Genomic DNA, 141,373 nt, shown 5'->3' with positions numbered 1-141,373 from the left:
AATGCAATATGGGCATGGTGCTGATGGGAGTGATGAACATTTAGATTTAATATATGTATTCAAGTCAACAGTTCCAGATGAAATTCACCCATAATTCATTGGTGAGAATTCATGCAGTAATCTGAGAACTTTTACAATGTATTTGAATACTTTCTGATATGCCATATATTTGAAAAACTGTGGAGGATTACAAGTTTCAAGCAAATTGGTCAGGCATACATGGAAACGAAAGATGGCTAATATATTTCAGCCAAACCCAATCTAATGTTCTTTTTCTTTTATGGGGCAACTAGCTTAGTAATCAAATATCAAATATATGTATTTTATTTGATTTTAACACACCTTTTAGATGAACTAATAGAAATTCACAAACAAATGCCGAAGAAATGCTCTAGGGCGAAATTACATATGGGTGCACAACTGGAAAAAAAATAAAAAAGTTGTTCTGGAAGAGTACTTATGAATGTTTCACATTCATACTTATATGACATTTCAAATAGTGTCCTGAAGTGGTCTGTTCTGATTAATTTTCTAGCCCATATTTTCATTAGTTATTTGAATCATAATCTAGCAATGGAGAGAACAAAGTTTGTACACAAGAATAATACATACCAGCTCTTATTAGACCAAAAATGCTGTTTTTATCCAGTATTCCCAGACCATCACGACTATAGCAAAATGTTGCATGGAAATGGGCTTATGGATTTTAAAACAAAACAGAGAAAGAGACTTCCAATCAATACTAATCCAAGTGAATTATTCCTGATGAGAGTAGAAAATGGCCTGCAGAATTAGCATCCACATTCGCAAGCCTTTTTCCAGATCCCTGGTCTGACATTTACAGTCAGCCACTAGAGATAGTCAGAGCAAAATTGGGAGCTAAAAAGAAAGAAAGAGATGTCCTTCCATGTTTCTGCTGAGACACATTCCTGGAGCAGTTAAGCCTTCATAAGTAACCTGAGAATGGATCAACAGACAGATGCTCAGGTAGATTATTATCTAGGTTACTGGGGAGAGAATGCATCTGTCCCTGTATGGGGATGCACAGCAGATCAATTAAATCACACTGCTGCATACTCTAAGGCAAGTGTCATGTACTTAGTGTGGTGGAGGTGACCACCAGGTGGTTAGAAACTTACCCAGTAACCTGTACCACTGCCCAAAACACTATCCTGGGCCTTGAAAAGCAAGTTCTGTGGTGGCACAGTACCCCAGAAAGAATCAAGTCAGGGAATGGTACTCATTTCCAAAAGAACCTCATTAAGTCCTGAGCCAAGGAACATGGCACTGATTAGGTGTATCACATTCTCTATGATATACCAGCCTCTGGGAAGATTGAACAATAAAATGGACTGATAGACTACACTGAAAGAGATGAGCGCTGAAACATACAAGCATTGGGATACAAATTTAGTAGCCAGAGGATCAGATAACCAACCTAGTCCTGCCCCCACACACCCCTCCCAAAACCTTTGTACTGTGGAAAGAGATAAGGTCCCCCTAGGACATGCAGAGAACTGACTGGGAAAGACAGCATGTGTCCCTCTTCCCTTGGGAAAAGGCAAACCCGTTAGCAGGATTGCTTTCACTCAAAGAACTGTGTGCACTTCATGGGTAATGTGGAAGGATGGGGAGCTCTGGTGTGTACCTCAAGATTAAACTTTGGGGGAAAATAGCACATGATTTGAGTTATGTATAATCAGAAGTACTACAGCAGGAATCACCTGAACCAGCAGAGAATGAGACTTGCAAGAAGCCAGGCAAGTGCAGCAGTGACCCAGCCTGACCTGGCTTTGGTGCCCAATAGTTCAACACAGCATGCCACTTCTCCTGTCCTGAGTGACCACCATATCAGATGGAGCCAAAGTCCTGGAATAAAAAATGTCAATGGACATTTAAAGAAAAATATACAAGTGTGGCCCTTAGATGGAATGATATTTGCATATTTATCAAAGGACTGGAAAGAGGGTGGTTGTTAAAGGGGAAGTACTGGATAGTGTGGGACCTAAGCATGATGTAGGTGGTGGTGAAGATTGTACTGTGTGTGGCTGGGGTGGAATTTTCTTCATAGCAGCCTGTATGCTGTTGTATTTTGGATTTGTGAGTAAAACGGTTGATAACACACCAGTGTTTTGGTTATTTCTGAGCAGTACTTGCAGAGCGTCAAGACTTCCTACTTTTTGCCACTCTGCCCTCTCATCAAGTAGGCTGGGGGTGTGGAAGTAGTTGGGAGGGGACATAACAAAAAGGATATTACATGCCATATGATGTCATACTCAGCTATAAAATCTGAGGGAAAGGATGTTTTGAGAAGACAGGCATTGCTCGGAGTCTGGCTGAGGATTGGTCTGCTTGGGGGAGGTGGACAGTGATTGACTGCCTTTGCATTGCTTGTGTGTTTTTTTTTCTTGTTTTGTTTTGTTGTTGTTCTTTCCTCCCCTTTCCTTTCTTTGCTTCCTAAACTATCTCCACCCATGATTTTTCTCACTTCTGTTCTTCCTATTCTCTCCCTTGTCCTTCTGCAGGGCACAGGGAGCAGCTGGGTGGTGCTTGGCTGCTGAACCAAGTCAATCCACCACACCTTGCCAAAGGCCTTGTAAGCTACGTTGACACTCTCCATCTTTGCCTTTGTCTTTTGACCATCACAGATATAATGTCAATACTACTGTCCAAAACTAAAAGAAACACTTCAGTTACACAGTGATACATGGGATTTTCAAAAGCACGCAAAATTTTAGTACACAGCTCTGCAGGGCAGGATCCTTGGAAACATGGGGATAGAAAACAGGAAAAAAAAATCCTTATCAGAAGTTGATCTTCTGGGATTAACAGGATACCTTTATAGAATGAGACGAAAAGCAACATTTTACAGCAGCACTTCTAATCTAGCAGCAAAGCATTTGTTATACCAATAAATGATTATTGTAATGGGAAGGCTATGTCCTAATCACTACAAGAGCTATAAGGTGGGGTAAAGTATTGACCAAAGGGAAGAAATCAGTGGAAGAACAACCCAGGCAAAGTAACATTTGAAAAACAGCTTCTCAAAGGTCTTGAGTCATTTATGCTTTCAAAAAACAAATGTTGAGGATATTCACTGATAACAAAATCAAGAGGCATTATCATCAATGTAAACTTTAATATAAGAAACTGAGAGCTTGAATTCTGAAATTACCACATTCTGAAAAATGTAATGCAGAGAAGAAAGCTCCAGAAGTGGTCTGAGCGAGCACTGTGGTGGGATTCACGTCTCATAATTTTACAAGGACCTGTCTAAACTAGTTACAGTAGCCTTTTTTTTTTTTTCAAGATCTGCAGAGAGATATAAGTACTCCCAGCCTGCTTAACTGAGCTGTCTATAGCAGGCTGAGGTGAATTTCACTCTAAGATGGCTGTTTCTTTTCACTGATTATAAAAAGCCCTAGGCAAGTGCGTTAGGGCAAGATATCAAGCTTTTACATGTTTGTGCTAGGACAGATGTGTTTTATCCTTTGACTATTTAGGAAAAAAAAGAAAAAAGAAAAAAAAAAAGCAACCACCACCACCAACAACAGCAAAACTTATCTTTATGGAGTCAAGAATGACTGACTGCAAAAGACTTGGGGCACTGCAGAAAGAAATAACTCTCTTTGGCTTGGGTCTTAAAAAGTTTGAACAAACAGGATATAGCAAATATCTATCAATAAAAAGATTGCATCAGAATTACTAACTTAATTTTTATTGAATAATTAACTTTCCCTCACTCATGTTTGCAACATCTCCAATTTTATTTGTGTATTTATTTACCATTGGCAGGGATCACAGGGTTTCTTTTTTCACTAGAGAAGAAATAAATATCTTTAGTATGAACCCAACATTGACTGACACATTTTGAAAGATAGTATTGAGAATAAATGTTTACTAAATGGAAAACAAGGAAATTAGATCTTAAGTACTAATTTCCTAAGATCTTGCATATTCTGCAAGGCGTTCAACCACCTCAGGAAATTTTGCCTGGCTGTTTCCCATTTTTACACCTCGTTATTTTTCCTGAAAAGCCTAACAGCTTTTGGGACTGAAAATTTAATTTACATCCCCAGAAAGCACATTTGAAGAGAAAGAAACTCCCACTCCCTCTTTTTCTCCCTGTTACAGATATGAAAGCAGGGAAGTAAAAACAATCAGTATTACGCTGATGATCAGTGATAGAATTGGATGTGTATTCACAGGTGTTTCCCACCACACAGGGCCTCCCATCAAATCAGTGGTGAAGAGAAATGATGCTATGAATGTGCTGGGCCTTGATCAAGATTTTGTAAAAAACACAAAGGAATCAAAGCACCAGATGTTGGGAAAATGTAATAGTATATCTAAGATTTAGCACTTAGGGGTGTTGGTGGGATAAAATCACATCCTGAAGTGTTCCCATTTCTAAGTACATATCCAACAAGATGGCAAACAACTGCTCCAACAAACTCTAAATGCCCTAAAAACTCTCTAAGTTAGTAAATCCTTATGGAAATGTGATTTGATGTATTTGAAACTCCTCCCACTACCACCCCTTGGTCTTTTTTTAAATTGTCTCCTAAGGAACAGTATCTTCTAACCTTAGCAGAATGCTATCAGGGACAATGTGATTTGTATGGAAAAGGGGGTAAACCAACATGCAGAGCACACAGGGGGAAAAAATAAATTAAAAAAAAATAATTCTAATAGCATGAGATTCAAGACTCTGGACAACATGTGTCATTAACCCAAACTAAGGATGGAAACTTCTGAAATAGTTTGGTTGATGTATTCCTGTGATCTTGTCCTGATTTGCTAAAGAGCTGTAGTTAAAAAATACCTTCAAAGCACTCTTTTCCTCCCAATTTTCTTTGCATTTCTGCTCCTAAATTACAGAACTGCTGGGAAAGTGATAGCTCTTTGGAAGAGATTATTGACAATGTTTGGAGAAGCAGTTCATAGAAACCAGATGAAATCTATTTTCATCATGTAGCGAGAAAAGAAGAGACACATTTCATACCTACATTCAGGCTGTATTTCTGAATGGACAGAATTTGACATGTGTTGAGTATGTTTCTAGACTTACTGCATAAAAGCAAACAAAATAAAAAGAAGCAAAACACAATGACTTTAAACATTTTAAAGACTAAAATTTCACTATTCATTGTAAGCACAGTATATTACTCCTTTTAGTTTTGAATAGAAACCCACTGTGCTTGAAGGACATTATTGCCACGATTTTTCAAGATGACCTGTACTCACAGTCTTGTTCTTTGAATCAGTTCAAGTGCTTCAGCAATTAGTGTGTAATCTTCCTTCTGAAGCTGAATCCTCTCTTCTAATGATGCTAGATAGTGCTGAGATCCTCTGCTATACTCATTCATCCTGGTAGCCTCCATTCCTATATGTCTTCCCACCAGAATCAGTGGCCAGCAGCAAATATAGTGATATGAAGTAGTTTTTCCAAAACACAATTTACATGTAAACTACATATATATATATTGCCTGTATAAATGTAAAATACAAATGTATAATAATATAAATACAGATGATTTTAAAGCAATAAATAGCCCAGATAATGGTCTCATATATGTAGCACACCCTGAAAGCTTAGAAAGGCCCTGTTACTTGAGTATACTCATTATATAAAGTCTGTGTCTACATGAATTTGTTTCTCACAAACTCCTTGATAATGTTTATCTCCACCTCTGAACTAGCTGTAAACAAGTTAGCTTCAGAACTGGAAGCAAATTAGCTTCATCAGTGCCTTTGGTAAATTAGTTCTGCTGAGAGTGTTTCCTGGCTGGAACTGATTCATTGTCTGTAAGTTTATCAAGTACATGAAGATTTATTTTGAATTGGCTTTATATATATATATATACATATATATGTATGTGTATATATATAAACACACGCACACGACTATTTTGCCTTCAGCTTTTTCTGTGACTTTTTCAGTTTTGAATTAAATCATTTAGGCACAACTCCTTTTTTTTGTTCCTTTTTAATTTATTTATATTTTTTGAGGATGTGAATTCTATGTAATTATGCTCTTTGTTCCTATGCAGTATCTTCACTTATTTTGGTCTTTATTCAACACAACTTTTTCTAGTGTATGATCAATATAATTTAGTGCACATTCTGATGGAAAACTGCCTTGTCTTGTTTTCTTGCTTTTAGAAGGGAAAGCTTAAACATAGAACAAGATACTTTACTGTTCATGCTGTCTGTTCTGTAACAGTAAAAAACAGTAAATTAGCCTTCAAAGTGACTGAAAAAATACCTTTTCTTTTTAGTTATTAATATTTTAAAGTCACGAGAGTAGGTTTGTTGTTAAATTTATTCTGAATGCTACTCATGGGGCTGAGCTGATCACTTAAGAATAAATTAAATGTTATAATCACAGATTTTGGGGTTGGTTTTTTGCACACTGAGACACTGAGCTAGCATGTTTCCGAAGGAATTTGGCCTGTAAGATACGTGGTTGGCACTGGTGAATGAATAAATTTTGACTTGGGTTCTGACTGAGTTTGCTCGTAAACTCAGAAGGTGTTCTGTGGGAGTTGCAGAGATGAGGCACTGAAAACCTATTGTTATGGACAAAACTGCACTTCACAACTTTCAGTTTTTATTTTCACAAAGAAAACCTAGCTAGTGTTTACCGTATTGTTTTCTCTTTTTCCCACTTGCTTAGTATGAGGAAAAGTAGTATGCATCTAACACAGTATTTTTCTGATTTGTCTGTTTGCACTTCAGAAGTGTCTGTTACAACTATAAGGGCACTGACCAAGGAGCAATGAGTGGCACAACCATTGTGCTGGAAGGTTGTTTTCTGTCCGGTGTAGTATGTTTGGCCAAAAGGACCAACCATACCCTGGGGTGCATTAGGCACAGTGCTGCCAGTTGGTCAAGGGAAGGGATTGTCCTGCTCTGCCCTGTGATGGTGCAGCCTCACCATGAGCACTGTGTGCGGTTTTGGACACCACAGTATAAGGATATAAAACTGTTAGAGAGTGTCCAAAGGAGGCTTACAAAAATAGTGAAGAGTCTATGGGGCAAGACGTATGAGGAGCAGCTGAGGTCCCTGGGTTTGCTCAGCCCAGAGCAGAGCAGGCTGAGGGGAGGCCTCATGGCGGCCTGCAGCTCCCTCACGAGGGGAGCGGAGGGGCAGGCGCTGAGCTCTGCTCTCTGGGGACAGCGACAGGACCCGAGGGAACGGCATGGAGCTGGGACAGGGGAGGGTCAGGGTGGGTGTTAGGGAAAGGTTCTGCACCCAGAGGGTGGTCGGGCACTGGGACAGGCTGCCCAGGGCAGTGGTCACAGCACCGAGCTGCTGGAGTTCAAGGAGCATTTCGACAGTGCCCTCAGACAGATGGCCTGACTTTTGGGTGGTCTTGTGTTGAGCCAGGAGTTGGACTTGATGATCCATCCCTATGGGTCCCTTCCAAATCAGGATATTATATGGTTCTATGATGCTATGACATTAACCAGATGAGACTGATTCCAAGACCATCCTGGACACCTGCCTGGGAAACCTGCTACTCAGCTTCCACAACTTCAGTTATTTACTTGTCTAGGACCTCTCATTTGTGTTCAGTATGGTCCTCTTGATGAAGGAACCACCATCCCTGCACTTTGTGCCATGTTTTGCTCCACCATCTTTCTAGAGGCTTCACTGAATGTCCCGGGCTCGTGTACATGGTCGTCCAATGTGCTTCTTTTAAGGAAGAATCATTCTGCCTTGTGCTCTTGGCAAACATTCTTTGCTGGCAACAATACATAGTGGGAAAAAAAGAAAAAAAAAAGAAAAAAAAGAAAGAAAGAAAGCTCATAAACTTTCCAGTTTACTGCATATTATTCTCAGTGACCAAAAAGACAATAGTATCATTCTTTAAGAGACACTTCCTCTGATCTACTGTCATGCGACTCTGGCACAGAACCAGAACACCAACCTTACATCATATATAGACCTAATTCACCATTTAACAACTTTCTGTCTCCCTAAAATCAAATCATAGAATCACAGAACTGTTTGGGTCGGAAGGGATCTTTAAAGATCACCCAGTCCAACCTCCCTGCCATGGGCACAGACATCTCTCACTAGATCATGCCACCCAAAGCCTGATCCAACCTGACTTTGAAAAACTCAGATGGGGCATCCGCTTTTCTGGGCAACTTATTCCAGTGCCTCACCACTCTCAGAGTGAAGAATTTGTTTCTTAAATCAACTCTAAATCTATGCTCTTTCAGTTTAAAACCATTCCCCCTTGTCCTATCACTACACTCCCTTCTAACATGTCTCTCTCCATCTTTCTTATAAGCCCCCTTTAAGTACTGAAAAGCTGCAGTGTGTCTCCCTGTAGCCTTCTCTTCTCTAGGCTAAACCCCAGCTTTCTCAGCCTTTCTTCAAAGGTGAAGTCTGTTTTCCTGCCTTTCCTGCTTCATTTCTTACACATGGGAATTGAGAGCTCTTGCACTCTATGAAAAGTGTCCTTAAAGAGCTGCCTATGAAGAAAATATGATTTCCATGTTTATGTTTGTTGAATGATGGCCAAGTAGTTTGTGCTGTATGAACCCTCCTTCATCAAGAGGACCAAAATCTTTAAGCTAGAGAGGATCTGCATGGGCAAATCTTTTTATCAGAACAGATGCTCCCAAAGTCTGGTCAAGTATGTGTGCATACCAGAGTGGCTAACTGCCATGCGTGGTCTAATGGTCTGCTGGAGTTTTTAGTACAGATGTTTCAGACTTCTCCCCACTCAATGGTATACATTCCTCATGTCATAAAGTGACAGAGCCCGTGCTAGAGCAAATATGAATTTGTAAACCTCTTCAGAGCATGAGGTGCTAATAATACTCTCCTAGATTACACAACACGTTTGGCAACTAGTTTCAAAATATGTTTGTGAAAGTAGTTCATATTTTTTTTCAGCAGACAATCTGAGCTAGAAAAATTCAGGTGCCACCTGATTAAAAACTATCCTATGCTTTTGATCTTTATCATTTTGGAGGATGTATTTTGTTTTAAAATTAATGGCATGATATGATTCCCAGAAAAGAGCTTTCTTTTTTCGAAGGCTGCATGTTTCAGCTCATACAGAATGCAAAATAAGCAGGAAAAAAAGTCTGCCTAGATTGGCACTGTTGACTATAAAATACGGCTTTGTTTGCAGGGGGCTTTCCTTCACGACAGCAAAATCTACTTGATGTGGTCTTCCATCAACTAAAATTTGAGTCACATTGAGCATTGTACTATAATGATATGTGTTGGGAAGCAATATGAGAAGGGAAAATATTTAAATCATTTCATCAGTTGTTTGCTAGCTTAACAGCTCTTTGTTGTTTAATTATTTCAAGTGATGACAGCTAACTGGAAGTGGTATAATTATACTTTCTGCAATTGATGTTGTCTGTGCGTTGATGACATGCTAATGTCATCAGCCATGCTGACTTTTGTCTGAGATGACTGATCAGTTTGTGTTACTGTTGAGGAAAGAACTTAATCAGGCAAAACCATTGACTATTATCTTTGCTTTATACTCAGGACAATGTTCAACTTCCACTTCCTTGGAAGAACAGAAGAAGAATTATCGCAAAGAAGAGTACTACATTCATTCTGGGAAAATATAAAATTGAATCAAGATAGTTTGTAAAAAATGTGTGTAAGAAATTTTAACTGATCAATGTCACTGAGTAAAATTTCTTGGAGTAATCATCCTTAAATGATCATTCCTAAACTTAATCTCGTTTTTTTCATTTTACAGTCACTAATAACTTTTGCAGTTTGTCTTGTTCCATAGAAGATATTTTTTGTTCCATTTTATTAATATGCTTTAAAATACGTAAGATTTATTTTTCTCCATTAAATTTAACCTTGTGAGAAAATAAATATTGGTGTTTTTTTGTTTGTTTCAGTATTCCCAAGAGCTATTTTATTGATCAACCTTCTATTATATTACCTACATGCTCTCCACATTCATGCCACGGGAATCTAATTCTATTTTCTCTTCTTAGTACAGATTTTTGGAATTCTTTATTAGATCTTCTCCTGCCTTGGCTCCAAACTTGAAATTAATAATTTATTCTCCAAAAATGGTGTATGTTTTTCCTAAACATCCACATGCAAAATCACATAAAAAAAAAATCTTACAATGCTTAATTATGTGTAAAGTTTTGACTTCGTAATACTTCTGAGTTTTGAAGTATATCTTCTCCTCCAATAATCTTATGTACTTGTCATTATAAAGTTTATCAAACTGCTAGATGAGCTCATCCAAAGTATTCTCATTGACAGGCATATATTTTAGCTAATCTTCAGTACTGTTTTTCTCATCCCTTCCTTCATTTTTCAGTCAACCTTTGTGTCTTTTCCTGTGACCAGGATTTATCAACAATAAAATCAGAGCAGTCATTTAAGTTTATACAGTCCTGAGAATATTTCCTTCTCATAGCCACACCAAAGACAGGTTTATCTTAATCAAGATTTTACTTCCTAATCTTTCACTAATTTTGGACAATAAACACACAGACATGTTTACTCAGGGATTCTTGGTAATCCAGACACTCTCTCAAAAAAAAAAAAATCTATGAAATCTAGTAGCAAAACAAAGCACACAAGTACTCCCATCTCCCCATGCAGTAGCAACAAACTAGAATTAAAGTAAAATTGACTTGTGCAGTTTGGGGGCCTTCTGAAGATATTTTTTTTCTTTTTTTTTTCACTCTTTCAGTGGGAGCTCTCTCAGTACCTAGTAAGCACTGTACAAGCTTAGCTTGGTGGAGTGTCTCCTGTGCAAACAGGAGGCTGAGTGCCTTGCTGGTAGTCAACGTGGTCACATTGCATGCCCTAAGTCAGGCAGTTCCAGTGAAAGGGAACAGGCTTGTGAAGCAAGACACTGCTTGGAGGAGAGAGTAAGATACTAGCACACACATCATATCATCAGCCTCATTCAGCACGGCGAAGAATCTTTCTGCTAACAAAGTTGATTAAATTTCAGGCTGAAACTGCAGCAGTGGGAGAAGGCTGCAGACACAACCTTCCACCGGGGTGGGATGGAGACTGGCTCTGCTCTCATCTTCACAGCCGTGTCTGCATAGATTCACAGATTGTTTTCAGTGTTATCACTGGGACTACCCGAAGAAGTAATGGAGTGTTAGCAAAAAGTCATCCGTGGAGTAATTTTTAAAATGGCTAATTCTACTGAGATGAAAAGTGACCAAATGTAAATTCTGTTATACCCACAGAACTAGTCTGCATGAATTAACAAGTGTTTACTTTAACTTAGCTAAACAAAGTGTTTGCAACTTAGTAGTTTACAAGAAGTTTCACTGAATTTGGAAGTAATCCCCCTAACATGTTATAAGATAGGCAACATGAGATTTTCTGTGCTATGTTGCAAGTGTTTTTTATTGCAAGAAAACTGTTTATTGTGGGATACAAGTGCAGTTACATAACAAGAAAGCATATTTGTATCAGTGTTATTTAATCAGCTGTGCAGGAAAACATATATTTCAATGGAAACATATATTTCCAAGAAAACATATTTCAATAATCAAAGACTGAAATCCAGATGTAAAAACTCACCATAGAATTACAGGATTCTCTCTGCATCCAGTAATGTATTTATTAATATAATAAAGCAAAAGTACATAAGAGAAAAATATTAATAATTGTTTAACCATTAATATTTTCTTTTAAAACAGACCAAATACAGAAATCAGAAATCAGGTCCTGAGTTGCACTGAACCATATTTTAAGGCTCTTCCAATTTGCATCATTTGAAAATGAATCAGTATTGAAATCAGCCTGAAAGATCAGGGAGTACTAATCATGAGGTTTGGTTAGCACCCACCCATTCTCCCTTATTCTGAAATAATTACTTATTTCAAGTTCAAAGCAAACTGTAAATTAATATTGTAGGGCCATGCTGGTTTTGTGGAAAGAGTCGGAATTCTTCTTAATTATGCCTAACAGCATACATGAAAACCACAGAAAAATGATATTACTTTGTTATTAGAAGTAATTCTGAGCCTGTACTTGAGATCTTAAGATGTTTTAAGAGTTTCTTTTTCCCTGCATGTGCATTTCACATCTTCAGCAGTCATTCACTGAAAGCCTATCCGTGTCATCCTTTGAAGCCAACAGGAGCTCCGAGTACACAGTGGTGCCAGCACCTAATAAATAACAAATCTGTTCATCAGTTATAGTGCAGAACTAGGGGACATTCACATCCCCTCCAGAATTCATTATGATGGAGGGAAAGAAAGAAGCTGTGGCAATTCCCCACAAAAATAACTGTGTAAGAAAAGCTGTAGGAGCAGGAGCTAGGACGTTTGAAATATGCTGTTTAATCGGACACCATCTCTTGAAAAGTTCTGCAGAAGCCTCTTGGTCCTTGTGATGTGTTTTCATTGAGTCCTCAGCAGTATTCTGCAGGCTTCCAGCCACCTCGGCCACGCGTAGCCGAGTCTCCAGGCTCCAGGGTCAACGGACGCTCACAAAAGTACATCAGCAGTAGGCAAGGCTTCTCCAACAAGTAATTTCAACATAAGTTTGGAGGCGGGTCTACAGCATGTCTGCTAGTACCTCTGTGCAGCAGAGATGAAGCAGGAATGAACTACTGCTCCTTTACCTGAAGGAGAGTGCATACACTAGGTCTTGCAGTATTGGTAAGAGTGACACATAGAAACTTGCTCAGGTAGCCAGGCTAAATTTTCAGCAGCAGCCAAAGCCAACAACAGATGGACAACTTAATTTTGGAATGATGGAATTTTGGAATTTGGAATAGATGGCTCCCCTCCCCCCCCTAATTTCTAACCTGCAACATTTTTTGCTCTTAGTTTAGTTTTATTCTGATTCAAAACAAAGGTAAGTTTTGATATTAACTTCTCATGTGAACTGGAAACACACGGCCTTGGCCAGCTCTACTGTTCCGCTCCAATGACCTACTTGCCTGGAGGATCTGCTTAGGCCAAGGAATTCAGATCACCAGATCTAGTGGGTGTAAATTAGGACAGAAGGGACACAAAGCATACTTAACATACCAGAAAACAGAAATGCCTTTTGTGTCTTATAAATCAATAGTATCAATTTTCATATGAAAGATTTCATTAGCCATGTATTTCCAATTTCCAAGAAAATATGAAGAAGGAGATATAATACAACTCCAAAAACATATAAAGTGTGGCACCCTGGAATTCCTTATTGAAATTACTTATGGAGAGACATTAATCACTGTGTCCTCCAACTTGGCTTCAGGTCACGACCTTTACTCTTAATCTTTGCAAAGATTAACATCCAGCCAACTTACATATATAGCTCTGTAAAAGATTTACAGACTGAGATTGAAGGAATGAGCTCTAGACATCCCCGCAAGCTTCCCCTCCTTCTGGTTCTTGCAAATTAAATTCTGGATTATGTTCTCTTTCTCCTCACCCCCCACAAAATTTTCATCCAGCCGTAGTGGAATAATTAAATAAATAAATGAATAAATAAATAGTAAGACTTATTCAGAACAGGATCCTTTCTTTTTTTCTAAAGCATGTCCTGAATGATTATTACGTTACCTATGAACAGGCAGAAGGAAACACTTTGGAAGAAAAGATTGTATTTGTGTATGCTGATAGGTAGCAAAATACCAGCCGCTCTGGGCTCCAAAGGGCTGCATTCTTACAAAGCAAACTAAACAGCAGCAGCTTAAATTAAGTTCTTGGCCAACTGTTGGATACACTTTAAACAAATTGTCCACATTTCAATGAAATTAACCCTTTCTTCCCTTTCCTGTTATGTCACATGGCAACTTTCACAGAAAACAAACAAAAACCCCAACTTACTATCACCGATAAATTTCCCTTATTTTCTGAAAAACGTATGTCCTACCTGCGTCAACAGTTTAAAATCCCATTATAACATGCCTATTTGTTCAGTACACAAAAGTACTTCTGGAAAACTAGAACGACATTCCCAACTCTTGCACTCAAGGCCAGCCTGACACTGTACCAGCCACTCACACTCACTATATCCAGTCCCTGGAGGGGGACAATACACCTCCCATGTTCTCACCTCAGTCTTCTCTACCAAGGTTGGCACAGCTCGAGGCTGGCTCATCCCACACATGGGATGTCAGCCCCAGTTGTCAGTGCCAAATAGCCAAATTCCTCTTGCCTGCCCACAGCTGTGGGCAGTGGTCCCAGTCAGGAGGAGGGACAGTAGCCTGAACTAAGGTTTACGAAACCAGATCTATCTCCTCTTGCTGCTGAGGCTGAGACAGTTTCCAGTGGATATTTCTGCTGTGTGGGTTAACAGCATCCACGTCCCATTTCATTTAGGGTCCTCACGCTCTGGAAGCAGACTGACAGCAAGCACCGTTAACCCACTGCAGCCAGATGTGCTACGGGTGGCGATGACAGCTGTCCCTTACAGGATATATACGCAGTGTGCGTATGCAGACACACACACCCATTTCCCAAGGTATTCTAAAAAACGATAACGGGGGGTTAATGAGACTTTCTGTCAGATTCTGGAAAACTCTCTCCTGGCTAATCAAGCAGTCTGTAAATTCTTCTGTCACAAGGTCCAATGCCTCCACATTCCTCCGCGAAGTGTCAGGGTGATCTAACAACAGGAAGGCTGCAGCTGCTGGTTGCAGAGCAACCAAGGAGAGAAGCGCTGCATTACACCGATTTGGTCTTCAGCCAGACTCAAGTTTGTGTTGCTGGGGCTGGGGAATAGCTGAGCACAGCTGGGTGAGGAGACTGAAAGCAGTCCTCAGCTTTGCAGTTCCCTCCCTAGGCCAGTTCCCTAGAGCGGGCTCCTCAAAGGCAATCAAAAGGCTCTAAGACTTAGAAAAGAAAAAAAAAGAAAAAAAAAAAACAGCTAGATAAGACATTCATAAAATTGATTTTTATACGTATCTCCCTCTCTGACTCAGTCCTTTATTCTGGGCTTGGTTCAGACATCTTTGTGGCTTCCTGTCAGCAGGAAATTTTGCACGGACCGCAGTGATCTGGAGAGGCTTCCCTCAGGCCCCGCAGGGCCGGCTCTGTTCCTCGCAGCCCTTTCTGTCCCTGAGCTGCAGGTTCCCAACCCTGTGCCCTGCTCCCCCACTACTTGCTCTCAAACTTTCCTCATCCTGATGCACTCTTGCTCTGGAGCAATTTTCCCCACCTTTCCTTCTTTCCAGTTGGCTGCAGCTGCCCTAGTTTCTATCTAAAGAAACAGCATGGAAACACCGCTACCAACAAATCAGACCTCAGATCTGCCTGGCTCACGGCTTCTCAACAGGGCTGGCCAAATGGCTTTTTGGTGGCCAGTGCTCAGGATGAGATTGTCTGGACACTGCTGCTCAGCCTCGGAGGGAAAAGGAACCGTACTGGGAATGGCCGCAGCCCACTTAAAAGTCACTAACCCTGTTAATATCTTCCTCACCCTTCTCCTCTCTTGAGAGGCCAAATAGCAAAGCCAGCTCTGAAGACAGAGCTCTGGCTCTGGCCGGGGTCTGCTCTGGCTCTGCAGGACCTGAGGCACAGGGCAGCCTGCGGCCAGGACAAGACACACCAGCCTGGGACACGGGTCGTGTGGAGCCTGACCACGCAGGCAGAAGCACAGGCCTCCCCGTGCCCATGCATACAGGGAGGTAACACACTTCGGCTCCATTCCCTGCAGCCAAACTCCTAAAAGGCTGATATTTTACCCAAAATAAAATCCCAAATCTGAAGTGCACCCCCAAACTTTTGAGAAGGCCAGCTGCAGACCTGCAGAGCTGGTCATGGGCAGACCTAATCATTGCAAAACAACATTCTTCTTACACCCGTGCCCTCTGTTACCGATACTGAGAGCAGTGCAACAATAAATGTAACGATTAGGCATTAATGTCCTCACCTGATGTGAGTTAACATTGGCTAATCCCTGCAGCTGAGCCAACTTCTTACCGGTAGTGAGCACTGTGTCGCAAACACTGGCTGTTGCAAACACAGGCATCGTGGTGAGCTATAGCTGAATACAACTGAATACATACAGTGTGTTCTTAGGTGAATTTCAGAAATCTGCACAAAGGATTGTCTACTTTCCTACTCATTTATTTTTTTTTTCAACTAATTTTGCATTACCCTTTTTTTTAAAAAAAATTTTTTGCCAAGGATGCTTTTCACAGTGAATGTCTGTTGCTTGCTGTAGCATGGTTTGACAGACACTTCTTACAGTAAACAGCAAGCAAACAGGCTGTCCATACATTGTGGTAAATCTGTATTTTATAGCAGGTATGTGCTGTACTCTTAATTTAAGCATGTACAAAGTTCTTAGGTGCAACACAGTAACTCAAAGGGTAATTTTTAATACCCAAACTTTCTCATAAGCTCTACTATTGTGAAGATCACTGGAATTTGAATGCCAATAAATGTCTGAACCTTCATAAAACATTTTTAGGTTTCACAAGGAATCAAACCCTCTGGGTCTTTTGTCTCTAATACAGATAAAAAATATCCTATTTATCTTCATTCATTCCTCAGATAATGAAAAATAAAAAGTAGCATCATGCTTCTGAGGTTCTGATGTTCATCAGTTTGAAGGTTTATTTCCTACTCAAAGGCTGTCTGAAAGAGGACAGATTTCTCCTGCAGGAATAGTAAGAGATTAAATGGGGCTCACTTCTTCCACTTGCAAATTTTAGAAATCATCAGAATAAAAAGATTGTTTATAGAGATTCTCCTCATTTTTTGTTCAGCTCATACACAATTAAAAAGTCAGAACTGTTTCTCTCCTCTCAGCAAGTTGTAAGGAACCAATGCGCTTTAGATATCTGAGGATTTGGCGCTGTTACAAGTAATTACTGGAATATTATTATTTTTAAAATAATCCTTATCCTGCTAAATTATTATATTACAGTCAGGCCTACAAGACTCAAACTGAAACTGTGGACATATTGCACCAAGGGTATAATGTCTAGTTTCCCTCTAACTTGGAAACTTGCCTTTATCTTGAAAATAAAGGGGAAAAAAATGCAATAACACAACCAAAACAACATTAAAAGTTTCTTTTTCCTGACTTCAGTGAAACAAAACTTACATTACCACTACACTAAGTGAGGGGAAAATGAGGACAGCTGTCAAGAGTCTAAGTACAATTTAATCTACAGTTTAATCTGAAGTAAAAATGTCTCCTTCACCAATTTATTTTAAAATAATGCTGTTTCACTGGCACAAAATAAATAATTGTTCAGATACTTTACCTGAAAAAGTGGATGTTCAGCTTTCCAAAGAAGCATAGAATACCTTGCAGCTGCACAGCATCATTTACTAGTTTCTCAAGGCACATCTCAGTGATTCTCTCTTTTACTGAAGCAGAAATCATGGCACATGGAGAGGAAGGTGTGAATTTTTCTAAAGCAGACTGTCATTCGGAATGCCTCCATGTTAGTGGCTAGTCTCCAAAAAAGTTAATTTCCAGTCTGAATCTGAAAGTTTAGGTTCAGTTGTCATAATGTTCAGCTGCATTGTCAATTGCTTGTATTAACCTGGTGTTTGAGAACCTTTAGCTTAGTTCTTCGTCTAAATTCCAACTGCAGGTATTACAAAATTGTGTCCAAAAATTGAGACTGACTGTTTTGCACTGAGTGACATATTGTAGATTATTGGTAGACTAAATGTCAGTCAGAAAAAAATGGATTTCTCCAGTTCCAACCTCTAGGTAATTTTGCCTCCCTACTCCAAGCCTTCCTGATGTGCCCACAACCTTCTGCTTCTTAGAATTATATTTAGGAGCTTAGTATTTTAAGATCTAAAGAGAACTAAGGGGGAATTATCTCAAGTGTCTGCTTCATGTCAAGTAGACTTGAAAAACAATATGAGATAGTAATGAAAAGGAATGAACATAAAACCACACTGGTAAATGAACATGTGTCAGTGACACCTACCTCCATGGTGGACCAAACATTGCATTTGCAGTACAGATTTCTGCAATATTCCAGCAACGGGAATGAGATCACAGTTCCTAATATAACCTCATTATGTGTCCTGCTATATAAACTGAAGTTATTCAAGGCAGAGTATAAAATTATACGGAAGGCTTTGAGGGGCAGCAAGTTCTCTTGTTTACTCCTGAAGCTGCCTTAGAAAAGGGTTGTGGCAGGCTTATAGAGTAAGTACCAGACAAATGCAAGGGCTGGGTGGGAGAAAGCAAGGAATGATAAATCTTAGAGCTGAAATGTCTGACTGTCAAACTCTCTCCACTGGTCTGCAGCTGCTGAATGAGAGAAGAACTGAAAATGATTTGGCTAACAGGGCTGACAAGCACTTCATCTTTGCCAGCAGGTTCAAAAACCAGAAGTCACACTGCAATCTGACAGTCCCTACGTTGTTTGCTAAAAAATGACCGAATCTCACTGACTTTCTTGTTCTCCTCAGGGTGAAGGCTATACTGGAAGAGATATGACAGAAATACTCTTCAAGAATAATTGGTTTATCGAAGTGGCACACTTCTAGCAATAGACTGAATTAAAGTTTTAAAAGTTCAAGCTTCACTTATGGAGCTACTTAACCAGTTACTTGCTTTGTAATTGACTCAAATGCTGTCATTTGCATTTGAAGTTAAAACCAAACCCTTTTGTGTGTTTTTGTTTGTTTGGGTTTTGTTTGTTTTCACATCATATTGCAGCAGCAATTTTTATTTACTAGAGACGCACGAGATGAGATTTGAAACAACACATTTTTTTCTTTATCATTCATCTTCTCTATCATTTAATAATCCTCCCTTTCCCTGAAGTATGTGAAAGCCTAAAAAAATAAGCCATTTGATACACGGGCACTATTGCCCTCTTTGGTGCTACATGCATGACTGAGCCAAAGGCAATGGAACAAGTTATACCCATAACACAAAAATGACAAAAGTAAAAACGTCTCTCCCTCTCCCTTTCTGTGGTGAGGGGTCTAACATCCCCGTGACCAGATCTAACTCCGACTGGGAACATAAGGGGTTTGCCTTCAAACACAGAAGGTCTGCAGTCCTGTCATTCAGCCATGTGTTTTGCAACCTCTTACTCAGTCTACTCTGCAATGGGCTACGCCAGATTTCTAAGATAAAGCCAAATCTGAAGCCTACAGAAGGAGTTGGAAAAATTCCTGTTCTTTCCAATGCCTTTGAAGACTTGTTTCTATCCAATGCTGCCCCTTAAATACAGATATTGCAGGGCATCTGCTGGAAGATGTGTATTATCCCTGGACAGTGTAACCAACGTGCTGAGCTGGGGGAAAGGGGCACCGTGCTGGGCTGGCACATCCCCTGTCCTCACAGAAACAAGGAATGCCTAAGAACTGGAAGAAATCAATGCCAGTTTGCCCTTAATTGCTTGACAGTACAGCAATTACTTCACTGATTACATTAGCAGTTAACTAACAGAGGTAACATTCACAAGTTAGGGAAAACTCCATAGTATCGCTACGTTTAATTTTCCCTATTCCATTTCCAAGCTGTTACATGATCTGTTGAAGTCCCGCTTTGTTCTCTCAGAGTCTGTTGCCATGGAAGTGACTAAAATATCACAAGTTAAGCTTTACAGCCTCTATTTCCTAAACAAATAACTGACTTATCCTTCAGCAAAGGACGACAAATAGGACTTGTGCTGCTCTCTGATAGGCATTGCACTTGCCAAATGCTTTTAAGTAGTGTGCTCAGCTCCAAGCACTTGGGTCACCTAACAAGAAGGACCAGCTAGAACGTGCAGCCTTGTCTGTGGGCAGGAGAGGGATATTCCAGAGTTACAGTCTTCACCCTATTTCCAAATCAGACCTGGTTGACCCTTCACTTCTGCTGTTCATAGCAAGCAGATGCATTGCAAACACGAAGAAGAGGGGAAACAAGGTGAACTTGAACACAGGTGAAGCGTGAAGTCAGACATGCAGACAGGCAAGGTAACCCCATGAGAAAAAAGATGAAATAGCAAAAGGCTCAATGTTCAGCTGCCAACCCAATTCTGCCTATTAGGGAGCAGGATGATGCCTTCCTTATCCATAGAATCATAGAATCATTAAGGTTGGAAGAGACCTCAAAGATCATCAGGTACAGCCATCCCCCTAACACCAATGTCACCCGCTAAACCGTGTCCCTAAGCACCATGTCTGACCTTTCCTTGAACACCCCCAAGGACAGTGACACCACCACCTCCCTGGGCAACCCGTCCCAATGCCTGACTGCTCTTTCTGAGAAGAAATGTCTCCTCATTTCTAACCTTATCCTCCCCTGGTGTAACTTGAGGCCATTCCCTCTTGTCTTATTGCTAGTTATCTGAGAAGAGGCCAACCCCCAGCTCCCCACAAGTTCCTTTCAGGTAGTTGTAGAGAGCAATAAGGTCTCTCCTGACTAAACACCCCCAGTTCTCTCAGCCGCTCCTCACAGGACTTGTGTTCCAGGCCCTTCACCAGCTTCACAGCTCTTCTCTGGACACACTCCAGGGCCTCCATGTCCTTCTTGTAGTGAGGGGCCCAAAGCTGAACACAGTACTCGAGGTGCGGCCTCACCACAGCAGAGCACAGGGGACAATCACCTCCCTGGTCCTGCTGGCTACACTATAACTGATACAAGCCAGGATGCCCTTGGCCTTCTTGGCCACCTGGGCACACTGCCGGCTCATGTTCAGGTGAGCATCGACCAACACCCCCAGATCCTTTTCCTCTGCACAGCTTTACAGCCACTCTCCCCCAAGCCTGTAGTGTTGCTTGGGGTTGTTGTGACCAAAGTGCAGAGGGCATTTGACACTTCTCTTTGACACTTCTCAGAGAGGAGAGCTGACATTGCTTGATGTGTTTTTCATAAACACTCAAGTTCAGAAGACCATAGATACTCCTGCTGTGCCCGCTGCTTGTAAGGATAGGGGAAGGAGAGAAGGACACCTTGCTTTCCTGCTTCTTAACCCCAGGACAACCTGAAGCAAGCCAGCCCATTTTTTGCAAGGGGGCGGACCCGAATGGCACAGCACAGTGTTTGTTTTCTCTGCCTAACGCATTCAGAGCAAGCTAACAGGAGGACTGGAAGCAGTCTGACACTGCAGGCTCTCCCTTGGAGACTGTTTTCAAAGAACAAATATAGCCATGCTCACTTTTTCTGTATAAGCAGATCCTTTCTCAGAATAAAAGCTTCACTCAGAAAAAGCTGTTTACATGTTTTTTTTTTTTGTTTGTTTGTTTGTTTGTTTTCACAACACATGCATTCCTACAGAACAAAGTTTATGGTGACAGAAGTATTCCTGGCATTTTAAAAGAGCTGCTATGGTTTCCCATTTATTTATTTATGTATTATTCCCCACAGGAAGGAAGCTGGGAAAGAGACAGGAATTTCTTCTTTTTCTTTACAGGTTTCTTCTCTAAACTTTTGCAGTATTTCATAATTTATACAAAAAACATTCATTCCTGTATCCTGTGCAGGTCTCCCAATCTCTTTTTAGAGCTCCTGCATACAAGGATTTTTTTTTTCCTACATTCCTCTGTTTTCTAAGTCAGTTTGAATTTATATAGCTGTGAGCAACTTTTCATCAAAAGGAGGCTTAAGGCTTGGCCCTTGACTATTGATTCTTTTGACTAAATTATTTTTGAGCAGATGTAAATTCTGGGTTGCTTGTGTTTTTGATGAGCTTACAATAATTGAAATTTAGAAATATTGGGCAGTGACACATGATCTCCAGTCCCAACCACCTTGGCTAGGATTGAACAAGCTAAGCGAGGCCAGGCTCAGTCAATGAGCTCGCCATACCAGGTGAGCGGCACTGAAGCAGCAGCATCTCTAGGAGGTGGTGGCAATGCCACACTGCAGAGCAGGGAGACATAAATCTGAAGAGGCTTCAGATTAGCCCTTCAGGAGCGGGAGGAAAACTGCTAATCTTAGTGGCTTGGCCAGACTGTATGGCTGATACAGCCAGTGTCATCCCAAATACCAGCTGTGTTCTCCACTTAATAGGCAATTTCACACAATGCTGTAGTTCAGCAGTAAATAGAGGTTATGTTCTGCCAAAAGCTGCAGTCTTTCCTTACAGATGAAGCAATTTCCACCAGTACGTTTTGATTTGGAGACCTTTTTCTGTATGAGAAACATGTATTAGTATTGGGTATGAAATGACTACCGCCATAGCACCACCAGTAAAGCAAGGACACTATGTTCCTTAACGGTGTTAAAAGTATCTAATAAGTGATTGTTTAACATTGGACTTAGTGTTTAAAGGGAAAAGATCATCCTTCCAAATACAGTAAAAGAATAATAATTAATGACAATAATGAAATGATTGTACTTAGAACACTAAAAACAGATATCATTTCCTCTGCTGCAAGTGCCTGTCAGTCTTCTTTTCATTAAAAGGGTATAAAACATTGGAGCACAGATTGTATTGCAGTTGAAGGTCTGTGCTGACACTTTGAGACAGGAGGCCCAATATATTAAAATATCAAAGAAGAGGAACACTTGAGCTGCAATTTTGATTGCTGTGTAATTTGCATGTACAGCAACAGCCTCACCATAAACAGCTTTTAGAATGAGTCACTTTGCACGGCAGGTGAATCCAGTCCTGGATTTGCAGCAGACACACGCACTGCTGATTAGACAAGATGCAGATTTTATTTAATGAGTAACATGCAATCTTACTGAATCTTTGAAGAGAAACCTTTGGCTATTCCAGATGAAGAGAATGACCCCACTGAAGGGTCCTTCACCTTTCTGATAAGGAAAGGTGGTAAAAGTAACTAGAAGGTAGTCATTCATTATGCAAAATCCTTTATCTCATTCAATTCTTAAACATCAGTTTTACCACAGAAAGTGTTTCAAATAACACAATTGAGAAAACTATTTGTTAATCTTTAACTCATTCATTTGTCACCAGAAGCGTGCTTGACCCAACAATCTATGACCACTAATCCCTTTCTGCCCCCTTGAACTTCAAAGAGTGCTATAAAAGCAATTATAGGAGAAATGGGTTCAAATGATGTCAGAGCATGAACAAACTCTCATTTCCCTCACTCATTCAATAAATAATTCTTGTGCTACTTAAGGCAAACCAAAACAAAACTCGCAATAATTTCTCTCCACTTGGGTACCTAAGCACCATTACTACGCCGCACGAGTTGGTAGTAGTAAACCATGAAGGTCCACCTTTTGGCTGCAAAACCAACCGAACCAGTACCTCCCCCAAAACGTCTGTGAAAATCAAAATCAATGAAATATGATGCAACCGTTCCACTCTGGCCGCGTAAGTACACACCCACAAAAGCTGCACAAGCAAAAGCTGGCCATCTGTTTTGTAACTGTAACACAAGCTAGCTCTAAAAAAGATAGACGAAGCCTCAGACTTTTCCATTCAAAATTCAAATGCCTGTTTCAAACACTCTGGGGTTCGCTTCTGCTGCTTCATGCACATGGTAAGACAAATGGGTATAGCCTGTGCAGGGCTCCCTCCTCCCACGCTCTTGCAGCCACCTCAGTTTCTGGAGGGCCGCCAAAGCCGGGGTTCCTGCCTCAGCTTGCAGACAGCCCCCAGCAGCGGCTCTGGGAGCGAACGCGGAAGATCTGGGGAGCTTTCTGAGACATCCCAGCACCACGCAGGTGTGCGCACCCTCACATGTAGTGGCAGGGCCCTTTGTTGCCATCCTTGCTTGTCCAGTGGGGTGTAGGACTCTAGGAGCTGCTCAGTCTGAGCAAAACAGGATGGCTCGTATTGCCCCTTCTCTTCCACATTTCCTTTCCCTCTTTTTTTTAAACATAAGGGTTGAGACCATCTGAGGCCTGGGACACCTCTGTTCAACTGCAATCTGAAGATACAGAGTGGGAGAAGGCCACACCTAGATCGTGGTGCCCTCTAGGTACTGCCTGTGGTCAGCCTTTAGGGTCTGTGTAGCAGGATATGAAACAGAGCACTCCTGAGATTGCTCTCACGCTTTGTTAGCTGAACTGCATTCAGGCATGCGCAGACATAAAACAGCACCCAAAATGGAGCTGGTCCTGCCTCTCAGGCTGTCAGCAGTGTGGTCTTGAACCCCGCCATGTCACCTGTCTGCCTGCATGCTTTGGTTTCTTCTTCTGACAGCTATGAAAAAAAATCCTTCATCAATATCACTGTAATGTGTTAAGACATCAATGTTTGCAGCTATGTGCTTTGCTCCCCTGCCAGACTTTTATTACTCAGAAGCGGGAATGACAGACGTAGACGAGCACCTGCATCTCAGCTACTCTAGTGCAACATCTGATATATTACCTCCTTGGTGAAAAATGAGAGCACAGCAGTGTGAACTGAATGAACAGCTGAGCCACCGGTACACATGAATAGAAGGCAGGGTAGACTGAGAGAGTAATGTCTTAAATCATGCCAGTATGCTTCAGTGAAAGATATTTGTAAAATAGGTGAATTGATCACTCTGCTATCCATATGTATCCGTATTTATCCAGGATAAAAAGGATACATAAAATTAAAATTCTAACATTACATCAGAAAGTCCTGAACTTACCCATCCTCCAAAAGTACTTTTATGAAAACATTTGTGTTTTATTTATTTATTTATTTATTTATTATGCTCCAAACATTATTATTGCACAGTTTTCATTAACTAAAGAAAGTTGCATATGATACCATGGTCACTGTACCTCATCCTATGTGACTTCTACACAATTAGTTAAAGGAGTATTAAACCAGACTGGAAATGGATTTCACAGTCTTCTACTGGACATGCACGTTGCCATTTGAAAAACAGAAAAGATACAATCATTCAGTAAATCATTTTCTATCATGGTAGTAATAAATGATATATAAGAGTCAAAACTTAAGTTCAGTTATAATAATTCAAGAACATACCAGGTCCAGGGATATAGAGAAATCCAGCCAATCTAGAGCAAGGAATCTGTGTTCAAACAGAAGGCATACTAAAAGTTGTGGTGAAGAACAGGAAACCTCTTCATTTGTGGTACATCAGTGGCAGATGATCTGCTCTTGGATCTCAGGCACTGTAGGAAGGTCTCCTTTCCACCCACACAGGTAGGAAGACTAAGATGCTGACCCACATTGTGGAAGTGAGAGACTAGCTACTTAGGGAACCACCCCTTGGCAAGATCTTGTTTCTTTCTTTCCTTTTTTTTTTTTTTCTTTTCCTTCACTGCAATTCAATATTTTTTTTAAGCTTCTAGAAATCAGAGGTCTGAAGAAACAGCTCTTTTCTCCTTGATTTTGCATTGATAAATTTTGATAGAGAATATACTAATCTGAGAGAATAACCTTTATTAGCAAACAGAAGAAGATTGGGTTCCTTTATTGAAAGATTGTTAGACAGCACAGGATTTTTGTGTTTGGGCAGACTGAAGGTGTTTTATATTTGTTTCTCACTATCCCACCTATTTCAATTGGCAACAAATTAAATTAATTTTCCCCAAGTCTTTCTATTTTTTTTTGGCTTGTGACAGTGACTGGTTAAGTGGTCTCCGTATCCTCACCTTGACCCATGAGTTTTTTCTTTTCCATCTTATTTTCTCCTCTGTCCTGTAGAGGAGGGGCAGTGAGGGAGCAGCTGGGTTGACCTCTAACATTTGGCCAAAGTCAACCCACCACAGGATGCAACAGAAAAAAAACAGCCTGCAGGAAAAGGACTCCCTGCCCCCATTGCGTAAGTGTGCATCGTTTGCTCCTCTTGTTCAATGTAAGGAGAAGATTATATAAGAAATGTAAGAAGAAGATTATCCACTTGTCCCCACAATAATCACCACCTGCTGAGACTACTGTTAGCTTTTTGCCAACAGTGACCAATACCCAATATCCAGGCTTCCTTTCATATCTTTTATTATCCTAGGAGTTAGCTTTCTCATGGTCATTCCTTTTATTCAGTATCTCTAGGTTCCCCTGCTTGACCATAGCCTATGTTGAAAGAGTTATGGAGCCCTCTAATGCCTGGACACTGCCTAATTCAGCTGATATAGATTTGCATATTAATTATTGACTAGGCACCCAGAAGGAAAGGAGGAACCAATTACTTCATTGAGTCTTCCCTTGACAGATGGAATGACTTATCTTCCTTTACTGCCTACATAAAAATACTACTTTGGGACTATTTCTACTATATTCTGTTTCATTATAAGTCATTTATGGGTTTCCACATGGTTTGCGAAAGGTCATTTTGTAAGCAGAGAAACCAGTACATCAGGACACAAAGTGAGCCTGTACCAGTAGCAGGAGCAGGAGTCAGAAGACTCAGATTGCAGCCCCATCTCTGCTCTCCCCTCCAAGTGATCGCTGCTGAGTTCTGAGATGAAATGCCTGAAGTAACTTATGGCTTCAGGACTTTTGGGCTTGGTTTTTCTCTGGTTTTAACCTTCTTGAATTTTCTAAGCTTATATTGATTTTCAAGTTGTGCTGTATGGTAGTTTTGTTTTGTTTTTTTGAGGGAAAAAAAGTATCAGAAACTATCAATAAAGTTTCATTTATTTATACATTAAAAAGGATTTTTTTTTTTTTTTAGCTGTGCTCTTTCCCATCATCCCTTCTATTATTTTGTACTTTTTAGAAAAATGCACTGGCACTCATGGAAGTCAGTGGAAACACTTCTGATAACTTCAGTGAGCTCTAGGGGAAGTCCTAAAGGCTCACACCTTCCAGGCAGAGCTAATGTTCTTGCTGGAACTGTTCCCTAGGCAGGCATGTTTTAACAAGTGCACCTATGATTAAGCTGGATTGTGAAAACAGAAGTACACAGAACTGGGAGCCCCTGACACGTTTCTAACTTTATTAACAAGGTAAACAGATGCAGGCAGGTGCAAAATCCTGTTAGGATTTTTTGGGGCCCAGCCCTGCTGAAATCAGTAGTCTTGTGTTTGTCCCTGGCTGCAGGGCAGCGCAACGTACAGCCGCAGGGGTTCAAGATGACATGGGGGCTCTGGTGGTGCACGCAGCCCTCTGGCGTGGTGTGCTGGGTGTCCTCCTCCAAGGGCTGGCAGTGGGACGCTGCATGGGTGGCCGCTGTGAGAACCATACAGAGCAGCTTGGTGGGCATCTGCCAGCTGGCCAAAGTCAACCCACCACACGGAGACAGAGAGCAATCCATCCTCTGCTAAGAGGGACCCTCATTTTCCCCTCCAGGCCACCTGGCCTCCAGGATGGTGAGGGCTGCTGATAATCCCCTTCCTTTCCTGTGCTTTGCCAGCTTGGACTTCACGATAGTAACCCCACACATCCAGGGCTACAACAAATGGCTTGCCCCAGCTCACTGGTATCCAGTTCCAGTCTTGGAACTGCCCCAGTTCCTGCTATCATTGTCACAGGAGAAGCTAGAAATTAAAAGCTCCTCCCCACAAGAAACGCCTTCACCTTTACCCTGGAAAGTGTCATATCAAACACAGCAGACAGGCCCTTTCTCTGAGGACTTCAGCTTTACCGAAGCTAAACCAACAAACCCCTCTTCTAACCTCTCTTAGAATCACCATAGAATCATAGAATGGCTTGGGTTGGAAGGGGCCTTAAAGATCATCTAGTTCCAACCCCCCTGACATGGGCAGGGACACCTCCTACTAGAGCAGGTTGGCCAAGGACCCATCCAACCTGGCCTTGAACACTTCCAGGGATGGGGCATCCACAGCTTCTCTGGGCAACCTGTTCCAGTACCTCACCACCCTTTGAGTAAAGAATTTCTTCCTAACATCTAATCTAAATCTACCCTCTTTCAGTTTAAGACCATTCCCCCTTGTCTATCATTATATACTCAAGTAAAGGGTCCCTCTCCATACTTTTTTTAAGGCCCCTTTAAGTATTGAAGGGTTGCAATGAGGTCTCCCCAGAGCCTTCTCCAGGCTGAACATCCCCATTGCTTACTTGATCTCTTCTGAAAGAGGCCTACATTTTCACTATGGCACAGCCTATGTGAGACTCTTTCCTCCTCCCCTACTCCCAGCCTAGGCAAGCATAGGCATAGGCAAGCATAGGCATAGGCAAGCAAGGGAGGGTACACATATCCTCAGTGACACGCTACAGTCAGCATACTGTGATCTTTAGGCGAGTCTACGGGCTCAAGGGGAGGCTGGACAAAGTCACGGAATATAAATATACCTAGAATTATTAAATACAGACACCAGCTCTTGCTGAGGAAGTCCCCAAGCTTAAATGGTTGAGATCAGAACACATGCAGGAAGTACTAATACTCACCGTACTCATACCACTGCTGGAGACAGGATCCTAAGCTAGGTGGCCTTCTGTTCCTCAGTTCTCATATATCATCACTGTTGAACAAAATCTATTCCAAATTTTGTTGAATCCAGATAAAAATCATGTAGAAGCTGTGTTCTACAAACCAGGCCCCTTGTAATGTCCTTCGTCTCTTGTAGCTACCAGTTACATGACTATTATGTAAATTTTCAATGAGGCCTCATTTGTGTGACCTGCTTTAAAGAGGGAACTAATAAAGTATGTCCAGTTGTCTCTCCTGGGAACTAATTTTTGTGGAGAACAAGTGCCTTTCTAACACTGCATTTTTGTATAGATCAAATGCCAGCATTCTTCAAGGTTTTGAAAAACATCTGGGAAAAATACTGTACCAGTAGAGTCACTCTTGTAGTTACATGCCAGCATCCTTTCTGTTTTCCAGGTCAGGGTTGAATGATACAGAAGGAATAGCTTCACATAGTATTTCATTTACCTCTTTGACTTCATACCAAAAACGTGGCATCCAGGAACGATGGGTAGAAACTATTATTGGTTTAGTTAAATAATTGATTCTAACCTTCCTTCCTCTTTATCATTGTCCTATGACATGGATTAAAATCAAAAAAGTTAGAATTTTTCTCGTGACAAATATAACCTCCTCAGAATGCTATCTTTTTGTTCTTTAACTATTAATAGAACATGTGCAATTTTAACAAAACATTACAAACAAAAGAATAAAAATATATTTTACCTTTCTTTCATCATTTTACCACTTAGTTTCTTATAACATTTAGCAATTCACTCCACAGTCAGATTTCCCAGTGAGAGGCTGTAGTATCTTTATTATTTGCAAAAGAATTCATCAAACTGAATGTTTTCAGACTTCTGGAATCAGTGAGATGACCATAAACATGCTCAGACTTAAACAGTACCTTAGCACAGTGCTTCTAGTGACTTTATAGCTTTTTTTCTCCTTTTCTGTACAAACTTCAAAACTACTCCAAATATACCCAGAAAAAAAGAAGAATGCTAAGAAAATTACCTTATCTCTGTTAAGATATTCTCTGCACTGCACATTTAATCATACTTAGTATGATAATAAGTTTAATTTCTTATTGAATAAGTTATTTATAAATCCTTCCAATTTTTCTCTGTTGCGATAATCTTTCTTTGCCAAAAATATATAATCTGAAGGCAGTTTGTACTGGTCTTTCTAATAGCCAGAGAGAGTAATAACCTTGACAACCTCACGTCAGACCTTAACACAGTTATTAAAAAATCATGGTAATAACAAGCAGAATTATTTCTATTGCCAAACATAAGGGTACTTTTAATATGTAGTTTAATTATCCCATTCTGCGATGATATCTTTTTAGGATACATATACTGTAAAGTAGAAGGGTTATAAAAATCATAAATATCAGCCCAGGAGAATCTGAAGCAGCACTAAATCAATCCATGGCTATTCTGTTTGTGGAACTGACAGAGCTGGACCTTTGGGATCATCAAATCTGCTGTTTGCTGTGAGCTGCATGATCATGTGGACTCCATAGGCCAGGATCCACAGTAAAATTGTAGATGTCACCAAGCCCATCCAGATTCCAGGAGAGAAGAAACCTGTACAGTCACTGGCGTAAGAGAACTGGTTGTTTTCCACGTTGAATCCTTGAAGCTGAGAATGAAGAAAGGTAGATGAGTGCAATTAAATATAGAGCACAGACCCAACTTCCAGGATGTATGTGGGCATTACAAAAAACACACTCACAGCCCATTTAAAAAGAGTGAGAACTAAATCCTTTGCTAACAATTTTCCAGGTCCCCCTTCTACCCAGAAAATTTAAGATGTGGAAGATTTATATTTGGCAAGAGGGAGGTTGTGTTCCCACTTCAGAAATGTGTGTTACTTTTAAAAGTAGATTTCCAAACAAGAAGTGTGATCAGTATAGCTTGATGACCACTTTAGAATCGGGACACTCAAAGTACTCAAAGGCATGTGAACTAAAGCTCCCCAAATAAAAGGAGATGTGTTGAAATACCCTGTTGTTTTTAGGTAATAGCTCCTTGACAAGCAGAACTTCTGAAGCCTACTTTAAAATGCATCTAATGATAGATGACTTTTTAAGCTGAGTTTTAGTAAAAATTCAAGAAGAAAACTGTTGGAAAGTTTTTTTTTCCCCACCCTCTTAGACATCAGAGATGCAAAAGAGGGGAGGCAGCTTACTTCATTGAGGTGTGGATTCTGTGTTGTGTATTCACATATGAAACCTAAGTTTTTCTTGTGCTTAGGGAATCTTGCAGTATTTCATCTCTGACTGGTTTCTCAAAGTGTGCTACTGGTTGTGCTCATGCCGTATAATTTTCCTGAAAAAATCAACTGATTTGAGGATCCATTCTCTGCTTAGCCATCCATTTTGCAAAAATAATCAATAAACTGAATGCCTTTGAGACTGATACCATTCTAAAATTTTTGCTAAAACCAGTCAAAGGATTAGGAAACTATGAAGAAAGGGAAGACAATCCTCCCTCTACACACATGGACATAATGACATAAGCACCGATTCCTTTGAAAGTAAGGGAAACTGACAGGTGGAAGAAAATGAAGGAAAAGAAGATTGTGGATTTTTACTTTTCTGTGTTCCGTGATTACTCTATGCTTTCAAATAAACTAATGTGAAAGCTTTGTGGCAATAACTGAGTTTGTACTTCCTAGGGAAGGTGCTGCTGCACATACTAAAGAAATTAGTCTGTGGCTTGCATACAATGCTACATCAGTGAGATGTCTGGGCTTGAGGTCATTTGTGGCTCAGGCAGCTAAAGTTAAGGTGTACATTATATGTGGTAAAAGCAACGACTATACCTTACAGAATGCTGATTAATAAAGCTATTATCATATGCAGAAGCAAGGCCCATTTAGGCACTGTGGAGGCGAAGATAATTTTAGCACTAAAAGATTTTCCGGGCCTCTCGAAGAATCTTTCCAAGTCAGATCATGGTAGCTAGCTTGCAAATCTTGAATGCTTTCACTACAGGCAGTCAGAGTTCTGATTAAAGCAGGATTACTGAAAGTAAGCCGTTGGGCTGGATAACTGTTTGCACAGTTTTCGAGAATACAGGTGATTACCAAAGCCTTTTCTTGTTAAGCCACTGCTTTGTCATGAAATATAGTCTGAAAGACGTATTTACAATAAAAACAGAAAACAGGTGATGATTTATGTAATGTAAGATAAGTAAGGACTAAAATCCTGAAAAACAACGCACTCTTGTTACCACACTTAACGGGAAATCTCTGAAGCACTTAATAGCTGTGCTTGCTTTAGCAAAGCTTTATCACTTCTGATTTAGAAACAGAAATACTGAATTGCATTATGTTGAACTTACTGGTGATTGTTTTGTTTGTTTGTTTGTTTTTGAAGAAGGATTATGCTTATTGAACCTCTGAGGGTGAAAGCTTTAACTGTACATTCTTAAAATGCAATGCCTACTTTTAGGAAGGAGATGAAGTATATGCAGGATTCTTTTATTGTTTTTCTGAAGCTTAATCATTTCTGTGGGGGTGTTACATCCCAGCTGGGAGGTAAAAATGTGACTACTACTTATGAAAAAGTTAAAAATACTTTAATGTGCTTCTCTAATTTTTGTGAATGCAAAATACAGGATACATGATACAGGGTTTGAACCAGCATCATTTGTCTTGGTTGTACTGGTCTATATTTACTGTTCCTTTTTAAAATGATTTTGTTTGAATTGTTTCCTCATCATTTGACCTTTGACAAAGCCTTCAAGCAAATCTGTTGTTTTCATTGCTCTTAAGAGTACAATGCACATCTAATTTTTGAAGGTAGGAATACTTTAGCCACAAAGGATCCTAAAATTATTAGCTTTAAAGTTTTGGTAGTTTTTGTTAAAAGCAAAGTGGCTTCTAAATCAGTATGATGCATACTAAAGAAAAACTGTGCTTGATGGCAGCCTCCTCTTTAATTTCATAGAAAACTCAAAAACTTTTGAAATCCTCAAAAGGATCATGTAGAATGACCATTCCTGTAACAAAAAAATAATGCATTGGTACCATTTACACCTATGAGTGGTGACACTGTGTAATGGCTTTGTCTAGATATCATCCTACAGAGGTTCTTACATGGTAGTGACCAAGCTAGCTCCAGAACTAAAGCAAATGGCTGCTCATTTCAACATGGTCCTGGAGCAGGCTATGCAAGGCTTCACTGTGTGGGTGCTGTGACCTTCTAATACAGTAATACTGTTTTGATGACCCAAGGTCGTAAACTGCAATTGTACGAGCTAGATTGGCACTGGATCCCGGTCTCTGATTCACTGCATAACACTGACATGAAAATCATGTTCCCAGTGTCAGCAACCAGATCTTGTGCTGGCTGCAATCACTAAGCACATCCCATGTGCGTTTTTTTTTTTCATCTTGCAACATAGCTTGGGAATTACCTAACCTCATTCTTGGTCAAAGACCAATACTGAGATCATTTAGACTTTATTACATATAAGTGGAAGACAGTTGGAAAGGTATGATCTAGTTCAGACAGAATTTACTTAGAAAGTGGCCCAAAATGGAGACTTTCTGGTTTTACTGAGTCTCATGCAATGGAAATGATCTGAACAAGCCTTTGCAGGCTGTTTTTCGTACTTAGGACTTGATCAGAGAAAAAGGCCTTACCCCAAAGGAAAGTTCTGTTGTCTGAACAGTGGAAGGAGCTAATGGTCCAAATCAGTAAGGAAGGTGGGCAGCCTACTACTTCTACTTTTAATCAAGACACTAGTGGAAAGATGGCTGCTAAAGATAGACCAAGACCAATGTTTAAGCGGAAATATCAAATATGGATTCAGATCATTGAGATTGTGTGCTACCAAAATCATAAATATGATTATATTAGCATTTGTATCCAGTTATCATGAGATTAGTGCATCTCTAACAAATAAGAGTCCACTTTGGAATTATTCCTATCATTTCCATGCTCTCTTTAATCAAACAGATCCCTTAATGTAATATTGTTTCAAAATATAAATGTTGATGTGCTTGTCCTAAGCGAAGATCTGTGCCCAAAATAATAAAGATGTAATTGTCTACACCTCACATATGTAGACTGCACTACTGCACTAAATATACAGAAAATCTATATCTCATTAAAAAAAAAAAACAGTAAAAAAAAAAAAAAGAAGAAAAAGAAGCAAACTGCTTTCCTTCTGGGCCATGCAGGACCTAATATTGCTTCTGATTGAAGCTCATGGCAAACCTTCCATTAAATCTAATTGTACTGGGCTTTGTTTCTGTCTGTAGGAGTTCAGACAGTCTATGTCATTGAAAGCTGTAACCACACTAAGCTGTACTTTCCTAGGTAAATAAAGTGCAAAGAAATCAAATAAAAACAAAGTAAGCAGCATAAAGCCACTCACTTAAGAGGCCCATGTTTCCAATAGCAGCCCAATTCATTAAACAGGCATGGAGATTTAGTCATTCTTTGCCTGATTAAGCACATTTGGTTTTATTGGCTTTTCTTCTCTGCAGACAACTTCAGAATTTTTTTGTTTTTCACAGCTGTGCTTCCATGTTCTTATTGTTCAGCAACTGCCATCTCTTTTACCCCTTTATTAAATAGCTCACCTATGGGGAACAGCTTTTCTTTTACTTTTTTTCCTCAGGCTGAATTGAAAGTAAGGGCATTATGAATGTGTGTCGTTCAGCACCTACAATAGCAAGTAATAGTTCTTGGAATTATCTCTGAAATGGCAATGTGTACTCACTTGGAACCTGGAAATGAAAACATCCCAGTTTCTTGCTTCATTGTTGGATGGAATCAGCCTTGCAGGATAGAGACTGCTTGTTCCCACCAGCTGACAATGAAATGAATACTCTGCAGGAGCAGAGATGACAGAAACATTAAACCTAGCAATTTTTTCTTCATCTTGTACAATCTCAACTGAATCCAAAGTGGACCAATTTCTAGCTGAGCCTCCATAGAACTTGTTGGTCATTATAAACCTAGAAAGACAACAGAGAAAAAAAAAAACAGTCCAAATGACAGAAAGAAAAAATTAACCTTCATTCGATAAAGCACTGCTTGCAAATAAAGGTCCATAGTCAGTAGCTGCATACATCACAGTTGGTATCTTGGCCTCCCATGTCATTAGGATTGTTCAGAAGTGAAGAGCCTTTGTGAACATTTCTACTCCTTCTTGGAGTTTCATCTCACAAGCTGTGGCAGGCAAGGAGCAAGCAAATGTGATTTCATTCTTCAAGGGCCTCTACCAATGCAGTATTTCATCAGTTACCACAGTTTATAATCAGCGGAGCTGAACTTGAGAGACTGTCAACAGGCCTGCAGTGGCTCTCAATAAACAATTTATGGGATTTTTTTTTTTTTTAAGATTGCTTTTATGATAGGTACAGGCCTGATAACCATTTTGATTTATCATTGCAATTCTTCCTTGGCTCAGATGCCTAAATAGCAATCTGCCTTTGCAAATGTCTGAATTTACAGTGGAGGACAGATTTTTCTTTCACTAGATGAGGGGCAGGGGTTGTTAGCTCTAGTTTCCTAATTTGTAGCAGGTTAGCCACTGTCCTGGTTTCAGTTAGGACAGAGTTAACTTTCCTCCTAGTAGCTGGTAGGGTGCTATGTTTTGGATTAGGATGAGAAGAGCGCTGATAACATGCTGATGTTTTAATTGTTGCAGAGCAGTGCTTACACCAAGCCAAGGACTTTTCGGCTTCTCGCTCTGTCCTGCCAGCGAGCAGGCTGGGGGTACAGCAGGAGCTGGGAGGGGACAGACCCAGGACAGCTGACCCAAACTGGCCAAAGGGGTATTCCATACCATCTGACGTCATGCTAAACAATATATAGGGGTGGCTGGCCGGGGTGGGGGGCCGGCTGCTCGGGGATAGGCTGGGCATCGGTCAGCGGGTGGTGAGCAATTGCATTGTGCATCACTTGTTTCGTACACATTATTATTATTAATACTATTATCATTATCACTATTATTATTATTGTTATTATTATTTTCCTGTCTTAATAAACTGTCTTTATCTCAACTCACCGGCTTCACTTTCCCGTTTCTCTCCCCCATCCCAGAGAGGGAAGGGGGGAGGGTGAGCGAACGGCTGTGTGGTGTTTAGCTGCCAGCCGGGTTAAACCACAACAGCCACAAATGAATATTTTCTTATTTTACAACAGTCAGTTTACAGTAATTTATAATTATGGAATTTATATGTAAGTTACTACCACTGCAGTATGAACATCTTCCAAATGTTTTGAGTTAGAAATAACTGAGAACATCCAGAAGTACATCGTTGTTTATACATATCAGGACTATGTCTTCATCTTTACCATTTTTACCCAGTTGCTTTTAGGTAATCATGCTATCTCTTAAGGAAATAAACTTTTATCTTTATTGTATGTTGCTTAATACTTTAGCCCTATTTGGTTTATGTACTCATTGATCTACTGTTTGCTGAAGATTTTTTCTGCTTATTGATAACCTCAAAGCATTTAGAAGAAGAATCTTTTTAGGAATAAGTGACACTTGCTACAAAATGAAATATTCTAATATGTCTATCCACAATGGGTATTGCTATTTGTGGATCTAAAAATTTTGGGTAATATTTGGATTCAGTTATTATAGGTTTGAAAAATAGTTAATCTATAAATGTGGCACAATACAGAATATTGTATGTTCCATACGATATACATATGGAGAAGAAAATATTTTCTATTGCTTGTTTAAATCAGTTACTTTCAGTAGCATATCATCCACACAACATAGAGCGTAAACTAAACACAAACAATGTTCCTTAGAAATAAAGACCAAAATCACTACATTAATTGAACTTTTTTTTTCCTTAAAAAAAAATAATCTGTGGCTTTTGATTCATATAACTCCATAATCCTGAAGAGTTTCAAAATCCTCAGAAGAAATCCTAGAACTCAAAGTGTCATTCGGGTGAGAAAAAGACATTTTGTCTTATGGCATTCCTTTATGTCTTAAATTTAAACATCTCTTTCCACACTACATTCATCTGCAAACATCAGTGAAAAAAAGAAAATATCCTCTGATTTGCATCCAGTATACATTCATACATATTTATGGAATGATTTTCTATTGTTAAAATTATAATGTTACAAAATTAAAATCTATATTGTCATAGACAGTAATCGCTAGAAGAAGGGAATCTTTTCCTGATATATAGCACAAACTGAACAGAATTTTCAGCTATAGGCACTAGCTGCACTTTTTCAACGTAAAGAGAAGGACAGTTATAAATAAACAGAAATTTACTTAAATGTTTGTGCCAATCACAGATTTTGGGTGTGTTCTGTACCTTTGCTAAGAAGATAAGAAGACAAGGAAATTCCCTGGAAACTTACTGTATGAACAAACAAGTTTTATAAGGCCATGTATATAAGTACAGTCTAAAGTGACATCTGCGAGAACACTGTCTCTTCGCATTGCAGAAAGACTAAAGCTTAAACTTTGTTACTTGCAAATTTATGAGAATTAAGATTTTAATTAGGGAACTAGTCGCACAAGGTTAGTTTACCAATCCAGGCTTTTGTCCTTAGCATTTTTCCAACCAACTGATAGTAAATTGTCTCCAACAAGGACACCCTTAACTGATAACTGATAAAACTGTAATGCATTACATTACAAAAAAGACATTCAAGTAACAAAAATCAATACTTTTTTTTTCATTTAAGTTAATAAATATTTTCTTAGGTGAATAGATTGTAAACAGAATGAACATGACATAGCAAATGAATGACAAGGGGAGGAGAGATAACGAAGACTTTATTTGTAGAACTGAAAGTTCTTGCCTTTTACAGGAAATGATGTGGTCATATTGACTATCAGAGGCAATACAGGAAGCAAATTTACACACAGCCATTGCGTACTTGTAAGTATTGTGGCACAAACTATTCTTGGTCATGTGCCAGCCTCCCTTTGTGCCAGATAACCATATGAACTCTAAATGCCACCACCTGTTACCATTTCATGCGGCTATTCATTACAAGGAGATATCTTTCTGAAAAGGAAGTTTTCTGGAATTACTACTGTCCCAAAGACTGTAAAAGAAGCACAACTGTTAGGTAAAAGACTTTACAACACAGTTCTTGGATCTATTCCATTCTATATATGCTACACAACAAAAGTCAAGTACTTAGAAGCTTAAGTGGGGAAAAGAGTAAGGAAGTCCTGTCCAGCTAACGCTGTGCACTTCTATCCAGGTTGGCACCGTGCCCCAGAGAAGATGACAAACAGATGCATGAACAGCTGGAGGTCATCAGCTGCTGAGAAAGCTGAGATGCTTTTTTTCTTCCAGCAAAAGCTACTGCCCACTGCTCCTACCCCTGCTGCAGCATTAGTTCACTTTTCTAAAACTCGCACAGCCAGAAACCCTCGAGTACCGCTCCCCAGCAGCTCACCCCTCTATGGCAAGTGCAGGAGGTTGACCACTGCTCTTGCTGGAGGGAGGGAAAGGGAAAGGCAGCTGTTTGCATAAGACGAGGCAGCTATTGCAGTTGCTTGTAGGAGATGGGATATGCCTAGCTGCTCGGCATAACGTGGTAGACTCGTGGTGTTTAAGGGCAAGTTGTGTATCTAGCTCACGCTGCTGAGGTTAGAGTTTATTTTACTGAGGAACAAATTGAGCTATTTGAACGTGCTCCTGTCTGGCATCACTTTATTTCTTCAGGGAATGTTCCCCTACACCTAAGTAGACGGCCTTTACAGGGAAAAAAAATGCAGTCATGGCTCTATCCTGTGTTCCTTCTCACCTCTTTGCCCTCTTTGTGTCCTTTTCACAGAGCCAGAATGTGCTCTTACTAAAAAGTCATCTTGAACAAGAAATGTAATTGAAGTGAACCAGAAGGGGAGCAACCAGAGGTTGTAATGTATCTCTGTGGGTTTTAGAAGTTCTTGAGAACAGACACGGTGGGATAAGCAAAGTAAATAATGCGCTCCTGAATCATGAAAAGATCAATGGATTGCTCTGGTTCTGCTGAGTATGTGTTACATACCCCATGCAATATCATATTACGGTAGCAAATAGAGACCTAAAATGACGTGATTGTCTCTTAAAGCAAGAGAGAAGCCCAAATAACACAAATGACAAGGCATCTCTTTAGCAGAAAGTTTTCTTTACGAAGTCTTCTGAGGTATTGTGGGTTGATGCTGGCCAGCAGCCAAGCACCCACATACCCACTTGCTGACTCCCTGCTCCCATGGGGACAGGGGAGAGAATAGGAAGAGCAAAAGCAAGGAAACTTGTGGTTTGAGTTGAAGACAGTTTAATAAGTGAAAGAAAGAGGAAAAAAGGTGATGCAAAAGCAATCACTTGATCAGCAAAAGCAATCACCAGTGATCATCAAATATCTGAGCAATGGCCACCCTGAAAGCCAAAAACCCGACACCCCTTTCTTCCTCTACCCCAGTTTTTATTGCTAAGCACTTTTCACACATAAAAAATTATCAGTTCAGGCATTTTTTGTGTCTACACACATGAAGCTCTAGATGCTTTTTGGAGGGGCAGGATAGTGGTAAGGCATTAAATAGCAAGGCATATTCATTGTTTTACTACCTATCATGGCCTTTGATCGTAACTACAAGTGTCTCTGTTCACTCTAAACACAACTCCAAACACTTAACTGGCTCTCTTCAAGACAGGTCCTTGTTATATGCAAATTCAGTTCAATGCAAGCTACCTGGTCCAAATCCTTCCCCTGTAACTAAGCAATTAAGTGAGGTACCGAAATGAAAAGAGCAGGAGAGCAGGCCATGTTATCTTTGCCAGAGCTTAAGAAAGCAGCTGCTACTGCTGTGAGGACTGCCATACAGTTACTGGTCCAAAAAGCTCAGTTCTTTCCTCAGCAGCAGGAACAGCAGTTAATTTTTTAACCTCATCTCTAAAGTACAATAGTGAGAGCAACAGCAACAAGTTTTCCCTTTGAGTCTACATACCAGGTTTTCCTTTTCCATATTTTCTCTTCCCTGTTCTTATGGTAGAAGAAGCCTGGTCTTATCACCATCCACAGAGCAGAAAAATTATCAGTTTATGCAACCCTCATTAGCCACGTGCTAACTCCAACAGAGTACACTTGTAATCCTCATCAACACTAAACATGACCCTGGCAATGCAAGTAGACTTCAGCTACTAGAATTATTTACAAATTATAGTTCAATTTCCCTGAGACAAGGAAATAGGATGGAATATAGGAAATAGGAAATCAGACAAGTTCTGATCCTATTAGCAAAACAAGATGCTTCATATGACACAATCTTACAGTATGGTTGTTTGCCTGCACTACTTTTTCAGAACTTTACCTGAGCATGCTAATGTATTCTCTATATAAAGACTATTATTCTTCTCTATATAAAGACCATAATTGTTCTACTCTATGATAACTCCTCCACAAAGAAACAAAAAAATGATTTTAAAAACATTATCACCTAACTCCTCCTCTTTTTTTTTTGTCCTAGTTTACAAATGGGCTTTATACATCACAAAGATTTATTTAAGAATAAATCATAAGTTACCTTATCTCTAGGCTGTTGATCCCATTCACAGGCTTTGTGTATTTTAATGACAGTCTGAGAGTAAGAAAAAGATTTTTAATGTTAGAGTAGTCAGCTTTAATTAGATCATTGTGACATTTCAATCAGGGGGAATATTCTGAATCAATAGGCAATTACAGAAGTCATGTAGCAAAGGTTCACAGTACAAAAAGTACACAGAAAAATATGACAAAATATTTCTATAGTCTTTTTTTTTTTTTTTTTTACCCAAGAACAGGTGTTTCAAAATAAAGGAAAACAGAGATCATGTTTCATTAATGTACTTCCAACTGAAGTACCACCTACCAACTGGCAATATTCCACTTCAAGGGAATTTTACAATGAAACGACCATCTCATTAATGCCAGCAGAGATCTCTGTGACTGTAAGATCAGGCACAGAGAAACCTGTTTGGACCAAATATAAACAAACAAGGAACTAAGTAATGTACAAGGAAAAAAATATAGTAAAAATAGAGGCTGCATCTGAACAATCTTTGTGATCTTGACTCAATGTTCATCCAAGAATATTAAATGCAATATTTTTTATTTTGGGTGCTTTGGAAGAAGAAAAATTTCTGCATTATTAACTTCTCATTGTTTCATTTGATTAGCTGTCAGAACCACATATATGTGAAATGTGAAATTTCTTGTTCTACTCACGTTGTGTTGATGTCTGAGCACTTAGAGGAAGAAATGTCCACATTCGGGATTACAAATGTTGCATTTGTCAAATCTATAAAAACTGAATTGTTGGCTTTGAGGCTGAAATTACCAGCATAGAAAAGGATGCAAGTATTATTTCCAATGGTCACGTTCACAGGAGGATATGGTAAACTGTCTTCTTCCTCAGTGGCCATTAACTGTCGTCTTAAATTCCACATCGTTTCAGTTCTTCTAGAAATCTGGAACAACAGCACATTAACAATTCATCACCTTTGGAAGAGATGATGTCAGCTGAACACAGACCTTTACCATTCTGTCCCACAAGCCCCCATCCTTCTTAAATCTGTAGTTGACCTCAATATGTATAATTGTCTGTCTTTTTAATTAGCAGTATGGAGGTTAATTGGGTGGTATTAACCTTGCTTCCCATGGTCAGGTGTCCACAGATGAAAACAAGCACCATTGACATGAGGTAAATTAATATAAAACTGTGTTAATGCTGCCTTAAGATAGTAGTATGCATTGCTGTTAACAAATAAAAGAAATATATGTATAGATTACAGAAGAATAAACTGAAATAAGTTCACCTCTTTCCTGCGATAAAATCACAAGAAAACTTCAACTTGCCAGCTCAGTGGCCACACTCCTTAGTAACGATAACAGTTTTCACACTGTTGATTTTAACAAGCATGAAAGAAGGCTACTTAAAAATAGCAGAGTTATATTTAGGCTCTTCTGATGGCTTTGGGAAGATCTATGCTCACTTGGCTGAGATGGGGAACTCATATGAGACTTCACTGCAAATACATTTGCTTTTATGAATTCTTTTAATAGGTAGAAGGCATTCTTTATAAAAAGTGCCTTTCTGTATAAGGAAAGTGCCAGCAGTGCCACGTGCCCCTTTTCCCAGGGCAGCTTTGCTGAAAAAATTCCCACTGATGTAAATGGTAAAACCTACATGATCTTATTGGACAAAAACTTTATCCTGTTGTTCGTGTCTCACTCTTTACTTCCTACTCTGTTCGTATCTGTGCTGTTCCATCTGTTTTTAACACTCACATCAGCTTTAAAACTTGGTATTCTACAAGTGCCCTCTGCCCTTGGATAACTTTGGGATACAAGAAATGAGAGTCATAACAGGAGTTACCAGAACCGTAATTATGTGGAACTATTGCCTGGAACCATTTTAACAGGTTTAAAGACAGGCAAGGACTTTTCTTCCAGTCTGGAAGAGAAGCTATAATACCACTTTATAACCTGTCTGTGGAGAGGAGCCCCAAAAGATTTTGTCACATTAACTGCTGCCCTCTAAGAGCTATGGGCCATCTGTTATTTACAGTGCATCGTTGCAGATAGCTATCTCACTCTGAACAAAGCAGAATGGGTCGAGTAAAAACCTTTGACTAAACATTCAAACAAAGATTGCAATCTTCCTCTCCCATACATGCATACTTTATGAATTCCTTTTTAATTCACAGTAGTGCCTTTTCAAATACATCAGAACATGCATTATTTTAAATGAATACCACTTCCTTTAAAAGAAGAGTGTACAACAAAAGAAAATATTCAACTTTTGATATAAAACTTTTAATCTTCCCTTAGGCTCTCCTGAAATGTAATCATTTTATTTCAAACTGAGAGGAAGAGCTGAAGTCTAAATTATATCCTGTCTAACAATTGACTTCACTATGTGGGCCCTGCATATCATCTAAAGAGGGCTTTAAAAACCACCTGCTAATAGCTGAAAACAATGCTACATCAGAGACTGTGATTGGGCTGACTTTGGGGATTAGTTTAAAGTACCTTAAAATAAAAAGAAAGCTATTAGAATATCGTCATGAGACTGCAGCTTTATTTCTATTGCTCTGCTGCCAGTACTTTGTTGTGAGGCTCTCACATAAAGATTCCCGTTGGTCTCTGAAAAGGCATATAAACCAGAAGAGCGTTTACCTGTAAAGAAGGGGTGTCAGGGACTAAGAAATCCATTAGTTTCCTCCGACTAAACCTGTTTTAACAAATTTACTCATGCTGAAGAAGAGAGGCAACACAGCTTGCCAGTCACCTTTCTAAAAGCAGGCTTTGTTTCAGTCATTTTTGTGACTGAAAACAGAGAAAGTCAAGGATTGTGCAGCCCAGCAAGGTCCTCACCTGCACAGCTACAGGCAGGCAGGACAGCTACACCAGACGGGAGCCTGGCGGTACCACCTCTCTGGAGAAATGTCCTCCAAGCACTTACCAGCCTGTCTACTCATCCCTTCAGCTTGAAGGTCTATTTCTATCAGGTACCTGTGGCTGGTGTAATTTAGCACATTAAAAAACCTGAAAGCATTACCTCACAGCGATTCAAGATAATTTACCCCTGAGGCTGGAGGGAGGATATCTGAAATACCCCAGCCTGGGACCCACTGCAGAACCAAAGACAGCAATCGCTGCCTGCCCCTGACCTTCAGTTTGAAGCTGAGAGCTCCCCCACCACATCCCTGCCTCCGTATTTCAGAATAAGGCTTCTTGCTTCTTTGCTGCACAAACATGAGCTTACTGAATTAAAATCTTTTTCCCCATACCATATATTCCATGCTAAGCTAAAAATGACAAGACACTACATTGAGAAATTGATTGTATTTACTTTGAATTCTTGTAAATCAATTATTTAGGAACAACCCATAGTGGAAGTGCTCTCAATCATTAAAGCATATTTTATTCTGTTGCTTAGTGACCCCTTCACCTTTACCTAATCTGAACCATACACACTGAGAGTCACTGTCTTGTTTGTCTGGATTTATTAACGACATTTTAGATCTCAGGTATGCAGTGATCACAAGACCCGATTAAACAAGGTACAAGGAAAAAAAAAAGTGCAATTTACATTGGCTTAGCTCACAACTGAACACCATGGTTACTAACTGAACCTGCAGTAGAAGTAGCCTGGACAAAATTCTTCCCTTTCATCTGGTTTGCAACCCTCCTCATTCAGAATCATCTCTCTTGGAAAGGAGAAACACAGCTGATCTGGCAATATTTTGATGCACCAACATGCTGATCTTTTTCAAAGCAAACAGACCTTAGATCCAAAATTATTCATTTGTTTCGCTGTCACTCATTTTTTTTTTTTTTTTTTTTGTTGGCTGTTCCAAAACAGAATGGCTAGAGACAAGAAAAAAGATATGGGGCCATTTCATATATTTGAAATTACAAACAAATATAAATTGAAAGCTTGCAAACACATATTAAAAAAAATACTGGGAAAACACAATTTTCATTGGCTGAAATTACGAATGGTTATGAACCATAGAAACAGGCTACACTTTGTACTAGTTCCAAAGTGGAATTTTTGGATATAAGTTCAGCAGATGGTTATGTCTTTTTTTTAAGTCTCGTACTTCTTGACTTTTCAATGGTTATGTTTAGCTGTGCACATCAATAAGAATAAGAGAAGTGTCCTGATTGTGCTCATTGCTCCTTTTCATTTCTAACAATATGGGTCTATGACCGCATCTCTGTGGAGCTGTTGCTCTTGTAACAGCTAGAGGAACGAAGAGATCATTCTGTACTTTTAGGGAGTGGAGGGAGTACAGAGGAAGAAGGTTACACTCTCTTTCTTTTTTTAGGTTGTATCTTAGTCTAGTCCTTTCCTCCAAACCAGTACCATGACCTGTGATGTGGTCTCTGTATATCATGCTTAGATGGCAAATGGTCATTTTTCCAAATTTGGTCATAATACAGTTAAACCAGGTGTTGAAATCAGAAAACTACATAAAATCTCCATTTCCATTAATAGCAAAACAAAGCAAAACTCAGAAAGTTCCATATAAGTGCAGAAAGGACCAGATAACTGATGTGACACAACCGTGTGACAGGTGCTACTATAGCACCCCAAAGACAAATACCTGCTAGCTGAACTAGATTTTCCTTTGGTAGCATGAACTGCATCTACCCATAACCTGCCACCAGTAAAGCTTTTGACAGCATACCAAACTGACTGTATATTTGCATTTTCTCAATTTGCTTTAACAGGGATCTTTACAATGCTTTCTTGCAAAGCATCCTGTTAAAAATGATGCTAGAAGGCTGCTGTGTGCTGAGTGCAGCGGTGCTGGTCCCAGCATGATGACAAATAATGCTGCTTGCTGGGCTTTGGCTGAGGCATAGCAGAAGTCACTCAGCATTCACATCGCAGCCAAATATCAGTACATTTCAATTCCTTCTTCTGAAATTTCCATTTCCCTTTCCTTCCTGCGAAAAGAGGTCAGTTTTCCTGTAGATTTTCAGACTGGTAAAAGATCTCAGCCTCACCACAGACAGCAACACCACCACTACTACCAGCCCCAGCTCTGTCAATACATCAGCTTTGCTGAAAGATACTGTACCAAAAATCTGGGATGCAGGTAACGGCTGTTTGTAACTTAATGCTAAAGGTCATCAATTTAAAAAGCAACCACTGGAATTCAGAATCACTGCAAATATGTTCTTTTCAGTGTCAAGTTTAGAAAAATCACAAGCATAGCAAGCAGAAAAAATGTATTTGATTAAACCTATTTCATTGATCCATTGATACAGACCTATAGCATAACAGTACTTTGACCTGTCAAAATCTAGAACATCAAGTAAACAGTTACTAGTTATCTCTGCTTTTGAGAGTTTGAACTTTTCAACGTTTTTATAATTTCCTTTTTTTTGTTGTGTTGTCCCATTCTACTCCCCCCCACACCACCACCCCTGGCTATCTTAGAATATCACCTCACTCTTGGTGATACATTTGGCCAGTCTTGTGTTCCATTTAAGCCTCAGGCTGTCTCCCTTTCTTTCCTTGAGCAGACTGGACGCACCCTGGATTCATCCTCTGATACACCAGAGGGCTGTGCTGCCATCCGGAAGAAACTTGACAGGCTGGAGAAATGGGCTGACAAGATCCTCACAAAGCTCATCAAGGTGAAATGCAAAGTCCTGCACCTGACGAGGAACATGCCAACACATGCCAACAAGCTGGGGATTGCCCAGCTGGACAGCAACTCGGCAGAAAAGGACCTGGGGGGTCCTGGTGGACACCAAGCTGAACACGAGTGAGCAATGTGCCCTTGCCACAAAGAAGGCCAGTGTTATCCTGGGCTGCATTTGGCAAAGTATTACCAGCAGGTCCAGGAAGGTGATCCTTCTCCTCTCCTCAGCCAGCACTGGTAAGGTCGTACTGAAGTACCGTGTCTGGTTCTGGGCTCCTCAGTACAAGAGAGACATGGAGCTACTGGTGAGAGATGATGAAGGGACTGGAGTAACTCTCCTGTGAAGAAAGGCCGCGACAACTTGGATTGTTCAGTCTGGAGAAGAGAAGGCTCACAGGGATCTTATCAATGTATACCTGAAGGGAGGGTGCAAAGAGGATGGCGCCAAGCTCCTTTCAGCAGTGCTCAGTGCCAGGACAAGTGGCAATGGGCACAAACTGAAACACAAGTTTCCATCTGAATGTCATGAAGCACTTTGTTACTATGTGGGTGACAGAGCACTGGCACAGGTTGCCCAGGGAGGCTGTGGAGTCTCCCTTCTTGGAGATCTTCAAAAGCTATCTGGACATGGTCCTGTTCAACCTGCACTAGGATGGCCTGCTTGAGCAAGGGGGTTGGACCAGATCGCCTTCAGAGATCCCTTTCAACCTCAGCTATTCTGTGATTCTGTATGATCCTGTCCTAAATCATCTGGAGATCTACACCTCCTAACAACTTGAGTAGCATGGATGATGAGGAAGGCTTTTTCATCACAATGTTCAAGTCTAGATTCCTAGATTTCAAGAGCTAGAAGCCCCATCTTATTAAGATGTAATTTCCTACCTACTAAATGAACTACACATTTTATCTACTGCTCTTCCTGATTCCTGTTGTTTGAATTAACTTACCAACACAAAATGTGAACCCAAAGGTACATGTCTATCCATCATCTACACAGATATGAAATTAGACGTAATACTAAAAAAAAAAATCCCACCCTATATCAGGGTAGCAAAAATTTTTGAGCAAGTTCAAATTCAAATGCAGGCTTTGATGGAGTAACTACAGTCTTTCATGCTAAGTTGCAAGTATCTTACCTACCTGCAAATAATTTTGTCTTTCATTGCTTAATAACTAAAACTGACAGAGATAAAATTTCTGCCTTGCTACAGCTGAACCCAGAGGATGTTTAAACTGTGTTTTCCACAAGGGATGTTTGTAGGGTGACCTGGTTATACTCAGAATCTCCTGAACATTTCCAGTGTAGATGCCTAGCTTATCAGGAATTACCAGAAGCTCATTTGAATGAACCTTTCTTACTCATTTAACTATCTCATTTTAAGGTGGTAGGTTATCACAACTTCAAGGTAGTTTTTCAAATTTGAAATTTCTGTTCATACTTAAATCACCTGATATTTTATAACTTCCATAACACAGTAAAGCTTACATATCTTAAAACTGCACAGACCCCAAGTAATTGCACTTGCAGGTGTTATCAGAACCAGAATTAAATTTCTAAACTGTTCCTTCCTTCCACACCAAATCACTCAATGCAAACAGCATGAGGTAAAACTAAAATAGAGTTTTCAAGGGAAACAAGGCATGTAAAAATGTGCATTGGGTAGATTCATGAAAATTTAGAAACTTGGTTAAGAAAAATCAATTTCCATATGTTTATGTATAAGCCGGAGTAAACTGTTTGGATTGTGAGATCCAAGGCCTTACATTTTTTACTCAGGCACGTTTCCTGTCAACACTTTTTCTTAAGTAAAAATGTCAAACTGACCAGAATCACCAGTGCACACAGAAGAAGGAAGCAAGTATGTAACATGCTTCTCTTCAGTGAAACATGAGACAGAAAAGTTGTTCTAAGTTACAAACAGTGAGAGAAACATGCTTTAAAAGAAATATTATCTAATTCAAAACTATGTATAACTCAACTATGACGATACCTGCCAGAAGCATGGAACAAGATACATGTAGTGCTCTCACACATATGTATGCACACATACACATACAGAAAAAAATTACAGAAAGTACGAAGATCCAAATGAACTTTAAAGAAGGTTAGTCCATGGAAGCACAGTATTTGGTAGAGTAGAAATATACTCAGAAGCAGACAATTTTCTTACACATTTATCTCGTTTTTATCCCAGCTGACTGCATGCATCTTCAGGCAGATCCAGATGGAGAGCACAGAGCTGCATATCTGAGGGCATTTACAATAGGACCAAAAGAAGGAGCTTAACGTGGGGATGCTTCAAGGTGCACAGCAGGAATCATGTTTTCAAAGCAAGATTAATTTGCATTGCTGAAAATGGAATGGGATCCTCACACACAAAAAAAAAAAAAAAAAGGAAATGAAACTTCTAGAAAATGGCCTACTTCTTAGATTGTACTTTATCCTTTTCATTTCCACTTCAGCAGTTGGTAGGGATTCATTAGATCACCACACGCTAGCACAATGAAGTGAATTGTATGTTAGTTTGCACCTTTGTAAAGCAAGTGCAAGCCTAATCAAGATACTGGAATATATTTCAGTGGCACATCCTTTTGCCCAGTGGAGCTCTTGGCCTCTTTTTCACATTTTCATTAATATTCTGATAGAGCAGGGGGAAAAAGGACTGCATAGAAATGAGGTATGTTATGTCAGTAGCAACCATTTATTAACAATTACTATCACTTTAGTGCCCCGAAGGATATGTGACCAAGCTTACCGGTTCACATTATCATCTGATGGCTCCTTCCCCAGCCATGCATGCTTCTATCAGCAACCCAAACGGCTCAAGGACTGTGACCTGGCATCCTGCATCTCATTGCCCAGGATTCTTCACAAAAGTGAGGCTGGGACATGAGTGTTAAAGTGCAAATATAAGCCTGGCTCTAAAAGATAAGGACCTCTTTAGGTCCTGTACTGTTTGTACTGCTAGTACTGTTATGACCTTTGGAGAGTACCCAAGTCATGACCAAGCATTTGGAGAACTTCAGTTAGAGGGGACAACAGAACAGCAGCAGAACCAGTCAGGTTAGCGGCCTGTGTAAACACAATCTGCACTGGCAGTCCATATGTTTATGGCTAGATGTGTTTCTTCATAGGCCTGTTCTTTTGCAGCCCTGGGGTTGTATACGATCTCTTGACTTCTGTTTACTGAGAACGTGGCTATACCTGTGCAATTGCATATGGTGCAGAGGTGAGTGAGCGAGCATGGGTCATGCACGTGCCAGAACCCAGAGCAGGGAAAGGTGCTGAGATGCAGCACTTCAGATTATCATTCCATTTGAAAGGCCTTGAAATGAGACAGGGAATTTTTGCATGTATACCATGTACAAGCACATCTACAAATGCCAGACTAGTCCCAGTTTTCTGAAGAAAACCTTGATATTTTCTGTTATTTTCTTGTTCCAACTTTTACCTGATTTTTACACCAAACTTTTCAGCTAACTGAAGGAAGAGCAGCAACTGGCCTAGAAGAAGGTCTTGCTTTTATAAAGTAAAACATAATATGTATAAAACAGAATGTGTAGCAGTGGAAGAAGCTGCTACACTTAAATTCACCACCTTAAATTTCACTTAGGACAACTACCCCAAATTATTCCAATTAAAACAATGCCTTGGTCATCTACCAAATTGTTAAAATTCATTTGAATCAATTAAATTCAATTTAATCTAGAATACAAAAGAGGAAAAAAATGTACTAAGAGTTTGTATTGTAATACAGAATTAATTCTGCAAAGAATCTACGAGATTTATCATTCAAGGAAAATTCCCTGATGCCAAACTCCCCAGCTTTAACGTTAGATTTTGGGCCCCGTTTCAGGCAATGCTGCCATAAGGATAAAAGACGCTACAGATTTTACATCATTTTTAGACTGCTGAGGGGAATACCCACTCCAGCTGACTGTTTTCCCCACTTTCTTATGTCTGTATGTAGAATCCAAGTTGCCATGGGAGATGTGAAAAAGGATGAAGTGCCTCTGCTGCAATAAGAAGAAACAGACGTATTGAAGATTGGACTAAGGCTAGATAGGGGTCTGGTGGGTTACATCATTTAAAAATGCAGACGGGGGCAAAATGTATTACCTATGGTGCTGGGAGAGCTGCCAACATTGTTTTTTCAAACATATCAAACATATTTGTTTTTTATATAAATACATTATATTTATATCTATATTTTATTTATTTATATATAAAAATATATATAAATATATATGCCTATTTATAATTTATATTTATATTTATATATATTATATATATTTGGTTTTTACATAAAACATATATGTTTATATAAAACATATATGTTTTCCAAACATATCAAACATATTTTCAAACAATACTCTACATTTTCCCAAATGTAGAATAGTGATGGGGGAATTAAAAACCTGAACGTCCACAAATGTTTCCCTTCCTCCACTTAGTATTTTGATCCTGTAGAACTTTGGAGGACTAATCAGCAACACCGGGAAGCCTATCACCACCCTGCTTTTCTTAAATTGAAGAAAAAGATTTGGACAGTATGACAGTATTTTATGTTACAATTACAGTTTTTATTGATAATTCAATGAAATTAATTTTTAGTTTTAAAAAGTTACATATTGTTCTTACAATTCCTTGGGTCTGTCTCTAATAAATGACAGTCTAAATACTGGTCTGTTTTTCAGATGGTCAGATTCACCCTATAAAAATACTGTGCTATGTGACAATGACATTCCTTGCTGTCAGCATCTCCATCTGTGTGTCACAACCCTTTTGGAGAAAACAGGGAAGTCAGAACTTGCACTAAAGGAACTTGTGAGGGGAGTCTGGCACTGTCTTTCTAGTTTTGATGAATCAAAAGGCAAAGGCCAATAATTCTAGCAAACTGGATCTTTTGAACAGGGAAGATGAAACAAGCATTTTTTAAAATGGAAAATCAATAAAAAAGTGCTTACCTTCTACTCTGCTTTCTTACACTCAGTAATCCACTTAATTTTTCTGACAGTAGTGTATGTAAGCTAGAAGGTATATATATAAATGAAAACCACATCATGAAGTCCAGACAAAACTTATCTTAAAACTAACATCCATGCACTTTGGAAGAAGATTACCACACTTTCTTTTTTCTTGATAAACTTTAATAAAACCTTCTGGGTTCGTCTCGGAATAGCTGTATTTCCACCACAGCTTAGTTAACCCTTCCAGGGAACACAACTCAGCCCCCTGTTATTAATCTCAACTTCATAATCTCTTTCATCTCCTGACAGTTTCCAGCCCAACCGGAAAAAAAAAAAAAAAGAAAAGAAGAAAAAGAGAGCAAAACATGCAAGGTCTGCCTGCAGCTGGGTGTGACTGCCACCTCTGGGGCAGTTATTGACCCTTGTCATGATACCTTGCAAAACTCTGGAAAGCTGAACTTTGTAAGGTGAGGTGTATTCGAAAACAAAGACCAACTTCCTTCCAGCTCTTTAGTGGGGTTGCATTCAGTGACCAGATGCCTGGCAATAGCAAGCCTGGCTGGGGATTTGGTTCAGTTACAATCAATTGCTCCTGTTGGCAGTTCACACCATGAGAAAAATTGTGGAGCAGCACAAAGGAAGATCATTAGGGTCATAAGGAAAGCATATACTGGGGAGAAGGAAGGAATTTTCAACAGCAAAGCAGGCAAAGTAGGATCTAGCATTCCCCTTACAATAGTTCTGCTGAAAATAAGGCAAGAAACCCTACTCACACTGTTCCAGGATTTTGTCAGTGTTTTGGCTGAAAGCCCCAGAGGCAGAGATACCTAGCTGTTAGAATACTGAGGGTTCATCTTACATACTGTAGTGCACTAAAACATAGGATGATGCTGTTTATGAATCATTAAATATCTATCTGTAAAGTCACTCAATCATTTGGGTTAAAACAGAAATCCCATCAGAGAAGAACAGCTGCAATGTGGCATTACAATTGTAAACATTGAGGCTTTCGTAAAATGACAAGGACAGAACAAGAACAAAATATGCTATGTAATATTAAATTTGATGTCAGGCACCACTTTATGTATGGGTTTTACAGTAATGCTTCCATTAACAAATTAAATAAGATGCCAGTGGCATTTTGGTAGGAAGAGGACGGGTTTCTTGGCTTTTCTTTCTTTTTTTTTTTTTTTTTTTTTTTTTAATTGGGGGCATATCTGTCAGTGACACAAAGGACATCTGTTATACAAAAGCCCCAAATTAGAGATTCCCGTGCTAGGCTGGAGTGAGCTGGTCAGCCTGCATGAACCAGTACAGTGCTACGATACTAGGCTGGATCCCAGAAGCCACAAAGACTTGTCAACCTCACACTGGCCAAATCTGCCTCTACTCTTACAGCATCCCAGCACATTATTGAGGCCAACAGTCTGGGGGCCTGCCTGGTGAGCCACAGCCCTCGCAGCGCTGCCTCTGGTCCTGCTGCAGTTTGGCTGGTGCCACCTCAGGTGGCTGCACAGCTTTGCACGGCTCTAGGTTACTGAATCTAGAGGGCTACGCCCCCAAAAGATACTAGCTTCACAGGTTTTTGAAATCAGTTGGTTTTCTGACAACTTTCTAAGCCAGAATGGTAAAAAGAAAGATACCAGTTGACTGAAATCCTCTTGAATCTAAAGCTGTCAACTACAAGGGATAGGTAGTATGGTCCTCAGAAAGAAAAAGAGATCTGTACTTCAATACACAAACACTTCTGTAACAGCCTGTCAACATTTTATGACCACCCTAGCCTAATTCTTAGCTTGGTCTGCTAAAGCTCTAATGTGCAATCTTTGTGAATAGAGGCTTGCATACAATTCCAGGTTGATTTCTTTTTATGGAAAAGCCAGTATTATTTAATAAAAGTAACTTTTATAAAGAACATTTCAATAGAACTATCCATCACTAAAGCAAGGATGTATTTCCGTTAAAATAAAAAAATGCTTGAAAATTACACAAAAAAAATATCATTGGCTATTCTAATTTTAGAGGTGTGTATGCTGTATCTATGAATTAATGGCTGCATATGCACAATGGTTATGTATGAATAATGACGGTCCCTCTTTCCTGCTTCAAATGGCAGAAAGTCATTAGCTAATGGCTTTGGATAGGGTCTAATACTTCAGTGGATCTCAGACACAGTAAGGGTTAGAAAATAGAAAAACACAACCATTACATGCACAGGTGTAGTAGATCTAGAACTGCTCCACAAAATGTCTTCCTAGCAAAAACCACTGAATTTTTGAAACTGGGACATCTTGTTGCACTATATAAAGTGAATGAATTTTCTAAAATGAAAGAAGAGATAGAACATGATATGCCATCTGAAACAAGAAAAAAAACAATTGATGTTTCTTCTAATTAGTTTTAACTGTGGATGCACTAAAACTTAGGAGTTTGTTATACTGCCTCTAACCACTAGATCACACACAGTTTCCGGGATCAGGGATATGCATTTTACTGATTATTAGCAAATTTTTATGTCATGTGCTGGTATAGTGTGTCTTTGTTCCTTTAATATCTCTCTCTTTAGTACAAACAGAGGCTGCACTAGAAATGAAATGGTGCAGGATATCAATGCTTTTGCCAGTACATGAGGTAGCCCAGTGGTTGAACCAGATGGATCTTTTCCCAGCTTTATTTATTTAACTTCCTGCAATGGGGAGGAATACAAGAAGAAATGCAGGTCGATGTGTTGGGCGAGGCTGTTCTGACATGCACAAACTTTCCTGTCACACAGCACCGAGCTCTTTGCACTTCAGCCCGAGGAACACACTGGGAGGAGATGTGCGTTGTGACTCTCTGAGCAGATGGGATTGGTTTCCCATTTCTAACCCCTGACTTCCTCAAAATGAGAATGCATGTTTGCCTCTGAAGAAGATCATGCCTGTGGGTCTTGATGTCTGGAGAAGGTGTGGGAAAGACATTTCTTTTTGACCAGAAGATACAGTTCCCTTTGACCAGTGGTAGTAATGAATGGGGAAGGGATTCAGAGTTCCCAGAATAAACCTGCAGATCCTTACTGACAGGGATCTTGAAAACCCAACCTGTTTCACTACAGTGAAGTAAGGAAAACTGCACAGAGCTAGACACCTACTTGATTTCCAGCTGACACAGTTGTTTTTTATTATAGATTTCCCAGTTGCCAACAGAACAATGATTTATGTGCCACATTTTCATGTGGCAATTCCACAACAACCCGACAGGCAAGCACAAGGAGGAAAGTCTGTAAGCTTCCTTTAGCTGAGCTTTTTTTAGTCTGTTGGCTGCTTCTTATGGCTTATGGCCTTTAGTTAAATAAGTTACATATTACCTCTTACATTCATTCCTGTTCTGGAGAAATGCTATGTCAATATCTACCTTCCACCACCAAGCAAAGAAACGGGACCAGCTACACACTGTGAGACCAAAGGTCCACCTAGCTCACTTCCAGTGCTACTGATTGTAACTGGCTGATATGAATAAGAAAAGGGTAAATAAAAACAATAATTGTCCCAGGATGCCCTCCTTGATTCCTGTCATCTTTGGGATAGAGACTTTCAGAGCTGAAGATTGCATTCCAATGAGCATGGGCTCTTCCATCCATCCTTCCTTCCTATATTTCTTCCACTAGTTTACCAAATCACTGAAATCAATGTATTTTTGTCATCCAAAGATGCGTAAGGTGAAAAACAGTATATTTTGCTTCTTTTAAGGAATTTGGTGCTCCTTAATTCCTGTGTTGTGGTCTGTAAGTGGTGATAATCATCAACAGTGGCCAAGAGATAGTTAATAATTACTTCATGTTAAGCTTACCCATGTTGTTGATGTTTTTATTATTTCCCCCTTGAACTATTGCTGTTCCTAGATATTTATGTCTTGTACTGTAGTTGTAAGGTATCCCTTTGGAGATGGGATGGCCAAAATTGCACTCATTATGTCACTCACAGACTTGCACTCACCAAGGACTTACATAGTGAAATAACTGATGCTTGCTGCTTTGCCCTTTTCCTTTCCAAATAATTCCTAACTTTCTGCTTGCTATTCATCCTGCTGCTGAGTGCTGTGATGTTCCAAGAGATCTGCCCACAGTCACACCAAAATCTCTCTTCTGAGAAATAGCAGCCTCTCACCACAGTGCAATATGCATATTTAAGGTTTTCCTTATGTGTGTTACTTTCCATTACACTGGATTTCATCTGTCATTTTATCACCCAGTAACACAGTGTTATGAGTTGTTTCTCTAACTTGTCAGTACATCGACAAACTTCAGTGTCTTCAGATTTCGGCCCCCTTTCCATATTTTTTGGAACAGCACAGGTCTCAACATGCATCCATATGTAATTCCACTCTCCAGCATAAACACTGATCCTTTATTTTTATCCATGTTTCCTACCTTCAGAATTTTTATTTCTGCCCCCAAATAACCCCACTTTTTACCCTTTTTACTGTAGCAACCGGATCACTTTACCTATGTGTTTTACACCTCTCAAAGAACACCAAATCCATAATATATTTTCCTCATGTATTCACTTATTTACTCCTATACTTTCAACCAGTTTGGCCAGTACAGAAGATAGGTTTGCTGGTTGTATTTCCCAGATATATGGAACCTCTTTTGAAACTCCATGTCATACTTGCTACCTCCTGCTCCTCTGGGATTAAGGCCAAACTAATTTATAATTTATATACATACATATATAAATTACATAAATTATAATGTATAATTTTACATTTGAAATCATGACAATTAAGATAATTAGTTTGGCAGTTTCTTGTTTTATTTAGAAATTAGGTGAAAATTATCTTACTTTGGTGATAATATTCATTTTATTGGTTTATTCTGAAATCCGTTCTACTACCAGCTCAATAACAACAAAGGTTTTTGAGGCCAGATGATTACTAGAAAAGTCTTTGAAGTGAGAAGTTCTCTATGTTCCACCACAGAGACTATCAACACATAGGTTCATTTGGCTTTGTGTTGTCACTTACTTTTCTGATTTCCTCATTTTGATTAGATCCAAAGATCTCTGAAAGAATTCCTGTCTACTGTATTTTTATGTTTTAATGTCTTTCACACATTATTCTTCAAAATGTTTGCCTCACGGTTTTGCACTTAGCTTGCAGGAATTTATATTCCTTTACATTTTCTGTACGCACACAAGACTTTCACTTTTTAAGCATGGTTGAATTACTTCTAATAGCTTCACCTCCTTCACTCTGTTTTCACACTGTCACAAGACAGTCTGGGACATTTGCATGCAGGGAAGAAGTAGGGGGAGAGAAGTCGTCTTTCAAAAACACTTTTAGGCATTTAGTTTTAGCTTTCAGTATGTTGTCTGTAAACAGTTTGCATTCTTTGTGTGAACAGAGTCAGTCAACATAATTAGTGGAGCTAAGAGGGCGAACAGGACCTTCTCCATGCTGAGCACATTCAGTTGCTCTCAGTTCAGGTTCCATTCGCCTTTATCACCAATAAGTTTCACCTGATCCAAAGCAGAGAGGCCCAAGAAGCAGCCCAACTGGTTGCCCAGAGAGGTGGTGGATGCCCCATCCCTGGAAGTGTTAGGGGCCAGGTTGGATGGGACCTTGGACGGCCTGATTTAGTGCCCACGGCAGGGGGGTTGGACTGGATGATCTTTAAGGGCCCCTTCCATGAATTCACCGTATCACAGATGTATGGTCTGTTTCAGTTTTAGGTTTCAATCTTTAGCTCACAGTCATATCACTTGGATGCTCTGTACAGCCTCAGTCTTCCAAGAGTCTATGGGAATAAAATACTTTTCTCTGCTTGAATCCAAACTTCTTTAAGATACAGCAGCAGTCTTTTACTGATCTGTCATTCTAATAAAATCTTTACCTTGGCTTTTTCCTGTCAGAAATTTTTAACATACCTGCCAATATGCCATATCAATATGCTTGCTTACAGTTATGTATTCCCTTTATTCTATCATATTTTAGTCTTATACCTTAATTTTGATCTGATATTTTTTATGACCTTTAGCTATACTTTAATGTATTTCTAGGAGTTTTCTTTGAAGTTTTTATATCTGTATTTTCCCCTTCTCTGTCTTTTCCTTTTTTTCCTAAGACAGATTTCTTAGAACATATCATTCTCACATGTGCCCTTCTCCACCATCCCTCCCCCATCCCAGTTTTTCTCAGTACTTAGCTTTAAACACCTTACAACTTTCTAATATGGTTTATATGGAACCCGTTATAGCCTAAGAAGTTGGCAACTGAAAATAAAAAAGATTGTTCTGATCAGATAAAAAAAAATTAGTTCTGTGCTTACCTTCATTTCCCAATGAAGTTGATATATATATATATATATATATATAAACAAACAAATTATAAGGTAAACTTGAAAAAAATGTTTAAATTAAGTGAATCTTAACACCCATGTCTACAAAATAGTAGTGCAAAGTCTAGGGTTAAAGGTAAAACACTAGCTTGCAGTTATTTCCCTGAATTCCCCACTAACATATGAACTGAATCATTCAGAATTGCTAGCTAGCATTTCTCACATCCCTAGTATTCAATTTCCACGCTAATTTGGCTACATGTTTTGTTCATTTTTTTTCCCCTAGAGCAACACGTAACTGGCTTCAACCAGCCTTAAGCAGTTCTTCTGTAATTATTTAAAAAGACTACACCTCATCTAAGTAGAAAATACTGAGTTAGCTGGGAAATAATTAAGTGCATATTCTTCATCTACGAGTTAAAGTTTATTTTTCATGATAATGAAATTCTAAAGTGAGGGAGAAGACTAAAGGATGAATTTCTGTGGCTTCTCCTTTTAAGTTGGAGGCCCTGATGCTCTTTTACACTGTCAAATTATAATTGCTCCTTCAAATGTAAAAAATACAAAAGTAAATGATTAAGGGAATTCCCATATTCAAGGATGCATGAGGGCATCCCCCCTACAACCCCAACACCAGCAAATGGCATTGTAAGCATTTTTCTAACATTCAGTTCATGGGAAAGATCATATTATAATGTTTGATTATACTTAATAGTTAAAAGCATTCCATTAATCAGAAGCTGTGAAGTCAGTGGGGTGGTTGTTGCAGAGTTTAGTCTCCTCAGAGTGGTGAACAAAAAAGAGAGGAGCTGGATGCCAAGGGAAAATGCAGCACTGCAAAATGCATTAGTTAGAAAATGCAAAGAATACAAATCCAAAGAAAATGCAGCAACAAGCACTAGCCAAAGAAGATGAAACATTTCCTAACTCTTTTAAGCTAAGGCATGCTTCTGTATCATCTGAGGATCTTACACCTTCAAGAGACACTTTTTTAAGAGTTAGTCACTTGTGCTGTGGATGCCCATGTTACTTATGGTTGAATAAAGATCTTGTAACTCAGATTGCTTGGCTCTGAGTGGGATCAAAGACTCAAGAAACTTAGATGCTACCTAGAGCAGACAGCTTGTAGAGTGAGGCAGTCAAAAGCCCACGGCAGATGAAACTCTCTGAAAATGTGGGGGCAGCAGAGAAGGTTTAAACAGCACTTCACAATGCCTCTGTAAAAAGTGGTGTCAGCAAAATGAGTATCAGCTGGGAGGTAGCCATAAATCTCCACTTGGCAATATGTGTCTCTGCTGCATTCAATCCAAACAGAAAACTATGAAGCTGTCTTGCAGAAGTTTCAGAAGCAAACTTTTAAAAAACTGGCACGGACGGCATGAGGACCTGAAGAATGGGAAACATGATGAGATTTATGATTTGAGGCATACCTATCTTTTAGTCACTGCAGTCTTTTAACCTTTTCAATTACAACAGCACAAGCAACATCATGCATTACAATCACAAGCCAAAAAAACTAGCTAGCAGTGATAATAGAAAATGACTTGCAGATACAAGAGAGGAATAAGGACTGTAGAGGGGGTTGATTCTCCCAAAGAAAAATAAGCTAACAAATGAGCTTAAAGGAGAAGAAAAGTATCCTAAAGTCTTAGGACAAGTTTATGTTTTTTAATGGAAAACAAGATGAGAAATATTGAGTGAGAGTTGTCTGACTAAATGTATACATTGTGTAGTGGCCTAAGCATGTGGTGCCTTTATGCTTGTCAGAGATAAAGGGTAAGTTTCTTCTTATCCTGCACCAGTCACCTACAAAAAATTCAGAAAAAACATACCCTAAAAAGCCCGTTTCAGTCCTTTGATTGTAAAGAGAGCCCTGGTTGATGATTTCAGATACAGATGTTTACATTACGGTTGCCCGGAATTAGGTATACAAACCACTCTGTCAGTGCCAGCCCAACTCAGCCACATCTTTAAGGCAAAGCATTTTGGAACAAGAGTCAGGAGATGTGGCAGGTGCCTTGCTGGGGGAAGAAAGCTCCATTACGACACAGTGGGATATCCAGAGGAATCATCATCTGGTTAGTGAAACTATTCCATGTTTTAAACAGATGCTGTTTCAGAGGCTTAACTGTATCTCCCAGCTTCAAATTCTGAAACTGGAATAGCACAGGAACCAGACTGAATAAATGTCCATAGTGCACTAGGGTTATCAACCGATAAGGATGATAGCCCAAAGAGATCTGTGGCTGCACTGACTAAACTGAACAGCCCTTTCTCATCAAATCAGAAAAGGGACTCAGTCATAGGAGAGTTTTGCTTTCTGTCTCATTAAATCACTTTCTGCAAAGCCAATACCTGTCTGAAATCTTTTCTAATATATGTATTTCTCACATTTATTTTACTTGCTTGAGGTGATGGAAGAATGAATGAATGCAACAAGATGCTATGAAGCCATTAACTCCATTAACTGCCTAAGAGCAAGGAGGCAGAGCTATAGGGAGAGAAGTATCAGAGTCCCAGTGTTTGGGAGCTTCACTGCATAAAATTAATTTACTTGATCAGAAGGAGCTGTGTTTTTTTTTTTTCTTTTTGAGTGTCATATTTAAAGTTCATTTCCTTCATCAGCCGGAAAAAACCCACTTAGCAAATGCAAATCTTTCATAGGGAATGATTGGTATTGATTTTCAAATGTACCGAGTAATGTAAAATCTTTTCCCACATGATCAAAGCTTTTTAGCTCCCATATAGAGTGGTCTTCTTGGTTCTCACTGCAGAGTGACCTGGTAACTCCAAGATCATAGAATATGGTCTTTATAGCTTAAGCAGAGGGAATCAGTCCTCTAACTTATGGCTACAAAACAGCTCACATCTTCTGTAGTTCAAGCACACCAAAGATATGCAATATATGCTTAAGAAGAGGTTACATGCAAATGCATAGACAGATGAACCCTCAAAGGCACTTTCCATTTTGATTTTCCTAGCCCTGTACAGAAGCTGATAACCTTGAATGCACTGCAATAACTTCAAGTAACTGTAGAAAAAAAAAATTCAAATGGTTTTATATGAATATGCATTGAATTTATACAATTAAGAAAAGTTTAAATTGCTTACTTTTTAAAATGCAGAACATCTTAAAATACATTGCTTTAATTATTTAAAAGTACATCAGTTGCTCAAACTAAGTCACTTTAATTTAGAAAGCCTGTTGAAATATGCATAGATTTGAAATTCAACAAACTGTTAAAATTGCTCTAAAAATTCCTTCTCTTGATACCAATTCTTTCATTAATTAAAAATATTTTTCATTCCAATTGTTCTAAATGCAATTTGAAGCTACAAATGCCCATGTCCCTTTGATTTCAGTAAAGAGCCACAGTAACGAAATAATTTTTATTTTTATTTTGGATCTTCATCAAAAAAAACACAGTATAAAAAAAAAAAAAGATCAAAAGTTCTGGACTCATGTCCTCTCCTTTGCCACAAGAAACACACATCACAAATAATATCAATGTGAGCTTCCTCATGCTGCTCCGATTGTGTACTCTAACCCTGGTCTTGAAAACCCATTCTCTGGAGGTTAAGTTTACAGGGCAGATTGTTGAAGAAAGTTCTCCTTTTTCTTCAGCAGAACTAGCCTTTTGCTTGGGATATGAAGGGACCATTCTGAGCATCTTGTTGGACAGACAGAGATTCAAGATCTTGCTTGCGAAAATCCAGACTATTTCTAATTGCACATGACACCTTTGAGGAACCCGTCCAATTTTGGTTTAAAGAACATTTATAAAGTTCAATCAAGTTGATTCTTACTCTTATTTTGGATAAGCTAAACAGATTTCACTCCATGCCCACTTAAAGCAGGTTTTCCAACTGTCGTTCCTGTGCTAATAACAACTGTGAATTGTTGTTAGTGTCCCTCCTGAAAATTCACTGACTTCTCAAGATCCTGCTTGCAGGGCTCACACGAGATCTAGACCATCTCAGTAATGACTTTCCTGTTGCCAAAACAAGGAAATTATAACATCTGTATTCTCAATTGACATTATCCTGAGTTTGAATTAAAATTTCAAATTAAACTAAGTATCATATTAGGAACTCAGATGTGTTATCCACTGGATCAGGTTAAGTTTCTTTCACAGTAGGTACTTCTTAGGATACAGCACATCCCTCCTATGCCCCTCTTCTTTAGTGGGAACTGCATTCTGTTTTCCTAGAGTCACGACTGTCTTCCATTTAATCACATTAAAATGCAAATATTGCTTGATGACAAGCAGTATGTCATACAAAACAGATAACTCTGCATAAATAAATATTCTGCACTGCTACCTACTGCTAACATGATATGATGATCTATAAATGATGTTCTGACTATCAGCAAGAGTGTAAACTTTGTGTTCCAGTTGTAAATACTGAATATTGACTAAAGGGAATGAAACCAGTTAATTTAAAAAGGAATAAATTAGTAGCCTTCAGTTAATTAACTACACTCCATCTTTACTGCCGTGAGAAAAGCCTAATAATGTTCCATGTAGAGCTTACTATAAAACTGTTAAATGAAAAAAATATTTAACACTACAGTCGTTAAAAATAATAATAAGTCCTAAAGGCAACTAAAGGCATAGCAAATTTATGGTCTCCTAGATTAGTAAGGCTTTAGCAGTTATGTGATATAGCTATTGCATATGAAAATTCATGCAATCATTTCTGGTCAAAACCTCATATAATACAGATTGCTTGTGTGTGTAATCTTGAAAATCATCTACAGCATTCCTCTGTAAACATTAAGTTGTTAGATGCCAAAAATTCAACAGTTCTAGGCACTGAAGATTACTCACCCTTGAAGGTCTCACTGCAGTATAAATTGCTGAAAAATGAATCCCTCGTTCCTCCAGATCCATGGTCAGTCTTCCAATTATTTTGTCTATAAATAGAAACATGCATAATTTAGCAAACCCTGTAAGCTGAGAAAGCTAAAATCCTACAGTAGGTGGCAAAGTAATGAGCTAGATTCATTTAGTTTATTTATGCAACCTAGGTGCTGCTACCATTTGTACGTCAATAGGTACAAATGGGATAAGACATCTTCAGTGTCTTGAAAAATGCACAATTTCAGTAAGGTGATACAAAACCAATAAATTACAACAGTTTGGATAAAATGGGCGGTTTTGAAGCTGACAAGTGAATACAATAGAAACAATACCTGAAAGGTGATAACTTTGAGAAATTAAAAGCAAGAGCAGAATAAATCAATCGTGATGAGAACAGGATGTGTATCCTGTCAGTCAAGTGACCAGTTAACAAATAAATAAATAAAGCTGAACTACTACCAGTCTGTGAGTGACAAAGCACACAGAACAACTGATCAGTGAGAAACAACACTCAGAAGAGCGGTAGTCCTTAGTTGGGGGCATGATATGCATAATATTTGCTGTGATATTACTTTTTTGCTTCAGTGGATTTAAAGCCTGATTCTGTACCCTCAATGGGATACAGAAGATTTTGCTGTTGACTACAGTGGAGGGCAAGGTAGAAATATACTGGCATATTTCTGAAAACAGAAGTAAAATCAAGTAAGGAAGAGAGGACCTTTCAGTGCGGTCCACAGAACTCTGTGCAGAAGATTCTCTTCTAGCTCTGAAACTACAGGTAGTTGTGACAAATACCTACAATTGACAAATGTTTTCAGTCTGTATACAGAAATATTAACATCTGCTTACAATGAGGAGCATAATAGCAGTGAATCAAGAGCTAGTATTAGGGTTGTCATTAGGACTGTGAGGGAAATAAGCCAGCAGACTGACATTTACTGTTTCAGTGCCTTTCCACTCCTCAACCATGTAATGGCTATTAAATAGCCTGGACAACACCCTTCTCAGATTTCAAGGTTATACTTTACATGATATTTTGTATTTTATTTTAATGTATTGGTAGTGGAACTTACATTATTACCCTTTTAAATCATTTTTATTTACGGCAATTATGGTCTCCTGGCTGAGTAAAACGCTTAGCTTTTGTGAAAATGAAAGTGTTGTGTTTTTTTTTTCTGTAGGGTTTTAACCCAACTGATTTCAGTTGAATCAGTCAAGAATCATAGCTATGTAAAGTCTACTTCTAAGAAAATATTATTAAAAGCTTCTACTATAAGAAACAGATTTGGTCAGAAAAGCAAGTGCCTATGTACTACTTAATTATACTGATTGTGGGGGGTTAAAGGAATTACATAATGTAGATTTGTATTCTACATGCACAGAGTGCAATGCACCAGAAATTCTCAGCAGCCTCAGATAAAATTTTCAGAAGGAAAAATACTACATAGAAAAATGCATAGATTGTGTTTGGTTTGGTGTGTTTTTTTTTCTTCCATTAAAACAACTGATTGCCTTCTGAAATAACACATTATTTACATTTCAGTTCAGTAAGGAGCTACACGTAACTATAGTTACCAGTAAAATCTATAACTTTTGCCTTTGGGAAGATTCTAGAGGTAATTTCTTCATTTGGAGAAGCTGCTGTGAACATCCTTATGACAATGAAATTGATATAGATCTTTGTTTTCCTGTGACCAGGAAACTAGCCAAACATTCCACCTTGCTAATGGAGTATTTGCAAATTCTCCAAGGAAAAGGGTCCAGATTTGTCTACGCTATTTTAAAGCACCTAAATTCCTTGCCTACATAGGAACATTAATTATCCCCGGCTCTTTCTGCAGTGGAACAAGAGGCATCTCCTGATGGTAATATTCTTAGAGGGATTTTTGAGTGGTCTTATTGCAGGTTTTTTAGTTAGTGTGAATCAAAGAAACACTACGTAGAACTATGAATGTAAAACAGTTTGTCCAGGATAACCTTTTTCAGTTAGCATAATTGCATGCTATGCCCTAGTGGAAGGATTAAGCTTTTCTGTCTCACTGAAGACATATTCCTTGAATTTCACCAGGGACTGCAGGATAAGTGCTATTATTAATTTCTAATCCACCTTAATTTCTTTGTGTGCTTTTACACATGGATGGAAGGGATAGAAGAGGGAAACTAAGAAGAAATGTTCTGGAAGGAGAAAGGTAAAATGAAACTAAAGGTATAAACTATGAATAAAAGAGAAAGAACAGAATGGAGCAAGATGAGAAGAAGAAAAATGGGAGAGAAGAGAAAGAGCAGAAAAAGGAATGCATTGAGAATCAGAGCAGAAAGACAAATACACGCAAAAACATTAAAGAATCTCATCTTAGATGGAGTTGTAGGCAGGTTTGTCATTGATTTTGAGGTATGCTGCATCCAGCAGCTAAGACTGATATGACAAAATGCAAACTTCTCTTGAGTAGAAAAAAAATTAGGAAAACTGGCAAAAACTGAGTAATACTCTCAAACACTATTTCATGCAAAGGAAATAAAGAAGAAATACTGAAAAGAAGCATAAAGAAAACAGAGCTAAAAGCAAGAAGAAAAGTACACTTTAGTTGAATCAAGGCTAAGACAGGGAGGACTTATTACCTAAAAATGCTGTTACAATAAAAAAATTGTAAAAATTAATCTTTGTAGAAACTATTTAATAAAAATTACTCCATATCTGCCTATCTGTATCATGCAGGGAGGGAGAGACTGGAAATAAGTCTGAATCCCTGGAACCTTGAGCAGGTTTGGATTCTGAATTCCAGTTTGGATTTTCTCATGAATGTCATTTTAATAATGTGCTAAAACTCCGGCTTACTCCAGCTTCTATAGAGTTCAGAACAGCACATTTCCCTTGGGCAGAATCCGAGCCCATTTGTTCTGTCTGACAGAGATTCCTGTCTGCAGTGAGTAAAACAGCAGGAGAGATTTCTCTGACATTTTATTACATCAGATTTTAAAACCCTCTACAGTGGAAAGGAAAGAAGTTGCTGTGACAAACATAAGAGGCTTTGTGAACTTCTAGGCAGCATAATACAGGTCTGTCCTGGTTTACTTTGGGCTTACTGTTGATACTATTAAAAAAAACCATCAACAACCAAACAAAAAAGCAGTATTTATGGGTTAGCAATTCTCTTTTTGCCTTACAGGTAGGTGACACATAGTATTTTTGGTTGCTTATCCAAGTAGAATCTATCAGCAGTCACTCCACAACAAACACCAATAACTCATGGCCTTGCAAGCAGTTATGACCTTGAAGGGTGTCCTGACAGCAATGTTTAGCAAATGGCTGTGGTTATGCTGCAACCGGTATTCAGCCACCTACACCAGCTGGAACCCAGACCACAAGATTTGGAAGGACGTTTGGGACCCTTGCCTGATACCTTTGCAATGACCCTCTTCTGAGTCTGCCCCATCCGCTGCACAGACTTTCAGTGGGATAATTTTAAGGAACTGTGGCTCAGTAACTTTCATTGGAATTAAAACTTCCTGCTGATGATATTTCCAGGTTTTATTCTGCAACACGTTGAGTGGCTGCTTTGGCAGATGAACCAGAAGGTGAGGATGCAGCCCACATTACCACTTCTCCAGCGCACAGCTGCGACTCAGAACACTGAGTGCAGATTTTGCACTTGGCCATAGGAAGTGGCACATCTTCCCCGTGCACACACCTTTTCCTGATAACAGCTAGTTGACACTAACCACAAAGCTGGTAGTAGCTTATTCCTCCGTCATTCCAAAGGTGGATGGGACGGGAGCATTAACTTTGCTGTTCCAAAACAAAAGCAGGCTGAGACAAGGTTTGGGAAGCCTGTTCTTGAGTTTGTGCAGCTGATGAAAAAAATGTCTTTTAAGGAGGGCAATGCTCAGCCAAAGCCAACATTAAGCCAAAACTTTTCCTATCTAATATGTTCTGAGGACAAAAAGGGAGAACTGAACAATGGCAATGGTTTTAAACCAGAAGTGGGTATTGATATTAGGACGAAATTATTCATTCTGAGGATGGTGAGGCACTGGAACAGGTTGCCCAGAGAAGTTGTGGATGTCCCATCCCTAGAAGTGCTCAAGACCAGGCTGGATGGGACTTTGAGCAACCTGGTGTGGTGGGAGGTGTCCCTGCCCATGGCAGGGGGCTTGGAATTAGACAAGCTTTGACAATCCCTTCCAGTACAAACCACTCGATGATTCTAACTTCTCTGCAATTCAGAGATGGAAGGCCAGCTGCTTGAGTCTAAAAGACAATAACTTCGGAGTTGTGCAAGAACAAAGAGAAAAGATTGCACCACTGATTTCAGTACAAAGGTATTTCCCCTGATTTTCAGATCTGTTTCTGATTTCCCACCCCCTGCTCTGGGTAGAAACTGTCATAGGCACTATGGACATTGCAGTGTGTGTCCCTGAAACTACAACTGCAGTCATTAGCAGACTTTGTAACCTGATTTCTAATTTAGAGTAATAAGCCTGCAAAAACCCAGATGCTTCTCACCGCCTGTTTAGTCTGTGGTACCTCTTTTTTTCAGCCAGATACTATACAAGAAAAGTTTTAATATGGAGTTGTATGAAGAGATTCATCTTTATCAAGCAGTATTTAATACCTGCAGAACCAATGAAAGACTCTAAAATCAAAGGCTGTGAAGGGCAACGGTATTGTTTCACAAAGATTGGGAAAGTATTCCCTGCTCGCTCCATCAGAGGGTCTCCGCTGTGAGACAAGACCTTTGGGCTGCCAGAGGAGTCCAAGCTGACAGTGCAGGGCTCACACTCTGCACTGGGAGGATCCCAGAGCATGAGCAAAGGCCCGTGCCTGAGGCAGAGGTGAATCATCACTATGTTTCAGGTCACAGAGCTGTAGCCATTTCACTGGGTTTTGAATCACTCACTCAGTACACTATGATGATTGGCTGCTTATAAGTACTGTGCATGGGGGAGGGAAAAAAACTTTTAAATAGTCATATTAGCATTACAGCAAAAACTGGAAAAACAGAGAACACAATCTGCTTAAGCAAGAACACAGACTTAAATGGTGAAATCTTAGTTACATCTTGGTCATATTGCTTACCATTTTCAGCCATTGCTTCCAGGGTGGAAATCTCACTTAAGCCACTACAAAAAACATGTGAGAAAGATAATTAAAATCTCTTATAGACAACAGTGTGAACCAGAAAAGTACACAAGAACTGACTAATCAAGATGTCACTTTCAGCATCAAACTACAAAGTTCCTCCATCATCTTCTCATCTCCTCCTTATGATCCTTCTGCAAAGCAGTTTATACAAGGATGACATCTTCAGCTGATTCCTCAAAAACCTCAAACTCCCTTAGCTGCAGAGAAGCCAGACTACTGATGTTATTTCGACCATTCTTTCCTCAGTTTTCCTTGCATTTGGTGGTGTTCGCTTATCTGAAATTTGTACATGAGCTCTTTAGATTGGGTGTCATTTATTGGTGTAATTTTTAATTGCACTTTCTTAGGAACATACATGTACCATATACTGACATGTATGAATGCTGAAATAACAGTCGAGGAAGATGAAGAGCAAGAGAAGCTGAGCAGACGAGCTCACTATATTCATGCCTTTTATTTCCTTGAGGTACATTGACATTGTTATACTCAGTATGACTTTACAGCTTTCTGCTGAAATGATATGAAATAGCTGCCCATCTAGATCAGGTCTGTGACCCATACCCTTTATCCAGGAGTGCTCTGTACCAGACAAACCACAGCAATGTAAAAGCTCTACAAGTTACAACCAGGCACTAGCATCCACCTGAAGGAATAGCCTCTGCCTCCGTTACACAACAGTTGTCATAGGTCTGGAAACACGAAGAGTTATAGCCCTCCTATTCCTTCCAGAGTGATGAAAACCAGTCTCATTATTCATTTTAACTTCTAGGTTGTTTGTATGTTTATTTGTTTATTTTTCCTGCCAGTTCTTTGACCCCTGGAATGCCTTCTAGCAATTAATTCTGCAGGTTAATCATGTGTTGCATGAAATAATTCAGCTTTTCCGCTTAAAGTGTGTTGCCATTTATTTTTATTAGTTGTCCTTTTGTTCTCATATAATGAGGCAGACAAAACAGGAACGCCTGACTGACTTTTTCAACATAATTCAGCTATTATACCTGGTAAGCTTATCAGAGGACATTAAAAAACACTGCATTCACATTTGCAGGAAAAATAACTTTGCTAACCCTGTAACCTTCCCTTTTGATTTTTAAATTTCCTGAATGCATCAGATATTTTCAAAAAAGATGTAAAAGTGTTGCATACTTTTGGTCAGATACTTTTGCAACAAGCTCCTACCTGATAAGCGGTTGTAGCTGAACCACAAGTAAGTTTGGTTTAGATGTATTCGCTTCCAGGTGAGAGATGTCGAGATTTGTCATGTTTGTTAAATTCCAATCTCCCGACTCCTGAAGAAAGCTCAAAAGATGCCTGGTAGCCTTGGAGTCAACAGCAGGCAAAACTAGAGATGAAGGAGAAGACTGAAGAATTTCCTGTAACAAATTTATGGACAGTTTATTTACATGGTTAACAATTAAACACAAACCATTTTTTTCTACATTCTGAATTTAATACACAAGGTGAGGAACCACCGTGGTAAACACTAATCAAGATCTCAGCAGCCTGGTGCTGACTGCAGGCTGATCCTGGAAAGGGGCAGTGAAGTGGCACCTGTGTTGCTCTTATTCATGCACCTTTTTGGGGCAAGCTTAAGATGCACAGTGATGTCAAATTCTTACTGTCCTTTCTATGTCTGTGTTGGAAGAGAAGAGGCAGCTGACACAGAAGTTCTCAAGCTGAGAAAGGAGCAGGTGGAGAATGTATTGGAGAGTATGGGGGGAAAAGCTGAGGCAGGATACGGATGGCTCATGATATGATATGAAAGCTCATCAGATGACCATCAGATGGGACCTAAATGGCCTCGTAGGTGGAAAGGATCAATGGCAGACACCTTGAGTTCCAGCAGCTGTATTTAGTAGAGACATACTTTGCATAACAAATTCCCTTCCTTTGTGTACGTCTTAGTTGTATAGCACAGAGTACAGATAAGTGTCTAATTTTAACTATTATTTTTTAAATAAATCAGCATTTTTAGGTTCTGCAAAAGAGCTGCCACCATGGACAAACTTTAGAGCAAACTTTAAGCTTCTCAGGGAGCTAGTTATCACTGTCCCCCAGGAATCTGCTGTAAAGGGTTTAGGGGTCCATGACAGCTGTTCACTTTTCAAAAAAAACACCTTTTAAAAGTCCATGAACATGCAATCCCCTTGTGCCACAAGTCAAGCAAGTGAGGCAAAATACTGGCTTAGCTAAACAGGGAACCCCGCCTGGAACTAGAGCAGAAGAAAAAAACATATGACCTTTGGAAGCAAGGTCTGAATTCACAAGGAGAGTACAGAGCTACATTTCACATCTGCAGGGAAATAAACAGGAGAAACCAAACCCCAACTTGAGTTGACACTGGCCTCTGTGGGGTCAGAAAACAAAAAAAGGCTTTTTCAAATACATCAACAGCAAGATGAAGTCAAAGGAAAACATTGGGCTGATACTTGGAGTGGATAACAAGAAGATAACAAGTAAGGAGGAAAAGGTGGAGGCATTTAATTCCTTTTTTGCTTCACTATTTAACAGCAACGACTGATCTTAGGCTGCCCAGCTCTCAGAGTTGGAGGACCATGCCTGCAAGAGCAGTGACTTTCAATCTGTGGTCGCTGAAATTGTAAGGGAACATCTGTATCAGCTGAACGTTTGTAAATTCATGGGGCCTGACAGGATTCACTTCAGTGCTGAAAATCAGTGGATGTTATAGCTGGACCCCTCTCAAAAATTTACCCAAGGTCATGGGAGTCTGGGGAGGTCCCTGATGACTGGAAGCTAGCCAACATTATACCCATCTACAGAAAGAGCATGAGGGACACTACAGACCCGTTAGTCTAACCTCAGTCCCTGGAAAAGTTATGGAGAAGATTGTTCCGGGGGATACTGAAAGGCACCTAAAGAACACAGCTATTATCAGGCATAGTCAACAGGGGTTGACAGAGGGAAAGTCCTGCCGTAGTAATCTGACCTCCTGCTATAATAAGGCCACCCGCCTGGTGCATGAAGGCAGCAGATGTAATCTTTTTGGATTTTAGTAAGCTCTTTGACACTGTCCCTCACGGTATTCTTCTGGACAAATTGTCCAGCTGTGAGATGAGCAAGTACATGCTCTGCTGGGTGACGAACCGGCTGAATGGCAAAGCTCACAGGGCTGTACTGAATGGGGCTGCACCTGGCTGGCAGCTGGTCACCGCCGGTGTTCCCCAGGGCTCAGTTTTAGGGCCAGTCCTGTTCAACACGGTCATCAGTGATCTGGATGCAGGAGTAGAATGCATCAGCAACTTTGCTGATGATACTAAAGTGGGAGGTGATGTAGGCTCCCTAAGGACGAGAGGCCTTGCAGAAGGATCTCGAGAGACTTGAGTACTGGACAACCAGCAACGGCATGAAGTTCAACCAAGGAAGATGCCGGGTTCTGCACCTGGGACAGAGTAATGTTGGACACAGGGAAAAACTGGAAGATGAGTGGATGGAGAGCAGCTCAGCAAAAAGGGATCTGGGGGTGCTGGTCAACAGGAGGCTCAGCATGAGCCAGCAGTGTGCCCTGGCAGCACAGAGGGCAAACCACATTTTGGGATGCGTTAAACAGAACATTGCCAGGTGGTCCTTCTGTATTTAGTGTTGTTGCAGCCTCACCTTGAATATTGCATGCAGTTCTGGGCTCCACAATATAAAAGGATGTTAAGTTACTTGAGAGCATCCAGAGGAGGGCAACAACGCTGGAAAAAGGGCTGGAAGGCACATCCTACGAGGGGAGGCTGAGGACACTTGGGTTGTCTAGTTTGGAGAAAAGGAGGCTGAGAGGCGACCTCATTGCTCTGTACAGCTTCATGAGGAGGGGAAGCACTGGGAGGTGCCAGTCTCTGATCCCTTGTAATTGATGACAGAATGTGTGGGAACGGCACAAAGCTGCACCAGGGGAGGCTCAGTTTGGACATTATGAAAAATTTCTTTACTGTGAGGGTGGCAAAACACTGGAACAGGCTTTCCAGTGAGGTGGGTGATGCTCCATGCCTCTCAGTGTTGGAGAAATATTTGGATAATGTCCTTTTTGTCAGCCCTGAAGAGGTCAGGCAGTAGGACTAGATGATCTTTGAAGACCCCTCTCAGTTGAACTATTCTAATTCTATTCTTGGCATGGAGACACACACACGAACTTCATATCGTGTGCTATCTTTCTTTCTATTCAAAATACAAATTATAAGGCTTAAGCTGAGCTAGTTCAGATAATCAAGCATCAGGGAGTGTATATATGATTTTACTTATACTTCCCATAGCTGAGTTTCTGGTGAAAATACTTGAGTGAAATGTATTTTAAACATTCTTGTTCTATAAATTTGAAGCCTGCAAAGCTGAAAAACATCTTTCCAAAGATTCTTCTGAATAATAAAATTCACTTGGAATATTCAGGGAAAGCAAATGCAAGATGTAGGCTTGAGAATGATCAAAATTAAGATAACCCAAAATTTAATGTGAAGATTTGAAGATATGTTTTCACTGAGTCCTAGTTTAAAACCTGTTAGCTTCACTTCTGCATTTTCTACATTTAACTCCAGATCAAGTCTGTCACTTGATCCAACGTTCAGATATTCAAGTTGTTACAGACTCTCTCTCTCTCTCTCCCTCTAACTGATGCGAGTGTTGTGTTGCTAACACTTTTCTCCTCCTACTCTCTTTTCTTTTTGTCTGCTCTCTGGCTGCCTACCACTTTTCTGACCTCCCTTGGTTCTTTCTAAATGCTCACATGTTTTCCTTCCTAGACAAAGGTTAGTTATTTTCACATTTCTATAGATGCTCATATGGGAGGATTATGTAGTATTGTCTGATTTGCCAGACTGATAGAAAAATAACTGCAGAAATTAAAATAGAGCAGAAAACACTGATCTGGTCTTTGAGCAGGGTGTTTAGCACCTCCTAGAAGTGAAGGATGATACATTCCCTTTTAGTTTCTTTTGCATACACTAATATAGAGCTACAATCCTGAGCAGTAGTCAATTATTTCAGTTTATTTTTGATACTTTAATCCCTCGCCCCCTAGCTGCAGACAGAATGGCAGCAGCCAGTTCTTCCAAGGATATGTATTAAGTAGATTACTCATTTATTGTAGAATAAAAGATAAAATGCATCATTACTGAGGAATGTTTGAATTGTCCCTCTGCTCCTAACCAATCCTGCATTACCATCTGTCTCAGCTTCTAGCCACTGGTATTCAACTGTCCATTCGAAGGGCACACACAGCTGGATATCTACTCATTAGCATCAGACAGACATTTTGGTCCCATGCCTCTCGTTTGTGCCTCTTGACATTTGGCCGCGGCAGACTTGTTCTTAAAATACCCATATGTTGCTTTAGGCATTCTAGCATTTCAACTACGACGTGTTTTCAAAACAACAGACCTCCAAAAGAGGGCAGAGAATGAAGAGGAGTACTGAGAAACACCTGACTCTGCATTCTGCTAAAGGACTAAGCAAAGAGGTATAAACACACAGTAGCTGAGAACAGGAAAGGGAAAAGAAAACAAAAATCCTCCTATTGACCTGATGGACTGATAACAGAAATTCCTACACTGACAGGAGAATTTTTAACACATCTATTGCCAAATTACTCTGATTAATTTGCTTTCTTTAGTGTTCTGAGGCACCTCTCCTGAGTGAAATATTGCGAGCAGGTCCACGATTTTATTACATATATCGCTGCTGTTCAGGTATTTTTGAAGGTAGGCGTGAGATGACACTGTCTACATGTCCAGCCATCCTGAAGCTAAGTACCTGAATTATGATAAAGGTGTGCTTGGACTAACTTGCCCAGCTTTGGTTTCAGTACTGTGTTAACTGCATTGCTATTACACCTAAGCAATTTGAAGCTGGAATGGAGTAAATCTAGGTCTATCATTAAAGATGTATCATTAAAATCTTTATTAAAGACTCATGCGCCCACCTATAAAAGATCATTTAGGCACACTCATTGTTCTGAACTAGTTTATGTTTGGCAGCATAACTGACAAACAGTCTTATAATAAAAATATCTGTTGGAGAAAAGGCTCCTTCTCTGGAAACATCTGAGAACCTACACCTGAAGTGGGCAGGCTCTTCCATGTAAAAGAGATCTTTTACTTGTGAGCATGTTGTTCAAAATATTGAAGTATTGTATTTATTTTCTACAGCACTGGTCAATGGTCCATCTATAAAAAAAAAAATCTGTTTAAACTGACTTAGAGGCACATCTGTTTCTACAGACACGGATAGCTGCAAAGAACATTATTGTTGCATTTTAGCTTTGCAGTTACTATTATCATACAGACTTCAATTGTATCTGTGATTTCCAGATGAACGCATAAAGCTATATGTTATGATTTTAATGAAAATTGATTTGATGTACTTCAGCTAATAAAATGCATTTCAGCTACAAAAAGCATTGTTGAACAAACCTCCGTACCACTGTGTTGTTTGGTGGCAGACATGACACCAGGTTTTTCAAGGGTTACAGAGAGATCTGGGGAACTACAGACAAGCAAACCTGAAGTCTAAGAATGGGAGAAACCATTTTAAAGAATAAAGTACTGACTATAACAATATGGCAGGATTATACTGAGAAAAGGCTGACACAGCTTTTGCAAAAAGGAGTTGTGTGTCACAATTCTGCTGGAAATCTCTGAAGGAGTCAATAGGCATGTACACCAGGGAGCTCCAGCTGTTACAGTGTACTTGGATTCACAAAAGGCACTCAGCAGAATCTTGTAGCAAAGACTCCTAAAGAAATTAAGCTGCTCTTGTGTGGTCTTCACAATACTAGGAGGTCTTCACGTGGATAATGAGGAGGTAAAAAGGTAGCAAGCAAGGGCTAAAAAAAACACCTATTACCAAAGCAGAGAAAGGTGGACCCTCTGCATTAGGGTCTGTTGTGTCCAGTATAATCATAAAATATCTGGCAAAAAGGCATAGATATTGAGCTAATGAAATTTTCTGATTACACTGACTTATTTGAAGTAATGAAGGCAAGGGACAACAGTAGGGGCAAATTTTGGGAAAGCCCCTTCAGCAACAAGACAAGATTTCTTGTAAATTAATTTTAGAAGAGCACAGAGTGAGAAAAGAACAACACTAATTTTATGTACACAATAACAGACTTGGAACTGAGCGTCACCCTTCACGAATGAAACCTTAATATCAGTTCAGTGTCTGATGATGGTCAAAACTGAAAAAAAAAAAAGTATTGGCCTTTTTTTTAGTATTAGTCTTTTTTGGAAGAGACTATGGAACAAAACAGAAGAAAATGTTCTGTCACTGAAGAAGTTATGATGCAATTGTATCTTGATTAGTATGCAATTCTGTGTGGTCCCTTATCAAAAACAAAAACAAAACAAAACAACAACAAAAAAAATAAAACTCAAAAAGGTACAGAGAAGGGCAACAAAAACAAATAAAATTATAGCAGGACCTTTATGCTGCACGTGACTAAACAGTGCTCCTCAGTCTAGAAAAATGACCACTGAGTGATGTTACAGTGGAGATACAGAACCACAAATGGCAGTGACTTACAATAATAATTATGCAGCAGCACAGCTGGCAACTAATTGTTGTGTGCTACCATACATGGCAGTTCTAAGGAGCTGAGTAGTGTTTGGGGAAAGCCAAAGCTAATATTAAAGAAAAATAGTTCATAGGATAGGTGACTACTTGACAAAAAAAAAGTTCCCCAAATGCTAATCTTTGTATTTTATTATTTAATTAAGAAGTTCTTTGAATGTTTAAGATAAATGATCTACATATAAGATTCCTTTCTGCATTAACTGGAAACAGAATTCTTTTATTGCATACAAAACCACTGATCCCAAAAGCTCAGAACAGCTGCTAATGTAGCTGAACAAATCTAATATCTGCAAATGTCTCTGTGGTTTACAAGCCTACAACTCTTTTACAAATAACACTTTCTTCTTGTAGTACACATGCTGCTACATGCACATACACCCTCCAAATGAGATCTCTGGTTTAAGTTTGTGAATAGATTTGCATTGCCAAAGTTCAAAGGAGGATACTCGAGTGGTATGGAACGGTTATAATGGCTTAATGAATCACTTGTATAATATAGATTGTGAAGGCATAATACTTTGTGGTTATGCAACATGAAAGATCCTAATTTCCGCAGTGAGAAAATTCAGACCTGACCTTCTCACTGTCCTGTGTCTTTCATAGCATGATTAAGAAGAGATTTCTTTCCCAAAGTAAGTCAAGAGGAATACAACTGATGTGATAGTATCTGAGAAAATTTTTGTAGCCTTTGTTGCACTCAGGATGGAGCTGGATGATTATGAAGATCCCTTCTGGCCCTAAAAGCTAGGTGATGATGCACACACACATCGTCAGAATTCTGCATATGGGCATGTACGTGAAAAAGAAATTTTTAATTTATACATATCGTTTTCTTTTTTCTAAGTTACAGCACCTCATCCACCACAAAACTATGCTAGAAAAGATTGCCAAGACCAACACAACAGATATAGGAAGTGCTGGAGTTAAGGTTACCAATTTGATGAAAGAAACTCCAGTTTTGAAGATGCTGTAATCAGAAAAAGTTTCTCTGCTCCAAGACAGAAAGGAAACAGAGGCAAGGTCTGAAAGCAAGCAAACTGTTACTGATATTTGTTCAGCTTGTTGAAAACCAGGGTTCAAAATTCTGCTCTGTCAGATATAGACCAAAGATTGATGTAAATGTGATCCTTTGTTTCTTCCTTACTATCTGTCCATATGTCCCAAATGCACTCAATATACCACCCAATTTCTAAAACCATTAGTCCCTAGACAGCTTTGGATATAAACTCTACAGTGCTGATGGGGTCCCAACTACAAGGCAAAAGAAGAGCTTAAAATACTTTTATTATCCTTCCACTTAAACATCCAGGGCCTACATAAATAAGACCACAGCATCATTAGGAGCTTGCAGCAGTAATACATATGTTCCAAACAGCTTATGAATTTTAAAATCAAACCAGCTTTGCAGTCCCATAAGCAGGAACACAATCTGCTCCAGACACAACCTTGCATAGATTTTAAACCCAAAGAGGGTAAGGCATACCAGAGAAGTACCAGTACATCTGCCTGAGAATGCAGCCAGTGATCCTTACTCTACAGATGAATATTACTGCCATTCATTCCTCCAAAAAACCATGTACGTACTCTGAATAGTTGTTTTTGTTCCTGCATCAGTGTTAAAATGTTCTCATATGGCGAAGACATAAAGGTTAGCATTAGGAATACAAGGAAGATGTGAGGTTTTTAGACAAGAAAGATGTAGAGACAGGTAATATGTAAATATTTATGTATTTAATTATACATACAGCTTGCTGTGTAGTGCTTAAGAATTAACACTTCCTCATGTACTCTGATATCAGTTATGTTACTAATAGCTCTGTTCATCCTGCACTGCCCACAGGAATGACTTAATGACTTCCACATGTGAACATTTTCCTTCTCTAATCACAGTTCAATAAATTGTCATGTAAGTATAACCAGAGATGCTGAGCACAAAATCTGTGAATCTCTTCAGTGAGGACAGGAGATAAAGTTCATGACCATTTCAGGAGGACTCAGATTCTATGCCTGGAGTTTATTTCAGATTACTGAAGTAGCATGAAGATTAAAGCAATCCAGTATCTAGGCATATATTCACAATATTCAAACATGACAAAATCAGCTGTCTGAATGGGTCAAGACAGCTTTACCTCATATGAAAATACAATGAGTGTTCAGTTCTGAAAATCTGGGGTAAATAATTGACTCCTTACTTCTTTTCTTCCTACGACGTCCAAACACTACTTTGGGGAGTCAGTCTTAGAGTTTTTAATGCATGTATGTATAGTTTTTTCATAATAAAAAATTGCAACATGCTTAGGAACAATTTTGCCAGTTAAGAGAATTCTGAAAAACTGATCTGAAATAAAATAGCCACATAACATACTTCTGCAAACTGAGTTGTTTAATTGATATACCTAAACTGAAATAATCTCAATAAATAATTTAAATTGGCAAACTGCTGCAATTCAATTAAATTTTGCCAGTTATTGTCTGTTTGCATCTTTCTTACATCATTTTAATTAAAAAAAAAAACACAACACATATAAAGAAATAAAAAGAGAGAAATGCTTGCCTGAACATTTTGAAATGGATTCTTGTTACCATAGGATTCACTGTAGTATGTGAAATCATCTATGCTAAGCTGAAAAACAAAGAGAGCAGATTGGTGAGAAGGAGCCATGTCCACACTTGCACTTTGTATTGGTAAGAGAAAAGAAATTAATGTTACATACGGTCTCTTGAAGGAACAAAACAAGATTTCTGGGACGGGGGCTAAAAACAGGTTGCAAGAGTACAGCCAGCTCCTGTGCTGAGACAATGTGTCCTTCATGCAAAGCAGGCTCTGGATTCCACTGGGATCTGCAAAGAAAATCATTTTTTTAACATTAAAATTGCTGCCGATGATGACACCACTTCTTTCTCCAAATGTACAGAAGCAGTTGAAAATATCACCAACACTGGATTAATTTCAGGTTTACTGTTAAATTTACTTTCATTCCATATAAGAGGAAAAGAAATTCTCCACGTTCTGTCTGTATCATGTTAGTTACAGCAGGAATGGAATTGGTCCGGTCCAGCTAACTCTCTCTACTATTACTAGCTTTTCTTGTTTGTGTACAGCACCACAGCTGCATCTTTCCAAAAATTAGCTACTAAATAGAATGAAGAATATACTGAAAACCTCCAGGGAGAATTCCCAAAGGTAATTCCAGTTCCTGAAATAATTTCCAATGCCATCAGGCACTTGGTGGCTAGAGAGCAATACGAGTCAGGCTAGACCACAAGTTGTCATAAACCAACATTTTTTCATAAACCTTCTGTTAAGTTAAAGTGGCTTTTCAACGTTTTTGTAAAAAATACATTCTCTCCTACAGCTTTCATGTTGAAGTAACCATTCTGCAGAAGGAGCTCAGAAAATTGCCTATGCAGGAGCAGAAGCTCTTCTGAACAGAATGGCAAAAGACGCCAAGAAAAGCTTATGACTCGTTTGCTAACTTGTCCTTATGAGGACTGGACAGAGAAATAACTTGGCCATTTAGTTTTGTTACAACTAAGAATAGTTCTGGGTAAAACTGTTGGCATTATTCATTCAATACCTGGCTGGGATTTTAACAGTACACAACATGTTTATAGGGATGAAATTTATTATGAAAATTTTGGTCCTGGGTGACTTGACTAAGGCAGTATTGCCATACTGTATAACACCCAGAGCTTGAAGCTTAAGCTCCTCTTTTCCACAAACAGCCGTTGGTTGCTAAGGCCTGAGAAACCAGGTACTCAGCCCCTCTGACCGGTTCCACAAAGAACACAATATGGAGACTTGCTGTGTGCTTTAGCATCTGTCATTACATGGTTGCAATTTGGTGAAGTTGAAATCGTAGAATCACAGAATAGCCTGAGTTGGAAGGGACCCCATGAAGATCATCGAGTCCAACTCCTGGCTCCACGCAGGACCACCTGTGTCTGAGAGCGTTGTCCAAACGCTTCTCGAACTCCAGCAGCTCAGTGCTGTGACCACTGCCCTGGGCAGCCTGTCCCAGTGCCCAACCACCCTCTGGGTGCAGAACCTTTCCCTAACACCCAGCCTGACCCTCCCCTGTCCCAGCTCCATGCCGTGCCCTCGGGTCCTGTCGCTGTCCCCAGAGAGCAGAGCTCAGCGCCTGCCCCTCCGCTCCCCTCGTGAGGGAGCTGCAGGCCGCCATGAGGCCTCCCCTCAGCCTGCTCTGCTCTGGGCTGAACAAACCAAGGGGCCTCAGCCTCTCCTCATATGTCTTGCCCATATATCCTACAGCAACCTGGTATTTGTTTCCAAGCATCTTTCCTTGTCCCAGACAGAACAAAAATGAATACAAAGTATTTTTCAAAATCACACAGGCTTTTGATACATATATATATGCACTTACATATGCTTTAGTATAGCTCTCAATATATTGAATAGATTCAATCAGATGAAACTAATCGAACTTAAAAAAAAAAATTGCAACCCTAAAGCTACTCAGAAATGACCTTTCCCCAGCAAGTTTTTATGACTTAAAACAATCTTTGCAGTCTCTTGAGGTGGAGGCAGAACAGGGGCAATGGATGCATAAGCAGGGGTCGGTACTGCTTCTGACAGGTGAAACCCATATTTCACTTCAAGACTCACCAGTAATTCCAATGAAGACTGCAGAGAGTGAATCAAAAGCCTCTAACCGCACCCAAAGAAGAGATAAAAACAGTGCAATCGTTCAGCAGTAGATACCTAGCTCCCTTCAGATTTGAGGATTTGGGAGTGTACTAGAGCAAACAGAAAATGTGGGGGACTCATTCAGGACAAGGTGCTGCAGGTGTTAAAATTACATTCTTCTAAGTCTTTTGGCTGTTTCTTTCCAAGCTTTAGAGGTAAACCTTGCTGTGCAAGAAGAAATTATTTTTTCTGATTTGACAGAAATTATCATTTGATGTTTTCTTAGTTTTCCTCGGCACCTTCACTTCTTTGTTCACTTATGTTTGACAATCCACATTAATTAGTATTTCTGAAGACCATCAGCTTAGAGATTCAATCAGACATGCCTCAACTTTTCAGAAAAGTTGGCCTCACGATTTCAAAGATTTAAATATAAACTTCAAGATAAGGCGTTCTGAATTCACTAACTTTCATACTGACTTTATGGATTGCATGGGTACACCAAAGTACCAATGATATTAAAGGAAAAGAAGATAGATTCAATTAAGAGATGTCAAAGAACGGTTTGTATGAAGTGAAATAATAGCGAATATCTTGCTATATTTATTTTTGCAGATCAGATAATTGGTAATATCACTTTCATGCCTAGTTTTAGAAAAAAAATGAAGATTTTGGGAACTCTTTGGACTTGCAATTAAGAATAAAAAGTAACAGAGAGCACATGAAACAAAACTATTTTATTTGTAGCAGTACAATGGCAAAGGCTTTTGTCATGAACTCAAAAAACTTAGAAATGTAATGATCCTGTTTTAAAGCACTCTTGCTTCTGAGTTATTCCTTGTTCCTCGAAGCAGCTCTTGCTAGCTATCTAACCTGAAAAAGCACCTTTTGAGAGACCTTTTTGCTTTCAAGCAGTCAACTTCAATAACTCCAGCATCATCATTAGAAAAATAAATCTCCATCAGCTAGTTAATAATTCTGTTATAATGCAGTGTTTGCCTAGTACTCCTATTCCCCTTATTATACGCATTTTACTTCTCTTAGATAGTTTGCCAAGTACCATGAATGGCAGTGTGCGAGGCTTCACTTAATAGGCCAGTGACCTGGGTGCAACGGAAATTCTCACTGTGGTTCAGATGGGAAATGTCAGTATGTTTTACTAGCTGGTTTAAATGAACTGCAGAGGGAAATGGGGATATGTGTCTGCATGGTGGATAAGCCAAGGGTGTGCATTACCGAACGTAATGAACCCATCCATTCCTCTGAACTCCTCACCTCAAGCAGGCAGCAATGGGTCAGTAAGGGACGGCACAGGATGAAACAGGCAGCAGGCCAACACATGTATCGATTACTACGATTGACTGCACACATGAAATTTGATGTCCAAAGATGCACAGCCACGTGAAGTCATCTGCATGCCAAGCTGGCTTGGTGTCCCCACGGCAGAATCGTCGTCCTCAGCCGCAGGGGCTCCCGACAATGAGGATCGCTGCTAATGTTTGTGCTTCCCTTCTGCCTAGAAATTAGGAAGCTTGAAGCTCAGCTGCTCTCTTTTTCCTCCAATAGCCAAAAATGCAGTAAAGAAAGGAAGGATAGCTAAGCTTGGGGTGGATTTTTTTTTTCTTCTTCTTTCTTGCCCTTAACTGCTCTGGCAGACAGGAAGTCTAAGCATACACATTATTGCAAAGCTGGGATACATTCTCTGATCTGTGCTCTTCCTAGGCAGAAGGAAGACTTGAGCACTTATTTTTGACGGGAGCAAAGATTTCAAGATTGCTTGTACCTGGACCTTCAAGAGGACAGATGGTAAGATAATAGGACTTCATTGTTCTAACCTGGGAGCGTATGTACTTGCTTTGTAGCTGGCTTCTGAACTCTTGCCTACAAGTTATTCTTGCCAGTTTTCTCTTTCAGTTGCCACATGATTACCACATAAAAAATAAAATTATCCCCTGCACAGAAGGCGTAAGCAAACTTTTGGAAATGGTCTTTAAATATCACTTCTACACAAAAAGCTCATGTCACCATTTCTAGTAGCACCAGTAGAATGAAAACTGGTGACTATAGGGAAAAAAAAATAATTCAAAAAGCTCCTCAAGCATGCTAGCACAGAGTATCTCCATACAAGTCCAGTAAACTTACGGCTAAAATAATTTTCTGTTTTCACTGTATCCTTTTTATGCTACACCTCCTTGCAGGAGATTTTTCAGTAAAGTCCTTGCAGCTTTAGGAAACACCACAAATGTCCTATTTGGCATTAAAGACCTCAAAACCACTTAAAATCTGGATTTTCCAAAAAAGGTTTCATCTCCCAAAATAAGTGTAGCATAAATGAAAAGTAGTAATAAATTCTCAATAACTACAAGCAAAAGTCATCCTAAAACAGACACACGAAGGGCAATCACAAAAGCTAATTTTAATGAATTTATTTCCTCAGGCTCCCTCTCTAATCTGTAGAGAGAAAGAAATTTCTTTTGAATATTTTTCCGAAATGGCTAAGTCATGTTTCCGGTCTGAATCACATGCTAGAGGAACCTCTCTGTCTCTCTTGGTTCGGAAAGTAACAATATTAACAGTATTAGCTTAATGTCTGATTTAAGATAAAGGCTGTTTTTTTCCAGGGCGAAGTCACTTTGGAGAATGTCTACTGATATGTTAGTATTCCTTTGTGAAAAGCAGGACACTGTGACCTGCTGTCTTATTCCCACTTCATCTTTCTTCTGAGTGCAATAAAGAAAGATTGTTGTTTGGTGAAAAAACACTCATTTTTCTCAAAGTACAGATCTGCATTTTTTCTTCTAGAGGGAAGAGGTATTTGATTTGTAAACGTCCCTGTTTATACCCACTTCCTTTATGCTTTGCACACTGTGCACGTCTCTCAGTTGCAGGTTTCCTCTATATCTAACATTATCTTGAATAGCATGGTTACAATACAATAACGCATAAAAGAAGAGTTTTTCAACTTCTAATACAGCTCTTCCGAGATACTGCTTTACAAACACTGACTAATTCTAAAGAGTGGCACAATTTATTAGAACTCAGCAATTCAGTATTGTGTCCTGATAGTTAACCCAGGAGAGGGTGATGGAATAGATGGGCGAATCTCAACTCCTGTTGGTCAGTGAGTGAAGCCAAAGCTTTAAATTGGTGAGACGTTTCCACAAAGCGAGCAGCAATCCTTTGATAATTACTGTACTTCTTTAGTTACCCTCCTTAAAATTCTTAATAATAGTTCCCTGATTTCATAAGCCTGTATGCCACGCACTGAAAACCTTACATCACTGCAAAGTACCAAGATGTAAAGCACAGAACAGAGTTATGCAAACAAAAGTTCCTGTTCCTCTTTATTTTATAAAATAACACAAATCTCCTTTCCACTAGCTTCACAGGCTTTCACAAGACACAAGAACTAATTTGTCTCTCATAAAGACTTCCCCTTTTAAAAATGCAGAGGTCACGATAGGAGGAACACTTCTTGTATTCATGGAAACACGAAACTAGTTTAATCAGTCCACCATCCTGATTTTCTTGCTCTAGATTTGTTCAGGCCTGAACAATCTGCACTAGGGTGAGTTGCTAATTGCATCTTGGTGGAAAGTTTGTTTTATGACCACCCTGGATTAACCGATAAGACTTTGCTTATATTGACAACATGTGTAATATTTATATAAACTAGGATCTAGGACAAAGGAAGCACTGATCTTTTCTTAGACTCTTGAGATCACTTTTATCCTAACAACTCCCTCCAACATTCACTTTGCTTTTAAATATAGAAGTTTAGCACTTATTCTCATGTCTGTGTTATAAAAGTGAACAGACTAAGTATTTAGAATACAAAAAACCTTGATATTGAGATATCTGTTTATATCTTTTGGGGGCGAGGGAGATGCGAGCGATAGGTGGAGGGGTGTCAAAGTTGCCTAAACTTTATCAAAATGCTGTGGCTGCCCAGGGGCCAGAGGCTCAGTTTCTGGAAATGCTTAAGAGATAGGGAGACATATGTCAAAGTTGTTATTAATTACGGTAGAGAAAAAAATACAATGCCCAGGATACATATGAAACAAACACAATAAACACCTCCTGCATGTATGTTTTCAAATGCAATTTATCCACGGATCTCAACATTAAAGCATGACAAGAAAAAAAAAAAAAGCATCATGCTTGTCTATATGGCACTGTACACAGAAAAGGATCTCCTGAAGAATAGTGTAACTCCTGATGATCGTAAAATTTCTGAATCCTTCTATTGCTGTCTTAAAATTATTGCATTAAGAAGCAACTAAAAAAATAAAAAGCAAACAAACAAACAAACAAAAACAACGACACAAAAGGAGTTAGCTCTCAGACTTAAAGCCTAATAATCTTGCCTAAAGACAAGAGATTTCCACTGGCATAACCAAGAGCAGCGCTTAGTCTGTCTTCCTGGTGATAGCTAGATAGTTCACCATGCCTCAAACACATTGAATGGCTCGAAGTCTCATGAAAGGTAAAGCAAGTTCAGCACAACCAGCTGAAAGGATAATTATCTCCAAGAAACCACCGGTTGGATTCCCTTCTTCCTTTACAGAAGGGTGAAATTGTAAGCAGCACTCTGGGAATTAAGAGAGCGACGGAGGTACAAAGGCAGCGAGTCCCATGAATCCTGATGTGATGGTTGCTGATGGCCAGAGCAGCACAACGTGCCCCGCATGGCCGTGCCCACCAGCAGCCCCCACCACCGTGTCCCCCCTGTTCCCCCTCGCGTCCCTCCTGCTCCCTCCCGGAGCAGCTTCGACTCAAGGCCAGCCACGGGACGAGAGAGCTTTTCCTGGAGACACCTGGCTGGAGAGTGACACATTCAGCTGGTGTTACTGATGGTTTGTATTAGAGAAATAGTTTAATACCCAGCTGAGATGAGGCATCCTGTTGAACCAGGTGTAATTCATATGCTCTTGCAGAGGGCAGGAGATGAACTCTCCGCTAGATGGTCTGCAGTTTAGCTGTTATTTCTAACCACCGATGCCTATACACAAAGCGATTGTTGGTAAAATATTATCAAATGTTATTAAAAAAAAATGAAATAAATAAATAAAAAATAAAAGGAACTTAGAATTGAAAAATCAGCATCTGGGAGTTAGGAGCTGCAAGGATTAAACTCGGCCACGCAGTTTTTGGTCAGCTCCTTTTTGGGAGGCTGCCTTATGGCGTGCCTTTAAGTCACGAAAGCTCTGACAAGAGGACTTCAAGGTTGCCTCTGGGTGCACAAAACCTACCCGCTTCAGACGCGAGGGATCACCACCGCTCAGCGCAGCACACCAGAACTACGAACAAAAAGGCGTAGCTTCACCTGTTAGCTTGTTCGCCCACCGGCAAGTTTACTCATGGCGCAAATTTACCGCCCGGTAAGGCAAATTTACCGCTCGCCAGGCCCGGCTAGGTAGCAAATACACTTCCACACCCGATGGGGGAGCAGCAGGGTGGGCGCCGCTGCCCGCTGTAGCTCTCCTACCTCACAGACGACCAGAGCAGCGCGGGTACGTGGTCCCCTGCCAGCCGGCCGGGCAGCAGCAGGGAGCCCAGCAGCAGGACGGGGCCCGGCGGCAGCGGGGAGCCGGGCATCAGGGGGGCCCCCGTCCCCAGGAGGGTGCCCAGCAGCAGCAGGGGGGCAGCCGGGCAGAGCCGTGCCATGCCTCCGGCGCAGCCCAGGCGGAACTGCGGCAGGCTGGGCGCGCACCCAGGCCCGCTGCACTTCCTGCTCCGCCGGGCTGCCCCGGCCTGACGGCGGCTCCGCGAGGCCGCTCGGCGACCGCAGGGTGCTTTCTGGCAAAGCGCTGGCTTCCTCAGCTCGGGGCTGGGGCTCGTAAAGGGTTTTAATAAGCCTCCGTCTCGTAAAACTCTCCGCTGTGTAAGCGGGGACGGATTCCTCTGACACTCCGCTGGCACTGAGCCCCGGGGGAAAGCCCCTTCACGTCAGGGTAACGCTGACCAGCGGGCACTTTCTGTCACGGAGCCGGGTGCATGGGGGTCGTGCCGCCAGCCAGGCACGCCGGTAGGGTACACCACTATCACTTGTTGCATATTCACGTATTTGTTTCAGAATCACTAGGCATATTCATTACTTTCCCCCAAACTATTTACATTGGCTCTGCCCAGCTGTGCGTGCTTCCCAGCCCGGGGTGAGGCCCTCTGAGGGTCTCTGAAGAGCCCTGGTGGTCGCAGACGAGTGTTTGCTGCCTGTCCCTGTCCCTGTCCCTGTCCCTGTCCCTGTCCCTGTCCCGTGGAGGCATGCGCAGCTCCTCTCTTCTCCCTGTTCTCCCTTGTGCTGTTTCAGCAGGTAAGAATAGAGCAGCAGCCTGCTTCGTGCAGGCAGCTCCAGCTGCTCCCATGCAAAGTTTCTGCTATCTTGTGCTTAGGCAAGTGCTCTAAAGTTAAGCAGGCATCGTGCAGTTGTTCAGCTTTTGAGCTCAAATCTTTACAGTTTGGATGAAGAGCCTGTTAGCGGTAACACCAGCACGGGGGAGACTCACAGAGTCCAGCTCCTGACATGCTGCCCTAGCTCCTTGATAACTGCAGGCTGATAACAGCATTGCTCGGCTTCAAAACGAAGTACATTGAAAACTTTTCCATGCTGAGCAAAATGTATTTTGCAGAACTTCTGTCTCCTTCCCCTGCTCTATATTATCGTGTCCCTCAGCTTAGCTCTTTCACATGTGTTGAGAACTGGTGTCACACATTTGGGTGTTGACAGGTTTGAAGTCTGCAGTAAATCTACCCATTGCGGATTCCAGCGAGAACGAAGAGAGTGAGAAAACGGTACGCTTGGAGTGCATCCACTGAGACATGGAATTGTTCAGCTATCTTTTGCAAGGAGCGATGCTCTCCCCAAAATCAAAAATTTCAAAAGTCGGGAGCAAATTATAACCACTTCAGAACCTGACTTCAGTATTTCACAAGTCTTTTGCAAGATCAAAATAGCCATAGAGCGATTCTTCACGCTGGGAAGCAAATTTCTCTGCAATCCCTTCTCATCCCTGGCAAGCGCTGAGTTGTTTCTGTGTCATCTGACTACATCAGGCAGCAGCAGTCATTTAGCACATGTTGAGCACAGGGCATGGATGCCTCTTCGCAACCAGAAGGAGATATTAAGGACATTACACAAAAGAAATTGTTAGCTATGCTAAAACAAGTTGTGACAAGGGAAAAATAAGGAAGCACAATGCAAATTGTAAGGCAGATATAAACAGAAGTCAGAAGGCATGCACGTCTGAATCAGAGCACACATAGCTTGACTCATGAAGTCCATTTGCCTTAATTCACAGTATATTGTGCCAGCACTGTTGACTAATATGGGACAATTTGTTCATCATTTCAATCTCAAATCAGATTCCAGATACAAAAACAATATTCTTGAGGAAAGTAATAAAGCCAATCCCCCACATGCTCCTTTTCTTCTCCATGTTACCTTTGCATAACACTGAAGTTAACCCTTTTATTGCACTTTCCCCTCCTCATGGATATTTCATAAATCCTTCATCTCCCTTTTCACAGGCCACTGTTTGTCTGTTTAAGGGAACAGACAGGTAAGACCAGACCAGACCACAAAGGACAGGAGTAGAACTGGAACACCCTAGAGAGAATTCAGGATGAGTTGGAATAATTCAGTCAACAAAAGCAAAACATTTTGTAATTCTGGAATTGTTCGGCTTTTCCGTGGTGTCTTCCAGAATGTGACATACCTGGTTTTTCACCTGTCTGGAATGGTACAGACAGGTTTTGTGTGCATCTCCTGCCCACAAAGCCTATGGACTGCAATTCACCGTCTGCTTCTTACAGTCATTCTTCATATAAGAAACGAAGAATTGAATGTCAGCATTACATAAAGCAAGAGCGCACAATGTGGTTGCCCACAGAATACTAAGGGAATCAGAGAATTTGCAGCAAATTTTCAATTTCAATTTCAAATTTCAATTTTGCAGAACATGCTGGATTTGCATTGCAGTTGGCAGTCTCGAGAAATAGTGTTACTGCTTCTACACTTCCTTTTATTCCACTATTCCTTTATTCCACTAAGCCCAAGCTTTCTGCAACTGGTTCCTTTTATTCTCCAGCCTGCGCAATGCAGAGATCCTTGCTTTGTGAAACAGAGCAATAAAGCAGCATATCTTCCTATTCTTTCAACAAAGAGCAGGTTCTAGGGGGTCTCCTCCATTACTAACACGGTTGATAAATATGACCAGTGCTGCCAGGACTTTCATATCTGAATAAGCCCTCAATGGTCTGACCTGAATGTGTGGAAATCAAGGCCCACAGATACACAGACAAATAATGCACTGTACCCTGATAGGAATGTCACCACAAGGGCAAATGATTCATTAGCAAATAAGTGAAGATTCCATACTCTTTTTTTTTTTTTTTTAATGGGTGACTAATGTGTTTCCACAGGGCTAAAGCGTTTACGCCATTTAAAAAATTCCACTGCTGCCATGTGAACATCTTTTGCAAGTCCACACTCAACTGCTGACACCACAAATGAAGAGCCTAAGTCATGTAAGAGATTCCTGGCTTCTTGTTTCAGAAATGGTTGATGTAAACTAATGAAAACAAAAGAGAAGCTAAAACAAGGGAGAGAATTATAAAATACAGGAATATTGTTCCTGTCTCTTTCTGGCTGGTAATATCTTGAAAAACTGACCAACCCTGTGTTTGAGTTGGGCCTTTCAGAGGGGATTTGCACACTCGAACCAAATCACACACAAGAGAAGTGAAGCACAGTTGGTAGATGTACTCTCCATATTCTGCCTTACAGAAATCACCTTAAAACTTTTTGAAACAAAAGCAGATTGTTTTCTCTCGGATGACTGTATTACTTAGGATCAAACTTTTAACTGAAAACAAACTGAATTTTCCTTTTTAATATTTCTCCGCAACCCACAGGTTGGGAATGACTGAAGTGAAGAAAGCTCTAAAAAAGGGAATGAGAAGAACCCATTGACTGGGATTTTAATTTGCCTCCCCCAGAAAATTTGGCTCGCAAATGCATCTGCATATATTTGCTCCTTTCTCTCTTTTTTCTTCACTTCTAAAAATAAAGATTTCTTACCAAACCATACGAAAGAAATTTAGCTACTGCAAAGAGAGGTTTTTCAAAAGATTCCTTTCTCTGAATTAATTAAAATGAGATGAGATGGGATCGCAGAAGTTCTTTCATCTGTGAGCAGGAACCTAAACAGTAATATAGATTGATGCCTTTCAGTGTACACAAAAGCACACCCAGTTTACTCATGCATTTTCCACAGAGGCTTCTCCTTGAATACTCATAGGTTAAGTCCAGGCTTAGAACTGCTTGTACATGAAGACTTTAAAATCCAGAACAAGTTCAAAATCCTGGAACCCAGACAACCGTGAAATCACTATGAATCTGCAATGAAGGAACACCTCCACCGCTACGTATCTCCACTTAACTAAAATGATTTTATTATGAGAGGCTGTAGTATTGACATACCTTGTGCTTGCCTCTTACTCCTAACCATTTCTCTGGATTTATACATGCTTTCTTTTACAATTGTATTCATATCACATATCCCACATATTTCTCATCCTGTCAAAGTTGAAATATGGAACTCAAAAAATAATGGGGAGAAAAGAACAAAATGATGTAGGCTTAATTTCTTTTGCTTGTGAATCTTTTTTTTTTTTTAAGAAAAAAAAATAATCCTCTCAACTTCATAATTCTACAAAAAGAAGTGTGAATGCCAGATTTGTGTGGGATGAAAGTAAATTTAGGACCGTAAATCAGGCTAAAAGGGATCACTCTTGTAACAAGGACAATTTATAGTGCAAGATAAGCTAAAAGAATTATCTATAGACCAGTGACAAAAATAAGTGCCAGCCATTTTCTTTGCAAATATGATTCTTCAGCCATAGTTTTGGGAGCTAACATGGTATTACAGCAGCATCTTAAAAAATCTTTACCTCTAGCTCAGATAATAGACATATTCAAATTTAGGTTCTAAACAACAACAAAAAAAAAAGCCAAGATTTGGATGATAGCTTTATATATATATATATACATATATATGTTATCATTAATATTACTTCCTATCCTAAAAAGTATTTTCCATATGCCAAATATTGATTAGCTACTACTTTGCTACCCTCACACATGTAATCTATAATCCTGTTTCTATCACTGTTTACAATTACATTATGATACAAGAAAGGAATTAATACTTTGTTAATTTTGACATCTTTTGGGGTCAAGGAGGTGGAAAGAGTGGTTGCTTTGTGTTCCTCTTCCTCTACATCTTCCGATGCATAAAAGCAGAAATTTACATCATGGAAAAATATTATTTGTAACCTACATAAACAGGTGAAGCAGCATAGCAACTGCTAAAGAAAAGTTTTAAATTATTTCCTTTTCAAGGAAAAACACATTTCTAAATGTTATATAACAGTAAAAATCATTCTTTGCTTTTAAATTCAGTAACAATGTAGAAATCATGTGTAAGATGATCAAAGTACCAACTGAAGAAAACTAATAGGAAATAGTGTATAGTAATTGCAACCATGTTACACTAAAAAAAAAAAAAAGTCCCCGTAGTTTTGAATTATGTGGTCTATACTTGGCCAAATGCTTTTTTTTTTTTTTTCCCACAATTCTCTTTCAATATGTCATATTCTCTCATATTCTCTGAAACACTCAATTTCTATGCTATCAGAAGCCATTTTTGGACACTGGTTTGAAGGAAGACATGAGGTCTCACTTTATATACAGGTAGCTGTTTGTTTTCTTCCCTTGAAAGTTCAAAATCACAGACAGCCATGTACCAGACAATACTCAAGTGGACTTTAGCATAAACCAAAAAATTTCTGTGGGTGAGCAATTCTCTAGCAGGCCAAACAACTTGTTTGTGAATGCTCAGCTGAACACAGAATCTAGAACTCTTCAAGCATAAATCCATAATTCTGCATCTAGTTTCCAGTTCCCCAAATCAAGAAAAGCTTTAATAAATGGGAGCAAGTTCAACAGCATTCCACCAAGAAGCTCAGGAGGCAGAAGCACTTGATGTGTGAGGACAGGCTAGGCTTGTTCAGCCTGAAGGAAAGCAAGCTTGTGGAAATCCTGATAGCAGCTTTCCAACATTTATGAAGAGATTATCAAGATTAAGTCAGGCATGTGTAGTAAGAGGATGAGAGACGAGACTCAAGTGAAATAAAGCAGCTTTCAATTGGATATGAGGATAAAGTTTTTTGCAGGTGAGGAAAGTCAGGCTCTGGAACAAATTACTGGTACAGGTTATGCATTCTCCACCCCCGAAGGTTGCCGAGATGTGTATGGATAAAGCCCTAAGCAATTCAGTCTGACCTCATACCTGCGTGGGCTTAGAGTAGGAGCTGGATTCCTGAGGTCCCTTCAAACCTGAATTATTTTGATTCTGTAAATTCCAAAAATCTCCAACACCGCATGGCGTTGATGTCAAAGGACTTGTGGCTTCTCACATTTGTTCAAATTATTTCCTTACTGTTTACTGAAACCACATTTCAGGGGTTGTAATGTACATTTTTAAACAGACGTTTAAAAAGAAAGAAATTTATAAAGAAGTAGGCTACTGTCTATATGATTCATGCTTTTGCTCTTGCCCTTCAACCCACAATTTTCTTCAAAAATCCTTTTATCACTCAGGTAGAGGCCCAGTCTTAGCAGCCATGCTTATCTTAAGGCTCAAGCCCTGGTAAGTACGTAAATTAATGGGAATGCTCATGTGCTACTAGTTCATATACTGAACTAAAATCCAGAATCTGAATTTAATGGCAAAACCAGTGGAAAGACTTCCACTGATGTTAGAATGCACCCGGTCAGTCGAGCCTACAAGTGCATGTTCCGTTGAAGGAATCAGTCTAGTTACCAGCTGTTTGGTTCTAAATATATGCTTATCTCTATTTTTAAATGCTACTGCTTTTACTAGACAGTTTTGTATGTCAGAGCAAAGGTCTTTGCCCTTGGTGAAAGACATGCCTAGAATAGAGGTTTCAAGCAGTCAACAGAAGTTAGCAACTTTCTGTAGGACTTTACTGAATGCACACCATCAAATATTTTTCTCTGTAAGTATAATCAAACATAACCCTAACTCTGTAAGTTTAGGGAAGCAATTAACTTCTACTAGAAGTTCCTCAAAAAAAAAAAGTTCTGAACAGTCTGCACTGTATATTTTCAATTTTTAAGCCTGATTCACAATAATTTCATGAACTCTGATACAATAATTGTATGCTGGCAGTTCCATTATGACCAACAAGATGAGCCATAAAAAGTGAAGTTACTTTTTTACACCAATGTTTCCAAGTCAAAGCAGCTATATTTGGAAGGGCATATCAATTCTGTTGTCCTACAGCAATGTAGAGCTTGAGGGGTTCTCTGCCTTACATGCTTAAAGCCAGAAAAATACATTTAATATATTAATATGAAATTAAATAATTTATATAAAATTAATATGTTACTTTTCTAAGTGAAAGATAACAGAGTTAGCTAGATTTCCTCAAAAGCAATATTACACAGAAACAAATATTCCAAGCAACACAGGCATGCACAGCAAAGCAGTCATAGCTCGTAAATGTACACAGCTCATCAACAATATTTTACTTTTTAAATAATGAGGTTACAAACCATGAACTATAGTTATATTGAATAATCAGGATCAAATTATTTTACAGGCTGAAGTTTATTTTGATGTTATACAATTAAGATATTGGTAAAAAAATCTTCAAAATCAAGGAAATTGTATTAATCAATAATTCAGGTAACTTCTTTAACTTCAGTTAACTTCACTATGAGTTATGTTTTTGTACCGGTAGGAATAGGCGTAGCTATTAAAAGTTAACTTGCATTAGCCTGCTTGTCACTCCTAGGCAAAAATGATGTCATCGCTGGGATCTGAGCAAAGTACTTTTTCGCCCGGATATGTTTTTGTTTTATTCTGTGAATAAATGCTGCTTCATAAGCCTGAAAGAAAATCCAAATGCCATTAAATACAATGAAGATATTAATCAGTCCACAGATTGCTTTACATTTTAGACAGTATAAATAGTGACCCTTCAATGGACTAAGCCATATAATTTATTCATATACATTAGAGAATGAAATAAAACATTTTGTAGTTCTATACTGCTACCTTATGGTCCAACAGTGAAAATCACGAACCACTCCTTGTGAAATGTTATCTTTTAAAAACACGAAAACTTCTGGCATTCTTTAGCCATCTAAGATAACATTCATTTATTTCTTTTCAAGTAAGAAAAGTTGTATTTATCTTTCAAAAATTAAAAATGACAATGGCTAAATATCAGCATTTGCAAGGTGATAAATACAGGAAATTTCCTTACTAAGAATCAGAGTGATTAGTTACAAATAATCACAGCAGAAAGCGTTTTTCAGTGTTTGAGTCAGCAGTGATAACATATTTTCACAATTTCTAGTGATTAGTACTATCTCAGATGATGCTGTAAATAAGCATAATATTTAGTTGGAAAAAAAAAACTTTGCTATCTCTATATTCATCATTATGAATAAGAATCAGTATTAAAGAAAGTGCTTAAGGGGCTTTTTTTTTTTTTTTAATGAATGAGAGTGATTCAACTTACAGCATTCTAACTTTGCCTCATTTTCTCTTATTTCACGCATTTTTTTAAAACAGAGCTTTGGCCATTACCAATGAAGAAAGGCAATTCCTTGCTGGCCCATTTCCATTTATGTAGCAAGCAATTTGTAGTTACTACAAATAGTGTACAATTTTAAGGTAGGCTTGCGTATCTTATCTGTTGCTTTTCAGAGCTATCTCCCACCTCCTCTGAAGGTGGAGATGCAGAGGAACCTTCTACGGCCCTCTGCCAGTCATACAGTTGTTGTTCTCCAACTTCGAATGAAACCAGGAAAATTAATGGTTCTTTTCAAGGGTATATACAGAGTGTATACCAGCTTAGAACACCTTTAATAAAAAGCTCATGAAATTCAAGACTTGTCTTCACAGATGCAGTTTGTTTACTTTCTGCTTTTCATTGTACTTGAATAATATAAAAAAGCTGAAAAAATTCACTCTGTATTCTAATGTAGTTTAAATTTCTGTACTTGGGCTGAATCCAATGACAGAGAAAGTTTAAATCCAAACAGAAAAAGGTTTTATTGCAGTTACATGAAAGTAATGAAATATTTTTACTACAATTTATCATTCATATCAAAAACACAAGTGTAATCTCTGGACTAATCAAGTTAATGGCATTTCTGACTATGACATCCAGACTCAAGAAGTTAAAGCAGGTAAGTGCATAATCAGAACCTCTGCCTGCTATAGTGCCAGTAACACAGATTCATGGATGCAGAGAAGCATTATTAGACTCAGACTGCCTGAACAGCCTTGTTAACTGAAAGTGAGATAGAGGAGTGGATAAAGGAATTTTCAGCTTGAACCTGATTTTAACTTTTAAAGGTAACGCTCATATAATCACGGCTGCTTGAAAACACAAGTTAGGCATGCACAGACAAAAATATAGATAGCTGAATTCCCTTTATCTTTAGAATTCCCTAACACATTTTGTTCCCAAAGCAAAACTTTCACTGGGTAATTCTTTTCCTCTGTGAATTTAGTTCTCAGATTCTCCCAAGGCTTTCATAATGACTAACAACAGAAGCTGCATTTGTAATGCATACATACTGTGTTAGAAATTGAATTAAGAATATCCTGAATAAACGAATTCTATATAAAAATGACCTTGGATCACTACTTACATAAATCAGAAACCTACAGGAGAGAGGCTTAATAATCCATTACTAATGACAGGACAAACACAGTCCCCAGGATTCTCTCGTGCCACAGAAAACTGAATACTCTACCATATGATGTCCAGTGGAGTGAGTTATTTACCAGACTACTATGTTTAGATATGGGATTTGGGGGTAGTGGTGTAAAAATCCACAGTTTCAATTACTTCTTTACCAATTCTTAAGCTTTCCCAACTCAGAGCTGCCATTACGTTTCTACTATTTAATTATAAACTGTAAGACTACATTTTCAGTGGCACTTAAATGTAAGAAAGTGGCACTATGTAAGAAAGTTGAAACAAATTTTATTATGAGAAATACTTAAGTTCTAGACAAAAGGTTATACATGTCATTTCTGTTATTTGATGATAAATTTATGAGGACAGAAATAAATGAGGCTAAAGCCTAGACTAGGTTAAAGTACACAGGTGTCACAGTATTTACAGCTCAGCATATTTTACATCCAGGCTGGCTATGTCTGAGCACAGATGAAGGAGCATCACAGGTGTAGAATGATTCTCGGTAAGCAGCATGGATGAGGCTACTTAGCTTCTTGAATTTCAGGTGGGAGAATCAGGGCAAGGCAGTTTAGGTATATGGATGTGAGCTGTACTCTGCCAGCTGCCCTCTGGACTACTGCCTTGTCTATTTAATAGGACAGACATAATTATTTAAATAGATATAGTGGGCCAACTTAAACATTCATGAGTGTAAGGACTTTGGCCAAACATCACTACACACAGGATTCTATTAAAATGTAATAGAAATATTGGAAACAAATTAAGCCCATTAAATTTTACCTCTTGAAGGTTACACAGCTTAAGATGTGCATCTGCCTCATCTTTAGTGAGGAGAATTGTGTTCCACGGAGACCACTCCTGCTGCTTATCCCATCTGACCATCACCAAATCACAAAGGTCACTGCAGGCACTAAGAGCAGACTGACAGCCCCAAATGTTCTCAATCATGTACTGTAGATCTTGCAGCTGAAACGGAAAACAGGCAAGAAAGAAGAAGCTTATTTCATTCTACAACAAAAACATGGTAACCATGTAAGAATCCAAGTAAATCTTCGAATAAAATATTGTTCTACGCACGTCATACAATCACTTGGGTAAAGAATGTCTAGATATACACTACATCTTCCTCTAGCATGGTGTGGCAATTATGAACTACATTTTTATGTCATCTCTAAAATGCTACCTTCTTTCTTTGACTGTTTCTGCCACGGGCAATTTGCTATCTTCCTTTGACATCCTGATTGCTTAAATGCTCTTATGAAACTTCTTAAATCTCATGTTTTTGTTTTCTCACATGGCATGCTTTAAGCTGCTCAGACTTCTTTGGTTAATAATAATAATCCATCTCTGTTATTATTGAGATGTTTACCATTTCATTCAGGGGTTCAGAATTACTGTTATCGAATTATTACTGTTATTACACTACTAAATTACTTCAAGTTTACATGTAGTCAGGATAATATGGTGTGGAAAATGTAGGAAATTAGGCCAATAAAAACTCTCACCTGTGACAGACCCTAAATTGCCTGCTCTGCTTTCTTCCCCTCACTCTGCTGTTGACGTGTAAGAACTTATTGTGTTCATGACTCTATTACTCATTTTACCAAATGAGGTCACATCTGATCAGGTAGCTACTCTACAACATTAACAAAATATAATGGAAGGTCTGTTCGTAAAGGTTCTCTGGTACAGAAAGGTCTTTAGACATACTTTTCACCCATGTTTCAGGTTATTTTGCATTAATCTTAATTTGTTTAATTTATTACTAGCTGTCTGAAATCACTACTAAAACTTGGTAAAAACAGCATCTTAAATGAAAAAAAAGAATTTAGGACAGCAGTTACCACTGAACTTTGTCAAGGTTTTCAGTCACCCTCCATAGATTTTTCTCTGTATCAGTCATGGAAACATTATTAGAAGATTTTTATCTTCAGGAGCTTGTAAACAACAGACTTTTAAACAGGTTTTCCTCCATTTATCTAGCCTTTTGAAAAGGCTCATTCCTCTAAGGAGAAATCTTCACTTATTTTGTTAAAATAAACGTTTACATGTTACTTATTAAACTCCTGACAAAGGATCAATGAAAGCATACCAGCACGGTGCTTTAGTGATATGCAGCCTCATGTATTCTCATCTATCTTACTTCCAAAAATCCAGGAGCCCATCTAAATTCTTTCCAGGGAAAATGTAGATAAAAGCTTGGCTTAGAACTTCCACTGATAATAAATATGTGCCTACTAATTCCAGGAACATAGGATTACTGCTACATCTGGTATAAATCTGGTCCTACGGGGACTCCTTTATTAGGTTTCACTAATTGCTTCTATTTTCAGTATTTTCTCCTTTTCACAAAATTTTGAATAACTTCTACATCTTCTTCTAAGAAGCCAGAAATCTGTAAGCAGACATATTAGCAAGTACTACTGTTTGTGTGTGTGTGTGTGTGTGTGTGAAGCTATACTTCTTGAAAGAATTTGCTAAAATCTATATTGAAGTATATAAGGTCCCATGCAAAACACATCCACAATCTCTTTTTCCTGGATTTTTTTTTTTTCCCCTGAAAACTAGGCAAAAGCTTGTTAAAACTTGTCTGGTTATGGGGGAAAGTTTGATTTAAGAGACAACGTCTGCACTTTCTTAAGGTAGACATGTTTTGCTGTGAAAATTTACAGTTCACTGATTTCATAAGACACTCTGTCCCTCCATCCCAGTAACTTGTTCTGTTCTCCCGAGAAACAGAAATGCCCTTCAACCACTGCCACATGACATGTTGGGAGCAAGTATCAGAGAGCACTCAGCAGCTGAGACTGGAAATGAGGGTAGGCAACGAACTGATAAAGGAGTTAAGAGTATTCATTAGTTCAAATGATCACTCCCATTAGGATTTTGCCCATCAAGAAAATCAAAGCCATACTATGTACCATTGATTCTAAGGAGCACAGCATAGTTAAACCCTCTGAAAGAATTAAAGGCAGCCTCAGGACTTGACACAGCTGCTGAACTAGCTCATTTTGATACCACAAAGCAGGTCTTTAGCTGCAGTAAGCTGAATTAGCAGAGCTACCGTAACCGTAACACACACCAACTACTTTTTTTGCCTTAGCAGCACTCAAAGTGTTCAGCCCAAGCAGGATTAGAATCAGTATGCAAGACATCTGAAGAAAAATCTTCTATCTTATCACAAAAGTCTTGCATCTGTCCATAGACAGTCCAGTTTTGGTACTGCACTGGACAATAAATCAAGCTTCGTAGATGTTGCAAAAGACTTCTAGTTGTGCCAGAGTCATTTTGGATGCCTTGGAGCTGTTTTCTGGATACAGTGGAGTAGAGGACAAACAGTGGTTGTTAGGGGAAGAAAAAAAAAATGAAATAGCTCAGAAAAAAAGGTAATAATAGTATCCAGAGATGCTGTAGTGGTAAAACTGCAATGGCAAGAGAGGGCTTTCAGTGTCAGCAGTTAAAAAGCAGTCATGTTTCAGTGCATTAACAGCCACCAGCATTCTGCAAGGTCAGGCATCTGCTGTTCTAATGCAGCCAAAAGTGTTTGCTGGAAAAATTTCGTAAGTGATGTGACGTGAGAGACATCCAAGTGAGTTTGGAGGATGTTTACATATTCAAATAAAGAAAAAAGAAAAAAAAAATGTTCAGCTTAAGTAGAAACCAGTATTGACAAACAAGCATCTACTAAATACAAACTCTTCTATTATATTCCTTAACATAGGCATTATAATTAAAGATCCAATCTTCCTTTTGGCATATTGATGTCTGGCTTTTGTTTGCTTGGTTGCTGTTTTAGACATCCTGAAAATACAGTTCAAAACTGTCCTATGAATGTTGATGCCGTAGAGATTCCTATTTCTAAATCCCAGAATGTTAAAATAAATTTGGGCTGTTCAATTTTCAAAAGATAGCATTTTGCAATTACTTTAAAACTTTCCCAGTGGATATTGGATGTCAGATTCTTTTATTGACAAACAAGTAGTAACAACTAGAAGAGACAGAATTTGTCGAAGGTAGAGGCAAAAAGTTCTTTGAACTGAGTTGTTTTTGTAATGATCATTAAGAAACATTACCTACTTAGAAATGCTGCAGAAGATTACATGTAATTACATATGATAGTACATAATTTAGAAAAATTAAATATTTAGTGAATCTCTCTCACTGAATGCAAAGCAGTAAAAATTCCAACTATACAGATGCTCTGCTGACATAAAACAGAATGTAAAGACCTTATTTTCTTTATTTTTTTCATTCTGAGAACATAAAACAATTCACTTATATTACTACAACAGTTCAGAAAAAGGGGCTAAGGTTGTTTTACTAACACTATGTCTTCAGCAATACTACAGCCACAAAAACATCACTGTTCCTTTACCGATGATGCCAGTGTCTTTAAGCAACAGTATCACCACAGCAGTACCAGAGAATCTGGATCATCTGATTCTTTGACCTGCTAGCTAGTCTTCTACCTTCTTTTAATATATTGCTTGTAACCACAGCTACATTTCAAGAGCGTAAGTGCTTTTTCTTAATGGTAGCGAACATCACATATCACAGGGAGAAGTTTTTGTAGCTTTTAGCCTAGTTCTCTTCCTGTCAACTACATCCACAAAATAAAGGGAAAATTAGAGACAAAGCCACCAGTTTCCATTATTAGCAATGATCTCTCAGACAGTACCTGAACTAAGAAAACAATTTCAGTATCATCCTGGTAACCAGCTTCAGACTTTCTGAGATTTTCTAGTATAAGTCTGTACTTCAAAAATGATTCTCGTCGCCGAGCCTCATTATCAAGCTTGCAACACAAGTGACATCTGCCAATGGTGCGGGAATTAGCAGGAACAGGAAATTCAGTAGATGGTAAGTAATTTTCGCAGCTACGACAGAAGTTAACATTTTTATAAAGCTTTAGAGGATCTGGTGGAACCTAAAAGATTAAAAAAAACAGTTAATTTATCACAACGTATCTTTGTATTACTTGTGTGTCACCCTAACTCTACCATGAATAGATTTTACACATATTTATGCAAATATTCTAATATTTAAAAGCCACTAATTTGTTTTAAAATACTCAATAGATTTTTTTTTCTTTTAAATAGAAGACCGAAAGCTATTCTATTTTCTTACTGTACTTGTTTAAACCAGTTATACAAATCAGTCAGGTTGTTTTTTAAGCTATATGAAGACCTTCTGCTCCAGTGCTCTTGCTAGTGCTTTTCTGTAAGCACTGTCATCTTTCCAGAATGGCTGATAACACAGAAAGCAGAAACCAATTCTTCAGCATTTAATTTTTCATGTGGAATCTGCTCTTCACGTCAAAGATAAAACCTTGAACTTGCAGGCATATTAATACTTCGGCATAAAAATATAAAATCATCAAAACTCCATGTCCAAAAGCAATACTGGGGAAGACAGTGAACTAAACTTGCTAACAACCTCTTCATCCTCATCTTGCTTTGTGGTTCTGGAAGGAATATAATGCAGTCTGTGCAGAAGACCCAAGTCTGTAATTGGGTAGCTTGAACAATCTGACAATCCAGCTACCTACCGTGGTCATCTGCCTTTCTTTGAAATGCCCAGAGGCTGTGGTCACTTTGACTGTCTCCTAATGAACTGCCATATTTTTTTTGGTCTACAGAAGGTTACAAGGTTCAAAAATAGGTGCAGTTCAACCTTGAACTCAAGATACAGTTAACCAAAAGCTACAAAAAACAAGCATTTCCCATCCCCACTCTCTGCTATGACCCATCTAGGTAACCCTGACTATAACCTTAGTGAAAAATTACTGTTAGTTAATTCTAAAACCTATTATCGTTTACTAGGTCCCTATCCCTGAGACGCTATCAAATACTATAAGAGGAATCCCCTCCTGATATATGCAGAATACGTCTCTGCCTAAAACAGCCCTAATGAATGATATTTTTATTATAGATGTAGTTAGAAATGAAAAAAAAAATCACACAACTTCAGAGAGGTATCTTCCACCTCGCTGGATCTGCTTTTCATTAAATAACAATCGGTTGTACAACAGCAACTCATCACTTTGACAATGGCAACGTTCCCCCTTCCTGGACTTGTGAGATGTTACACCTTCTTCCAGGGGAAGAAAAAATGCTTTGCCATTATGTCATTTTCAGATCTCTCTGTTGGTTGGTGTTGTTGCTGTTACAATTTCCTGTTACTACCTTGTAAGATCTGTAAGACCACTTAGAGTTCTCTCTCTTTACTACCTGCTACTTCTCAGGTTGTTAAAACCATGTTAAAACTATGCTTTCTATATGACTACATAAGATGATTTTTATGAAAATTCGTATGTATTTTTACTTCTTGAGGAACTCCTCCAGCAATTCTACAGCAAAAAGAAATAAAATAAAAAAGCCTTCATGGTTTTCCATTCCCATTTTCTATCCTATTTAGTTTCACGGCCATTAAGTCAGACTGCAAAAAATGGAACAATACCTTAAGTATCTTTGCAACTTCAGGGTTAAACTCAGGCTTTTTAATATACTGAAGAAATAATGTACAAATTCTTTTCCTCAGTCCTTCTAAGTTGCATTCTTTCACCTTTCTTGACATAAGATCAACTTCTCTGTCAATTAATTCCACTATTTCTTTTGTTAATTCACATGCATGTTCCTGAAGGGAATTACAGAATAAAAAGGGAAAAAAACACCACAACAATATAACAAACAAAATAATTCTAACACAGATATGAAAGCAAACTATGGACACTGTGCCATTCATCATTCACACCTCCTTACATTCACAATACGAACAGAAGAACCTGTAGTGTCTTAGGAAAACAACCTCTAAAAACACTAACATAGTAAAAAGCTAAAAAAAAATGAGAACACTTACAGATTTTGCTTTAAGAAGCCTGTATCTATAATGAAGCTATGAAGAACTGCAAATCTGGGGGCACTAAAAAACACTGAGCATCTGAGATGAGGCATAGAACACAGGCACAGTTTTCAGCCTCCAAAAGCCCCAGGAAGTCCCTAAGAAGCTTTGGCTTCTTTTGGCACCCTCTGGTTATGTGACAGGAGGTGTAACATATATACATAGTAGATGTGTTTTTTTTTTTTAATTAAAAAAAAAAGAAAACCAAAACCAACCAACCAACCAAAACACACACACTAAAGGCCTGGGAGCTTTATAAGCATCCTTGTAATTTAGTCATTTCAATCAATCAAATGCTTATGAAGAGATTCTCCAGAGATAGATAGCAGGTGACTAAGTTCAGGGTTTCTTCATCTAAAACATGAGTGCTAGTTTACAGAAATTATAGACTTTGATTACTACAACGACAACTGTATTCAGATGGGCAGAAGTTCATAAATTAGCAATGCTCCCAATGTCATATTGACTTCAGATCAAATTCTGCTATTACCAAAGGCAACAGGAAGATGCTAGTTTGTTTCAAGAAGACCAGGAAGCAACATTCTATTCTAGTTTGATGTCAACTTATCATCTTGAAAGTGACTTAAAGCTGGATTTAAAAAAAAATAAAGGATTTAAAAGAAATGCAGCCAGCTTCTATTTCACTATGAATACTGGCAGTAGTGGTGGGGATGGGGAGTGAAAGGTAAAAGAAAAAAAAAAATCAGTATTTGCCAGCCATAAAAGTGGCAGCCAAACCAACAGAGAAATTATAAGGTTCTAAATGGAGAATCTTTCAACCAAAGGAACATCTGTTTCAAGAAAAAGAAACAAACAAAAAGTAACAGGCACTTACCTTTCTGTCATGGTTTTCATCAAGTTGTTACAAATATTAAGCTAATCTTTGTCCTATATTTATTATAATTAAATATTTATATAAAATATAAATATATAAATATTTGGTGTTTATTATAATTTATAATATTATATTATGTTTTAATACACACACAAAAAAAAGACCAAAATCTTAAAATTCTAACACAACTTGAAGAAAAATGCGTACATCACAAAGTGCAATGTGAATTTAGAGTATATCTGGAATATAAATTATTCTCTCATAGTACATTAGACTCTCTCTTGCTGCCAGCTGATCACACTGGCACCTATTTGCCAGAAGAAGCATTGCGTATGTATTGACATAATTAAATGACTGTACCTGTGGAAAGTGTAGCTTCAAGCCAAACATAAATAGAAAAATAAAACATACCTTCACTGTACATCTGAGTGTTAACAGCACATCTATTCTCTCATCTTGTGGGATGTCATTCATGCTAACACTGCGGTAGATTTCAAGCAATTCCCTGGCACGGAGTGTGTACGGTGTATCCATTTCAGTGGTTTTTCCATCATATGCTTTCCATCTCTTGGGTTGTGCACACTTCAGAAACAATTTGTACAACTGAGCTATTATAAACTGATCACCAGCTGAACAAGTGCATTGTTACATCAAGTTTCACCAGAGCAAACACAGACTTGACTTTAATGCTTGACTAACACAAAAGGCTAATTCTATTGTCGATATTTCTATGGTATCTTTTCCACCAGAGCAAGCATTCAATTGCACACTTTGTTTAAAATTGCAGGTCACGAAAATTTTGACTTGGAGTATATTAAAAATAAATAATATTCTCCTACAGGGATACGCTCTACTTCTTTAAAATGAATTTACTGACAGTAGTGTTAGAATACATTTGCTCTGTGTTTCATCTTGCAGTCATAAATCCCTCTAAACTATCAGTAAGATCAATGGGACTGTTGACTGTGTAAAGATCTCAAATTTAAGGCCTCGAAGGCTACTGCAGTGCAAAGTATCTCCAGGGAACTGGTCTATTTTCACCAGCTGTATGGGCAGATAGAAGGCATAGACTCTGGTAGAGCTGACTAAGGTACAGTATGAATTTACAGCTTATTGGATACTTAGCTAGCTCCTTGTTTGCAAACCTAACCACAGACCATATGCCCACTATTCCAATTCTCTTTGCACATCTTGAACTCCTACAGTGAGAAGTTACATGGGATCAGCTGCACTACTCCGTTTGAAGAGTCCTGGCGTTCCCCTCTTTCTGCAGGACTGGCTCTGCTTGCTGACCACACTGATACAGCGTGGGGCTAATTAACCATGGAGGTAGATATCTAAATCCAACAGAAAGATGGCATTCGAACCCCTCTCCCCATCATTGCCTAACTCCACTCTTCTTCCTTAATCTTACAATGAGTCAGTTATTTTTACTTTCACTGTGTGCGTTAATTATTCACTTTCACTGCATTTGGAACTTAAGTATTCTCAAACACCTGTGAACTTCACTTTGAGATCTCAGTGCAAGCTAACTAGAGCAACACTTCATGAAGCCTTCAGATGCCTGAGTAGTTATGTGAATATGATTCTAGTATCTATGTGATTATTATTATGATGGCTTGCAATGGTGAGAGGTCATACAAATAGCAAGAATGTTAGCAAGCAGTCTATACCACATCAAAATAGGGCTTTTGTCTTAAAATAAATTATAAAATTAGGTAAGCAAAAGAAAGACAAACTAATTGAAAAGAGGGCCTAATACAGGATAAAGTTTAATTACCTTATCAGTGGGGGTGGAACTATAATTAAAGTATTGTTAATCAGAGATCACAATCCAGATCTAAAACTGATTAAGAAATGCAACAGCAAAACAGACATTAGTGAAAAGTAGACCTCGTCATTCCTTAATGAAACCTTTGAACTTCTGCAAAACCAGAAAGAAGCTGCTTTCTGTCAGGGAGAGAAGGGAGCATTCTAACGTAACTTCGTGACTTTATCACACTAACTTTGTACAGCACTAGAAATACTGAAAAAAAAAAAAGAAAAAAAAGGCAAACAAAAAAATTGCAATCACAAAAACTTAGAAGAAACATCATGTTGCAGCTTTTTCGTAAGGTAGATGGGGAACAATCACTGTTTTCCACAGTGTACTTAAATGCAGTACATACATTTTATCCTCTACAATGAAATCACTTTTTGTAAGACAGAAAGGTCTTCTGCTTATGCTAGGGAGAGTCATTGAGCAGAGTTTGCCTAGGACACAGTTACTGAAGCTAGGTTCCTTTGGTAAGTTTACACAATCCAGATATGAGCTAGCAGTCTCAGGGTTGTACACTGCAGACCACCTGTAACACAGATCAACTATATTATGATCACATTTAAATTATTCAAATCAAGAAAACCTACCTATAACTTCCTCACTACCTCATCAAAAAGGGATAGTATATAAAATGAAGCAAATAATAAAAAAAAAAGAGCAACAACAGAAAAAGGAATGATGCATCGTTTTATTGAAAAAAATAAATACAGAGGTCTCATCAATATGAACAAGATTTCGAGTGTTTCAGAAAGAACCCCAGGCTCACTGATTTCAGGACTATTTTCAGGAAGTATTGATGTAACAAAACTAAAATTACAGATTTTTTACCCAGCTTTCTCGTGCCTTTTAGTCTGCTGGCAGTGCTGTGGAATTTACAATAATGCTGTTATCTGTATTACTTCAGAGAGCAAGACTATTATAACTGCACTCTGCTGCCAGCACAAGAAACCAGAAAAAAGCACCTGAGAGGAACACAAGAGCACAGATACAGAGAGAAAAAAGTAAGCAAAGCAAAGAAATAAAATTCAGATGTGTGCAGAAATAGCAAAAAGCTTGAAAGGTATGAACAGAACAAGAGTTAATAATTACAGGATCACCTTTAAAAAAAATCCAATTTTGCTCTTCAAAATTTGAGTGCAGAAGAATGAGCTTGGTGTAAAAAAGACCCACCTAGAAGTGGCTACGCACGCATGACCAGGAGAAACCATTCTAAAGGCACACAGGCATGATTAGGGTACATGCCTAATTTAGGAAAGAAGGGAACAAAAGTTTCCATGCAAAAGCAACTTTTGTATCATGTTGGCTATTGCAGCAAAGTAGAGCTGCTTGCAGTCTTCATACATGAAAGGCATCATTACAACTTTAATGGCAAGTGGCTGGATTAACATCATCAGTTCAAAGCTGAAGAAATAAGTGAATAAAGTGGCTATAATCCACTCCAACAACAAATTGCATGTGTTTAAATTGCATTGTTACAATCATAATGAGCCATCCATTCAGTTTGACATTTCCTTTTTTTTTTTAAGAAATGCAGAGTTTATTACTTTATCTCCTGTGTTAGGCTGCTATCTATGTCAATGGGTTAGTCCAACACCAAACAAACACTACAGTTGAAATGATGTTAAAAAATGATGTTAAAACAAAAAAAAAAAAAAAACAAAGAGGCAAACAAAATCATGAAAAGATGCAGAAATTAAGCTAACTACCTTGTCAAATTAGAAAGAAATTAGTCTCTGTACTGAAACACAAATGTATAAATGTAAAATATGAATAAATAAATTAGTAATAAGTGCTCCTGAAGTATGCCCACTGTTTGGAAAGAGATATCTCTTGTCTCTCAGGTCTCTCATGAATCTCCAACCATCACCTTTCACTAGGAATTCTGGTACTGAAGAACATTTTGCTTCTGATTCCTAAATGCAAGAAAACTGTCTGGCTCCTGAGAATATATACCAGAAGTAATCTATACAGGGTAGCACATTGGAAAGCAGTGCTGAAAGGAAAAATAGAGATACAGTTAAGAGAGAAATATATTTGCTGTAGACTGATCCAGGCTTCTTTTTCTGGGAGGATGATAAAGGAATAGATGTTAAATAGTAGAAGCAAATATTTAACATAGAAATGATTCATGGTTTTTGGTACCATTCCTAAATATTTAGTTTCCTTGGTTTTTGCACTCTTGATAGCATTAACAGAGAATTCAGTCACATCACGGCAAAAAACCTGGTAGCAGTTCCCCCAATATTTCAGACAAGTAATTTGTTCATAATGAAGAAAGATGATAGACCTTATCAAATCATTTTTGTGGACCTGTTCCCATGCATCAATAATAAAATGAACAGTTTCCTTTAGACAAAACTGTCACTTTTGAGCACTAAATAGTGTAAAAAATATTGATATTCCCAAACTATTGCTGTTGCAGTATCCCTTTTAATAATTATTTCACATTCCCTGAAAGCAGACAGAAAAAAAAAAATCTTCTGATGGGTTAGATTGCTGTTTTAACTTTATTTTTTAATGTTTTAACTTTATTTTTTATACTTAACATTAAAGACCCATTGAATGCAATGTCATTCTAAATCATCTTCATATGAAATAATTCTCTCTTTTGTTTTTCAAATAGATGAGAGCCCGAAGAACACTCACATTAAATTTCATCCCTATGATTACACAAAAATAAAATCTCAAGTTAAAATTGTAGTTCAGCCGAAACCAATGAATTAATCACTGAGTTCAATAAGATATAAGATTCAGTTAAAGCTCTCTTGGGCTTCTACCCTGTACAGGAACACAGAATAAATACTTCCTTTAAAGACAGGCATAAGATTACCTAGGAACAGAAGCCTGTGCTCGATGGGGAAATAAACAACAAATCTAGCTCCTGCAGTATAACATTTTTGAGGGAAGAAAAAAAGAAAAATAACTAACTAATTCTGTGGGGTAAAATTTAATTTTTACTAATACTTAATGCATACTTAAAAGTTTGCATTTAAGTTTAAATGCAATAGCACACTTTTTCCACTATAGAGAGCAATGAACAGAACATACCGGAGGGAAGATCATTTAGTCATTAGTTTTCTTTAGTGAAACTGAGTATTTTTGAAAGAGAAGCTTATAGGCAGATTTTTAAAGATACAGAAACTGATTAAGAAAGAACATAGTTTCATGCGTGAATTCTTACATTCTGATTCTGACAGTACAAAATACAGAATAATATGCAATGTCCAGATAATTTATAATGGCTTAAATTAGCCATTCTGAGTTCCGTTAGATTTTGAGCCTTGCATGATGTTAAAAGTGCCATTAGAATCATGTCCTTTATGCAGGATGGTTACACAACACAAAATTAATCTGCTCAATGCTGATTTCTGTATTATACATATACACAGCTACTTTTGTATATGAAAAATCTCAAGTGACAGTCTTAATGATGCACTGTTCATCCTTCAATAATCAGTCACAGAGCTAGGGAATTCTCAGCTTGGAAAAAGAGTATCACTGACATGAACACCTAGAAAATATGGATATAGAGAACATTAAGATTCACATGATTAACTGCAAAGCTATAAAAGTTACTTTGGGCTAGTAATTTACAGATGCCTTTTCTGCTCCTGTACTTTGGAACTTTATGTTCAGCCTAAAACTACTTTACTGACCTTACTCAGAAAGTGCAGTACTGCTTTTTGTTGATTCTCCTCATCTGCATTTAGTTTGTGTCTCCCAATGGAAGCAATCAGATGTGCCTCTTGTTCTAGAAGTCCACAAAGTGCTGCCTTTCTTTCAGCTCCAGTAAGAGTTCCGTTAATCCGTTCAATCTCCTCCTGCCTCCATGCTACAGATATAAATATTTTAGGTATTTTTTAGATGATTTCCAGTGAAATTCCTACTTTCCTATTCAAGACAACTATTTTTAATAATAATAAAAAAAGACTTTCCATATTGATTGTTATACATATTTTCAGTACACACAAAATGGCACAGAAATTAATGTAAATGATACAGATGTTCTAAGAGTGTGTGAGTGTATATCAATTCCACACTGTCAAGTCATATTCCAAACTCAAAGACAATTTAAGAGAAAAATGAAAAAGAAGAATAATTCAGTTTCTGTGGAAATGCAGGATGCAATGATTTCTTCATGATTTTGCATCTCAAATAATAATGAGTCTCAAACAGCTTTGAATGATACGAACACAAGGATCATTTTAAACAAATGCTGATCAAACTTGCAAGACAAGATACCATGAAGATCCTCCCAACAGATTAAGAACAGCATCTTACTGTGGTACCACTGGTACTCAGTGCTTAGAATACCACTGATTCTCCGTGCAGAAATTAGTAAAACCTAAAGAAGATTGACGTCATCCAAACCCGAGATAAAACTTGACTGACAATCATGTTTAGCTCTTCAGGTCTTAACAGTGAATATTGAGTGGTATCATTTTTGCCACGTAAGGCAGATGGAAACGCACTTATAATTAGACAATCACTGTTTCACTCTCCCTTTCCTCTTCCAAAACTGAAGCCTTTAAATAGAAGGAAGGGACACCAAGCCACTAGATAATAAAGACAGCAGCCAGTGAATCAGTACATGCTGTATGAGCACCTGGCCTTCTCGCTCACGGGGTCAAATCCCCAAACCACAGGTACCTGCTACACTTTGAAGTATAAACTAAATACTTAATAACAAACATGCAGACACATCTATCATGGCTTATTTTGTGGTACCTGTTCCTCAGATATAATTGCTGATATGCAGCCTACATGCCCTTACAGGAATCCCTCAGTAAAATCATTATGTTTAAGGAAAGCTGTTTTGCTTTGCATACATCATAACAATTCCTAGCTTTTCTGAAGGGTCAGTTCCATTTCAAATACATCCTGATATTTCTGTAGGGAACTTTGTAATATCCCAAGCTTCAATATTCCTGAATAGCATCTCAAAGTATCTTGTTATTATTTCAGAATATTTATGCAAAAGCAAAACATGGGGTAGGGAAAACAATACAATGTGATGCACACTTACTGAAAAAGCCTATAACATCCTGTATCAGGTAAGATTAAAGGCAGGAGGAGGGAAGGGAGGAAGGTTTATTTTCTGCCTGTGGCTTCCTTATCTACAATACCTTATGTTTTCTATTTTAAAATATTTCAATCCATTTCCTTAAGGCTCTCCAAGCTTTGGTATTAATGTGACAGCTGTCTGACAAATTCTGAGTACCCAAAGATATATTTTTAAATAAAGCCATTTCAGCAAACAAAAGCACAGCATAGAATTAATTTACATGAAGCTTTATATGCCTGAAGGGGGCAGCAACTTCAAAGGTAGAGTTAATAAATACAATAAGCAATTTTGTACTTGCAGAGATGAAGGTGCTGTGAAACGGTTATCCATACTCACCTACTGATTCACCATATACATACAATCAAGTAAAAGACATTCTTCTTAGATTATGTTTTACAGATAGAGATTGGGTCATTATAATTTTTATTCTAGTGTTTTTATAGAACAAATGAAGTAGCTCATAACTTTTCAAATAAATAACGAATGTCTCCATATGCAGACGCGTAGAATATTTAGATACATCTCATTTGCACCAGACAGTCAGCAGGCAAGTTTTTGTACCAAAATGAATTGCTTCTACTGGCTGACCCTGTAATATTATCCCTGTGCTGTGATCAGCAGCAATAACCTTCACAATCTCTAGAGGACAATAACCTCATTCTATTACTGTCACAATGATTTAGCTTGTGTAGACTGTTGACACTATAAGAATGTAAAAGTAGTTTCAGATACAGGTAGGAAAAAAAAACAAACCAACTTCCTAGAACCACTAAGCTCTATTATAACAAAGAGCATGACTGCAAGTCTCCAGAGAAGCAACTAGCCAACAACAGTAAACAAAAAAACAAACAAACAGATTGATACCAGCCAATTATTTTTAAAAAAATGTTAAACGTACATTTCAAATTCCAGTGTTTAGTTTGTTTCTCTACAGCTTTTGAAGTGGCACATACTTCTCAGGTTGCCTAGATCTTAAATTCCTGAACACGCAGAACTGGAAGTTCTGTTATATGTGAATCCAACTGTATTAAATTAGGCAAAAGAGACATTTATATAACCATAAGTTTTAAATCTAAGAATATCGGGAAAAGCAGTGTTTAATCACAACTTTATCTCAACTTTGTTGCTTCTATTGCAAATAAGCCTCTCCACACACAAAGAACTGTATCACAGTTGATAGCACATTAACTAGGAAGTAGTTTTTTAAAGAAAATACTGGAGAAAATCAGATACTAAACAGGAGCACTTGCCAGAAATGGAGAGAAAAAATAATCAGTTGAATACCTTGGGTTTTGATTATCAAGTCAGACACATCTTTAAAAGGGCCCAATTCTTCAGAAGTAAAAAGCAAATCTTCTCTGAGGAGAAAGAGGGAAGGAAAAAAACCAACCAACCAAGCACAAATCCCAGGAAGATATAATCCCCAAAATTTTAAATCTTGGGACCAGTAATAAATTTTTACATTTGTCACAAAGAACAGTAATATTTATATCATTTACACATTTAGACAAAGCAATTTGTTCAGTGCCACACAAAGTATGACAGAATTAAAAGATAAGTGTGTAACCTGGGACTTCTTGAATCATGAGCCTAAGCTATATGAATAACACATGCCGCCAAATTTATTTACTCAGTTTACAATAGGAAAAATAGTTGGGATGGTTTAAGGTAGGTCCGGTAGCTTTGCCATGAATCAGGTAATCCATTAGGTCAGATCTGCATTAGGAACAGTAAGGTAAAAACTGCCAAAGAGTAATTATACCACAAGCAAGCACTGTAGGCTTAGATAAAATATGAGTTGATAGAAGTGACAATGCAAGCTTCTTGCTTAAAAAGAGACATTTTAAAAGAACTCTTACAGGTTTTCATTTATTTATTTTTATTGTTATTTTTTATTTTTAATATGCTAGTACATTTCTATTGGTTTTGTTTTTCCAAAAGGGCATACGCTAATTTTCTGTTATATTTACAACATTATTCTCCTGTAAGATTTTAAGCCAATTATCTGCACTTTATTTTGCCAGAAAAGTTTAAAGGTGATTGTCTGTATTAGACATCATCCACTCTGATAGAAGTCTTTCAAGATGCCCTATAGGAGTCTTTACAGATTTTTGAATTTTTGACAGCAGTTTTGTGAAACATGGAATACATTAGAAAGGAAAAGAAATGGTGACAGAAGAGGACATGGACGAAAGTAAAAACTTCATTTCTCTTGTAAATTTCTAGGCAAAATGTAACCTGTTATGAAAATATCTATATTAAATGGTAAACGATGGATCTTAATTGTGATTTCTGATGGCATTATTTTCAGCGACTTAAACGCATCAGAGTTACTTTAAACTTCTGATTCTTAAAAAAAAGAAAAAGTTGTTCCTCTAGCTGATTTTACATCATTACAGATGAAGGCGAAAACAAACAGGCAAAAAAGTCCTGCAAAACAACACAAATACTAGCACCATTCTGTAAGCTGATAATTTCCTAAAAAGCTTCTAGAAATATATAAAAGTCATATAATTCCTTACACAAAAAAAGAAAGAAACCTGTCAAAACCAAAGAAGTTTGTTTTAGACTGTACTCTTTTGCTGCTTTAAGAGCATCCCTTTAAGAAAAACTTACATTCTAAAGCATGGTAAAGCAGCTCAAAGTCTTCTTTTGTTTTAGGGTTCAGTCTTCGCTCATGCTCCCTTCTCACTTTGTCTTCTTTCTCTTTTTTCTTTCGTAACTCTTCTTGTGCCTCCCATGCCAGCCTCAATCTCTTTTCTGCCTTCAATTTTTGTACTAGGTTTCTAGCATGCCAACGGCGGAAATATTTCTGTAATACTATTACCTACATGTGATACAATACCAAAAAATCATCAATTTAAAACCAAACAGCACAGCTATTTGGGTTCCATTTCTACATGATCTTAGGGGTGTCAGCTGATGCTAAACAAGTAAGTTCCTTATAGAAAACTTCTAACCAGAAGATTTTAATGCATCTGGCTAAACATGTCCATACAATTATCCCACTTAGACACTTGGAGAAACCAACTGTTTATCCATTTAGTTAGACTCAAACTGCCTATTTCAAGCAACTAAATTAAGAACTAGAGCATTTACAAAGCAGTGTCCAGGCTAACATAATGACAAGTTGTACTTAAGTTAGGTGTGCAGTCACTGAAGAGGTGGTTTGCATAAAGAAACTCAGAACGCCTAAACAGCCACCTCTGCACAATCACTGTACAGAATCTGTTGTCAGAACCACATACCTGAGGCAACTCAGTGCACCAAAAGACTGTCAACCAAAAAGAACCCACAAGCCCACTGCATGTGTCAGGTCTGTTTAGAAATAAATATATAAATACTTACATACACACAAAAACACAAATTCCAGAAGTCAAATGCAAGTCGTGTAAATCCTAATCCAATACTTCAGCTATTTGAGGCCGTACATGGCATTATAGTCCTTCTAAGGATATGAGAATGCCATAGGGACAAGCCTATTTTAATCCCTAATAATATGTATGGAAGCTTAACTTAAAATAGAAATCAGTACATTCACAATGTGTAATATTTAAGAAACCATAAGGTCCCAAATGCTGCTGAAAACACTAATATTGTAAATGTGTAGACACACACTTACCCTATATCAGAAAGATTACCAAATGTGAAGATTAAGCTGACATTTGGAAGCTCACTGTTGAGTTTACACTTTGAACACTCTTTAAATATTCAAATAACCTTTGTACTACTTTACTTTGCAGATACAGTTGCAAACAGATGAGAACTTACAGCTTCAAGTCGACGTTTATGGTATTCTTCTGCTGTGAGATACTTTCCAGGTGTTATTAGTTTGTCAGTCACATTTGACACATACAGGCCGACCTTAGTCATCTGTGTTGATGTTGGATTTGCCGTTTGTTGACGTTTATTTTTCTGAAACACAGTCTGGGGAAAAAATGCATGTCAAATTGTAACAAAACACAGAGATTATTTCCTCACTACAACAAGTAAAAAAGTTAGCCGTTTATAAAAACCCACAAGCCTAACGATATTAATCCATTAAATACATTCACCTGCATACTTATTGCTGACTTATGTCCTCATTCCTATTTGAAATTGTGTGAACATTCTATTGTTTAGAAAAAAAATAAGAAAAAAAACATTCTAAAAAGACACTATAAAGCTATTTATTACCTGTGTTTCCCTACAAAATAATGTAGTTCCTTTTTCAGGTCGTTTTTTGGGTATTGTTTGTGATCCTGCATTATGAAATTCCACTCCAGTTATTCTGTTCTTAAATCCACCCAGAAATGGTTTACGAAAAGTAGGTCTTTCAATTTTTACAGCTACATCTTGGAATGTATCAGAATCTGTTCAAACAGAAGTTCCAAGATAGAAATATTGTTTCTTTTAGTAACAGTTTGAGATTTTAAAATGTTTGTTTATCTATCTACATAGATACATATTTAAAAACTCCATTTACCTGTTTGTACTCTGACAGGGATGACATCAGGCATGCAATAATCCTGTTGAACTGCTTTCCTAGGAAAATGTCCCAGATCAAGATGCAACTTCTCAGACTGGATAGTTTCACAAAATGTAGCCATACTCCACATAAGAGTTTTATTATCCTCAATTATGCTTCCTAAAAAAATAAAAACAAAATTAATTTCTGATATGCTTCTCAAAACAAATAAAATACCTCTTTCAGGTTTACACCTAGACAATTGTTTTGAAACACTGTAAGGCAGAATAATCACAGATTTTTAAGCTGGAGAACAGTTTGCTTCAACAGAAAGTTGAAGCAGTGTTAGATACTATTTAAAGAGAGATCTAATGTAATACTTTTACCACATAAAAAGTCATTCATATTCCAATTTAAAAAGTTATAGTAGGTAAATTTATGTTTTATTCTCAAGTAAATAATTTTATAACAGTTACCCATGTACACAGTGAACCTTTATTGAAAATTTTAATGAAACCCACTCCAGCTTAGACCCGATCTAAGCATATGATGGCCAAATCTGTGTGGTCTTCCACATGATGCTTGACTTTGTGGTGTTGATTCAAAGACTACAATATGAGCCAGATTTACTTAGCTTGAAGCTCCAGAAATTACTTCTTTTTGGCTTAGAGATAAGATACACCATCTGGCTTTGGTACAGTGCTCTTCCCAGGAAGTGATGACCAGCTACTTGAAATAAGAGCATCTGAACACAACCCAGCCAAGAGGCAGGCAGGCAGCAGCTCTTTATTGTCACTCACTGTGCTCGCACGTGGAATGGGATGCGCTACCTTCAGCTCTGAAGACCTAAGGATGCAGGGTGCTGAATGGAAAAGGGGAAGTCACACAGGACAGAAGAGAGAAGCACAAAGTAAGTGCAGGAAGCACTGGAGTGTTTCAGAGACTGCAGGAGAAAGGCATGGAGTGCAGAAGGGTGACAGGTAAGTTACAGGAGAACCTCAGAAAGGTAAAATAGCAAGGTGACTGCTATGATCTAGACTAAATTATTAGAACTCATGTTATATTTGAATTATGCACTGCTATTTTTAAAATACCTGTACAAGACACATAAACATATACATTTCTGCAAAGATTGCCCTATAAAATGTCATATTAGTCTATAAATTGCTATCACAATGTGAGATAAATAATACATTCCTCACCTTTTCAATCAAATTTTACATAAGAATTTTAAAAGTCACTTCAAAACCAAAAACCTGCAAATGTGAACAGAAGGAGGGTGTGGGGAGTGCAAGATGGCATAATCAAGTTGAAGAAAAAAATCTCCTTAAAGAACTAATGTCCAACATTTTTAGAAGTTCTTTACCTGTCGCTGTTGAACTTGTCACATTCTCTGACAGCACTGCATTTTGAGATGTTTCTTTTTCCCTTTCTGAATTTCTTAATTCAAGTAAGGTAGAGTAACTCGTAATGGTAACAGGAGATGCGTGCTCGGGTGATGCACTGAATGGGCTATCTGGCTCACACACACCTTGCTCACCATTTTCCATCGCTTCGTGATGACCTAGCCCTTCTCCAGGCGGCACATCTGTCTGTGCTGTGCCGGCACCTCCGGACAGCAGAGGCTCACCCTGTGGCTCTGCATTCCTGGCCTCTCCAGCTTCTCCTGCTCCTGCGGGTGGCTGCTCTGCAGCTGGTGTCTCTGCGTTAGCAGCTTCAAGTCTGCAGTCCGATGCACCTTCCATTTCCTAAAGGATGCAAGTTTTTAGCCTTTTAGCAAGAATAACCACAGTATCTATTTAAAAATGTGTACTGCCAACCACAGGGACGACACTACTCTGAAAAACTTTTCCTGATCTTTTCCCAAACAGCCTAGTTAGAGTAACTTGACGTCTTATTTTCCTGCAACTGCAAAACACTTAGCATCTTCACAGGTCTTTAGCAGACATAACGCTCCAGCACGCTGCCAGCGAGCGGTCAGCAGCCCCTTTGCATATGCGAGTATGTATCTAGATACACATATACATAGGTGAAACGTGCACAGGGAGGAATTCGCAGCAAAACCAGCCGGCGGCCAGGCCCTCCCTCAGGGCGCACACCCAGGGGCTCACCTCCTCTCAGCGCCCCTCAGGGCGGGCACCACCAGGGGGCAGCGGGTCGGGCCGTTGACCGCCCGCCTGCCCCTCGCTCCCCTCGGCCCGGGGCGGCTCGGGGCACGGCTGAGACCCCCCGGTACCCCCAGCACCCCGGTGCTTTGCTCCTTTCCCCCCCGGCTCTGTCAGGGCGTCCCGATGCGGCCGCTCCCCGCTACCATGGCAGCGCGGCCCCGGGCATGCGCCCTGAAGGGCGGCGGGGGCCCGCCGGGGAAATGGCGGCGGCGGAGCCGTGAGGGGACGGGGACAGCCCCGCCGCAAAACCCCTGGCTTCCCACCGGCCCTGGCTTGTTACAGGGTGAGCGTTGAGGGTGCCGGGCATTTCCTCTGCAGGCAGGGGAAAGGAAGACCCGTGTGAGGGGATTCGAGGGATGTGAAGCGACGACCTGTTGCTACAGCTCGCACAGGTGTCTCAGCGCGCTGCAGGAAAAGCGAGAGTACAGCGACCTCGCACAGCTGTTTTAAGAGGTGGAAGGCACAGCTGTGTGTCGCCAGACTCTGCGAGGATCCTGAAAATAAGTTATATTGAAATATGAAATTATATTTATATTGAAATATATGAAATTACATCCACACGCCCTGTAACAGTATGCCACGTTCATGTTACAAAGTCTCACAGACATCCTTCAGCTTACAAACACAGGCCTGCTTCCCATAAAAAGGGCAGAAACTGCCCCTTACTACTGGTATCTTTTTTTCTGACACCTGGATTGAACCTGAACTCATGGTAGAAGAGGACCAGAAGTAATTCTATACAGCTAGTAACTTTGTCCCTGTCATATAACCGCACCGATTAAACATTCAAACTCACTTGCACCGTGGAAGATGATTTTTCCTATTTTTCCTTCTTTAGGAAAGCATACACCTTGAAAATAAAAAAGCATCTTTCATCCACCTCCCATGGAATGCAAACAATCAAAATTACGTAGATTAAAGTTGTCTTGTTAAGAAAACAGCCACTCCAGACTAAGCAGCACAGAAAGCACTTGAGACAAACAAAAACCTCAGTGCTGCAGTTAGAAGGCAATCTAAACGTTGTTTTACCGGTTTAACAATCTGCATCTCCCTTAGGTTCTGTCTTGCAGATGGTGATTGTCACACATAATGACTTTAATCAGAGTCTCTTAAAGTGTTTTGTTAACTCTGACGTTTGCGCTGATATACCCTACCATAGCACAGCAGATAAAATCTTTTGCTTCATCACATATTCCAACATAGTTAATAGAGAAAAATCAAGCAAAATCATTATAATCAGTCTCCAAACTATGCCTTGCTGGCATATTCATCTTAAAATAAATTACTTGCAACATAGTACTCCTAATATAGATTCTCTCTTGCCTGTAAAATATGTGTGTACTGTTTGTTGCTAGGATTTAAATATCAGGTATATAGTTACAAAGCTAATAGCACGGTAAAAATTACTTTGTTTCTCTTCTTGGCAGAGGTATCCCGAACTAGGATGAAGTGAACTACACAACACTGATACATCTCAAAACAAAGACTATCGTCTTTCCTTTGTTTTCAATAACTGCTATTTAATGCTGATACTACAACACACCAACTATTAATTTAGTAAACTTATATCGCATGGATGGGATTCATTTCTGCTTTCTAAAACTGTGGAACAAAACCAATGATAAAAGTAATAGAAATAAATCGTAAGACATGCAGAGAATTTGATGAAAAGCTGAAAAGTGATTCCTTAGCTGTGATTCCTAGACTTTGGCCTCAGTAGAACTTCTTTAAGACTCAAGTTAATCGATTCCTAAATTAAAGTATTTGTGAAGACTAATTCAGTATTTTGGATATAGAAAATTATCTTGAGAGACACAAAAGAAACGGTTATAGACCAGCAAAATCATTGCTAATATAAAGTAGGAAACATAATTAATGAACTCATATGACAGCTAAATCACATGGCCAATGCAGCTTTAGAATTAGAATTCAGCTACTGCCTCAGGAAATAACTGAAAAGATTGCAATATTTTGCTACCCTCCCACACATATTACCAACCCAAATGTGGTGGTGTTTCACACCCCTGCCCTCCCCCACCACACCTTTTTTCTCAGATTAGCTTAATACTTATTACCTAAGACTATTTGCCTTAATTTCTCATCTGAAATGGTTCACCCTCATTCAGGTTTATAATCTTTAGCATTTCTCATATGGAAATTTTGTTTGCAAGCTTCAGCGAAGTCTTCTTCTGGAATGCCACCTAGTGGTTTTATCTCAGAAGAAACCAGCTTTTAACTTTTCCAAGGCTGAAAAAGCTATTAAAACAAGCCAAGGAATTAAATAATATTTTGAAAAATATTAAAAATTCTGTAATTATTGTAACAATCTGTGGGAAAAAAACACTAATGATGCAGCAAAAATAACTGCTAGTCAACAGAAGCAGTACGTAGCTTATGTAAGCTATACCTAATGCCTTTTCTTCTACGTGTCCTACTCCCTAACATCTTAATTGTATGAAGTATTACATAAGAGATGTAATTAACCATTAATAATGAAGCCACAGGTAAACTGATAGTCCTAGACAAGATACCTATTAAAAAGTATTTAATATAGGACAGCGGAACTGTCAAACTTTAACAAGCTCCAGATTTTTGTCAAATAGCTAGCTGTACTCTTATCTCGGAACTTGCATCAAGCTTGTTAATGGTACTGAAATGGTACTGAAAAAATGTGAATAAAGACAAACCTGCACAGTGTCCTTAGATCTAATTTGGGTATTGTTAATTAGGGCCTGTAAGCTTAAATTTCTAGGCAAGTTTTCAAGCTGCAGGTGTGCACTCTCCATTTAAATGCTTGCAAGAAGAACCTAGCCAGATGTGTCAAGAAAAATCTTTTTTTCCCAGTTATTAATAGTAATATTCCAGGTCTGAATCAATATACATATAAATCCATAAAGTACACGTTTATACACAAAACCTTTATAAAAGCAAGTTATGTACATACAAAATAAAGAGTGATACTAAAGTTTCTGCCATGTATATTATGATAAGTATGGTAACCTACCTGCTAATCAAGTAACATGTTCCTGCTGTCACCTTTAGGGCTGACATCAAGCACTTCCCTGAACCAGAATTACTGTTCATGTGGCCAGTGAAGTCAGCCAGTTCAAGACAGTGATCCAGATGAAAACTAAAAAATATTTATTTTTGGTAAGCCTAGTTTTAGTATGGCATCAGTTTCCTAATCCTGTGGCCATAAAGACCCTGGTACTGGCTTTAAGAAAGTGGCAAGAATACAAAATCAGCAGTGAGAGAGAAGGGTAGGATCATACTTTTTTACAACTTTGATTTTGATTTCAAATAATATTTGTATGTCAACATGCGTTTGTATATTAACAGATACAGATAACAACAACAGAAAGGAAATGAAACAAGTTTGTACAGCACCAAAATTTTCTTACAGCCATTTTTGCAAGAAATTAGAAAGTCTTCAGATTGCTAAATACAAGCAGACATTAAGACAAAACATATTTTTATGAAGTAATTTTAATTTAAAGGTTAACTGTCAGTAACAATAGATTATCATTTAACATTTTTGAATTTCAAGAAGTTACACCATTTGAATATTATATTGGCCATCTCCACTGGTTAGAAGGAGGTTCTTCAACTAGAGGCTCCCATGGTTTCCACTGTAACATTTTTCTTGACAGGGAAAGCTCATTTTCAGCCTATTGAGAAAGACCATAAACAAAGTAAATTAAAAAAGGATAGATTTAGATTAGATATCAGGAAGAAATTCTTTACTCAGAGGGGTGAGGCACTGAAACAGGTCACCCAGAGAAGCTGTGGATGCCCCATCCCTGGAAGTGTTCAAGGCCAGGCTCAATGGGGCTTTGGGCAACCTGGTCTAGTGGGAGGCATCCCTGCCCATGGCAGGCGGGTTGGAACTGGGTAGTCTTTAGGTTCCCTTCCAACCCAAACCCTTCTATGACTCTATGAAGTTTTAAAAAATCTATATAGAATATTAAGTTACCTTTATTTCAATTAATCATCTCAGTGATGTATTACTACCTATCACAGTCAGGGACTGCCTCAAATTTTTAACTGTGCATTTTTTTTTAATGGAACTGAGGAACTTTTTTTTTTTTTTTAAATGTATTGAGTACCCCTGTGGGATACTCAGTCTGTTCACCTAGTCATTCCCAACGACTACTTCATGATAACTTCATCCCTGGTATTTTCCAGTCTATTTGAATTATCCCCCCATATCACTCAGCTGTCTTCAGTATTTTTCAGTGATTCAGGCTCTTTAAGAAGCAATCTAAATGTGCATGGTACATATGTAAGCATAATACAGCAAACATGAGTAATTGTGTTCATTTTTAAGATGGTCATCCCATCTACTATATGACAATTCATTTCCAGATTCTTTAAAAAATATATACCATGTATTTATTTTTTTGTTGTTTGTTTTAAAGAAAAACACAGAAAAGTGTCAAGTTCTGAACAGAAACTCAGCCAAACGAACATTCAAAACTACTGTTCCAACTTGTACCCAATTTTAAGTTTTCGTGTTTTACCTGTACAATGACTTCTTCTATTTGACCACTATTCAGTTTGTCCTGTAGTTTCTGCACATCAGTTTCCTGTGTATTCAGATATAAATATTTTTATTGAAAAGTAGAAAGAACAAATACATCACAAAAGCACTAATTTAAACTGATTTGAACAGATACTCTAGCATACCTCAAAACTACCATCTAGTTAGCTAGCTTCTGTGATTTTACATTATCTAAGAAAAGCACGTGATTTTTTTTTTAATTGGAAACAAAACATCAAGCTCTCAATGATAAATACTAAAATGTAATACTATTTAATGACATCCAAAGAAGAATTAACAGCAAAGGACTGTAGCATGTACCTTCAAAAGGTTTTTTTTGATCTTAGTTTTTGAGAGAATTATATGCAGCCTTCCAACAGTCAAGTTACACACACGTTACCTGTAGTGCATAGTTTAATGTACCAAAACATATTTTAAAGTGTCAAAGGCAAAGGTTGTGCTAATATAACATATTGGTAAGAAGAAAGACATTTTTTGTGCAAATGCATGAAAGCTACCATTTAAAAAAGCTTTAAAAAAAACAAAACTATTTTTCTTCTAATTTTCAGACAATATCAGTAAGATAAGTTAATTATTTTTAACGTACCATCAAAACATTCCAGACAATAACAAAAAAGACCTCAAGACTTTGATTTTTTTCTGAATTGATACCCAAAAATTATTTATACTCCTGGAAAACAGACATTTTGAAAACCATTTTCTCATCCTAAAATGTTTTCACATGTGACACTTATGAAACAGCGCTGTACTTACTGTTTGCACCAAATTAAGCCGCTGATTTACAATCTGCTCAGTGTATTTCCTATACGCTGCATCTTTGGGAATGTTTTGCAGAACACCAAGGATTTTAGCGTACAGTATTCGCAGGCGCTGAAGTGGTCAAAAGATATGGTTAAAATCTGCAACTCCAATTATCTAACTACTTAACCTATTAGCTAGCACTCTTTTGTGCTACAGATAGTTAGAATATTCAATCTAGAAATAAGATTAACAAAAGAACCAAATCTGAACCACAGAATTCTGTCTGGAACGGGATTGGAATTTATCAGGACCAAAGTTACCACTAACAAATTCCTTGAAAAAAAAACAAGCTGAAATTTAAAGTATATTTGATGCAAAATTCAAACAACAGAAGCCGTAGTTCTAGTGACCATTATTTTCACAAATTAGATATGCTCATGACTAAACCATTAGCTTCTGCAAAATTACCTGGGAAAGATAAAAAGAAGCACATAACCTATCACAGCATAACTTATTTTTTGTTTGTTTTGGTTTTTTTTTTTTTGGACCTTTCCTCATGCTGGTGCAAATTTTTGACTCATATCCAGATTCAGCTAAAACCTGAAACTTCTACTACTGGATTTAAATGCAGCAATAAAGGACACATTAGGACGATGAAGAAATTAAGCTTTTGTTACGTTGACAGGGCAACTGTCTAACCTAAGGGGAACAGATGCACTGTAGGAACAATACACAACAGAAGTGGAATACTGCAGACATAAATACAAAGAGGAGAACACAGAAAATGACATGAGGACTGGCGCAGTATCTATAATTTATCTAAAGCATTACTGATTTATTTGCTCTGGACCTTAAATACCTGAAAGAAACAGAATTTAGTAAGTCTACTCAGAAGGTGCCTGACAAGGTTGCAGACTAAACTAGAATCATTTGCACAGAACAATATTGTTTATCACAATGGTTCTTTATGACATTATTCCTAAATATTGGTGGCACAAGCATTTTTTGAAATAGAATTGTTGCACAGCAGGAAATTTCAAACCACAGAGGTTTAAGAATTACTCAAGTCCTTTCAAAGCTCATACCTCCTGATTAAGAAAACAAGATGTGGCACACTTTCATTACTGATCCTGTGGAGGTGAAAAGAAAGCACCAAGCTTCCAAGAATCACTAAAGTATTCCAGTCTCACTAGTGTCTTGCCCAGAAGGGCAACTGCATCCTGGGCTGCATCAACAGAGGAGTGGCCAGCAGGTGGAGGGAGGTGATTGCTCCCTCTGCTCCACCCTTGTGAGGTCCCACTTGGAGTGCTGCGTCCAGGTCTGGGACCCCCAGCACAAGAAGGATGTGGGGCTGTTAGCGGGGTCCAGAGGAGGGCCACAAAGATGATCAAAGGGCTGACGCAGCTCTCCTGTGAAGAAAGGCTGAGAAAGCTGGGGATGTTCAGCCTGGAGAAAAGAAGGCTGCTCTGGGGAGACCTCACTGTGGCCTTTCAATACTTAAAGGGGGCTTACAAGACAGAAGACCAACTTTTTATTCAGGCAGATGGTGATAGGGCAAGGGGGAATGGTTATAAAATAAAAGAGGGAAGACTGAGATTAGATGTTAGGAGGAGATTCTTCCCTCAGAGGGTGGTGAGGCACTAGAACAGGCTGCCCAGAGTTGTGGATGCCCCATCCCTGGAGGTGTTCAAGGCCAGGTTGGCCAAGGCCCTGGGCAACCTGATCTTTTGGATGGCATCCCCACCCACGGCATGGGGGTTGGAACTAGGTAATCTTTCAGGTCCTTTCCAACCCAAGCCATTCTATGATTTTCACACAGCTGTGCAAAGCCAGGTTGGACAGGGCCTTGGCCAACCCGGCCTAGTGGCTAATCCACTAGACCCATGCTAAGCCATTCTATGATTCTATGATCATAGGCCCTGATGCTGCTTTGCACCAAAAGCTAGCCTCTATAGGGTAAGATTATCCTGCAGAATTATAAGGTTTTTGTAATCCACCATTAAGTTGGTACTACTTTAAGGTACACAACGAACATACATATGAATACATAACAAAAAAGGCTTTGCTCTCACTGACAGTTTGCATTAAATACAGCCAAGCCACAACATACCTCATGAGGATTTTCAGCTACAGCCAATCCTACGAGCCCAGTGGTCTGCACAGAGAGCATAAAAACATTTACCATACTAACGCAGCTATTTATTTCGCTGTCTCCCTGTACACCTGACTCAGACCCCCGTGCCACTAACCTCTCTCTCCCACCAGACGCATTTCCTTCCACAGACCTACAGCGCCAAACTGAGCTGCCGGTGCCGTGCCCACCGCCCCACCTCTGCGCACCCAGGGCTCGGGCAGCGCCCCCAGGCCCGCACACCGCCCCCGGCCCTGACCCTAACCCTGACCGGGTCCTGTCCCCGTCCGCACACCAGGCCCGCCGCCGGCCACCTCCGGGGAGGGGACCCCGGCCCCGCGCTCCCCTCAGAGCCCTCCTCACCCCATCGCTCCCTCCCCGGGACCCCGCAGGGCACGGCAGGGCAGGGCACGGAGACAGCCCCCCCGCGGCAGGGGACGGGACGGGACGGGACCCCCTCAACGCCCCCTCACCTTCCTCAGCGCCCCCGACATGGCGGCGCAGCCGGGCACCGCCGGGCGCATGCGCGGCGCCGAGGGCCCGAGGCGGGCGCGTAGAGGACATGGCGAAGGGCGCTGGGCTGCGCATGCGCCTCAGCCGCCTGGAAGCCGCACGGAGGGACCCCGTAGTGCCAGGACCCACGGCCTGTGCTCGCGCATGCGCCGTTGGGGTGTAGTGGGGCTGCGTGCTGAGGGAGGTGGGGTGGTGCGCATGCGTGGGGCTTGGAGCGGGAGCTCGGCTCCGGTCAGCTGTGCTCGGCGGTGTGGGGTCGCTGGCTCTGCTCCCCGTTTTAAATACAAGCACGTTTAATAATTAGGGAAGATGCGCACTTATAATTGCCAAATAAAAAGCTTGTGGAAGTTTTTTGGGCTTCGGTTGTGTTTTTCTACAACATAGATGTAAAAAATACATCTTGCTAACTGATTACTGACAGTGTATAACAAAACGTTTTTACGTCTGGGAATAAGGTTCAGTTTGGAGATAATGCGTAAGCATCTAAACAATTAGAATTAAAAAAAAATAAAAAATCTTAAAGTGGTATGTGTGCATAGGGTGATCAGATCAGTCTGCCTGAGGTTGGTAACTCTGCCTTGCGAGCAGCCTGCAGGCTGGGTAACGGTTCTGGACTCTGTTTCATAAGCATAAGCGAGCACATACTTCTCAGGAGTTTTGTCCATGCAATTGGTTTGTCTAGGAATGGTATTAGAAGCAACTAATTAGCTGCAGAATCCAAAATAAGGTTCAATGTAGTAGACTATGACAAGCAGGCAATCACAGAATTAACGTGGGTGAGAAAAGAAGTAAAATACAGAAAACAAAGCTGTTGATTAAGAGACTGGCGATAGACTGAGAGAAATTAGCGATGAAGAGACATTTACAATTATTGGTGGACATAAACATAATGTTCATTTAAAGATCCATTGTACTAAGACTTATGTTTACGGCCTAGCTGCTAGTTTAAAGGGTGAGTTTTGCACAGTGAGTAAGATGTGATAATATTTTCATTCTAACTTTATATTGTATTTACTCCGAACAAATTTTTCTTCGGAATTCATTTGGCCCATGTTTAAGTTTCGCTTTTCTAGAACTGGTAAGGAAAACCAACAAACAGAGCTTCAAAGTATCACAATTTTTGCTGAAATCCAGGCTTATAGTGAGACACGAGCTATTTCAGTTGCGTTACCAAAGCAAGGTGATTAACATGGTTTCCATCCGAATGTGGTGTTTGTACTTCTGCACTCTTGAACGTAATTTTAGAGATTGCATCAGAGATATCTGAGGTGTCTGAACGTGTCCTTTCTGAGGCATTGGTAATCTCTCTGTTTCCTATCAAAAGGATTTTTAAAAAGTCTTTTAAAAAGACATTAAAAAAAATCAGCCTTTTTTTATGGTACCACCCCTGTATTTTGCACGTCGCTGTGGGGCTCCAACCAGATGATCTAACTCCTGATTACATACTGACTACAGCACAAATTGTTCTGTGTTCTTTATCTGAGTTAGCTCGGTTGACTTCATTCAAATACAAGTTCCTATCATCTGTTTAAACAACCCAAGCATGTAGTGTCCTAGCCACATCCTAGAACAGAAAGTGAAAGCTAGTAGTTTTCACTAGTGTGTTGATAAATCAGTTTATGAAATTAATCTGGAAGTGATACAGTATGCCACATTGCCAAACTCAGTTTCAATACGACATTTATTTTAAAACATTACAACTCGGAGGCCATAAATACCTACGAAGTATCATTGGATAAATCCATAAAACAACTACCTTTTCTGTGGGTGTGGGGAACACAGCATTTCATAGTTTATTGTCTGTTTAGCCCGAGGGACTCCGTTAGGCATGTTATCCTGCACATAAATATACAGCACGTAGGCACACTCAGAAGGCCTTGCTATAGCTGTGGCTTCCCTTCCCTTTTTTGTCTCACCAATGAATATCTCAGTGTAAAGTGTTGCAAATTACTTTATGATTTGATACCTGGACAAGAGTCTTATTTCATTTATTCGCCCTTTACCTCCATGGTAAACGTAATGGAACATAATTGACTGGTGGATATATACCATACCTTGTAACTATGTAAGATCAGAATCAGACATGTTTATGCAGCAATGCAAAACAGTATTAAAAATGAAAAGCAAAACAATACCATGCTTATAATATGGATATGTATTAGTTCTGATAGTGTCCTGGTTACATAAAAGAAATGAAAGAACAAAAGGTAAGCAATTAAAGTGTTTATGTTCTTTATATATCTTACAAATGTATGCATTTTAAATATTTTTAATATATAAATATATTTCTGTTCTTACCTGCTTTTTGCCAACAGTAGATCAGGATCTCATCACTGTTCATGTCTGCTTCTGTTGAACTGAATGTTTTTTGCAGGCTCCCAACACTTGTCCAGGTAGCAGTAGCAAAAGGAGTTTCAATTAATATTATTTATCATCATTAAGTTATTTTCTTGATCTTTTGTCCAAAGATAAGATGTGTGTAGTGCCTTAGTTAAGTACGTAGTTTTGCAGTTTTATAAACACAAGTAAATCGTGGGTCAATGGAGCTCTGACAGTTTATTCTAGCAAGAGTTAACAATGTAAAATTTCATTTTATCAGAACTGCTAAATCAAGCATATGTTGGAAGTTTATTGTTTTAATTTGTTGTGTTACCTTTTTGTCGATCTGTTTTGGTAAAGATAGTAACTAGTTTGGTTAAAACAAAAGCAAGACAGAGGTGTTGCATCAGTGATATGACTGTCTAGCTAGAGAAGCAAAATCTAGCTTCTTCCACCCTCCTGTGATTTAACTTGCTGAGCACTGCTGTTCTTCATGGGTTATTCTACATTTATATCACTACTGTCAGTGGTGCTGTCTATTTTTCTTTGTCCAATTTCAAGTTATTGGATTTATAAAGTTTTGCATCATATCAGCCTCAGAGTTAGTGATTACCAGTATAGATGCATAGATATAGATGTATGTCACTATATGTAGATTATGTATACGTGATCTATCTAGATTATGTATCTATAGTGATAACCACCATCTATAGACAGAATCTACAAGTAGTTAAAGGCTAAACCTTCTGAGATTTCTATTTATGTTATGCTACCAGATTTTGTTAATGTAGTCCTTGAGACTAAGTTGGCAATTACCTTATTTTCTTAATGAGAGTTGTTGAACCAATGAGGGCACAGATAATCTTATTATTACCATCCAGAACCCGTGTTACATTTGATGAGATTTTAGAGAAGTCATGTGTAATACTTTCCTGCGGGTCGAGTCTGCTTGTGTTACAGTTGTACAAGGTCAGACCTTAATTTATCTAGCAACTGCATATTTAATTTTAGAAATATCACAGGACACATCAGCTCGCAGGGCACTATTCCTGGCTGTTCAAAATGCAGGCCCCAGAGTAACAGTGGCAAGATAATGGGTTGAAAAGGTGAGAATATATGTTATGCTCGCCAATTAAACTAACAGTGAAGTAGTTTAAAACTGTAATATTTAATAGACTGAGTCCAAATGTAGACTGCTATTAATTATTTTATTGCTATGAATAACGTCTTTGCATGTCTAAGGGTCTTCTATTAATAGAGAGCAAAGCTAGGACTGTCTAGTTTATTTTAAGGATAAGAAATGAGAATAAAATTAACACACCTAACATAAACTTCATACCCACGCATCTAAAATGATAAACGCTTGACAGACTTCTGTCCAAGGAAAGACTCAATAACCATGAACTGCAAGTTGTTCATTTTTTTTTTCAGTAAAAACAATAACTTTAAGATAGCAAAACCTTTTTCTTTTTTTTTTTTTTTCCTTTCTTATAGGTGAAACAACAGTAAGTAATCTCTTTGTTTTTTTCAGGTAGAAATGGGAAAAAAATAGCAGAAAACGATCAGACTACTTCCAATGTTGTTTAAGGAAAATATTAAATATAAAAAACTTGCTTAGAAGACATTTGCAGTTATTTGTAGAGATGTAGGGCTGAGGTCTGGTAACTGCAAAACCTCTGTAGTCGAATGGAAGACAATTTTGCTGCTGAGCTTTTTAGCCTTTTCACTGCTGCGTCACATAAGAGGGACGTTTCTGCTGCTGCTCAGTGTACCAGCCGTGCTGTTTTACGCCACTGTGATCCGGTGGAACACCCACAATTCTGTCGGACCTTGTCACCTTAGCACTGCGTATTACCAGCAGTGATATAGCAAATCAGGCTCTCGAAGCATTTACAGACCTCGAGCAATGTGTTCAGCACTTGTGCTGTGGTGAGGCTTTTACCTTCTAGTTACTCTACCACGTCAGTCTGTTGCTACCTCAATAACTTGATTTTATGATATATTTATATATATATATATATAGTGGAATAAGGCGGTTTGAAAACAGCACACACAATGATTTTAAAACACTGCTTACCTAACACCATTCTGGTTAAGTCTGTGTTCAAGCAGAGTTCTGTGTTGCCTGTGGCATTATCAGTTCTGGGGACTACAGCGAAGCAGGATTTAGCTGACCAACTGGGTATGGGAGTTGTACGACCAGAAAAAAAAAAAAAGAGAAAAAAAAAGAAAAAAAAAGAAAATAAGTTTATCTGATGACTGGTTTCTTCCACTAATCTTTTGGAGATAAAGTAGAGGTAGACAGGCCATATATTTTTCCCAAAATAAAAGGATTTTCTTGCTAAATGGCTATCCTGCAAGGTGCTGTGTGCTCTTAGTCCATTTTGAAATCAGTGAAGTTGGACAGTAGTAATTGATCAACTCACAAGATTAAACCATTTGTGAACATTGTCATAACAATACTATAATATAGCAAAACAGCCTTTTTTCAGGTAGCTTTCAATGTGAGGGCCTAATCAAAACCCTATGTAAGTCTTCAAGAATCTTTCCATTCACATAATTTGGCTTTGGTTCAGGCTCCAAGGCAGGTATAATGTGATGGGCTGTAATGTAATAATAAGCATTCAGGCTGGATTCCCCTAAGGACAGCAGCTTCAGTAGGGCTTACAGGGCATGACAGTCCACCCGTGTGGATCTGATGCAGTGACCATGATTTCTAAAAAAGATGCTTCATAAATTTCAGCAATGGCATGGAGTCCTTAGGTATAGAAGGGTTTCAAAACATGAGGAAAGGTGTGAAGAAAGGCAGGGTAGCTTCCATTTGCCTTTAAGCTGCTGTGCTGGCAACAGGAAATTATGAATGATACACATTTCTCCTTAATAAATTAACTTGCCTAAGTTAACTCGGTAGTCTCATTAGGAATACCTCCCAGTGAAGTACCAATTTAATCTAAAATGCACTTTTCTTTCAGGTGATGATAGAAGAGATTGTAGGTAAGTTTACTGAGATACTTTAAAAAATACTAGTCCAAAAGAGACCCTGCTGCCTAACAGGTTTGTCAGTCTTCAGAACAGGGTACATTAGCAGATTTCAACATAAGCATGTAAGGGGTTACATGATGAAAGCTTTAACGTGCCATCAAAATTAGGAAAGTGCATGTGAAGATGAGAATATAAATTCATGAAAGAACCCTGACTCAGAATTTCCTACGTGTCAGCAAAGTGCATTGCCAACAAAAGATGAGGAACAGGGGGCTCAGCTTTGTGGCCTTATTGGTGATAAAGAAAATTTTAGCTCTGATTAATAAGAAACTCATGGCAGCATTTAGAAAAGATATGGTCAGCTGCTTGGTGTTCTGTAGCCTTTTGAAGCTTCTATGCCTTGTATTACACCTTGGTAGGTTGACATGGGGTATCTTCCTTTATGCATAAAGCAAAGCAAAGTATAAAGAAAAAAAAATCTTACTAATTTGTTTTTGCTGCAATAAATGCCATAGGCTTTCATGAGTTTGGTTTGATTATAAGAGTTTCATAACATTGTTACCTTTTTTTATAAATACAAATAAGATCGTATTGTCCTGCATCCTGACAAGGTGCTAAAGGTCTCAGCAACTCCAGAAATCCCTTTTTTTTTGCATTAAAAAGTCTACCTAAACTTCAGTATGCCAGCACATGACTTCCACAGCTTCTGCACACACATGCATGTACAGTAGATTTAATATCAGGAAGCATGAGAAAGGCTTTGGTACCAGTTGGTCTGCGTTGTACTGACCAAGTGGTAAGCAGTCTAGCTTGCATATGAAATCTTTTGGACTGTTATGATGAAGCCTTGATTAAAGAAACAAAAAGAAGGAATGGAGAACCTTTGGGAAAAGCACTGTTATAAACAAAATAAAGGTCTATTCTTCTAAGCCAAAAAATAGAATATTTTTTTATTATTATATGTGGAAGCTTTTTTGCAGTCAAATGGCAATCAAGAACAAAGTTTTTTCCTTGAAAGGAGATGGGACCGAAGTAGGTTTTTTCTTCCACTTTACTTCAAATTGTCCATCCTTGCAGTTAAAAGCTTGTGCCAAGTTTCTAATACATGCTGAAGGAGATGTGAATCTCTGTTACTTGGGAATCTGAATCCAAGACACATTCAACTTCCTAGTCATTCTGACTCTAAGCCCTTACTGGTTTGATTTTGTTTTGCAAGCTTTATACTAAGTAATGAAGTGTTTGTGGATGGAATTGTGATGCTGACTGTGGTACTTTGATTCACTTACTAATTGCTGGATCAATGCAGAAATTTCTCTAAGAAGAAATCTGGTTAGCACTTTCTCTTGAAGGCCATTTGGCAGAAAATGGCTTCCAAATAATTTCTATAACGTTCCCTCTACGGTTGCCAAACGACTAGGATGCCCTGCAGTAACTATTCTGTGAAACATACGACATATGCTTAGTGTAATTATTTAATATTATCGAATCATTTAGGCTGGAAAAGACCTTCAAGACCATCAAGTCCAACAGTCAACCTGACCTACTGATTCCCATCAGTAAACCATATCCCTTAGCACCACATCCACATGCCTCTTAAATGCCTCCAGGAATGGGGACTCCAGCACTTCCCTGGGCAATATTTGTACAACAATTTGACGGCAAGTGTTCTAGTATTGCATAAACTCAGAGAATAGCAGTTTAAAATTAAAATATATATATATATTCAACATCTGGTGTCTGCAGTCTGATTAAAGGCCAAATGTGTTAAGCTATGCAAATCAGAGAAGCTCTAGCAAAACCTTAAGTCTGCCTGTGAAAAGTTGGGTAGCTACAGTTATGCAAATAGTAACTTACATTTCTGTTCTTACATACGTTTTATGATATATAAATGCCACATTTTATGCTTCAGGAACCTTCAGCAAGATGATGTAAAGAGCAACATTCCTTCCAGTTATAGTTAAAATTTACTAGCAAGGCATTTGGTTGATGTGGTATCACTAGCAGAAGGCATGCTGAACATAAGCCACAGTTACTGTTGATGATATAAGCAGACTGAATTAAACTGGTAACTATAGTTAAAAGATCTGACATGGTCCACTAATCCACTCTCACACCTTGAAAATAACTGGCACAGCTTGAATGTCAGCCTAGCTCACGTACCGAATTCATGTGAATGGCCATTAAACTTCAGGACTGCAGAACCAGTGCAGAGAATCAAAGAGCTTGGTCTGCTTTTATAGCCCCCATGCCTTGGCAGTGTAAAATCAAAGCAAGATTTGGAAGTTGGTTCATTTTTTGTTGTTGTTTGTTTTGTAAATATATTAATGGATGGCATTAAAAGTGATAATTAATGACATAAGACCATTGTAATTTTCTATTGTAAGACTATCTGTCTGTCAAGTCTAAAATCCTATACATTATTATATTAACATAAATAGGTTTTGCAGTTGGTATCCTCTCTTAAAATCCCTTATTTTTTAACTGAGAAAACACCCCCATCCATGCTCGATTCTGCTCCAGGAGAGGACTGGTGAATACAGATTACAGCTGAAAACTCTTGTTTATTTGTCTAGTAAAGTTCATTTGAATTCAGAACTGGATGATATGTCACCTCCTAAACTTTAGTGACGTGATAGATCGGTCTTTTATATGCTGCTAGTGCCACCCTGGGTGAGGGAGGCAGGAAAAAATGTTCTCTCCCCATGAAAAAGAGTCGAGTTCATAACTTTGCTGAGTAAAGTGTGTGATCAGCCTTAGAACTGGTCATATATTTCATTTGGAATTGCAAACACTCTCTGTAAATGATTCTCAAATGGTTTGTTTTCCTTTTTTGTTTCTGGAATTTTAAAAATGTGTATATATTTATGTTTTGCTCATGAATTCCTTGCAAATGCCTGTTTTTGGTTAGGAATCATTCTGAGGGGATAAATTTTCTTACTGTTTGTTATTCATGCATGTATGGAAATCATATATTCACTGATTTGCTGACTGCAGCTTTCTAAAGAGGAAAAGTCTATTTTATGGCTCACAAATTGTCCAGTATTTGTAGATAACAAATGTAGCATGTGAACAGTAAAAAGAGCTTGTCTAATTGGAATGTCCAGTGCTTCCAGGGTTGTTTTCTGTCATTTTAAAATAGGAATAAACTTACCAAAACATTATTAAATTAAAAGAAATTGATGGAAACACTTGATTTTATTATTAAAAATTTTAATTTCAAATAGCTAACCATAAAAAATGGCGGATGAAAACGAAGATTTGGTTGAAGATCTGCTCACTGAATATGCCGTACAGCTTAGCATTCAAGAATCGAATGCAGCCAAACCACCAGTGTCTTCCAGTTATAATGACAGGTACTGTAAATTCAATATGTGCATGAGAGGTTATGCCATATATTTAGAGTGTTTAGAGATACTGATTTTTAGTGCTTTATACCATCCTTGAAACAGTTCTTAGTTTGGCCATTATGCATCTTTCTCTGAGAAGCCCTGACTGAAAAGAGTAAACAAAATAGAAATGTAGATTTTGTTGTTTTTGTATTCTTTCATAAACTGTTTGTAGAATGTTAGACTTTAAAGAATAAATTTGAGTTTGTTAGTAATCTACTCAGTACTTGTAACAGTGTTCCAGCCTTCCCCTGTGCACTTAGTTATGTATGTATGGAAGAAAAATCCAAACCAGAAAAACAAAAACCCTGCAGGAACATTCAGCAGGGGTTCGTAGGTGACATTGATGTTATAGTTAAGATCGATTCCTTTAGTTACGAAATGTAGGCTTCAGCTGAGCTATGTGGGGTGATGGAAATCATCTCCATGGTGTTACGTGGGGCTCTGTGCTGGGCAGGCAACACTATAAGCCAGAGCAGGCTTCTGCTCTGAGCTGTCTTCTGGAGTTGCAGAGGGTTTAGCGAGATGAGATTCACTGGGCTAAACTAATATTTCCCGTAGCTTTTTAGGCCATTTGCATTCTTATGAAAAGGGCATACAAGAAAGAAAACTTTGTCTTAGTTGAGAGGTTCTTCAGCAATAATCCTATAAATACATTTTGTGGGTTGGTCAGTCTCAAAATTGAAAGTGAGATGTAGAACCATAAGTCTTGGAGGCCTGTTAGCATTTCTTAATTTCCTGTGGGATCTCGTGAGAGTTTGGGTTCTCATCAGGGGCTCCTGTTGTAAGTCTGGAATCTCCGTTGGCACTGAGGGCTCTTGGTGGAGTCACTGGGAATTCTCTTATTTGCCTGCTCCTCTTTTTTATTTATTTTTTTAATCTAATCTAGTTTTTAAGATGCCTGTATCACCAAAATCTCTCAACGCACTAGCAGACAACAGCGTTCACCTGCCATTTCATGGAGAAACCTCCATGAGGTGGAAGGTGAATGCTGGTACTGATAAATGATACTGATAAAACTATCAACAATACTTTTTCAGGGACAGTGGTACCATCGACATCATCAAACTGTCCGTTTATGAACATTGACATTCTGACGCCGTCATGTTCTCATTTGCTGTCTAAAGCTCGTGAATCTGAAGGGCTCCTTGCAGTACTGTGTGGCAAACACAACCAGAAATCTTTTCCGAATTAGGAGGTTTGTCAGAGCACTTCACAGCTCCTTCTGGAAACTGCCATGCCAGGGGATGAGAGGGAAGAGGAGGGGAAGGGACAGCAGGCATGTGCTCTGGGGGCTCATCAGGAGGTCAGCCTGCAGCAGGACCTGCACCTACCTCGAGAACTTGGGCTACTCTGAAGCTCTGGGGTTCAGGTGTAACTTAGGAGGTCACAAGGCTAATCAGGACTGTAGTTGATGTGTTTCAAGGCAAAGTCGGCTCAGATGAGAACCTAATATAAAATAATGAATGAATAATATCATGCATCTACTATTTGTTTATATTTTATATTTTCTGCTTTTTTTTCTTTCTTTTTTTTTTTTTTTTGGATAGTTTTGTACCACCTAGTGAGGAAAATAGGAAAATTGTAGCAGCCATAAAGCAAGGTAAAAACCCTAATATAAAACAGTCTATTTGCAAAACTGAGCTTTCCATATATTATTTTTTTTCAAATACATCTCATTTTATCCACTGGATTTCTAAAGGTCAAGTATTTGGGCTCCAAGACCTTGTGAAACAGAAATATGCTTTGGATGAAGCTGATGAAAGAGGCTGGTTTCCACTGCATGAGGCTGCAGCTCAGCCAATTCAACAAATACTTGAAATCATTTTAGATGGTGAGTAAGGTAAAAATATTGCACAAGATAGGGGAAGCAGCAAAGAAACACCAAACAAAAAACAGACATGCACAGAAACAGGCTGAAATTGATTACTAAAAAAAGTATGAAGAAATCCTTCATGGAGCATCTTATGTATGTTGTTTAAGTATCAGGCAAATTTTCTTTTGGGAGATGTTGCATCAATTTACACCAGTAAAGGACTTGGAGGGTTTTTTTAATACTTTCTTCAGAAGCCCTGCAGTGCAAAAGTGAACGTATATGTGCATGTTAACAACATTTGTCCATTAATGTAATTTTATGTTTTACTTTCGTCTAGCATCTTATAAAGCAATGTGGGAATACAAAACCTGTGATGGAGAAACACCGCTAACTTTGGCAGCAAAAGCTGGCTTTGTGGAAAACGTACGAGCATTGCTGGAGAAAGGTGTTTGGCCCAATACAAAAAATGACAAAGGAGAAACTCCACTTCTTATTGGTAATTGCCTCTTTTCCCTGTGTTTGAGCAAAGTGAATTGCAACCCATGCTCAACTAAATTGGCATATCCATTTCTGCAGGCTCAAAATCTAACCATAGCAAGGGGAATTTAACCCCATTTCTGCGAGTCCTCATCCCTGTGAATAATTCTTACTCACTTCATTACTCCTATTGACGTATATGTTCTAGCTGCTGGTAATCTTTTTAGATGAAACAAAATGCCCAGCACTTACTGAAATGTACCCAGCACTGAGATCAGCAATAGTTATGCTTCAGGTGACCTCTGAGATGCAGATAATCCGAAGAATGTGACCTGTTTTGTTGTTTGAGGCATCTTCTCTGTACCTTCAGGGGCTGTAAGGCCTTTAGCAAGCTGGTCCCATTTGACCATCTTAAGGTACAAGTCAGGTACAAGAATAAGCTGTTACTTTAACTAGGATGTACTTTTTATGGAGGTCTGGATGTTACTGAAGATTTTTATTTTTATTGGATGATTTCCTCAGGAGTAGACAGGTATGTTCAATTTCAAAATCTCCCATTTCATTTCCCATCCCTCTTGCACTGAAAATAAGCTTCAGCTGCATTTCTAACTAATACCTTCATCTAAAGAAACGTGATTTCTTTGGAAGATTTTATGCTATAGGTAGACTTAAATGAGCCTCACTATATGTGGGTAGTTTAGCTATTGTTATCTTCTAGTTTCTGTTGAAAGTCAAAACATCCCCATTCTTCTGAGCAGAATCAATCTGTGAAATGAATACAATTCTCCTGTGTATTGCAAAGTAACATTATTCTGTATAACAAACTACAGTTTATACAATTTTGGACGATTATCAGTATTAAAATATTACGTTCCTGCAATTTTTGTTAACTTTCCTCAGGTGCAATTATATGTTAACATTTTAAGGCCCTGCAACATTTATAGAGTTTTCCTTTAGGATATCTTGCTTTTCCCAAGATATCACTTTGGGATATCTTGCTTTTCATTCAATAATTATAAGTCTAAAGCTTTTATGCTATTTTCATCCTTTGCTTTTAACAAATCCTGGGCCAAGTAACTATGTAACTAGGGCTGATGAATTTTTTTTCCTTTATAATAGCAGTTTATTTTCCTAAATATTTCTCTACACAAACTCCTGGAAATGCGGTTTATAAGCTGTGTATGGTTTATGTGATGCTTTTTATGATATTATGCCACTTAGAGCTCTCAATGTGCGTGCAGGTATTGCTGTGCATCATACATTTTAATCTTTGTCTGTAAAATAGAGAATCAGGTGTTTAACACCTAACATGATGTTAAGAGCTGAACATGATTTAGTTTCTTCTTTTAATTCTAAAACTCTGGATTGAAGGGCTCTTCAATACAAAGGTAAATGCTGAAAAAATATCTAGTGGGATGATTTCTGCTTCCAGGTACGTTCAGTAATACTCCACTTCAAGACATCTGTGGATAATTATGAAGACTATTGCCTCTTAAAAACCTTCTTACTTGTATGATGAGACATTCACAAAAGTTAAATTTGCTAACCCTGTGCTGCTGATCTTTCTCAGCTGCCCTGCCTGTCAGTGGAGAGATCTGCTATTCTAAAGGATAGTTCAGAAGTGAAATTAGACTCCAACTCTGGATCATTATTTTATATGTAAATAATTTGCAGGTGTAATTATCTGGAAATTTCAAACTCGGATTCTCAAAAAGGCAGAGCATGGTCTTAAAGTATGGCAGATATCAATTGTGCTTTGGCTAACAACAGCCACTGAGTACACGTTAGGATTAGAGTTACCAGATGACTAAATCATAATTTTGAGGGATTTTGGAGGGAGATTGTAATGCTTAATTTTATTATTGATTTTATTATTTTTATTGTAATGCTTGCACCAACTTTAAAAGTAAGGACTATTGCCTAATATTAGGTTATTTTTATCGTTGGAGGAGGATCTGGATAGGCTGGACCGATGGGCTGAGGTCAACTGCATGAAGTTCAACAAGGCCAAGTGCCGGGTCCTGCACCTGGAGCACAACAACCCCAAGCAGAGCTACAGGCTGGGAGATGAGTGGCTGGAAAGCTGCCTGGCCGAGAAGGACCTGGGAGTACTGGTTGATAAGCAGCTGAATATGAGCCAGCAGTGTGCTCAGGTGGCCAAGAAGGCCAACAACATCCTGGCCTGTATAAGAAGCAGTGTGGCCAGCAGGTCTAGGAAGGTGATTGTCCCCCTGTACTCGGCTCTGGTGAGGCCGCACCTTGAGTACTGTGTTCAGTTTTGGGCCCCTCACTACAAGAAGGACATGGACGTGCTCGAGCGAGTCCAGAGAAGGGCGACCAAGCTGGTGAGGGGTCTGGAGAACAAGTCTTACGAGGAGCGGCTGAGGGAGCTGGGCTTGTTCAGCCTGGAGAAGAGGAGGCTCAGGGGCGACCTTATCGCTCTCTACAGTTACCTTAAAGGAGGCTGTAGAGAGGTGGGGGTTGGTCTATTCTCCCACGTGCCTGGTGACAGGACGAGGGGGAATGGGCTAAAGTTGCGCCAGGGGAGGTTTAGGTTGGATGTTAGGAAGAACTTCTTTACTGAAAGGGTTGTTAGGAATTGGAATGGGCTGCCCAGGGAGGTGGTTGAGTCACCATCCCTGGAGGTCTTTGAAAGACGTTTAGATGTAGAGCTTAGTGATATGGTTTAGTGTAGGACTTGTTAGTGTTAGGACAGAGGTTGGACTAGGTGATCTTGGAGGTCTCTTCCAACCTAGACAATTCTGTGATTCTGTGATTCTGTTGCTTTTTCTTGCAATTGAGCTGATGCTGCTTTTGCACTCTGTATTCCAAACTGATGTATTTTACAGATTGTGATGGTTTGCCTTGATTTCCTGTGCAACTCACATCATCATTTATTTACCAATATATGAACTGGATACCCAGATTTCTAGCACTAGAATTTTTTTGATTTTCCTCATATCAGTACAGAATAAAAAGCTTCTCTAAACTTACTAGATACCTTTACATTTCAGGTCAACATACCTGAAAATATAATTGTATTATTTTCTTCCCTTTTTAATATCTTCAAGCTGTAAAAAGGGGCTCTTTTGAAATGGCATCCACTCTGATAAAAAACAACTGTAGTATCCACCAGCCGTGCGTAAAACGTTGGTCAGCAATGCATGAAGCTGCAAAACAGGGACGCAAAGATATTGTTTCTCTTCTTCTGAAGAATGGTGGAAATGTGAACCTTAAGGATGGATATGGAGTAACACCATTAGGTGTTGCTGCTGAATATGGTCACTGTGATGTGCTGGAACATCTTATTCATAAAGGTATGTAGTCAGGTAAAAAGGAAATACACCTCTGGACTGGCATATGTCTTGCCTAGTTGCTGAGGGGTTTTAGGGTGATAATAGAAAAGGAGAGAAAGAGTACTGATGAATGAGAAGGTTTGGTTTCTTGGAAGGAAAGAAAGCATCTGTGAGTATTCCTACACTTCCATAATCCACATGAAATGAGTGACAGAGTTGACACCAATATGTTTCAGTCAAAGAGGATTGTACTGCTATACATGTCCTTTTCCTTCTTTTCTTGTGTGTTCTTCCCTCCCCTTCTCTTCTTCTGCTTCCTTCCTTTCAATAGTGAATATAATTATGTTGGTATTAAATAATGCATTTAAATATATTATGAAATGCACTAAAATTTTGAAAATCCTCAGTTATAACACTTAAGATCAAAGAAAATCCCACTCAAGTAAGCATTTTCCAACATCTGAACTTGTATCTGTACAACATTTTTTTTTGCCTTTGAGGTCTAAATTTTCCACATTTCTTGTTTTCATAATGTTTTAATTTAAATACATCTAAAAATGAGGAGGAAAGTACTCTGGGCTTGGTATTATGATGACCTGCAAGTTAATTTGGATATAATTCTGAACTGTCTACCCTTCTTCAAGGTGGAGATGTCCAGGCCTTAGCAGATGATGGTGCATCAATACTGTTTGAAGCAGCCGGAGGAGGTAATCCAGACTGCATAGCACTTCTTTTGGAATATGGAGGAAGTGGCAATGTGCCTAATAAGGCAGGACTGCTTCCCATACACAAAGCAGCTTATGAGGGGCATTACCTGTGAGTACGAGTTTGGACTTTACGTTTTCTTTAAGATGCAGTGTGGCTCAAAGTCATATTTGGAGAACACTGTGTTAAACATACAAATGTAGAGATCATTTATATATTGGAAATGCCAATGTTTTGTCAACTTGAATCAGCTTTTAAGTGTTATTTTAGAATACAGAAAACGAAATACAAAGTATACTGCTTTAAAACTAAGTAAAAAGCACTGAAATGACTTAAACACAAGGTCCCGTTTGACACTGCTCAAAACAGGTGTTTTGTGTTAGGATCTTCTTGTGTAAAGAATCTACGTGGTAAGTTAGCATATAATTTGGTGATGGTCATTTTCTTCATGCAGGGGAATGATGCCTTACTAATTTTCTTCACTGTTTTTTAGGGTCCTGAAGTATCTCATTCCAGTCACATCCCAAAATGCAATCCAGAAAAGTGGGTTAAGCCCTGTTCACTCAGCTGCAGATGGTCAGAATTCGCAGTGTCTAGAGCTCCTCATTGAAAGTGGTTTTGATGTCAATACTCTCTTGGCTGAGCACATTTCAGATAGTTACGATGATGAAAGGAAAACTGCACTTTATTTTGCTGTTTCAAACAATGACATTCTTTGCACTGAAATATTACTGAAAGCTGGTGCAAATCCAAACAAGGATCCTTTAAACTGTCTTCTTGTGGCAGTGAGAGCTGGTAATCATGAAATAGTAAGGCTGCTCCTATCTTATGGAGCAAACGTCAATTGCTACTTTATGCTGGTTAATGATACGCATTTTCCCAGTGCCATTCAGTATGCCTTGAATGATGAAGTGATGCTGAGGCTGTTGCTGAATCATGGGTATAATGTGGAGATGTGTTTTGACTGTATGCATCAAGATATCTATGGAAATTCTTTTGTGTGGTCAACTCCAGAGGAAGAGATTCTCCCAGGATGGACTTCTTCTGTAATAAAGGATAATCCAGTAAATAAATACCTTTCTTCTCTTCTCTTTCCCATTTCCATTAGCTAGCTTTAAAAATTCTAGATTATTGTACAGAATTAACTTTAATATACTCACAAAATCCTTCTTTGAAACACACTAAAAATATAACAGCCATTCTTCGTTTTTTGACTTTGAGAGAAAATTATCTATGTAGAGTGGTTTTGGTTTGGTGCCTGTATATTAGATTTAGGAAGGAAGTTTTAAGAAGCTGCAAAGCAGGATATTGCTATTTCTGTTCCTGTCCAAACCAATGGAAAGGATGCATTTCCAAAGAGAAATCAGAGTTGAACAAAGCAATGCTGGAAGTTATAGCAATGTTATAATGGTTATTGGCCCTTGAGCCTGTCCAGAGGAATTAAGGGATCACAAAGGTTAAGCATGGAAGCAAATGGCTTTTAAAGTAACTTACATAGGCATCAGTTTATGCCTGTTAAAGGTCATTCCTAATGCTTTGTTTAAATTATCTTGTGTAATTGCTTTAATTGTGTTATTTTGGCATTTGTCCTCTGCACAGATTTTGAAGTTGTTGCTTGTTGTGTTTTCCCTTTCAGTTCTGTGACTTTATTGCTGTTCCTTGGTTGAAACACTTAGCGGGAAAAGTTGTTCGTGTTTTTATAGATTACATGGATTATGTCCCTCTGTGCACAAAAATTAAGTTTGTCCTAGAAACACAGAAGGAATGGCCAGAGATTCGTCAAATATTGGGTAAATACCAAACTTCTAGTTAATGATGTTATGATTTATTATAGGAAACTTTAATTCCCCATGTCAGATCCTATTAGTCCAAAATATGCAATCTAACTGTGTACTAGCTAAGAACCAGGTTGTGTCTGTCATCCATTCCTCAGATTGAGACAAAACTTTACTTACTGTCACTGGTCACAAGTTAGTTAATTGGACTGGGTTATGACAAGTATGCACTTGGTGAAAATTAGTCTCATAAGGAACATCATTGTTCTGTGGGAAGCCTCCTCAGTTAAGCAGGACCATTAAGGTACTTCTCAAACTCCTTATTAAGCCTTGTAACACCAGTCATTGCACAGCTATGGGACTCGATATTTTTTATTAAGGAGTATTGCTCACACTTCATCCTTCTTTTTGCTCCCTTGATCTCTCAAGTCTGTTAGTCATTCAAGGATTATCATAAAAGCATGGTTTACATCCTATTACGTTCAAAGTGAGAGGTGATGACAGTGAGTGTACCATCACAATAGTACATCACGTCACCATCAATTCCTGTTTTACATGATATACATCTAGACTTGCCATTATTAATACTTCAGTTGAATAATAGTTCTATGTACACTTTTACTTTTGAAGTTCTACAAGCTGGCTTAGACCTTCCACCACTGGTGGCAGCAACGACCTTAACTTAAAAAAAAAAAAAAAAAAAGTCTGTTGGGAAATGTATGAAAAGTTCTCTTTGCAGGAGCTAATTTTATTTAACTATTACTTTATTTTTTTTAATAGAATTTGATTTAACATCAGAGAATGTAGAGAAAAGAGAGATCATTTATTAGGTACCGTTGATTATGTTAAATGATGTCTAGGTGTTCAGATGGATGTTTTGGAGACGCAACACAGTGTGAATATTTCTAAAAGGGAGACATACAGTGTTAGGCAGATATCTAAAAGAAGAAGTTTGTTTAATATCAACAGAGTGTAACATCACAATTTTGAAGTAAAATGAATGTTATTTTATTCAGAAGTGGCTATATAATAATGCCCCAAACTAGTAGATTTTGTTAATTTTATTACAGCAAGTTTTGAGATTGTGAACTGTCTTACAGTCAGTGTTAATGACATTATTTTTCCACTATTTCTCTCTCACTATTATTTTTAGATAATCCTCGCCCATTGAAACATCTGTGTCGCCTGAAAATACGTAAGCTTATGGGGTTGAGGAGGCTCCAGAAACTGTCATCTATGAAGAAGTTTTCACTTCCACCGCTTCTCAAGAACTATATCCTATATAAAGAATATGATCTGTATGGAAAAGAGATACATTTTGAGTAGTTTTTAAAAATAACTGTGCGCAATCTGTAATTAGACTCGTGTTTTTTTTTTTAACTAGCTGAAGAGCTGCTTGTTGTTTTATATACACTCACAACATTCTGATATTTGTTGTAAATAGATCTTTTATGGGAACAAATTTTTCTTCAAAACTGGTGTGTTAAAGCTCATGTTTTAACAACATTTTACTATCTGAATCTAGTTTAAAATCAGAATAAGAACATTATAGTAATTATGTAGAAAAGTACACTCTAAATGGGAATTCAGATGAAGAAAGGACAAAAGAATTTTCATGATGGACTTTGCAATGATGATGATAAATACAATTGCTGCTCTCATATTGTGGCATAAGTTTATCTAGAAAAGAGAATAAATGTCTAATTTAACCTGGCAAGGAAAATTAAACCTCTAAATGCAAGTCTTTGTCATGTAATTGGCATGAAGTGTAACATCTTATATTTAAAAATAATGTTTCTATTATACAATTCTCCAAA

The 141,373-nt window shown here is 38.8% G+C and overlaps 4 protein-coding genes and 1 long non-coding RNA gene across 22 annotated transcripts; 2 read left to right on the top strand and 3 right to left on the bottom strand.

The window, feature by feature from the left end:
- Positions 1-28,938: 28,938 nt before the first annotated feature.
- On the bottom strand, positions 28,939-84,752 carry LOC106044527 (V-type proton ATPase subunit S1). Its single transcript, XM_013194581.3, has 10 exons — positions 84,301-84,752; positions 76,879-77,005; positions 76,719-76,787; positions 67,775-67,968; positions 66,530-66,573; positions 61,420-61,505; positions 40,361-40,602; positions 39,681-39,734; positions 33,894-34,131; positions 28,939-29,796 (listed from the first exon to the last, which is right to left on the bottom strand). Exons 1-10 carry the CDS (start codon positions 84,477-84,479, stop codon positions 29,587-29,589), a joined length of 1,443 nt encoding a protein of 480 aa, XP_013050035.2. The 5' UTR covers positions 84,480-84,752; the 3' UTR covers positions 28,939-29,586.
- Positions 83,284-88,424, top strand: LOC136789792 (uncharacterized). Its single transcript, XR_010828774.1, has 3 exons — positions 83,284-84,193; positions 87,234-87,338; positions 87,726-88,424. It is a non-coding gene; the product is annotated as an uncharacterized lncRNA (long non-coding RNA).
- A 2,827-nt stretch (positions 88,425-91,251) lies between these two features.
- IQUB (IQ motif and ubiquitin domain containing) lies at positions 91,252-118,069 on the bottom strand. Of its 7 annotated transcripts, none has more exons than XM_048065676.2 (12): positions 115,651-118,069; positions 114,053-114,434; positions 112,705-112,866; positions 112,416-112,591; positions 112,011-112,166; positions 110,856-111,066; positions 106,831-107,006; positions 101,767-101,937; positions 100,080-100,256; positions 98,299-98,547; positions 94,401-94,586; positions 91,295-91,788 (listed from the first exon to the last, which is right to left on the bottom strand). In XM_048065676.2, exons 2-12 carry the CDS (start codon positions 114,429-114,431, stop codon positions 91,663-91,665), a joined length of 2,169 nt encoding a protein of 722 aa, XP_047921633.1. In that variant the 5' UTR covers positions 114,432-114,434; positions 115,651-118,069; the 3' UTR covers positions 91,295-91,662. The 7 variants fall into 7 exon arrangements, with proteins under 7 accessions (XP_047921637.1, XP_047921633.1, XP_047921632.1 ...); XM_048065675.2 differs by lacking the exon at positions 115,651-118,069 and adding an exon at positions 114,798-115,617 and having other exon boundaries at positions 91,297-91,788; XM_048065682.2 differs by having other exon boundaries at positions 91,299-91,788; positions 114,317-114,434.
- A 253-nt stretch (positions 118,070-118,322) lies between these two features.
- Positions 118,323-123,067, bottom strand: NDUFA5 (NADH:ubiquinone oxidoreductase subunit A5). 2 transcript variants are annotated; one of them, XM_048065684.2, is made up of 5 exons: positions 122,651-123,067; positions 122,267-122,311; positions 120,169-120,285; positions 119,375-119,440; positions 118,323-118,522 (listed from the first exon to the last, which is right to left on the bottom strand). In XM_048065684.2, exons 1-5 carry the CDS (start codon positions 122,873-122,875, stop codon positions 118,421-118,423), a joined length of 555 nt encoding a protein of 184 aa, XP_047921641.1. In that variant the 5' UTR covers positions 122,876-123,067; the 3' UTR covers positions 118,323-118,420. The 2 variants fall into 2 exon arrangements, with proteins under 2 accessions (XP_047921641.1, XP_047921642.1); XM_048065685.2 differs by having other exon boundaries at positions 122,761-122,875.
- Positions 123,068-126,080: 3,013 nt separating this feature from the next.
- Positions 126,081-140,912, top strand: ASB15 (ankyrin repeat and SOCS box containing 15). Of its 11 annotated transcripts, XM_066990648.1 has the most exons (12): positions 126,203-126,225; positions 126,651-127,048; positions 128,092-128,113; positions 131,326-131,454; positions 133,038-133,090; positions 133,190-133,321; positions 133,641-133,799; positions 136,852-137,097; positions 137,721-137,892; positions 138,275-138,845; positions 139,418-139,571; positions 140,710-140,912. In XM_066990648.1, the coding sequence occupies exons 4-12, from the start codon at positions 131,339-131,341 to the stop codon at positions 140,880-140,882; spliced, it is 1,776 nt and encodes a 591-aa protein (XP_066846749.1). In that variant the 5' UTR covers positions 126,203-126,225; positions 126,651-127,048; positions 128,092-128,113; positions 131,326-131,338; the 3' UTR covers positions 140,883-140,912. The 11 variants fall into 11 exon arrangements, with proteins under 11 accessions (XP_047921643.2, XP_066846747.1, XP_066846759.1 ...); XM_066990646.1 differs by lacking the exon at positions 126,651-127,048 and having other exon boundaries at positions 126,120-126,225; XM_066990663.1 differs by lacking the exon at positions 133,038-133,090 and having other exon boundaries at positions 126,201-126,225.
- The last annotated feature ends 461 nt before the right edge of the window (positions 140,913-141,373 follow it).

Source organism: Anser cygnoides, chromosome 1 (assembly GCF_040182565.1).
Source record: "Anser cygnoides isolate HZ-2024a breed goose chromosome 1, Taihu_goose_T2T_genome, whole genome shotgun sequence".
Taxonomy (NCBI): domain Eukaryota; kingdom Metazoa; phylum Chordata; class Aves; order Anseriformes; family Anatidae; genus Anser; species Anser cygnoides.
The sequence above is the reverse complement of the archived record's forward strand: the minus strand, read 5'-3'. Positions and strand labels throughout refer to the sequence as shown.

What these genes read in the sequence shown, in the direction of transcription:
- NDUFA5 (XM_048065684.2), bottom strand. Translation starts at nt 122,875, where the DNA reads ATGCGCAGCCCAGCGCCCTTCGCCATGTCCTCTACGCGCCCGCCTCGG. An exon ending in TAGCTGAAAATCCTCATGAG is followed by an intron (nt 120,286 to 122,266) that starts GTATGTTGTGGC and finishes TGACCACTTCAG; the next exon opens with CGCCTGCGAATACTGTACGC. An exon ending in GGCTTAATTTGGTGCAAACA is followed by an intron (nt 119,441 to 120,168) that starts GTAAGTACAGCG and finishes CTGAATACACAG; the next exon opens with GAAACTGATGTGCAGAAACT.
- LOC106044527 (XM_013194581.3), bottom strand. Translation starts at nt 84,479, where the DNA reads ATGGCACGGCTCTGCCCGGCTGCCCCCCTGCTGCTGCTGGGCACCCTC. An exon ending in CTGCTCTGGTCGTCTGTGAG is followed by an intron (nt 77,006 to 84,300) that starts GTAGGAGAGCTA and finishes TTTTCTTTGCAG; the next exon opens with ATCCCAGTGGAATCCAGAGC. An exon ending in TTTTCATTTCCAGGTTCCAA is followed by an intron (nt 29,797 to 33,893) that starts GTGAGTACACAT and finishes CTTCATTCTCAG; the next exon opens with CTTCAAGGATTCAACGTGGA.
- ASB15 (XM_066990643.1), top strand. Translation starts at nt 129,699, where the DNA reads ATGCCTCCAGGAATGGGGACTCCAGCACTTCCCTGGGCAATATTTGTA. An exon ending in TCTTCCAGTTATAATGACAG is followed by an intron (nt 131,455 to 133,189) that starts GTACTGTAAATT and finishes GGATTTCTAAAG; the next exon opens with GTCAAGTATTTGGGCTCCAA. An exon ending in ACTTGAAATCATTTTAGATG is followed by an intron (nt 133,322 to 133,640) that starts GTGAGTAAGGTA and finishes ACTTTCGTCTAG; the next exon opens with CATCTTATAAAGCAATGTGG.
- IQUB (XM_048065676.2), bottom strand. Translation starts at nt 114,431, where the DNA reads ATGGAAGGTGCATCGGACTGCAGACTTGAAGCTGCTAACGCAGAGACA. An exon ending in GACAAGTTCAACAGCGACAG is followed by an intron (nt 112,867 to 114,052) that starts GTAAAGAACTTC and finishes TTATTTTTTTAG; the next exon opens with GAAGCATAATTGAGGATAAT. An exon ending in TACTGCACTTTCTGAGTAAG is followed by an intron (nt 101,938 to 106,830) that starts GTCAGTAAAGTA and finishes TTGTTTCTGAAG; the next exon opens with TGTGCACAACCCAAGAGATG.